This window comes from Uloborus diversus, unplaced genomic scaffold (assembly GCF_026930045.1).
Source record: "Uloborus diversus isolate 005 unplaced genomic scaffold, Udiv.v.3.1 scaffold_17, whole genome shotgun sequence".
NCBI classification, from domain to species: Eukaryota; Metazoa; Arthropoda; class Arachnida; order Araneae; family Uloboridae; genus Uloborus; species Uloborus diversus.
The window spans coordinates 1,450,245-1,594,423 of NW_026558318.1; the positions used below are offsets into that span (position 1 = coordinate 1,450,245).

The 144,179-nt window shown below is 34.4% G+C and overlaps 1 protein-coding gene across 2 annotated transcripts; it reads right to left on the bottom strand.

Annotated features, from left to right (window-relative positions):
• Nucleotides 1–4,198: 4,198 nt before the first annotated feature.
• LOC129233105 (protein Mpv17-like) lies at nt 4,199–88,816 on the bottom strand (the record flags this gene model as incomplete). Of its 2 annotated transcripts, none has more annotated exon segments than XM_054867163.1 (6): nt 4,199–4,251; nt 8,128–8,160; nt 11,818–11,913; nt 28,179–28,271; nt 34,219–34,334; nt 88,536–88,816. In XM_054867163.1, coding segments are annotated over 6 exon segments (464 nt in total), but the record flags the coding sequence as incomplete, so codon positions are not given.
• Nucleotides 88,817–144,179: the final 55,363 nt, after the last annotated feature.

A 144,179-nucleotide genomic window follows, 5' to 3' on the forward strand; every position in this document is an offset into this window, starting at 1 on the left:
TTTTTTCCAAAAATCTTATTTAATTGTTTAATTTTAACTACTATACCATTCTTATATATAACCGTTTAAATGCCAAACTATTGAACGGATGATCAGATTTGAGTTATGTTTTAATTTATGTCAGTTTAGGTCCAGTAAATACAAAAATAGCATAAAATTCCGAATTTTTTTTTTATGTTCCAATTTTGGAATACTGGCGCTTTGCATGAAGTTTTTTTTTGATAAATATTCTACATTTGGAAATGCATGTTGTATAGTTTCAATATTTTCTGATTGAATGAATTTGTGAATATTATCTTCCTTCCGCCATTTGAAGCCAGTTTTCATTCTTTTCCTTTTTTATTTCCTAATGGTTCTTACTATTCCCCTTTTTTTTTCTGTTTTCATTTATTATTTCCTAATGATCATAGCTTTTGCTTTTTCTCTGATTTTCATGATCAAGCAGTGATTGTGAAAAAAATGTCTACCCGTCCACATACATCAGTTGATATATGTGGACGGCTCTAAATCATTTTCTAAAATATCTTCTTTCTAAGTAATATTGCCTGGTTCATCAGGGGGTAATTGGCATATTCCGCGTCTGATAAACTGAAATTAGACAATGTTTCTAAATGTGCAACAGCTTGTTCTACTGTAACAAATCTTGTTGATATTATGATTACTGATAATGTCTGCAAATCTTGCAACACTTTTTTTTACCATTTTTGACCCCTCCCCTTGGTTGTCGCACTTCAGCTTACCCCCTCTTGTCACATGTTGTGCAACCTTTCATAAATATCACGAGTATCACAAGCCCACTATATTATTTTTTCAGTATCACGTGACAATGCACAGCGCCGGATTTAGAAGTGTGGAGGCCCCTAATCAGGGTTCGAAAAGATCCATCATATTTTTGAAAATATCCGATACTTTGATATATATTCGAATATTTTGATATATATGTATATATCTGATGTTTTTTCGATCAGCCCTTTAATAGTAAATACATCCTGAAGTTACTGCTATTTATTTTTTTTTATATTATTATTATTATAATTTATAGACTTAAAATCACTGTTTCTTATTTATATCTAAACATACATTTCATTTTAAAAGTGAAAGTTAGGATATTTTGTAAAAATTTTTTTTTGTGGGGCCCCTTTGTTTTGGAGGCCCCCGGGGCAGTAGCCCCGCCTGCCCTCCCCTAAATCCGGCCCTGACAATGCAGCTGTCAGAGCAGGTGTGGATTCAATATCATTTCCTCTGTCAAAATGTTATTACGAGGGTATATTGAAAAGTAAGGTCTCCAACAACGCCATTTGCAAACGGGAGTTGCTAGGCAACTCCCGTTGTGACGACAGCCCTGCATTCCTTGGCAAAATGTGACGACAGCCCTGCATTCCTTGGTTCCCCAACCACAACGTAGAACAAGCAGCCCAACGCTCAGCTGTTTAGGATGGGGCTCGCCCGCCAGGTGCTCAATCATTCGACTTTTTAATGCCAAAAAGGTTTCTCCAATAGAAATTCATCGTCAGTTAGTGGAAGTGTATGATGAGAAGTGATAGACATCGGTAAACGATATTTAACCGCGTTCTCATTCCTAATGTAATGTAATAAAAAATTTACTTTATTCAAATTAGATTAACTTCTCAACTCTTTCGGCACGTGTAAAGTTTCAGTTTTAGGTTGGCATCCTTTGATGCCCAATCATATGCAAATGAGGCAAGTATAAATAGCATAGACTAATAATAGGAGTAGACCGAGCTATGGCAACCCTTTTGCTGCTCATAAACCAAACCATGTGACTGGTGGATATCCTAGCAACAGCGGGCGTTAATCGTAGCAGACGATCAACGCCAGCGCGAAATAAAATAGAATTGATGGAACACGGAAGAATGATCTTTTATGGAGTCCGATTTGTAAATTTGTTATTCTAAGTTGTAAATATTTTGTTAATATAGTGAGTTTTTCGTTTAGATAGCATTGTGCATTTTCTTTAGTCAATTTCAATAACTCTCTAAGCAATAAAAGATGCAAGCGACCAAGAAGAATCGGCAAACGGTAAGATTTTTACCTACAGTTTCAATTTAAGATACCAATTAGTATATTTTTGCGTTAACGCAAAACGTTTACGCCATTTCGTTCACGCCAACGCTGACAGCTCCAAATGAAATAAAAGTTACCGAAAACTGATCAAAAACTATTACTAATGTCAAAATAATGCAGAACTAAAAGAAAAACAGTTCAATCTCTGCACCTGGAAGTTTTTTTTAATGAAAACACATTGTCTTAAAATACATGTCGAGTGCCAAACTATAGATAATGCTGCCATCTAGCAACCATGCTGCCAAAGTCTTCGCCAAGCCCTTCCACTAGTCACATGATACATCTATGAACCAATTTTCTTTATCAGCAAGAATGAGAAAGCTCGGTCTACTCTTATTATTAGTCTATGATAAATAGTGAACGATTCCAATCGTTCTCTCTCTTCTCTTTTGTATACGTCAGCCTCTTGTGTGTTAGGTGTTGGGGAGTTGCGAACTCCACCTCCGCTTATGGCCAGGGTTTATTCTTATAAACTTATTTTTGTTAGTTTATTTATTTTAGTTTTTATGGACCAATAAATTTTTGGTAAGATTTTAAACACGTTTCCAATGTTCATTTCTTCACATTAACATTTGATTCTGCATCTTCCACTGTGTGGTATTATCTCTGCTTGTATAAGCATGTTACATTGTCGACTGACTTACGGAATTTAGCCTTTCGGCTTTTCGTTTAAACATCGTAAGTTATCAAGAAGTGCATGCAGGCCCGCGCCAAGCCTGATAGGCACAGTCATGCAAATGTCTTTTGAGCGCCTTTATTCTGTGATGTTCAGTGAATATGTAGTTTGCACTTGTTGTGAGGTTTTGTAGACAAATATAATATGGAGAAAATACGTTTAGCATTTAATTTATTAAAAAAGTGTTAATATTTTATTTTGGGATATGATCTACGTTTTTACTTATCTCGAAGTTATTTCGAGTTCAGTAGCTCCTCTGATTTGCTGATGCGTTTTGAAAAAAGACAATATTTTAAACATCAAAGTTTACGCTGCTCTAAATACCTCTCTAATCTCTAACTGATGAATAATTTATCTAACTTTCATGCCTGTTCAAACATGACAACAAGACAATGATTATATTTTTAAATCGAAGCATAATCCAGAGCAGATTTAAGAATTCTTCAAGAGAGGAGCAAAACTGCGTTTTTAGAAGCTCAATTTTAGAAAAATTACAGATGAGTCTCTGAACTCTCTCTAACGTCATCGAACAACAATTAAAATTCCATTTCTGGAACTGCACTTTTGAAAAAATAACAGAGGGAAGAGCTTGAACCTTATGCGTTCCTCTAATGTTACCAAAGATGGTTTAAAATCGCGATTCTAAAATTCAATTTTGCAAAATGTCGCAAGCCCCAGAACCTTTTCTCTTCCTAACACACCGATGATAAAATTCTGTTTTTAGAGCCCAATTTCAAAAGTCGGGAGAGGAGAGTTCTGAACCTCATCCCTTCTCCTAATGTCATCAAAGATGGCTCACAATTGTGTTTTTGAGACTTCAGTTCCGAAACATTCCCGGTAGAGAGCTCCTAAAATTCATCGAAAATTGTCTTAAAAAACACTTTTGGAACTTCATTGTCGAAAAAATTGCCGATAAAGTCCTGCAATCACCCAAGAGTATAATAATGAAGAGAGATTCCACCTTAAAATCTGTAACCAAAATCTTTTCCAGAAAAAAACAATTATTCTGAATTATGGAATCGTTGAACAGGCATTGAACTCAATATCTAAAACAAATACATTGTCCAAAGCACTTTTTTCAACTCTAGATTTTTGAGCTCGGCGCCTTTTTGACTCTGGCGCCGCCGTGCGCCGCACGACCTTGTGTTGGATGGGAAGGTATGATTGAAACTAACTCTTGCCCAAACAACCTAATACATTTAGCAGAGTGAAATTGGAGTTCGTGAATCAGTATAATTGAAGACGAATAGCTCATTAAACATGAATTAATTTATTAAAAGATAAAAACAAAGTATATGGCTTTAACAAAAAGTAAATAAGGATAAGTATATCATTATTGCAAATACCCCGTTGACCTAGACTAATAAGTAATTATCAATTGACCCGACTATCGTTCATGAGGAACGAAGTGCTAAAAAAGAGTAATAAAAAAATTACCTCAGTTGTAAAGGAATGACATAAAAAGTAATGAGTTGAGCACAAGGCCACAGCTGAAAAAAAGAAAAAGATTAATTGAAACTATGTTTTAAAATAAATATATGTAGGTATAACATGAAAATTAGATAGAGGAGAGTGAATAAATAGAGAATACCATTTTGTTTTTTACACATTTGCCCAAATGTTTCAAATAAAAAACATTTTGTAGTCATTAATAATAATCATATATTTACGTTATTTTGTAACAAGTTTTGGTTACATTGACTAATTTTAAATAAAAAAAAAAAAAAAAACTAAAACTGATAAAGGTATCTAAATATGGAATAGGTATCCCATACATGGAATACTATAAACACCATCAAAACTTAACCTTAACTTAAATGCGATTCTTTGGAAACATGGAAAAGAACACAAATTGCTCACAAAAATCACAAATCCAGACAAGGCCGTAGCGAGGATATTTTTTCGGGGAGGGACATGGTCGAGGCAAAGGTGGTTCCAGGACATGTAATCAAGTGGGAAAATAGCATTTAAAAATTATGTTTATTATGTTGTTTGCAAAAATTAAACAACAATGCATTTAAAAAAATTTGTATCAAATAATTATTTTAATTAATTACTTCATTAATATTTGATAACTAATCTATATTCCATCGGAATTATTTATTAGGGAGTTCACAAAATAAGAGAACAGCGTACGCTTTTACAGCGTAACACTTGATACAGTGTTTATTACATGTTTTCAATTACAAATGCATGCGTCGGGGGCTTTTAGAATAACTTTCACGTAAATAAGCGAAAATAGTCACAGTTGAAAAGTAATCTACACTCACCACCTCAACAAAAAAAATTAATACTCTTAAAGGCTTACTTTATTAAAATCTACAAAATTAAGCATGTAATCAAAAGTATGATAGGATTAAAAATGATAGTTTTGATCATGTAACTCTGTTACGCCTCTTGTTGAAGTGTATATGTTATCCGTAACAAGAGTCATTAGCAATCAGTAATGGACCAAGATGTGAAAAAATGAATACTTTTTGAAATTACAAAAAAAAAATTGTATGGTGGTGTGGAGGGAGGGGCGAAAAGAAGAAGAAGAGGTCTGAATGAAAGAAGATTTGTATAACAAGGCCAAGTGATAGTGAAGGAGGAATCGAAGGAAGAGTTTTGATTAGATTGTCTTCGTTTGTTTATTTTTGGGAGATAGTTTAAAATTTCAGGGGAGGATTTGTCCCGACGGTCCCTGCCCTGTCTACGGCCCTGAATCCAGGCATCAGTCTCTGGTCCCGCGCAATCATTATGTGCTCAGAGCCCACACATGAGGCACTTGACCCATGTTTCCCCATGGGTATCATTTGAAAACGGCATGCCACAGAAAATACACTCTGAATCTTCAGAGTCTGGAGCTGTTTTTCCTACCAAGGCATCGGGCTCACTGTCTGTATCAAACAGCATCATCTCCTCATCATCATTATTATCTGAATCTGACTTAAGCTTAATCTTGACTCTTAGCTTTTTCCTTATTCCATAATTGGATACTATGATTCGTCCATATTTGGATTTTACGATTTCAAACTAACATTTATATAATAAGGTAATACAGTAGAAGACCATTATAATGCACACCTTGGGACCAGAGCTTTTGCGTTATAAAGGTTTTAGCGTTATATAGGTCATTTCACAAGTTTTTAAACTAATATTCAAATTATATCTATATATTAGCACTTCAGAATGAGTTTTATCTACAGTGAGTATTAAAGCACTAATTATACAATGAGTCATTCACAAATAAATATGTTTCACAATATGTCCCTTGCTCATTATCACCTCTTCCGGTAAGCTGTTCCAAGGTTCCACTACCCTGCTAAAATGATAACTTTTCCTGATATCCATGTTAGCCTGAGATTTAAATAGCTTAAAACAATGACCCTTTGTCCTGTTTTCAGTGCTAAAATTTAGCCCCGTAACATCTTTCATTTTAATGAATTTTAACAACTGAATCATGCCCCCTCGGTTTCTTCTGTGCTCAAGACTACATTTTTAGCATTCTAAGCCTGGAATCATAGTCTAAATGAGAAAGTCTATTTATTAGCCTTGTAGCCCGCCTTTGAACCCTTTCCAGTACATTAATATCTTTCTTAAGATAAGGAGACCAAAACTGAACAGTATATTCCAAATGAGGTCTTACCAAACTTCTGTATAAGGGCAAAAGAAATTCTTTAGATTTGTTTGAAATAGATCTATTGATAAACCCAAGCATCTTATTGGCTTTGTTACTAGCTATATTGCACTGTTGACTAAACTTTAAATCGTGACTTATTAACACGCCCAGATCAGTAACATTTTCTGCCTGACTAATGACTGATCCTTGCAAATAATAACTTGTACACTTATTTCCATGCCCTAAAGTTTAAAAGTCTGTAAACTATTTGACATCTTCTTTTGTATTGATACATTGCCTTTACAATGTGTAAGAGACAGCAGACAAGGGTCATACTGGTCCAAGTAGAAGAGAACATAGGTCCTTCTCTGCCTGTCTTTTGGTACAGAAAAGATTTGTGCATGGTTGCACAGATCTTGATTTGCATCAAAGAAAGGAAGAATGATCTGGACGGGTAAAAAAGTTTTCTGGAAACTACGTGGTTACTTTTTTTTTTCACATCCTTTCTACAGAAAATCAAAGAGATTAGAAAGTCAATTGGGAATGCAAAGGTATTGGAATGCTCACTCTTATCTCCTGGTCGCTAAAAAAGATCGTCTTCATTCTCCATTTGATGTTTGTACCTTTCTAAAGTCAAAATTTACTTGTATTTCAATCTTGTTTAAATTTTAATAAGTGTGATAGTGCATTTTTGAACTATGTCAAAGCATTTGAAAATCATGTTAACAAGAACGAATGATAATTTACTTGTGTATTGGATGGATAACTATTTTTAACAATTTCTGTTATATTGCGTTTTTTCTTTGCAAATTGAAAAGCAATATATTACTAGCGGTTACTGTACTACCTTAACTACAACAAGGTGGACCAGTTTATAAAAATGTGCAATACATGAAAGTCTTGTTGATTCAAGGGTTGATGTGCTACTTCCCTCCATTGCATTTTCAAGAAGTTCATTTCTTTTCCCAACTTTTTCAATGTTTTTGCTCTCATGGTTTCACAAGTTTCAATTAATCATCTTGAATGTTGACTTCTTGGCATCTAAAATTGCACAACCCAAGTTAGGATTCCTTTTTTAAAGTCTCCAAGAGCAACTGGATGACCGATCAATTTCAAATATTTTTAGATGAATGGTTTTTGAAAATATTTATTGTACAAAATACGAAAATCAAAAAAGTTACGAGAAACTACAAGTAAAGCATTCATACAAATAAAAAAAAATGAAAAAGATTTATGCGTTACGCTATGTGTTAAGAAACTGTTGAAAATACTAATGTCATATAAGCTTAAGAAGACTTAATTTTTGAAAAAAAAGTGGGCATTATTTTAAAATTGTGTTCTTTAGCAGCAAATTTTGGGCTTTTCTACTGTAAGGAGTTCCATACTAAATAGAACAAGCAATATGCTACCACTGCATTATTTTCACATTAATATCCATTTCACCTTATCTTTGATTAAATTAGGTCAAAACTTTCACAATGAAATTTTATCAATTTGAAGTAAAAAATTATTTGCTTGAAATTCCATAAAAATGATTTAAAGCAATGAATCATGGTTTTGAAAAAAATATTTAAGTTATAAAATAAAAAAAAATTGAAGGATGTATCATTGACTAAATACCATGTGAATTGTTAATAGCAAAGGATAACTGTATATAACCCCACATGCATATGAACACAAAGCGAGGAAACAAAACAGGGAACAGTTATTAAAACCCTACAAATGGCAGAGAAAAGAGGAATTTAACATTGAGAAAAAAAATTACCTTGTAGCTAGTCTTTAATATCGTGAAGTAATCCTGAAAGAAAAGTAAAGATTCAAAATGGTAATGAATAATTAAAATACAATGACAGTAATCAATACATGAAAAGTAAACAGATTTACAAGTAGATAATACTTATTATGGTAGAGAAGGAGCCAGTAGTAAAATTCTGCCATTTTCCAATGTATAGTTAAACGCTTCATTTATTAAAAAGAAACAACTTGAGTTCATTTGAGCACAAATTTAAATACAGAATGCGATTTTATTGTTCCTATATATAATCTGTCAAGCTTGAAATAACAAAAGAAACTCAATGTCCAATCCTTGTTGAATCAGAAGTTTTTGAGAGATGTAAACTTATTTAAGATTTGGAACCATATCTTTTTACACTATTAGGAATAAAATGGTTTTTATGAATGAAGCATGACTATCATTGAAATTTGAGAGAGAACTATACTTCCATACTAAGCACAGATGTGGTATCTGCACATTTTATCAAAATTGAGTTATTGTCACCAGGTAGTCTTTAGTAATTTAATTTACCTAAATCCCAAGTTTTTTGGCAATTTGTGAAAGCAAAATATTAAAAAAAGCTTTAAGAAAAAAGTCGTAACTGCACATTTTGGGTAGTTCGCTAAGGCAATTTGAACCTAAGTGACAAATACTAAGCCTTTAAAGTGGTATCTGCGCAGTTACCACCTTTTTCCTTAGTAATTTCTAGATACGACATTTATACCTTAGTAAAGCAGCATATTTAATAATGTAGCAGTTCATTGTGACAGAGTACTAAAATTAGTTTACCGTTGAATCGTTGATATAGGTCGATAATAAAGACTAATACAACTTTGCATAAATCGTCAAGTAAATATTCAGCTTTTTCCATTTAAATTATTTAAAATGGAAATTCATAAAAATTAAATGCTCATGTAAAATATTCATATCTAATTCTTTCATGCAAAAACAAAAAGGCATTTCATTCTATGGCCAATTATATTTTTATTTAAGTATCGTCTGCGGTCAAAATTATCTGCATGCTCAGTAAAAATAAATTTAGAAAATAAAACATTATAAATGGTAGCACCAACACATTCTTTGAATACAAAGAACAGAAAATTATTATGGTTTACAGTTTTAAGTCCGAAATTTTGGATAAGGTATTTTTCAGAAGGTAGATTCTGTTAGATTTGTACAGTCGAACCTCCATATATCGAACTTCCACATTTCAAAATTTTCTATATATCCAAATCCCAGGAAATTTCTATGTTCATTATATAGAAAAATTCTTTCTATACATCGAAAAAATCTCTACATATATCAAAAGTTTTTTCAAGACATTTGTAGATTTTTTTCCCACTTTAGACTGTTTGTCTCTCATGAAAAATGCAGGTTAGAGGAGAAAATTATGTTCACTAAAGGTTGCTACGGAACTCATAAGGAATCTGGGGTTGAAGGGTGTGTAGTTAAGTCGTTGTTCCGTTCTGAAGTTCTTTAAATTCCCTCAAGTTTACTTCAAATCTTAGTTGTAACCAGTAACACTGTAATATCAGTTACAAGTTATCTCTTTTGTCTGTTGATTATCATAGTCTTCTTAGCTTCAGTAAAAATCATTCGAGTTAAGTAGATTGATTTTTTACTTTTCTCTCGATCACATTGTTAAAACGAAAATCCCCTAACGTTTTGATCAAGTTGCATTGCTGAAGAATATGAAGATGTATGTTGATGTAAAAATGTAATTTCTGTTAATTTTTAAATCATTAACTTTCATTTAATCCGATGCTCGTATAAATTACAAATTGAGTTTCATACACGAAAATTAGCTTTGATTTTAATGTTTCAGGATACTTTTATGATAAAAAAAGATCGTTTCCATACATCAAAATTTCTACGTATCGAATTTTTTTCGGCAATTTGTTACTTCGATATATGGAGGTCTGACTGTATTAACAAAATAAAGCAGCAGATAAGTTCAAATAAAGCAGAGCATTAGTTAATCACACATCAGAAGCGTTTTATTAAGTCATTTTTGTCGTATCTGTGCAGGTACCCCTAAAAATGCCCAAGTAATAGCCACTTACAGTAAAATTAGCCTAGCACATAAAAAGGTTGTGAAGGGAAAATTTGTCGTAACTGCATTCATTAATTTTAATTTAAGATTTTTACAAAAATACGCTCTTATGTAGGTTAGATAAGTTTTTTACAAAACAACTATAACGAGTTGAACATTTAATTAAGTCACAAATCAAAGAAACGAGTTGCAAAACTTAATTCATGAATTTCTCATTTTGAGTTCCACTGCAGATATGTTTTTTACTTCCTTTTACAGAAAAGGAAGTATTTTATTCGCAAAAAAATTTTCACTCAAATATCGACCTTCATTTCCATTTTTCTCACCCCCAAATGAATGTTGAGTTTATTTTTCAACCCGACCACACGTGGATATATGCCTAGGAACCTGCAGACACCCGAAATATCCATTTTGATGATCCCCGAGTTAATTACAACGAATTTTCTCGTGACGTCCGTATGTACGTGCGTATGTGTGTATGTATCTCGCATAACTCAAAAATGGTATGTCCTAGAAAGATGAAATTTGGTACGTAGACTCCTAGAGGGGCCTAGTTGTGCACCTTCCCTTTTGGTTGCATTCGGATGTTTTTAAGGGGGTCTTATGCCCCGTTTTGAGGGGAAATCATTGTTAATTTCGATGTTAACTCATGTGGTGTTATAATTTGTCGGACACTTGGCGATATATCGCCAGTCCTTTAGTCGCCAAGTTTTGTCGCCAGCTTGGCGACAAATTAGGCGTGTTTTTTTTTTTTTTTAATTTGGTTTTAATTTGGCCATATTTAGACAGGCCATATGATTTTTTTTTAAAATTTCCAACAATTTTTGTTCATTTTATCTTTATTTGTTCAAAATTTCAAGTTGGGATCTCAATGGGATCATGTTTTTATGAATTTTTGAATAAATTTGACTTAAGAAATAATGGCAACTCCTGGAAAGCAATTATAATGCTACCAGAATCATCTCAGAATTAAAAAAAAAAAAAAAAAGTGGTTTGTGGTTTATTTCTTCAAAAGGTGAGCCAAAACCAGAAAATACAAGAATTTGAGAAGTGTCCCTAATAATTTGGCCATCAACTTTAATTGCACCCAAACTGGTTTAAAGCAACACCTCTGCTAATAAGATGTGCGTCAGACCTAGATAAAATTTAAAACCATCTGCAAACTCAATTGAGTTCTTAAAAATTTTCTGCCGAAAAACAAGGTACTCCTCCTGAGCCTTATATTGCGATCAACAGAAAAAAATGTAAAGTTGAGAGTGAGTAGAGTACTTCTAAGTGACTAGAATGTTTTTTAAATTATATTTACTCCTTTCTCAATATTATTAATTGAAGACACATCAAAATTGGCGATCAACATTTGTTGCTCACCAAAAAAAAATAAAATATAAATAAAAAATACTGTATAAATATGCTTAAAATATATAAAAAATTTCTGCAAACATCGAAAATTTTCTACAAACAGCGTTCTTGTGTTCGTCTATGTTATTTGGGTCTGGTGTGTGTTATAATAGTATTTTACTGTAGAGTACTATTTTCAACATGATACAAATTTCTCTTGGCAAATTACAACTACAAAAAAAAAAAAAAAGGGGGGGGGGACAGTATAAGGGAAAAAATAATGAACTTACATTGTTGATTTTCTGCTTGATTTCATTCCAGGTATGAAACTGAGATTTTCCACACACAATAAGAAAGCTTGCAATAAATGCTGGACTAAACATACACTAGAAGGAAAAATTATAAATGTAATGTCACATAACTTAATGAGAATGAGGTGGCCCCCTAAGTCTTGGGGAAGCCTGGGCAAAAAATTTTTTTTGCAGGTCCTTTAATTAAAAAATATATCGTCGCCTCAGAGCAACACTAAGACATCTAATCCCAGGAATAACACTACTGTTGCTCTGAGGCGACGATATTAATGATTGTATTAATTAAAGTGGTGTTGAATGCAAGAGCGATGTCAATCCCCCTTCCCTCCATGAATGAGACTCCTCAAAAAAGTGGAAAAATATCCCTATAAACAGCCCCTTAAAATTTCAATACCTCAGTTTCCTGCCTGGCTCGGCTTGAAAAGAATCATTTTTTGTCAGCTCTTGTTTTTCTAAGGTTCAATACTTTTCCAAATATGCTTGAAAAGCTTCACGTTAACGAAATATTAAGCACTCGACCTTCTTATAACACTAAAGTACCAAACAAAGAAGATTTTGAATGTAATTAAATCAACATTTTGCTTTAAACTATCTGTCACATTTGTTTCCACTATACAATTTTCTTGTCAGTAATTAAAATATTTTGACCTTGGAGCCAGTTTTGCTGTGGTGAAATCGGTTTTTAACGGAATACTTCCTTTCATACTATGATGCGTTTCACTATTTTATTTCAATCGAGATTTTCTTTTTGAATAAGTACTTTTAGTGTAGTTGGTCACTTTACGCCAGAAAAGGCTACATACAGCATGATATTCATCCAAACTGATGATCCACAAACCATTCCAACAAATGATAACAACTGTCTTAACAAAACATAAACAGTCTCAAGACATACGTTTCTTCCAAATAAAATTTAGATGCGTGATTTAAAAAACATGTTAAACTATTTGAAGTGTAGAAAGAAAATAAATAAATAAAATAAAATAGGACGGTCGAGCAATAGTTTCACTTAAAAAAGAAAAAAGCCTTACATCGACTTACATAATGCTTTTGAATTTGTTTTCAGCCAAGTGTGTTTGAAATTAGCCAAAGTGGCCAATATCAGCCAAGCCTGGCAAACCCTAAGCAAGTTTAAAACTTTAAAGTGAGAAGAGACAAATTTTCATTGTTATGGTTTTGCAAATCGTCTGCCTGATGTGTCAATTCACAGTTTACTTCAAGGCTTAACTCAATTAGACTTTGTATTAAAAAACCTTTTTTCGTAAAAAATTGCGTTTTACAGAAAAAACACTGATGTAGATCAACTTAGAATGCTAATTTACAATTAAATCCAAAATTTCATCCAAATCGTTAGAGCCGTTTTCGAGATACGAAATATATACATACCCACAAGAATTGCTCGTTTAAATATATAAGATAAAATTATGCATATTTATATAATTCAATACTAATCATACCAATTTAAAATCAACAAAACATGTTTCTCAATACAATCCCACATATATATACATTATCATATGAGTCTCTCAGAGAAGCCAATACTGTTTAGTTGAAGAAAAGAAAGAGACAGGGAGGGGGTAAATGTTTTTTTAAGCATTAAATTTTTGGTTTCTTAATTTGATTAGAAAAATATAATTAAAAATCTGATAAACATGCTATGTATTTTAATAATTATTATCTGTTTCATTAAAATTTGCAAAAATAAGAAAATACTGAAAAGGGGACTTAACCATATTGGCTTAGAGAGAAACATGTTAATCGTTTAAAATTTAGTTTTCTTCCATTGCTGAACATCTACAAATTATGTTACACATTTGGGCAATACCTATCTTATTTAGGCCTTGAAGGAGTTCATTCTTAATAAGTAGTTAATCTCTCTATGTTTTTCACTCCTATTTTTTCCATACATCTCATTTTTCTTACAGACAAATAGATAAACAAAAGGGGGAAATCAAGTTGAATTTTAATGAATTTAATTTTAAAATCTCATGTAAGTAATAACAGGTAACAGCTGAATTAGGTCAAGCATGTTCCATAAAGGCATAAAAATATTTAAAAAAAAGTTGGGTACAATAATACAAGTTAGCATGGGGCCCTGGGTGGCTGTCTGGGCTAATGGGGCTTAGAGCCACCTCAGATGAGATAAATGTAGAAAATCAGAAAGAAATTACACTTCCAGGTATGCAAAAATTGAATAAAATGGCAAATAGATTAGTTATACACACAATACTTAAACTTCTCCAGTTTTTTACCTCCAGTATTAAACATAACTTCACTTTTTCCTCCAGTCAAAAAACAACTGATAATATCACGAAATGGCTTTAGTTTATATCCAGGAAAATTTGAGATGTCATGAATGTATTACTTTTTGCGAGGGGCCCGTGTCCTTAAAGGGGCTAACGGCCCTAGAAATTGAAGAAAAAATAGGGAAAAACTAGCATTAAGACTTATTCTTAACACTTCTGGCCACTAGGGTGGCCTACATATTTAGTTGCAGGAGGGCTTAAAATGTATAGATCCGGGCCTGCTCTTTTTAGCTCAATTCTTGTGTTGCCACAACATATTGCAACTGAAAAAAAAAAGACTTTGAACTTTTCTGCTGACACCTATTTTCATTGAACAGAATACAAAAAGCTATCTCAAATAGAACAACAAATGAAAAACAAGTTTGGAGAATAAAGAGTAGCATAAGCTTTATGCTGCTGTTTAGTTAGTAAAATGCTAGTCTGTCTTGCATTACAAACATTTTTGGAAAGCTATCAAAAAAAGAAAGAAATAATAATAATAATAAATGAATAATAAAATAAAATAATTTGCTGAAGAAAGTTCAAAAAAAAAAAAAATAAATAAATAAATAAATAAACCAAGTGGTCAACTTACAAAGGGTTTTTTACAATACTCCAAACCAAAATTAGCGTACATTAGTGGTCAAGATAGAAAGGTGGTCAAAATACAGAGGTTTTCCTTCATTATATGAGATAGGACTAATTCCGTTCCTGACAAAAGCGGTCAACAAAGACAGGTGGTCAGCTTACAAGGGTAGTCAACTTTACAGGTTTTACTGTAGCTACAAATGAATCACAAGTGTGATGTACATTACAGAACTTTAAAAATAGAAAGATCAATGCACATTTTGTTTAAAGATTCAAAAAAAAAGTTACAAATCATGTAATTTATTTACTTAATGTATCAGTGACAACAATTATAGAAACAGGACAAAATGTTTAAAGAAAATCATTATGTTTTCCATTATAGACATTATTTCTCCTGGTTTAATGTATTTAATAGTAGAATTTGTTTATCAAAGAAAAAAATTACTCTTTTAACATATTTTAATAACGAAGACAGTCATAAAAATTAATGTTTATTGATTTTCCCACCATTCATACATGAGACTTCTTTTATAATATTGGGATCAAAAAAGTTCATTGAAAGGTGAAAATTAGACATTAATCTTTTTTTTTTATAAGAGCACCAAGTTACATGAATATTTTCTGTTTTCATAATTTTATATACAGTGGAACCTGTGTAAGTTGACCACTTGCGGTGCAGTACTTTGGTGGTCAACTTAGAAAGGTGGTCAACTTATAGAGGATAGTTTAATGAAAGCTTTTTTTTTTGTCTTTTCTTGCCCCATACATTCATTTTTCAACTAATGGGAATACTTTAAACTCACTTTCATTGTTTAACATTACTTTAAAACAATAAGAAAAAATTTTGTTTAAATATTTTTAGAGATTATTTACCGGAATAACGTGTAAAGTATCATAGAAATTTAAAATTTCTGTAAATTGATCCAAAAAAAATTTTTTTTTGTCTCATTGCTTATGAAAAACTACTTACTTGATATTATCAATTCCTAAAAATTCATAACAAGTCAAAAGAGACTCAAATTCTTCATTTGACTTTTTCTTGTACATTTGTAACTGTGGTAATAACAAAATAACTCCGTATTGAAGTTAGGCGCATTTTCTAGGACTGAACATTAGCCCAATGTTTTTCGATGGAAACATAAATATTTATAGGTTTTTTCTTAAATGTCTGGTTGCTAATTTGAGGCATAACTGATTACACTTTTAGTACAATCTAATGCTTTTGCCAAATGGTCAACTTAAAAAGGGTTTTTTACAATGCTTCAAACCAAAACTGGTGTATATTATTGGTCAAGATACACAGGTGGTCAAGATAGAGAGGTGGTCAAGTTACAGAGGTTTTCCTTCATTATGTAAGATAGGACTAATTCAGTTCCTGACAAAATCGGTCAACTTAGACAGGTGATCAACTTAACAGGTTTTACTGTATTTTCTTTTCTTGCTCTGACTGCATCATCTATTGGGGAAGCAAAAAGCATGCAGGTATAAGCGAAAATTTATGCCTACTTTAAGTGTTCTTCGACTTCCTTAGTTTTTTTTCCTTCTTGTCATAACTCATAAATATTCTAAGGTTAAGATTTTTATACATTATGCATTACACAGAGGGGTTATTTGAGCCAAAAAGCTGGCCAAAAGTGGAAATGTCAACTTTACCGATTGGTGTCGGCCTTAAGTCTCGAAACAGGTGGACAGTGGCAGCTCCTGCCTTGAGAAAGTGAGGGGGTCAGATCAGGGGTGTGCTTGCACCCTCCATCCCTGGTTTAAAAAAATTAAACATTAAAAAAAATATTTAAACTTTTTTAAAACAATTTTTTGAGCTAAATAAATAAAATTAAATTCATTTTAAAGAAAGGACAAGCTACAAAATAACTACTAAGAAAGTCAAGAAAGATATTAATCTCATGTTTACGTAAATGATTGCCGGCACTGTGGTGCACTTTCATCCCCTAGCTTTCCAAAATAAAATTTAATTACAGTATACTCCCAATTATCCGTGTGCGGATTATCCGGTTTGCGGATTATCCATGCATCATTTTGGAATCACACTTTTTTAAAACTTCTTTCAGGCGCTAAAATCAAGGTAATACGAAGCGTATAGCCTACTATCCGTGCACATAGGTCAAATCGGACACGTGTCCTACCCTCATGTGCAAATGTTACATCTTTAATACAACCCATGAATCAAGGTGTAATTGCGTCAAGGAAACGACTGTACAGAGCTGAACTTTTAAAAAACTTGATCCACGAAGTTGTAAAGCTTACAAACTTTTGGAAGCAGTATTCATTATTGGATGCAGTGCATGGTATAGCAGCTGCATGGTCAAAGGTAAAATAAGTTACCCTTGCACAATCTTGGAGAAAAATCTTGCCAAAAGAGTCATTGGATGAAGAATCATCTTCGATTGCCGAAGATAATATCGATAACATCATTGAGGAAGTTAAAGAAATCGAAGGTTTCGAATCAGTTGACGCTGAAAATGTCGAAGAGATGTTTAAAAGCGACAAATGTGAAGCAGGATTGCAATGTCTAACTGACGAAAATATCATAGAACTTGTTACTGAATCAAACGCAAGTGATGATACCGAAAACAAAGATGAAGAACACGAAGAAAATAAAATTTCACAGTCTACTGCTCTACAATCTGTGGAACATTTATTGGATTACATGAGTGAAAGAGGTTACGATTACGGAGAAATAATTGCAGTAAGAAAAATTCGTACGGACATACGCAACAATTTAAACAAAGAAAACAAAAATGTATCACCGATTTTTTTATGCAATAAATTTTGAAGAAAAGTTCCAGGTTTGTGTGGGTATATATATGTATATTATTTTTTCTAATTTCCCCTTAAATAGTTACCCTGCATATTCCTTAAATTATTTTTTGGATTATCAGTCTTTTTCCATTATCCGTGCTACCCCACCTGGTGATTAGCACGGATAATCGGGAGTATACTGTAATCAGAAAGGGAAAAGCTGCAAAATATATCACAAAAATTTTATTAATCTCACGTTTATATCCAGTACGCTTTCCAACGCTGCAGTGCGCCTCTCTTGCATTACGGTAAGGGGCTGCAAGGGAGGAACTTTTATCCCCTGGCTTTTTGAATAAATAAATTTTCAAAAGAAATTTTAATTTAATATTTTCAATAGTAATATTATTTTTAATTTTTCAATAACTAGTTATTTTGAACGAATAGACTTAATTTTATTTTAAGCAAGGCCAAATTACAAGAGTACAAAAATATTGTGATCAGAGAAATATGTAAAAATTATAAATTAAATTGCTGTAACAAAGATGAAAATACATCTCAGTGATAGCTTTAAAATAAATGAAATAAAAATAAATGAACTAAATATTAAAAAACTAAAAATAAAAAAAAATGAAAAAACTAGTAAAAATAATTCTTAGCTATGCGGGTGCACCTTTCTGCATATGAATCTGCCAGCCTCCTTGGGCCAGATTCAGAATTTTTATGCAGACAATAAAATAAAAAATGATCTTGTAACGATACTTGCAACACAACATACAACAGTGGCGCAATTAGAAAATATATCAATTTGATTGATTTGGTTTGCTCATCAAATCTCTCAATTTCGAAACTTGTAGTTGTAAAAATGCACTTTTAGACTGTCTTTGGTGATGTTTGGGGAAAGAACGGTACAGAGGACTCCGCGGAAATTTGTAGAAATTGAAGCCTTAAAACGCGATTATGGGCCATATTTATTGACGTTAGGATACAGGATGAAGTTCCGGATCTCCCCAATGCTTTTTTTTTTTTTGAGAAAGAAATAGAAATCAATTCCCCCCCCCCCCCCCAACAATTTTTCGAAGTTACAGTTCCAAAAATGCAATTGTACACAAACTTTGAAGATTTTTACAAGAATGGGTTCTTGTGCTCTCCCCCAGAGTTTTTTTCAAACTTGAAGTCCTAAAAACTTAAGCACAATATTCTATGATATTATGAGGAGGAGTTCAGAGAATATTCCATTTCAATTTTTCGTAAGTGGTTTTTTAAAAAGCCTTTTTTTTTTGATGATATTAAAGGAAGGCAGTTCTGGGTCCTTTTCCCGAATCCTTTCTGAAAATAAAGTCTTAAAAACGCAATTGTAAGACCATATTTGTTAACATTACGGACATTAATCTCGTTAAATTGAAGCCCCCATTGTGCAATTTTAAGCGATTTTGGCACGCAATTTTAAGCAATGTTGTTAGGTACTCAGAGACTTTCCCTGGAAATTTTGCAAAATTGAAGATCTGGAAATTAAAGTTGAGATTTTCTGTATTGCGGGAGGAGGGGGGGGGGAGATTTGGAGGAAAGACTTTTATTTTCAGATGAACTTGAAAACAGAAGCAAAGAAATAGGGCGGGGGCAATTAGCTGACCAACTAGCTGTAACTATTGAATATTCAAAGATTTCTTTTTAAAATAAATTAAGATTTACCCTACTGTTATTTCTTTCGAATTAAAATCCAATATAGTCTCCAATCTACCGAGGAAGTTCTGTTGGGCGAATACTTCCTAACAATGCTCTGGAGAAAAAGGAAAAACGGACAGGCCCTGGGACCAATGTCTCATGTTAGTGATCGAAGAGCTTCGTGCTGATCTTTCTTGAAAGAAAAGTTGAGAATATTAGTGTTAGATTTTTAATTTAAATTTTTACAAAAAGTGAAAGAATCACTTAATTTGAAAAAAAAAATTAAAAATACGTTTTTGCATCATGCAGAATCAATCCTTTTTCCATGTAAACAGTGCATCACGTTGTGACTTCATTCGTGAGATCGGTCACGATAACTCAGTAGAAAGTAGTCAAATAGAAAAAGAACAAGATCGAATTTTCAAAAAATCGGTGCACCATCCGCCATGCTACAAACTAATTTTGTACCAATTTTCATGAAAATCGGCCGAACAGTCTAGGCGCTATGCGTGTCACAGAAATCCAGACAGAGAGATTTTCAGCTTTATTGATAGTAAAGATTTCTGCAATGATATCTTCTAATATTTTCTCAGTTTGAATAGGGAGGTTATTGGGGAGGCGAGGGGTGTGTGCGACCCCTTATATGTTAGATTTTTAATTTAAACTTTCACAAAAAGTGAAAGAATCACTTAATTTGAAAAAAAAAAAAAACATTAAAAATATGTTTTTGCATCATGCAGAATCAATCCCTTTTCGATGTAAACATTGCATCACGTTGTGACATCATTCGTGCGTTCTGTGGGTCGTGATAACTCAGTCAAATGAATGAACTTTTGGGTGAACCGAGTCACCAGTTCATTGTATCTTATAACCGCGAGAGTTTTTTTTTAGATTGAGTTACTTTTTGATTGGCAACACATCTTTAACTTTCTTGCATTGGCAACACATCTTGTGTTTTGCATATTCTTAATTTGAAAGCCATGTGAAGCATAGACTAATAATAAGAGTAGACCGAGCATCCCCAGACTTGCTGATGAAAAAAATTGGTTAATGGATACATCATGTGACTGGTGGAAGGCTCGGCGAAAACTTTGGCGGCATGGTTGCCAGCTGGCAGGATTCTCTATAGTTTGGCACTCGGTATGTATTTTAAGACGTAATGTGATTTTATTATAATTTTTTTCCCAGGTGCAGAGATGATTGAACTGTTTTTCTTTTAGTTATGCATTATTTTGACATTAGTAATTAGCTTTTGTTCGCAGTTTTCAGTAACTTTAATTTCATTCGGAACTACTACATCAGCGCTGGCGTAAACGTTTTGCGTTAACGCAAAAATGTACTAATCGGTATCTTAAATTGAAATTGTAGGTAAAAATCTTACCGTTTGCCGAATCTTTTTGGGCGCTTGCATCTTTAATTGCTTAGAGAGTTATTAAAATTGACTAAAGAAAATGCACAATACTATCTAAACGAAAAACTCACTATATTAACAAAATATTTACAACTTAGAATAACAAATTTACAAATCAGACTCCATAAAAGATCATTCTTTCGTGTTTCATCAATTCTATTTATTTTATTTCTCGCTTGCGTTGATCGTCTGCTACGATCAACGCTCGCTGTTGCTAGGATATCCACCAGTCACATGGTTTGGTTTATGAGCAGCAAAAGGGTTGCCATAGCTCGGTCTACTCTTATTATTAGTCTATGATGTGAAGACTTTAAATACTTTGAGTGATCTTTTTCGCTCTCTCTCACCTCTCATAGCCGTCATGAGTTGAATGTAGTAATTTGTCGTATTTTCGTGATGTCTGCCAGTGCTCTTTACTCCTGGCAGGTCGTAATACAACGTGATATCAATTTTAAAGTTCTAAAATGCCTTTAGGCCTATTCTGTGTGTTACGGAAATGCCTTATATTCCATGGAACCAGCATGTTCGTAAATTGAGCTTTGTTTCGTTGTATCATAGCGGCTGATATATTTATTTATCTAAATGTTTTTTAAATATTAATGAAGATGTTGTTCTACAACTTAAGTAATCTCTAAAGATAATAAATACAGATTTTCCTTGAGGAAAAATGCAACTTCAGGCTGTGGACATGTTTTGCAGGTTCACTTCTACTAGCGGTGTAGTCAGTCCAATTTCACTACACTTAATGCTCACAATTAGGATACACATTTCAGGGGTAAAATGCAACAAAATAAATTTTATGAAATATTTCCTGACCCCCCTCCCCCTCTCACATACAATCCCTTTTTCTTTTAATTTCACGCACAGAGAAAAAAGGAAAACAAATAAAAAGTTATAAATTATTGTGTGAAAAAAGTGAGGGGGCCCGGGCCCCCTCTGGCCCCTCCCACGAGCTGCCACTGTAGGTAGATAAACATGCCATTATGTGGAAGTATTCTTTTTTCACTGAAACTATCCATAAAAATTTGCCAGCAGTCGAAACTTAGCTCTTCAATGATTCGGTTGTCTTTGTTTACGACATTCGAGATTTTCAATAAACCTTCAACGTCTTATTTTTTGCGTTAAAATTATATTTGGAGAAAAATTTACTATGGATGGGCTTGGGGAAGGTTTGTATTCTATTACAGTAGAAGACCGTTATAATGCAGACCTGTATAACACAATTCGCTATAAACCGCACTACTTTTCAGAAGTAAGCAATAGGTTTTGAAGTTTAAAAGATCCCTCTGTTTTGCTTTGCAAAAATCAAAATTGTTAGGCAAAATAATTTTGAAAGTTTTTCATCTTTCCATCTTATTTCAAAAATTTTAAATTGAAAATTAGTACTCATAGTAAACAGAAAATACCAGATGGTTCTTGAAAATGCAGCTGTTATGCAAACCATGAAGCTAGCAGAAGTGCAGGATTTTGATTGTGAAACATATTTATTTGTGAATAACTAATTGTAATATTGGTGCTTTAATACTCATTGCAGATAAAACTCATTCTGAAGTGCTAATATATAGGTATATTCTGAATATTAGTTTCAAAATTTGTGAAATGATCTATATAATGCAAAAACCTGTATAATGCAAAAGCTCTGGTCCCAAGGTGTGCATTATAATGGTCTTCTACTGTATTAATCAATTTTTACTTTTTAAGACTGTCAGTATTTTTTTAATGCAATTCTTGAAGCCTCACAAAAATTTCATGCATTTTTTTGAAATTTTTTATGTAAATGAATATTTTTAAACACTGTGTACTCATTTGTACTACTTCTAAGTTATACCTTTTGTAACTTTAGAATGTCTAATTTGATAATCTGCAGCAAAAGTTTGCCTGAAAAGATAATAAAGTTATAAATAGAACACATTATTAGCTTCACAATTTTGAGCTTTTCAATTACTTTTAGGTTCTCTGGCTTCAGTCATTAGCACGACTCAAAAGCAACTGCACAATATTATAATGTAGACAGTACATAAAAGTAGACAGTAATAAAGACATAAAAAAGACAGCACATAAAGGCTATTTGATGCAAAGTTCAAACAAATTGAAATGAAACTAGCTGACATTATGTACTTATCTGATAAGAAAATATCGAAATTGAAAAATAGCAACCCATTTTATTTCTAGGTCTGACTTTGAAGTCAGTAGCATCAAATTGTCTTTCTATAGCATAATTTATATAACCCTGTAATTATTTCGACTTTATGCACCTTACTGAAACCTGTGAACCGTAAAATAACCGAAAAAAGGAAAATTTATGAAATTAATAGTGTACTCTATTTATAGTATTATTATTTTTCTATGCAAACTGCTCCAAACTTTTGCTGCAGATTGTCAAAATAGACTGTTATAGGAAAACTAGTAGAAGGGCAATATTTAAAAACATTCACTTATAAATAAAAAAGAAAAAAGGAAGGGATGTGTTTTTGTGAGGCTTGAAGAAAGGCATTAAAAGAAATAATAAAAATATATGCATATAAATTGATGAATAATAGAGCACAAACCTTGCTCGAGCCGTTCCATAATAAATGTTTCTTCTACTTTCACTTTCAACGAGAAAAATAAGACAATGAAGGTTTGTTGAAAACTTTAATATCCTAAACAAGGACAACCGAATCATGAAAGTGTTAAGTGCCGACTACTGGTAAATTTTTATGGTTAGTTTCAATGAAAAATGAACAATTTCACATACTGCCATGTTTATCCACCTGTTTTGTGACTCAGGACCGACAATAACCAGTAAAGTTGACTATTTCGACTTTTGGCCAGCTTTTTGGCTCAAATACCCGACTGTGCATTGTTTCAATGGTACATCATCTATCGCAATAAATGTTAAGTAATCAAGCAAATTGGTATTAAATGAAGTTTTGGTTAGAATATTCTTTTTGGACTATTTTGAAATGTAAAACACTGAAAAATTATGATAATTGAATTAAAAAAAAAGAGCTACTTGTGTTTTCTCTCCATGTAATTAAAAAAAAATTATGTTGGTCTGCCTAATAGAAAATCTTTATTGATTTAAAAAAAGAAAAACTATTTAGCAAACTTTCATTACTTTAAAAAATATAAGTTTCTAAATTTATGAAATCTGTAATTTATTTATAAAGCTTTGCTAGTTACTTTGCATTAATTAGATTTTAATCTTTGCAATAATATGTAAAATTTATGAAAACTGTTGGGGGAAAACAATTAAGTTGTTCAAGAAAATCATTTTTGAAAAAAAAAAAAAAAAAAAAAACATTTTTTTTATATTAAAGAAACCACTTTATTTAAACCGTGGTTTAAACCAAACAACCCTGAGATATTTACATTAATATTAACACATAATCTAAATAGCAGGTACTTGATTATTGGATAATTCTATGATTTAATATTTAATCATATCTTCATAACAGTTGGTTATTATACACAATAACTTAATTGTAGAGCATGCCTTTAATATTCCACAAAATTCTTTATAATACTTATTCTAATGAAAAATTTGAAGCATGTGCTTTTCTGCTACTACCGGGCAAAGCAAAAATAAAATCTTAATTGGTGATAAGTGTTAATGATATTAAAAAAAAAACACATTAAGTTGAAAATGTTGGGAAAAAAAAAAGAGTAGTAAAACATATAGAGAATTACATCCATTTACTGTGCATTTAATGCTAAAGCTCAACATACAGAGCAGCCAAAGCTTCAGTATTTGGCGCTTCAACCAAATTGCGCTTTGTGCCATCTCTAGTTACAACCAAAAACACCACATAAAAGGTGGCAAAAAAAAAAAATTTGAATTTTGACCTCTCGCATTCAAATTATGTTTTTCGAAATTACGAGTGTGTGTGTGTGTATGTAGGCATGTGTTTATGTGTGTGTGTGTGGGGGGGGTATGTGTGTTTGTGTATAGGGGTATGCATATGTATGTAGGCATGTGTGTTTGTGTCTGTGTGCAGGTATGAGTGTGTGGGTAGTTGTGTGTATGAGTGTTTGTGTGTGGTGGGGAATGTGTATGTGTGTGTAGGCATGAGTGTGTGGGTAGTTGTGTGTATGAGTGTTTGTGTGTGGTGGGGAATGCAGGGGTCTGGCCAGAAGATACTTGGGTCCGTTAACGGACCCTTCACAGAAATCCAATCAACCAAAACGGACCCTTCACAAAATTCTGATAAACAAGATCGGATCTTTCACAAATTGTTTATTGAAAGAGCAAATGTGAAAGCAAAATAACGCATATTTTTGTATATAAACCGATAATTTTTGGAACCTTTTCTGAAGTCAAATTAGAGGGATCAGCTTATACAAAATCGGCTAATTTTGCAAAAGAAGAAGAAAAAAAAAACACCGGCACTCTTGCAATGCTCCTGCAAACGATAAATAATTGCTACTGCAAATAAATATAATGATTGTTGTTTGTTTTATCACAGCTAATTAGCAGCGGTGTTGTTGTAAACTTTTCTGAAAAGGCGTTGGTAAGCACTTTTCTCCCCGTTCATGATTTAATAAACAATAATAATATATATCTGCGAAATGAACTTAGAACTGCAAAAGGATAGTAAGGGTGGGGAAAAAATATGATCGCTTCAGATAGGGTTACCAACTTCAAAATTATCACCACTTAGAGTCTGGCGTTGAACCTTTATAATGACTTGATTAGAAAAAATTCTCATCATTTTACCAGCTTGTCAATATTTGCGTTTTTAAGGTGCGGTGCAATGTTTAACTATTATTTTGGGAGAAAATTATATGGGTTTTGATTTTTCGATGCTAACAAGGATGATTAACTTTAAATAAACTCTTTTAATTACAGTTTTTTTTTTCTTTAGATGTCTACACTTTGAAAAATGCAATCTTTTAACATCCGATATGAGAATCATATTTTGTTCTTTTTTCAAGCTAACTTCGCTTTATTAGGATGCAAATAAATGAAAAGTCTTTTTATTTTTGTTAGAACTCTCATTTCAAGTTTTTAAAGCAAAATTCCATTTTCTTTTATGAGGATAGATATAGATGTTTTATTTATTTATTTATTCACTTTTTTTTTTGTTGCTTCAACTGTGTCCACAGATATTAATGAAATGTTTATCATAGGACTCTAAAATGCAATTTTAAAATAATTTTATCAAAAATATTTCTTTTACAAGCCCTTTTTATACTTTTTATGCCTTCACTTTGAGAATTGCGATCTCTTTGCATCCGCTATGGGAATCCGATTTTTCGAATTTTTGATGTTTATTACGCTTTGTTAAGAGGTAAACAATTAAAATATCTTTTATTTTTGTTAAAATCACGGAATTTATAAGTTTTAAACGAAATTCTGTGCTTTTTTAGAGTGTCTTGGGTCAAAAAATTAAAAATGCTGAACCCTTGTCTGAATTTTATTTTATTTATTTATTTTTTTGTTACAAATATTTTAAATACTGTACAGAAATGTTTCTAGTATAATTTAACATAATCCACTATAATATTAAAATCTGTTCGCGTCTGTCTGTCTGAAGATCTATCTTCTTGAGAACCGCTGCGAATCGAGAGTCAAACGAGATACTGATCAATTCGAAATTTTCCAAAGAAAACAATAGGACCAATCTCGTAATTGTTCGACTTTAATTAGCGGAGATATTAATTAAAACGTTAATTAACATAACGTTATTCAGGAATTTTTATTTCTTTCCTGTTGCCATTTTGCACATTGGTGAGCAAGTAAAATTCTAATAATTCTTTTAAAAGAGATTTTTTGGCTGCTGTCCAAATCTTAAAATAACGTTTCCATCTAGAACTTTTATTTTAAATTAGTTTAAAATTGGTTGCACTATTCGGATATAGCCTTTATTTTATCGTCTGTCTTTTTTTTTTAATTTTTACATTCAACGTTCTTAACTTTTTTCAGCATAGGAAAGTTGTTTCTTTAGCTATGTTTATTGATTGTAGTGTAAGTTTATCATTCACCGGCCTCATATTTTGGTACATTTAGGAGGTGTGACTAATTATGTTTATTTTGTTGGACCTTTTCCCGTCACATGGGTGAGTTTTCGAATTGTAATAACTCTCTTTTTCCTTCCTGTTTCTATTTTTGAAACACAGTTTGTATCGTTAAAAGAACATGTTAAATTAAGATTGTTTGGATTTCTTTAAGTGAAACAGAGTTGAGCAGAAAAAAAACTGTTTTTAAGGATTTCAACTAAAGCTAATTTGGAATCTAATGACTTTAAATTAATGCTTATTGGTATTTATTTAGTCTTGGTGCTTTAATTTCACGTAATCAACCAAAAAATGTGGGTCATTTTAAGTAAAAAGCTGATTGTAATTGTACATAAATATTTCAGATATAGTCTATCAGATGTAATTCATTTTAACGTGAGCACAGATTATAGTTGATAATGCATATATTTTCATCTTTTGTGCTAATTGAAAATGCTCATAACTTGTATCATTGATAACTATGATTAACGTTAAAGAGATTTTTGCCAAAAATAAGCTCTACTGGTGTTTTGCAAACCTTGCATTACGCGTATTTATTTACTCCTTAGCGCTTTAGAAACTAATGTCAGAGTAATACAAAAACATCAATTGGACATCTCTTTCATTAGTTAAAGTAGCCCGTGCAACGCTGGGCACGCAGCTAGTGTATATAGAATGGTAGATAAATATTGATACTTAAGAGAGCGATGCCCCCCCTCCCACCGAATATCCATAACGATATAAAAAACAATCCAGAATGATATTCTCGACATAGAAGAGGAAAACACTCAACTTTAAGTTTAATTGATGCCGTTTGTGCCATCTCTAAATTCTAAAATTTCGTTTTAACAAAAAAAAAAATTTCTTTTTGGAAAATTATTTGTTTTTTCACAAAATTAATTCATTTTTCACAAAATTATTCGATTTTTCACAAAAAACGGACCCTGTGAAAAATCCTGGACAGACGCCTGGAATGTGCATGTGTGTGTAGGCCTATGTGTTTGTGTGTAGGCATGAGTGTGATGAGTGTGTGGGTAGTTGTGTGTAGGTGTCTGTATGTATGCGTGTGTATGTGTTTGTGTGTGCGTATGTGTGTAGATGTATATATTTGTGTGTGTGTAGTTGTGTATGTATGCGCGTGTGTGTAGCATATGGATGCAAGTTGGAGACGGCTTTCGCTCTAGGAGCAGCATCGTGAGGAGCCGGTCGACGGTGGTGCTGCAGAGGGTGCTGGCGGGAAAATAAAATGATAGCCCATCAAAACAGTCAAGTGAGAACAATAAGCAATCGTGATTGCTCAAAAAAAGAAAAAAGGCCACATAAAAGTGTGGTGCCCAGGACCCTGCACCTGAAGGATCAGGATCTGCTGGCATTTTGATACATTAATTAGGTTTTAATTAACAAATAAATAATAATTCATGATATTAATTAGCAATTTAATTTTTCAAATATTCTGTTTTTTTTAAGCTGTCAAGTTTTTAAAATACAGTATACAGTGCACCCAAAACTTTGAGCTAGTTATGGTCCAGGCTGACTTTTAGTTGTAAGTACATCGGCGTACTTTACACTGCATGTGAAATGTGTTATAATGATTATTATATAAGTCATTGCACTTCATACCACAATAAATACATATTCATAGGAAAAAAGTAACATACCTGATCTGTCAAAACTTTTTTTATTCCAACAGTTTTACCAGCTACACCATAGATTTTGTCTAAAGTAAGATACCAAAGTCTTAAACTTGGTCCCTAAAATAGTTAAAATTAAATTATAAACATGGGATAAGGACAATTCAGAAAATGTGATATATTTCCCTTGTTGGCAATTTTGAATTCTTGAGTTAACTTTCAATTTTTTGGTTGGGTTACTAGTGTTCTTCAATATTTGTAGTGTATGGCTGCAAAAGTAGGTTATCTCCCGAAAACACTTTTTTAGGAAGAATTTACGCATCTGTCACTACAAAACCATATGCATTATGATACTTTTATTTGAACCATTTAGGAGATACAAATATAATACAAATACAAAAGTGACGACCAGCAACAGGCTCTGGGCTCAGCTAGACTGGTTCCTAGTCAATTTACAATCCCCAGTGAAGATCAATGGCCCTCTTAAAACTATCTACTCCCTTGCTCATTACCACCTCTTCCGGTAAGCTGTTCCGAGGTTCCACTACCCTGCTAAAATAATAATTTTTCCTAATATCCGTGTTAGCCTGAGATTTAAATAGCTCAAAACAATGACCCCTTGTCCTGTTTTCAGTGCTAAACTTTAGCCCCGTAACATCTTTCGTTTTAATAAATTTAAACAGCTGAATCATGTCCCCTCGGTCTCTTCTTTGCTCGAGACTGTACATTTTTAGCCTTCTGAGCCTGGAATCATAATCTAAGTGAGAAAGTCCATTTATTAGCCTTGTAGCCCGCTTTTGAACCCTTTCCAGTACATTAATATCTTTCTTAAGATAAGGAGACCAAAACTGAACAGCATACTCCAAATGAGGTCTTACTAAACTTCTAGATAAGGGCAGAAGAACTTCTTTAGATTTGTTTGAAATCCATCTATTGATAAACCCAAGCATCTTATTGGCTCTGTTACTAGCAATGCTGCACTGTTGACTCAACTTTAAATCCTGACTTATTAAGATCGGTAACTTTGTCTGCCTGACTAATGACTGAACCTTGCAAATAATAACTTGTACACTTATTTCCATGCCCTAAATGTAGCACTTGACATTTCCCAACATTAACAGCCATACCCCATTTATCAGCCCATTCCGTAATATGATCTAGATCCTCTTGCAGCTGATTTGCTTGTTCTTCATTTTCTACTGTCCCCATAACTTTGACATCATCAACAAAACAATCGGCCCCAAACATGACAAATGCCAGTGGCAGTATCCGCTACTGCCCAACACAATGAGGAAAAGGGGATTACTGTATTTTCCTATGTATTATCCGCGGGCGGCATATAATGCGCAGGTCTTAAAATCGGCCTGAAGAAAAAAAAGCTTCGTCAGGGTTCGTACTCAATTTTAGAAAATAAATGAAGGAGTTTTGAAGGAGTAAAATGAGGATTTGAAGGAGTACATACTAATGGGTTGTCCTTACACGTTGTCATATTTTTTTTTCAACATCTTTGACCCCCTACCCCCTTTGTCACAAAGAGTCACACTTCATCTTACTTCTCCTCTTGTCACATGTCATTTTTATAAACATATAGTTGTAATAACTGTGCGATGTCACTTCTTGTTACCCTCTCTCTTCCCCCTTGTCACAATTTCGTGAACCAGTCTCTCCTCAAGGCATGACATCACTTGTGGATGACCCATTTTACAATATTATAACTGCCATTTGCTAAACAATTATGTTTCTAACACAATCACTTAATATAGTACATCTGCATATATATTTTTTAGTAATAATTAGAGAAACCTACTTTTGCAGCTGAGAGTGTGGTCATCTAATAATATTTTCACCCCTTCATCACCCTTATACCTTCGTCCTTGTGACAAAGTTAAGTTGTCGATCAAAGTATGTATTTTAAGTTACTGTCATAGAGGAAGACTATGTAGTCTTCAACTAAAAAAGGAGTTTTGAAGGAGTTCAAACCAAAATGAAGGAGTTTGAAGGGCCCTTCAAAAAAATTTCCCAAATGAAGGAGTATTGGAGGGTTTTTGAAGGAGCATATGAACCCTGTTCGTATAATCCGCGGATTATACAATGTAAAAAGATAAAGTTGAAATTTAACATACCATTTGAGCAACTAGACTAAAAATGTGAAAAAGTAATTACTTTGAAGGCATAATCAAAATTAATCTGAAATATAATCTAAAATATAATGATTTCTTCTTGAAATCTTGATTATAGTAAGCTAATTACTTGAAAAACAAAGAGTCAAGACAAAGGAGCAAACGGTCTAATCTTGTGCAAATGGCTACCTATTTCACTGTAATCTTGCTTATTTTACATGACCTGAATCACCAAGAGGACAATTCAAGCGTAAAATAACCAACCTACAGGCAGGCAGCGATGAAGAACATGCAGGCTTCGTAAAATCAACAACATTCAGTCGGCGTACAGTCTGGATCGGCGAATCCTAATGTAAAAATATTGAGGTTCAATGCGTTGGTGTTAAGGGAGAGAAAAAAAATCATAGATAGTCCGCGGCTGCGTAAAATCCGCACCTCATAAACTTTACCTTTTTTAGCAGATAATCCGCGGATTATACGCAGGAAAATACGATACTTAAAACACCCATCCTCTGGTTGCCTCACTCTGATGTCACTTCTGGATATGAATATGTGTCCGTCCAGTATAAAGTTGGAGATGCTTTAAGGGGGAGGGGGTTTGTAAAATTCTGCCAGTTCCTGAGAAGGAGGGAGTAACAAGAAGTGAGACATCATGCACTTTACAATATGTCTATGAGTAACAGTGTGACATAGGGAAGGGCTGTAGAGTCGGAGGGTAAATGACTGACTCTGGGGATTTTAGATCCTTCGACTCCACCCTTTTTACCCCAAACTCAGCAGTTTGGACGCATGACATATGGGGGTGAGGAGTGTGTGACACTGTGATGCAGGGGTGGAGGGGTATCAAACTTTAAAAAAAAGATGTGTGACATCATTCATGGGCAGCCTCTAAGGCACTGGACTTGTGGGTTCAAAACTGGACTGTCCAAGGACCCTCTATGTACGATAATGGACCATGTTCAGGGCCCAATACGGGCTGATTTTGCTACCGTTTTTCGGTACCTTCACAAAAATCTTGTTTTGAAATCGGTACTTTCACAAAAATCAAGTTATAAAATCAGTGGCTTTACAAAAACATTGAAAATTTTACAAAAATTGGCATTTTAAAATATAAAATTTGTTTCTCTGTTTAAAACAAAATTTACTCATAAAATAAAATTCTAAGCAGGTTTATATGAACAATCGCTTAAATAGAAACCTTTTTGTAGTATTTTAACTAATTTTTAGCTGTTTCTTGCCAAAGTGTATTTATGCAATATTATCGCAATCTTTCAACATCTGTTTTGGGAAACTGTTTTTCTCATAATTTCCTATTTTGTACACAGTACATAGCCCATTAAGCTGAAAGTACGATGATATTTTTTGTACTTGTTAGGTTTTTAGCTCCCCCCCTCCCCAAAAAACAAAATCTGTTAAAAATAATACTAGATGACATTTACACTTTTCGAACTAAAATTTCACTTGTTCTACTTCTCTTTTACAAAAATTAGGATGCCTCTAAAATTAAAAAAAAAAAAAAAAAAAAAAAAAAAAAAAAAAAAAACAATGCTGATAAAAAAAACTTTTCCAAAAATAGAATGATGCAATACTTTCACAAAAATAGGTAGCGGGAAAAAAATCCTGGATTGGCCCCTGATGTTAAGTCTGTCATAGTCACAGAGTTCTACAAAATCTCATCCTAAATCAATATATCTGGGGGGGTGCTCAGATTCTTGTCTGGATTAAAAAACAGAACTGTCTTCAGGGCCAACCAGTAAAGCAATGGGAGATGGTACACAAGAAGAACCCTGAAGTGTGAGAAGAACCCTGAAGTGTGAGAAGAACCCTGAAGTGTGAGGTTAAGCATAAAGTTGTAATTATGACCAACTTTTGTTTGAATGAAATCAAAATCATAGCTGCTAACATTGAAAGCTGAAAATTAGGAAGACTTATTACATTTAAAATTCGGAAGACTTTGCACAAATAAGCGCAACAAAGATTTGAGTGCAAAAAGGATTTGTAAAATATACGCAGTTCTGAAATTTGGAAATTAAGATTCCTATATCAGGGGCCAATCCAGGATTTTTTTCTTGCTACCTATCTTTGTGAAAGTATTGCATCATTTCATTTTTGTGAAAGTTTTTTTTTATCATTTGCACTGTTTTTGTGAAATTTTAGAAAGAGGCATCCTCATTTTTGTAAAAGAGAAGTAGAATAAGTGAAATTTTAGTTCCAAAAGTGTAAATGTCATCTAGTATTATTTTTAACAGGTTTCGTTTTTTTGGGGGGGGGGGGGGGGAGAGCTAAAAATCTAAGAAATACAAAAAATACCATCGTAATTTCAGCTTAATGGGCTATGTACTGTGTACAATATAGGAAACTATAAGAAAAACGGTTTCCCAAAACAGATGTTGAAAGATTGCGATAATATTGCATAAATACACTTTGGCCAGAAACAGCTAAAAATTAGTTAAAATACTACAAAAAGGTTTCTATTTAAGCGATTGTTCATATAAACCTGCTTAGAATTTTATTTTATGAGTAAATTTTGTTTTAAACAGATAAAAAAATTTATATTTTAAAATGCGAATTTTTGAAATTTTTGATGTTTTTATGAAGCTACTGATTTTATTACTTGATTTTTGTGAAAGTACCGATTTCAAAACAAGATTTTTGTGAAGGTACCGAAAAACGGTAGCAAAATCAGCCTGTATTGGGCCCCTGTATATAATTACTTTTTGAAGTTGACAAAACTGCAACTGTTAGGTTAAAATAAACTTTTTAAAATGAGGTACAAGTTTGTTTCCTCTTACTATAAATAAGGAATATTACTTGAAGCTGGTAAAGATTTAGGAAATTCAGAAAAAAATCAGGAATGCTTTAACTAAAATTTTTTGGGAAATGCAAATTTGAAAGCAAGGTACCGGGAATATACATGTATCCAAACTGAGCGTTTCATGCATAGGTTTCATGAAACGGTTCATGATCATTTTATGGTACATTTTTACTTCCTTTTACAAAAAAGGAAGTATTGTATTCGCCAAAAAAATTTCACCCAAAAATCGGCCTTAATTTCTATTTTGCTCACCCCCAAATGAATGTTGAGTTTTTTTTTCAACCTGACCACACGTGGATATGTGCTTAGGAACCTGCAGACACCCGAAATATCCATTTTGACGATCTCCGAGTTAATTACAACGAGTTTTCTCATGATGTCTGTATGTACGTGTGTATGTATGTCGCATAACTCAAGAACGGAATATCCTTGAAAGTTGAAATTTGATACATAGATTCCTAGTGGGGTCTAGTTGTGCGCCTTCCTTTTTGGTTGCATTCGTATGCTTCAAAGGGGGTCTTTGGCCCCTTTTTGGGAGGAAATCATTGTTAATTTTGATGTAAACTCACGTGGTGTTATAATTTGGCGGACACTTGGCCATATATCACCAGTCTTTTGGTCGCCAAGTTTTGTCGCCAACTTGGCGACAAATTTGGCGATTTAATTTTTTTTTTAAAAATCTGGTTTCAATTTGGCCACTGTTGATGATATTTTAGAGAGTAAACTATTGAATCATATTAAAACTGCCAACAATGAGAAAAAGACATTAAATTGGAGTAAAAGGAAGTCATGTGATTCACACATCAGCTCCTTTTTCCAGAAATTCTAATCACTGATTTTAGGGAATTTGTTTGTTCTGCTGAAAATTCGGGAGATATTTACTACTTTAGGGAATTCGGGAGAAGGTATCGCAATTCGAGAGTTTCCCGAACAAATCAGGAGTTTTAGCCGCCATGGGAAATGGATCAATAATAGAGAAAAACATTTTATTCTGTCACACAAGAAAATTTTCTAAAAAAATCCATTGGAAAATTTGCCATCCTGGAGAATTTTCCTACCCACATCACTAGTAACGCATAAAATGAAAGTTAATTAATGTAATAAATGATACTTTGACTTAAAAATTACTTACTACATAAAATAGTCCTAGAAATGCAAATCTTCCTACTCGAAACCAATCAACATGTTTCAGTTCAGATTTTTCTACTGCAGTTTGTGCAATAAAATCACTAGTTGCCATCAGACAACCTAAAATACATTTAAAATATAATGAGTTAAATTAATAATAATGATAGTAATTTTTTATTTAGGGCCTGTTTTATGATGCAAGTAGTTAAATGTATCATAGTTCCAAAACATATAAATTTGTTATTCACCAAGCTTAAACATATATAAAACCAGAATTTTTTAATTGATTACACAGCATGCAAACTAACAATTGTTTTTTTCAAAATTACTTTTTAGAGTGTTTTACAATGAACAAAAAAAAAAGAAGTTTTATAATTTAACATTCATATTTACACTTTTTGGTACAAAAGCTTTATGATTGGACATGTCTGTTATGACTGGTGAATTAGAAAGGAAGCAAATCAAATGCACAAATTACAAATGTGATGACCAGCAACAACAGCCTCTTTAAATGATGGCCCTCTCCCCAATTACAATACCGTCAACGCTCAATAACTCGAAGTCCTAAGGGACCGTCTAAAACCTTCGAGTCATCGGTGGTTCGAGTTATCGGAAGTTACTTTCCAAGTAAAAGTTTTCTGAAAAATAATTTTTTTTTTTTTCAAGAATAGTGCATAGTAAACAGACTATAACACATATAGTTCGGATAAAATTAATTATTAATACTACACAAAAATACCTTTTATTGAGAATAAAGTTCATTAAAATCTGTCCAAAAAAGGAAGTCATTTTTCACTGCTTATATTTTATCACATCTTAAAGCGTCATTAATTTTGTATGTCGTAGGCCCAATTTCTTTTCTCTTGATTTCAGTTTGTATTGCTTTTAAACGTCTTTTTGTCCTAAAAGCAGAGTATTTGATTCACCCGGGAAAAAAAGCTACTTTTTCAATTTTTGCCAAAGTTTTATGTATCCGAAAGATTAGCTAACGATAAAATTTTAGGTTGTCAGTCACAGCAAGATGTAGCCAAATTGGCGACTTCTCATGTAATCTTGCAACATTGTGTGCATAAAGGAGCACGATTGTAAGTAAATTATCTCCTCCCACAAATTAATTAGCAAAGCAATGTGTGATAAAGAGAAAAAAAACCTTTTTTTCTAATTTTGGCTGTATAAAACAGAAACAAAACTCTCAAAAGAACTTACGATTTAAAAGAGACATAGAGAGAATTTGTGTTGAAAACTCTAAATTATTTTGGGACCAAATGAAAACTTTGAGATAAAAGAATATTCGAATTATCGAGAGTTGACTGTATATTAAGTTGTTAAAAGCATCTTAAACATATTAAACCTATATTTACATATATTTTTTGTTTTTTAGCTAGATCTAAAATAATCAAAAATAAACTGTATAAAAAGTTTTAAAAGTAGTTAAGATGTTAAAAAGCTCCAGGATTCTCTAATATGAAAAGCAAGAAAACTACAACTGCTAATATAAAGATATTTTAAAAGTCAAAAAAAAAAGAAAAAGAAAAAGAAAAAAAAAGAAACATTAATTTTGTTTATAGCAGTGTTTATAAATTACAGAAACATTGAATAACTAGAAAGGAGGAGAATCTGGAGTAAGGGCCAGGGGCGGATTAACTAGGGGGGCATTCGGGGGCGTTCGCTCCTCTCTTGACATTTGTTTTCTGAAACCGAAAATACGGAATTTATAAATTACAGAAAGATTGAATAACTAGAAAGGAGGAGAATCTGGAGTAAGGGCCAGGGGCGGATTAACTAGGGGGGCATTCGGGGGCGTTCGCTCCTCTCTTGACATTTGTTTTCTGAAACCGAAAATACGGAATTTATAAATTACAGAAAGATTGAATAACTAGAAAGGAGGAGAATCTGGAGTAAGGGCCAGGGGCGGATTAACTAGGGGGGCATTCGGGGGCGTTCGCTCCTCTCTTGACATTTGTTTTCTGAAACCGAAAATACGGAATTTATAAATTACAGAAAGATTGAATAACTAGAAAGGAGGAGAATCTGGAGTAAGGGCCAGGGGCGGATTAACTAGGGGGGCATTCGGGGGCGTTCGCTCCTCTCTTGACATTTGTTTTCTGAAACCGAAAATACGGAATTTATAAATTACAGAAAGATTGAATAACTAGAAAGGAGGAGAATCTGGAGTAAGGGCCAGGGGCGATTAACTAGGGGGGCATTCGCTCCTCTCTTGACATTTGTTTTCTGAAACCGAAAATACGGAATTTATAAATTACAGAAAGATTGAATAACTAGAAAGGAGGAGAATCTGGAGTAAGGGCCAGGGGCGATTAACTAGGGGGGGCGTTCGCTCCTCTCTTGACATTTGTTTTCTGAAACCGAAAATACGGAATTTATAAATTACAGAAAGATTGAATAACTAGAAAGGAGGAGAATCTGGAGTAAGGGCCAGGGGCGATTAACTAGGGGGGCATTCGCTCCTCTCTTGACATTTGTTTTCTGAAACCGAAAATACGGAATTTATAAATTACAGAAAGATTGAATAACTAGAAAGGAGGAGAATCTGGAATAAGGGCCAGGGGCGATTAACTAGGGGGGGCGTTCGCTCCTCTCTTGACATTTGTTTTCTGAAACCGAAAATACGGAATTTATAAATTACAGAAAGATTGAATAACTAGAAAGGAGGAGAATCTGGAGTAAGGGCCAGGGGCGGATTAACTAGGGGGGCATTCGGGGGCGTTCGCTCCTCTCTTGACATTTGTTTTCTGAAACCGAAAATACGGAATTTATAAATTACAGAAAGATTGAATAACTAGAAAGGAGGAGAATCTGGAGTAAGGGCCAGGGGCGGATTAACTAGGGGGGCATTCGGGGGCGTTCGCTCCTCTCTTGACATTTGTTTTCTGAAACCGAAAATACGGAATTTATAAATTACAGAAAGATTGAATAACTAGAAAGGAGGAGAATCTGGAGTAAGGGCCAGGGGCGATTAACTAGGGGGGCATTCGCTCCTCTCTTGACATTTGTTTTCTGAAACCGAAAATACGGAATTTATAAATTACAGAAAGATTGAATAACTAGAAAGGAGGAGAATCTGGAGTAAGGGCCAGGGGCGATTAACTAGGGGGGGCGTTCGCTCCTCTCTTGACATTTGTTTTCTGAAACCGAAAATACGGAATTTATAAATTACAGAAAGATTGAATAACTAGAAAGGAGGAGAATCTGGAGTAAGGGCCAGGGGCGATTAACTAGGGGGGCATTCGCTCCTCTCTTGACATTTGTTTTCTGAAACCGAAAATACGGAATTTATAAATTACAGAAAGATTGAATAACTAGAAAGGAGGAGAATCTGGAATAAGGGCCAGGGGCGATTAACTAGGGGGGGCGTTCGCTCCTCTCTTGACATTTGTTTTCTGAAACCGAAAATACGGAATTTATAAATTACAGAAAGATTGAATAACTAGAAAGGAGGAGAATCTGGAGTAAGGGCCAGGGGCGGATTAACTAGGGGGGCATTCGGGGGCGTTCGCTCCTCTCTTGACATTTGTTTTCTGAAACCGAAAATACGGAATTTATAAATTACAGAAAGATTGAATAACTAGAAAGGAGGAGAATCTGGAGTAAGGGCCAGGGGCGGATTAACTAGGGGGGCATTCGGGGGCGTTCGCTCCTCTCTTGACATTTGTTTTCTGAAACCGAAAATACGGAATTTATAAATTACAGAAAGATTGAATAACTAGAAAGGAGGAGAATCTGGAGTAAGGGCCAGGGGCGGATTAACTAGGGGGGCATTCGGGGGCGTTCGCTCCTCTCTTGACATTTGTTTTCTGAAACCGAAAATACGGAATTTATAAATTACAGAAAGATTGAATAACTAGAAAGGAGGAGAATCTGGAGTAAGGGCCAGGGGCGGATTAACTAGGGGGGCATTCGGGGGCGTTCGCTCCTCTCTTGACATTTGTTTTCTGAAACCGAAAATACGGAATTTATAAATTACAGAAAGATTGAATAACTAGAAAGGAGGAGAATCTGGAGTAAGGGCCAGGGGCGATTAACTAGGGGGGCATTCGCTCCTCTCTTGACATTTGTTTTCTGAAACCGAAAATACGGAATTTATAAATTACAGAAAGATTGAATAACTAGAAAGGAGGAGAATCTGGAGTAAGGGCCAGGGGCGATTAACTAGGGGGGGCGTTCGCTCCTCTCTTGACATTTGTTTTCTGAAACCGAAAATACGGAATTTATAAATTACAGAAAGATTGAATAACTAGAAAGGAGGAGAATCTGGAGTAAGGGCCAGGGGCGATTAACTAGGGGGGCATTCGCTCCTCTCTTGACATTTGTTTTCTGAAACCGAAAATACGGAATTTATAAATTACAGAAAGATTGAATAACTAGAAAGGAGGAGAATCTGGAGTAAGGGCCAGGGGCGATTAACTAGGGGGGCATTCGCTCCTCTCTTGACATTTGTTTTCTGAAACCGAAAATACGGAATTTATAAATTACAGAAAGATTGAATAACTAGAAAGGAGGAGAATCTGGAGTAAGGGCCAGGGGCGATTAACTAGGGGGGCGTTCGCTCCTCTCTTGACATTTGTTTTCTGAAACCGAAAATACGGAATTTATAAATTACAGAAAGATTGAATAACTAGAAAGGAGGAGAATCTGGAGTAAGGGCCAGGGGCGATTAACTAGGGGGGCATTCGCTCCTCTCTTGACATTTGTTTTCTGAAACCGAAAACACGGAATTTATAAATTACAGAAAGATTGAATAACTAGAAAGGAGGAGAATCTGGAATAAGGGCCAGGGGCGGATTAACTAGGGGGGCATTCGGGGGCGTTCGCTCCTCTCTTGACATTTGTTTTCTGAAACCAAAAATACGGAATTGAAAAAACTACCAGCAATAAACATGGGCCGGGCATAGTCAGAATTCCCGTTAGGGAGGAGCGAGCATAGACACAACAAGATGGTGGTTTTTAGTTATTCCCCCCCCCCTTGATGCCTCATCTTCAGTTTTATCTTGGAGGATTCAAAAAAGTCTTAAGGGGTTACAGTACCTCAAAAATGATGAAACAATCAAAAAAATTTTATTGCTTTTTTCAAAACAAAAAACTATTCTGAACACAGGGGAAAAGTTTCAATGCTTTAGTCCAAATATTTAAAAAGTTAAGAGTGGTTTTAGGCCATGCTTCCTATGTGTTCTTATGCAAAAGAAAAACTTCAAATTGCTTTTTCTCGATGATGGTTTTTTTTTTTTGTGTTTTCATGTCATTAGAATACATAAGGATTTTTTTCTATTAAAGATACAGCTTTAAAATAATACTTTTTGCAATTGGGATAACATATTTGACAAAACTGTGCATTGGATAAGCATTTTATAAATTACTCTAATGTTTAGAGCATGTTAAACCTTTAAAAACCATTTTTAAAAAAAACTTTGATTTTTTACATAATTAATCACAGAAAATTTTCTAATAAACTCATAAGCAAATGAATGCACAGATTTTTGGAGATGATTATAGTGATTGTTTTGCAAAAAACGTTTTTTAAATTAGTGCAAAAATAAAAAAGCCTTAAGGATTTTAAAAAGTTGAAATTTTCCTAAATGTTTTGAATTTTCCAAAAAAAAAGGCAATATTTTTAAATTTTGAAAATAAATTATTGATTACAAAATTAGTATGCATGTTATGGTTTCAAAGAAATATAAAATTTATATAAATTAAAAGAAATTGTTTGAAAGGTACTGTGCCCCCTTAAAACTGCCATCCTCACCCATCATCCTTCAAGTTCCTACATTAAGTTTTTTAAAAGAGTGAATTTGCAAAACATCAGACGAGTTTAACACTAAGAAATTTCTTATTTGCAATTTATTTCTTTGAAAGAAAGATAAATTCCTTTGTTTTAAAGAGTTTAGGCTCTTTGGTAAGATCAGGGAAGGGTAAATGGTTCAAGAAGTTTCCCTAATATTTTTTCAAATTGAAGTCCTACAAACAGTTTTATTTGATCTCAGGTGATAGTAGGGGAAAAAATTTCAAGGTCCACCTCCAGATAAATTTTAAAAACTCACGTCAAAATTTGCAATTTTATTATGGTCAAGGGATAGGGACATTGGGGTTCTCTCCCCAATATTTATTCAAAATTGAAGACAGTTTTAGGTTATCTTTGGTGAGGTCAAACAGTTGGGACTCCTCCCCCGATATTTCCTGAAACTAAGGCTTTTAAAAACGCAATTTTAGGCGGGCTTTGGTGATTTTAAGAGTAAGGAGAAGATTTGGGGACTCTCTATGGAAAATAGTAAGAGAGGCGTCTGATCAAAGAAACTGAATAAAGTTCAAGTCCCCGAAAAAACCAATGAGATTTTTTTGGTCAACTAAAGATGGACAAAGCAGTTAAGCGTTATTAATCCAGAAACTTTTCAAAATTGAAGTCCATTAAACACAATTTTAAATTATCTTTAGTAATATCAGGGAGCAATGTGGGGTCAGAGATTCTCCTCTAGGAAGGGGCTGTTTTAATCAGCCCCTTCCTAGAGGAGAATCTCTGGTTTTATTCTAGGCTAATTCTATGCCAAAGTACAATATAACACAGAATTGTGGATTTACCTTTCTATTCATTTTTTCTAAAAAGAATTATATACATAATAGATTCAACTTTAATATAAATGTAAAATTAAGAACAATTTGTTTTTTTTATGTATTTTTGGTATATTTTTTATTGTCAATAAATATATTTAGCGGAACTGTAGTGTGAGTCACGTATGAAATGTCACGTTATAAACTAATTATATATTTCATTAATCTAGTAGCAATATAAAATTAAAGTACTATCATTACAAGTTACAACCACTTGTATATGTAAAGGCCCTTTCACCTTGTTTTTTCAGGACTATACTACTGGTGTGGTAAGATATTGTAATGATTTAAATGTAATGTAAGCAATCCAGGTGCAAGGGACGAAAGGTCAAAACAGAGGTCCAGACATAGTTACTGTTTATCGATGCCTTAAATCACATTCAGATGATAGGAAGTTATCAAAGTTGCTGAGATAACTTAATTTTTGGTAAGCAATAAAAGCTCTTAAACCTATATGTTCTGCCGATTTCTCAGTAATTTCTTAATGTTTTGCCTATTGCTTTTAAACTTTTTTGTAGCTTCCTCATTTTAAACAATCTTATAAGTTTTACCACGGAAAAACACGTAGTAGTAAATACTGTTACTGCTTATTTATATTTTTATTATAGAAAATTACATTGCCCATCTAGTTGACGCAGCGGCTCACTACTACACAGTTGTGATAGCGAAATTGGTATGAGGGGGGCTTTTCAGTTTTAAACCATCACCCCCTTACATAGACTATAAATCTGTCCCTAGTAATGGCACCACCTTGACCCTCTTCTGTCCAAATAATAAAAGAATATTTACATAGAAGTATGAAGTGAAAAACTGAGACCACAGGTCTATTGTACTGTCCCCGCTGTAGGTTGCTTATTTATTTCATCTTGGCTGCGATTATGATATTGTGTTATTATATTTAAATAACTTGAACGAACTAATTTCAGCAACTGCTTTATTTTCAGCACCGATCAAAACATCGTAACATTCGAACCCGAACAAAAACTTCTCTGGCGTTGCCAATTACAAACGAATAACTTATAAATAGGTACGATTATTAATATTCGATTACAATTCGATAATAAAATACAAGTATACATGAAATAGCAATAATAAGGTAATAAACATTTAAAAATAGAAGGTATTAACTTTGTAAATTTAGGAAATATATAATACTTATGAAAATTAAAATAATTCCCATTTTTATATTTCTGTGTCACCACACCGCTATCACCACTAATCGAGTCCAATAACCAAAATAAATTTCAACAGTTGCTTAACTGATATTTTATGCAGTTCCCAGGGATCCATATAGTGGTATCCCAAGTTTTCGAATCTCCGTGCAGAGTAGAAGTGAGATTCACCTAGCACATGAATTGAACTCTCATCAGCCATATGGCATCCTCTACATGATGGATCGTCGGTAACACCCATCAGATTAAGATGCCTATTAAGAGAGCAGTGTCCAGTTAGCAACCCAACAGACTTTTTGATCTCATTCCTACTCAAATTAAGCAATTCCCTGGATCTAAATCAGGGAGGCTGCTGGTTGAAAGTCTTGGCCTGCTTTTGAGAGTTGGACTGAAGCCACCGGTTATATGATTTACCCATAAGCAAGGGTGCCCATATAGGGGGGCAAGAGGGGGCTCGGGGACCCCTTAGAAATTGGAACTTCCTTGCTTTTAGTACTTTTTTCTTTGCAAAAATGTAAAAATATTTCTTCTCCAGCCATTAAAGAATAATTTATTAAAAATGTCAAACTTTAATACCTCTAATCTGTACTGAAATCGGTTTCTATGGGCAAAATATCCTGCTAAAGAATGGGGAAAATATCTGAGCTCCCCCTTAAAATTTTGCATATGGGCGCCCTTGCCCATAAGAGGGTTCTTTGCAGTAATCCTTACTCAGGGCCGGATTTGGAAGTATGGATGCCCTGGGGCAACGAAGGAGTGGAGGCCCCTAATCAGGATTCGAAAAGATCATCATATTTTCGAAAATATCCAATACTTGGATATATATCCAAATACTTGTATATATATATATACGATATTTTCGATTGAAAAAATTTCCATTCAAGTCATTTCGTCAAATAATTTTCAATTTTTGAGCTCAAGAAGCGAGAAGTTGTAAGGATGACCTGCAAAGTTAACCATTTTTCGGATGTGTTTTTACTTACTTCATTTCTCTTTAACTCATAGGTACAAATTAAATGAATAATAATAAAAAATATATATATTGCCACTGAAATGCTCTATCAAATGAAAAATTGATAGTAAATGGATACTTGCAATCAGGGCTTTCTGATATATCGATAATATTATTTTTGTGCAAGCATTCTTTGTAGAAATACCAAAAAAAAATGTCTGGGAGAAAAAATGTAAAATTCGCTGACCCGTGAAAGTTTGGATATTTTGTTAAAATTTTATTGTGGGGGCCCCTTTGTTGTGGAGGCCCTGGGGCAGTAACCCCGCCTGCCCTCCCCTAAATCCGGCACTGTCCTTACTGCATTGTAGGGCAGACAGAGAGCAGGCTCGGGTCCCACAAATGGTACATTGGAGCCCTGCTTAGCTAATTGATCTGCCAATTCATTGCCCACAATGTCACAGTGACCAGGAACCCAGTAAAGGGAAATAGATGCATAGAATGTTGAAGAATAATATATTTAACACGTATAACGTGGATCTTCATTTTTAAACTTTTTATATTTTCACAACAGGTTTGACTCTGACTTTGGAACTTGTGGAAGTACCAACAACCTAAATGCAGCCATATTGTATGACTGAATTCACACTAAGGAATAATGTTCCTACAGTGAAATATAATGATGAAATTTGATGTTACATCAGAGTCACAGTGGGTAGTAGAGTGTCAATCTTCCTAAAAATTACAAATACAACAAATACAAAAGTGACGACCAGCAACAGGCTCTGGGCCCAGCTAGACTGGTCCTAGTCCATTTACAATCCCCAGTGAAGATCAATGGCCCTCTTAAAACTATCTACTCCCTTGCTCATTACCACCTCTTCCGGTAAGCTGTTCCGAGGTTCCACTACCCTGCTAAAATAATAATTTTTCCTAATATCCATGTTAGCCTGAAATTTAAATAGTTTAAAACAACGACCCCTTGTCCTGTTTTCAGTGCTAAACTTCAGCCCCGTAACATCTTTCATTTTAATAAATTTAAACAACTGAATCATGTCCCCTCGGTCTCTTCTTTGCTCAAGACTGTACATTTTTAGCCTTTTAAGCCTGGAATCATAATCTAAGTGGGCAAGTCCATTTATTAGCCTTGTAGCCCGCCTTTGAACCCTTTCCAATACATTAATATCTTTCTTAAGATAAGGAGACCAATTATAACTGAAAAAAAATCAAAGCTAGTTTGTAGGAAAATTTTTTGCTCAACTGTAATGCTTAGTTTTCATTTAACAGAAAAAAAAAAAAAAAAACGGGTAAATGTAAAATTCTTTTATCTATCAAACTCTTGGATTTTAACTAAGGTGCTTTTGTTGTTTGAGTGAGCAAAAAAGAAAAAACAACTGAATTAAACACAACACACAAATTTCTCTCAAAACTACTCATTAACTCATCAAGAAATGAAGAATACAGTTAAGTTGAGTTTGCAAACGAATTAGTAGATTAGAACAGTTAGTAATCCAACGTTGTGAAGCACAAAAATTGCAAAATTATTGCAGACACGTGTTTCGGTGTTACAAGGAACACCTTTTTCAATGCTAAGAAATGTGAGCTTCTGGATGAAAAGTCATCCGAGAAAAGCAACATTGTGGAACAAGAGATAGTATAAATATCAAAAAATAGAAATTAAACAAAACAAAAAGGATAAAATGACACCTGGAGGCAAAATTTATTATATAATTCCATCAGGAAAAAAACCGTTAAGTAATAAACTTTCCAAGAAAACTCATAAACAATGCAAAAAGTCCAAAAATGAAACCACTCTGCATAAATTAGCAATACATTTACCAGCGGGAAAAACTATGTATGGAAGCAATATATCAAATGGAGAAATGCAGGAAAAAACAAAGTGAAGGATAAACATATTGGAATTAGTTAATCACAAAACGAAATAAGAAAGCAAAAAACTAAAAAAATAAAAGTAAGAAATGTACGACGTATACATAAAAATAATAGAGAAACTAAACCAATTTTAACAAAGGAGTCCACACAGAAGAAAAATAGGGAATTGCAGTAAGATCGTTGATTCGATTCCCAACAGTGTTGAGCAATACTGGATTTATTCAACTGTTGTTTTCTGACATATCTTTGATGTTCTTTTAACCGAAATATTAGTAGATGTTAACTTTAATATTTTCAATGCTTTGTATGACTCTGAGATAGTGCCAAAAGACTTGAAGCTGGTAACCATCACATCACTCTAATCTGAGGGAGGGTCAAAAGGCAAGGCAGGTAACTATAGACCTGGGAGACAAATTTTTGCAGTTTGTAAAATTTTTGAAACTGTAAGAGTAAAGATAATAAATTTTCTGGAAAGTTTTTGTCTACTGTCTGGTTTACAGTATGATTCTAGGAAGGGGAGATCCAATGTAACTAATTTATTACACGTCTATGACAAAGTTAGCAAGGCTTAAGATAACAAAAATTATGTAGATGTTATTTACAATTACTTTCAAAAAGCTTTCAATAAAGTACCACATGTTACTCTGCTAATAAAACTTGAATTGGAATAGGAGGGAAAACTATAAATAGGGCTAAAACTTGGCTTACTGGGGGAAAACAAAGAGTATAGTTATATTCAATAAATTCAGTAAATTATTCAGTAAATATTCAGTAAATTACCGCCCATTAGCCTGGGCTAAAGCAGAAATACATGAAATACACTGCCGGCTCAGTCATTTCCAGCCGAGGACTGCAGTTTCGTGCTTATTAGCACTCATCAGCCCGGCATAGGAAAGTGACTGAGCTGGAGATGGAAAACCTCTTAAGGAAGCCAAGAGTGCCGAACAAACTGGTAGCTAATATAGAATTAGCACAGACCAGACGAGTGACCGAAGCAATGGTTCGGTTCAACTCTAAGATTGAAGGCAAGCCATGGTATATTCAGTAAATTACCGCCCATTAGCCTGGGATAAAGCAGAAATACATGAAATACACCGCCGGTTCAGTCATTTCCAGCCGAGGACTGCAGTTTCAAACTGCAGTCCTCGGCTGGAAATGACTGAGCCGGCAGTGTATTTCATGTAAAGAGTATAGTTGTTAGGGGAAATTTTTTTCAATGGGCTGATGTTTTCAGTGGGGTTCCACAAGGTTCAGCTTTGGGGTTACTGTTGTTTATTATTTTGATTAATGATATTAGTGAAGGGCTTCTTCATTGATATTTTTGCAGATGATGCAAGCTATTACTTACAGGGATCTATCTTAAGCAAAGAAGAAACAGTTATAGATCTGGGTGTTTTAATTCGTCATGATTTGGAGTTCAGTAAACAGTGCAAGTAATAACGCCAACAGAATGTTGGATTTAATCAATAGGTATATTTCACAAAATTCTAAAGAATTTCTTTCACCTTTGTACAGAAGTTTGGTAAGACCTCATTTTATCTTAAGAAATCTTAGGCTCCAATATTGTAAGGCAAGGCATAAATTTAAGTATTTGGTATGGATTCTGAAAAGAGAATTGGAGCAAAGACTGGCAGATAACATAGACAGGAACTTTAAGAGGTTTTTTGCGTACGCTAATTCGGGGAAAGTTCGAAATAGTCATATTGGGCCACTGGTTGATCAGCGGAATTTTAATTCAGGACGATAGTGATATTGCTAATGTTCATAACTTTTTTTCGAGTGTTTTTAACGATAACTGTATCTCAACAGTTGACACCAGCAAGACACAAGCTATAGTACAGCTGAGGACTTTGTATTTTTCAGGGATGACGTTTTACTTCATTTGAAAAAAAATTACAGAGACTAAGGCTTCGGGACCAAATAATATTTATCCAAAAATTTTAGTTGAATGTGCAGAGGAATTAGCAGACGCAATTCTAAATATTTTCAATGCTTCTTATAACTCGGGGACAGTGCCAGAGGATTGGAAGCTGGCTAACATTACACGGCTCTTTAAGAAAGGGTCTAAAGGGAGTGCGGGAAATTATAGACCTGTGAGTCTAACTTCGGTGGTTTGCAAACTTTTTGAAACATTGATGAAAATTAAGATACTAAATTTTTTAGAGACTAATAATCTATTGACTAGTTTTCAGTACGGTTTCAGGAAAGGTAAATCTTGTGCAACTAATTTATTACATTTTTATGACAAAGTTATGGGGGTTGTAGAAAATGAAGAACAAGCAAATCAGCTGCAAGAGGATCTAGATCATATTACAGAGTGGGCTGATAAATGGGGAATGGCTGTTAATGTTGGGAAATGTCAAGTGCTACATTTAGGGCATGGAAATAAGTGTACAGGTTATTATTTGCAAGGTTCAGTCATTAGTCAGGCAGAAAAAGTTACCGATCTTAATAAGTCAGGATTTAAAGTTGAGTCAACAGAGTGCAGCATAGCTAGTAACAAAGCCAATAAGATGCTTGGGTTTATCAATAGATTTATTTCAAACAAATCTAAAGAAATTCTTCTGCCCTTATCTAGAAGTTTGGTAAGCCCTCATTAGGAGTATGCTGTTCAGTTTTGGTCTCCCTATCTTAAGAAAGATATTAATGTATTGGAAAGGGTTCAAAAGCGGGCTACAAGGCTAATAAATGGACTTTCTCATTTAGACTACGATTCCAGGCTTAGAATGCTAAAAATGTAGTCTTGAGCAAAGAAGAGACCGAGGGGACATGATTCAGCTGTTTAAATTTATTAAAATGAAAGATGTTACGGGGCTAAAGTTTAGCACTGAAAACAGGACAAGGGGTCATTGTTTTAAGCTATTTAAATCTCAGGCTAACATGGATATTAGGCAAAATTATTATTTTAGCAGGGTAGTGGAACCTTGGAACAGCTTACCGGAAGAGGTGGTAATGAGCAAGGGAGTAGATAGTTTTAAGAGGGCCATTAATCTTCACTGGGGATTGTAAATTGACTAGGACCAGACTAGCTGGGCCCGGAGCCTGTTTGCTGGTCGTCGTATTTGTATTCATATACCAATTCATTGGAAAAGGTTCAAAGGAGAGCAACAAGGTTCCTAAATGAGTTTTTTAATTTAGATAATGATTCCAGGGTTAGAATGCTTAATACGTATAGTAGGGTGGTTCAAAAAAACTTTTTTTTTTCATCTATTCCAGGATACCCCCTATTTTTTTTTAATGCAGTCAAACCTTGATATCTCGAACCTACTTATCTCAAAACCCTTGATATCTCCGAAAGAAAATTTCCCCAGCATTTTCTTTAAAAGCCCCTATGTATTTTCAAAAGTTATCTCGAAATTTATTTTTCGAAACCTTTGATATGTCGAAATTTTTGCACAGAAGCAAGTTTCAACTGTCGTTTTGGTTTGACAATTTTTGTAGTGAAACCAGTTCCAGAGACAATTGCTTAGCGTTTTTCATCCCTTTTCTTGGAAATTTTGTGAATAGGGGATTGGGGCAAGATAATAGGGGAGTGTTGGTATGAAGGAGGTGCTGTGTTTTCCCCAGAGTTTAGAATCTTTGTGCATTTCTCTCGAACATGTTGTTGAACACTTTGAGGAAAGGGGTTCAATTTTTTGTCCGTCAGTTTTTAAACGAAAACGGAAAATCATCATTCAGCTTTTTTAACTCCTTCAAAATGGCTGCTGAGAACTTTTTGAATGTGAGGTTACTGGTAAAAGATAAAATTGGAATTTTTAAATTTTTTGGTGAAAAAATCAAGTTGAAATTGTTGTTTATTTCAAAATCTCATCTTGTGCACTTTCAACAATTAGGAAATTTCAAATCTAGTGAAATATTGAAGACTACTTTATTGATCATAATTCGAAGCGGTCACATAGTACATATATAAATTCATATAGCATACGTGTGTATAAATGTGAGAGTTACTAGTGTAATTTTTTAAAAACCTTGATAACTCGAAAACTCGATATCTCGAAATTTTTTCCCGTCCCGAGAGATTTGAGATATCGAGGTTGTACTGTACTTATTAATAGTCTTATGCTGTAAAAGTTTTAGCTTCTTTAAATTTTAAGAGGGTGCTCAATGAACCCTTCATTTAACATTAGCCATAGCATAAAAAATGCCACAAATTTAGAAACATTAAATTTCCCCAGCTGTTTCTTTTTTTGGTAAATAATTATTTTATTGCAATATATATGCATATTTCTACTGTATATTATAATATGTAGCATTGTTTTTTCAGTTAAATGTATCCCCCCCCCCCTATAATTATGAACTTTGAGGGAGGGGGTTGAGCAGCCTCTTTTAGTTGAAATAGGAAGCTAAAATTCTTCCAGTATATTACTATCCACAAGTGTTAAAATATTGAGGGGTGTACTGCGTTATCCTGGAAACTTTTTACTTCCTTTCACAAAAAAGGAAGTATTGTATTCGCGAAAAAATTTTCACCCAAAAATTGGCCTTAATTTTCACTTTGCTCACTCCCAAATGAATGTTGAGTTTTTTTTCAACCCTACCACACGTGGATATGTGCCTAGGAACGTACAGACACCCGAAATATCCATTTTGACGATCCCAGAGTTAATTACAACAAGTTTTCTCGTGACGTCTGTATGTATGTGCGTATGTATGTCGCATAACTGAAGAACGAAACGTCCTAGAAAGTTGAAATTCGGTACATAGACTCCTAGTGGGGTCTAGTTGTGCACCTTCTTTTTTGGTTGCATTTGGGTGTTTCTAAGGGGGTCTTTTGCCCCTTTTTGGGGGGAAATCATTGTTAATTTCGATGTAAACTCAAGTGGTGTTATAACTTGGCAATATATGGCCAGTCTTTTGGTCGCCAAGTTTTGTCGCCAACTTGGCGACAAATTTTGCGATTTTTTTTGCTTTCATTTGGCCACTGTGTGTGATATTTAGAGAGTAAACAATTGAATCACATTAAAACTGCCAATAATGAGAAAATGACATTAAATTGGAGTAAAAGGAAGTCATGTGATGCACACATCAGCTCGTTTTTACATGTATTTTTGAACCATCGTAATGTTTAGTCTGGAGCCAAGGAAAGTCAGAGGGGACATGTATAAATTTATCAAAATAAAAGATGTTAATGAGTTAAATTTTTACTTAGAAAGCAGGAAGAGGGGTCCTTGTCATCTTCATCCACCCTATACAAATGTCGCTTGATGGCAGCGAGAATAGCCGATTCATTTTCTGAAACGAATTTGCTTTTGAATCGCATAAAAGTACCATTTCTTCCCAGCATACACTTTTAGCTGTAGAAGCTTCAACAGAAGCAAAAACTTTTTACCATGTGTGTCGCAGGGTTGGCCGGATTAGACCCAATCGGTTTGGACCTTTTTTGAAAAAACCCATTTAAAAAACCCCATTATTTAGCCCACTTTTGGGTTTTTTTAAATTTTCTGAGAAGTTTTTAAAAAAACTAATTAATGTAAATACTTTCACAATTTAAACTTTTTTATTTGGTCTTCACAACAGACAATGGATATAAAAATGAATTTTGAACTTTAATAGTATTTCTTAACTCTTAACGGCATTAAAAAATACTTCAAAAATTTTAAATAAATATATTTAACTTTTTTCTTTAACTGGTCTCCATAAATAACTCAAATTATCTTGATTAAGTCCTGTCACGTCTGATTTTCTCAATATTTGTAGATTGTACAGAGGAAACTACTCTAGCTAAAAGGCTTTCATGTCAATTATTTTCTGCAAACCAACACGTCACAAATCTTGAATAGACAAGGTAGATTTTTTTAAGAAATTAACAGGTTTTACAAATGGTCGGACAGCAAACAGAATAGATGTACAGTACTTTCATTATCTTACGAAAAAGTTTAATATTTGTTACTCTGTACACAGAAATAGAAAAACTGGCAACATAAAATTCAAAGAAATGTCTTGATTAAGCTGGAATTCAGTAAAAAAGGATTTAAACTACTTGAGGTTCTACAGCAGTTTTGCATAACAAAATGAAATAAAATAAAGTAAAATGCAAAAAAAAAAAAAAAATAAATAAATGTAGTAATTAAAAACGAAAAATAGATTTTATCACTCAAGAAGTAACTTTGCCTTAACTGTTGGTAATCATGGAAACTAAACAATCTGAAACTTCACCATTCTTGGGTTTTGTCATCTTTTATACTTTTCTTCAAAAAACGCTGAATTTTAACTAGTTTTCCAGCTTTTTTTACTCCAAGACAATTTTTGCGCTTTTTTTTATATATTTATGCTACAATATATGCTACAAGTACCCCACATTTTCCCTAAAAAAAGACAAAAAAACCCACATTTCTTTAAAAAAACCCAGCTTTAGTTGGTTTTTTTTGGGTTTTATTTTAAAAAACCCAAAAAACCCTGGGTCCATGGGCTTTTTTAAAAAAACCCGGGCTTTGGCCAACCCTGTGTGTGTGCGTGTGTTTATTTTAACAGTTGATTGTTTTTTGCAAACTTAATATTGAAAAGGATTAGATTAGTAAGCCATTAAAACCATTTTTTTTTTGTCTTAGACTTGAAGTAGTGAAGACAAAAATAAGTGAGTTAAATAAACTAACCTGTTTTTTAGTATAGAGCATGTAACTTTTACTGACCAGTTTTATGTCCTGGGTTTTTTGCTTCCTTGGCTTGAACATACATACTCTGGAGAAATCACCGTTTGAGCAACTAATAAATGTCGGCTAAATTTATTTTCAGTGAAAGTAAAAATAGGAAAATAAAACAATTTATACTTCCTGTCTTTGATGAGCATAAAAATGAGAAATGAAAATAATTTTTGGAGTGTGCAAGCTATGCTTGGGCAGGCCTCACATCACTGGTTTTTGTAATTTTGTATGACAATGGTGTTTTTTTGCACTTCCGATTTTTGTTAAGTTGTTTTGTTCAAATGAGCAGATTTTCTGGCACTCAACTTACCAAAATTTTCAATAGCATTTCTTTTTGAATGATCTTGCTTTTAGTGTACTAATTATTCAATTTGAACGACTGTTGATAGATCGGTGGACATAACAGTAGGATAAGTCAGAGTGCGGTTAAGAGAATCAACGAGGAAAAATACAATATAAAGAAGATAGTTCGATTTCGGCAAAATTGGGGTTTTGAAACCTTTTTCCGAGTTGTTTACAGAAGGTTGCTTTTTTTCCCCTCCTTTTTACTTGCCATTAGTGATTCAATTTAATATGCATGACAAAATCGCGAGAAAATCCCGCTTCAAAACATTTCTTGCATGAGATTTCTATTAAAATTGCACGATTCTTGCGGTCTCGCACTCTATCAGGTGTTGGCAAAAACTTTAATTTTTGGTTCTTGAAAATAATTCCTAAAACTCTAGAAGGTTTTAAACGTATTACAACTTACTTTTTTCCTTTCAAACTTTGAAAATTATTCCATTGGCTAACCAGAGTGCAAATTCATACTTGCCAACCTTCAAAGAAAGAAAAACAGGAGATTCCACTAGAGATATATAGGCGACATATCTTCGCAACAGAATTATTAAAGTATGCTTTTAAATAACATGAATACTAAATTTAAAGTGTAATGGGGATATTTCACAGATGTAAGCTAATTGGTAGCAGCAAGAAAAAAACCAAAAAACAAGGAGTGAATTTGCTCAAAGTTTCGTACATTCCCCAATCTCTACCAAAAAAAGTAGCTACATAAATTTAATTACTAAAATCCAAAAAAAAAAAAAAAATCAATATATAATTAAAATAAAATGTAAATTAAGTAGGTATAGGGTAGCTCATGTTAAAATAACTTCAAACTTCCAAAATAATTGAAATATTTCCAAGATGCAAAAGGATTGAAATCTGCTGCAATTTTCGGCAAAGCACGTGTTTCGTTGAACATGCAAAGTGGTAAGCTTTCAAAAAAATTATTTTAACAAAATGAGTTATTAATTGGAAAAATTCTTATTCCCTGACATTGATAGACAAGAAAAGGGCGCCATCTATTGACAAGAAAGTGAAACTTTTTGATGATTGACTGAAAAAAAGTGCAAAAACGGGAGAAAATCGTAAAAAACGACAAAATTGGGAGATGAAAGCAAAAAACGGGAGTCTCCTATTAAAAACAGTAGAGTTGGACAGTATGCAAATTGCTCCCCCCAAGTTAAAATTCCAACTGTGATTCATTGTGTTGTTTACCTACCGTGATGTTGTGATGTAATGGACAAAAGAGTGGAGTATCTATTAGCTGGATGTATATTGAAAACGATTCTAAAGTTTTACAGTTTAACATGTTGAGTTGTTTAGGTAAATTTATTTATGCATGTGTTGAACTGTGTCCCGCCATTGCGTAGTGGGAACGGAAATGTATAAAAAGGAGAGCCAATCAATCAATCACTCTCTTATTTCTCGGCTTTTACTGGTACCGTGGCTGAAGTTTGATGGTTGTTTTGGTGCTGAGATTGCCTCTGGGAGCTGATTAGTCTGGTTTAATGTTTCCACACTGAGGACCCAGTTGCAGCTATAACATATGTGAAAAAAAATTGTTTTGCCCAGCTAAACGAGCAGGTGTGTTCTAAAAGTTACTATGAGTGTGTGTGAAGGTTTATAGTTACAGTAGGTGCCGCTTAATGTGATCACGGTTTATGATATCATTCGCTTAATGTTATCAGAATCTCGAAGTCCCGGAACACTTGTATGTTAACACACGTTAAAAAAGTCGGATATTGAAATCAGCGTCTTCGTTTATTGCTATCATTTTTTCATAAACATTCAATTGTTTCCCTGTTTTTGTTCCCCAATTAACAGAAATACATGGCAAACCCTGATGAGACTCACTTTCTGTGTAGCATTTTGTGGTTTTCAATAGTAGTTCAAAATTTTTCTAGGAATGAAGCTACGGAAAGTTCGCCCCCCAGTGACCACAGACTCCCCCTAAGAAAACTTCCTTTTGCAACTAAAAAGATTCAGTCGCTGGACATGGCATTGATGTAGGACCTCCATTGTTATCATTGCTTTGTAAACTATTAAAGAATTGTGTCGAGATTGAAAACAAAGCGAAGTCAAATTAAAATTTAAACAACAAGCAAAACCATGCTGGAAAAGATAGAAAAGCTGAATGTGCTTTGAAACTGGTTTACGAATGTCAGGGAAAACGGTCATATTTTACTGTCACCTATTACTATGTGATTAAACATTGCATAATTTAGCTTTAACTTTTTATAATTCACATATTTCCATTCTCTTAATTTAATAATTTATAATTTAAAACTGCGTTCAGTTGAGTCATTGTGTTTTTATTTGAGGTTGCCAAAATAAAGGCACCTTAATTGGAAAAAAATCATTATTTTGTGTCTCCTGGATTCTTTTCGGTTATTGTTATCAGTCGGTTATTGTTATCAAATTGTATTTGTCCCAAAGTGATCACATTAAGCGGCGCCTACTGTATAAAAGTTTTAAAGTAAAGTTGATTTTGTTGAAGTTGGGGCTAACAGGATCGACGAAAGTTTGCACTAGGCAAACAGGATATAACCGTAGTTTGACAGGAGGTATCCACCAAAGAACAAATTTTCGGAAACGGATTCTGAAGTTTCGCCGGACTGGATTTCTGGTGGGATGATTTCTTCCATGAACCCGATCATTCTGATATTTGACATAGCGCACATTTCTATTTTAGGGCCCCCACGATTTTTGAAGACACTGGCCATGAAATTCATTTTGTGTCTCCTCCATTCCGGCTTATTCTATAAAACGAAACTATAGAATATTTTCATACTTGAGTATTAATACAACCATGCTAAATTTGGTGGTACCTCATATCACAATATAGTATGTAAAAAGTAGGAGAGATATAGTATTCGATAATTATATAAGATGTGGTTAAACTTTGCCCGTTGCAGTAAACCGCAAATATCAAACTTATCTGTGATATAACTTTTAATAGTAAATACGGAATTGTTTTGGAATTTGCAAAGATATCAAATTTTTAAGGGGAATTTTTACGAACAAATAAGAGATTTTCCTTGTCATGGCATTTGCAAAAATATCAATGATATCATTATACTCTGGATTCTGAGTGAAATCATTATTTTTAACTAGCATGATAAATTAAGGGGATTTCGGGCCCCCATGAAATCTAAGAGGAGGGGCCTGTGCCCCACATGCCCCTGCAGTAATCAGGCTCTGCTGGTGTCTAAAAGTGGTGAGTCTACTGAGAAAAAAGCATGATTGTTGTCCAAGAATGGTATGGACTGTGTCAACTTTCCCGTGTTTCTGACGGGCGGATATTACCTTCATGTTTCTCGTATGTGCCAGCTTTTAAGGTGTCACACAGTACCTTTCAAGCAATTTTTTTAAATTTAAGTAAATTCTATTTTTTGTTGAAACCATAACATGCTTACTTACTTTGTAATCAATAATTTTTTTAAAATTTTTTAAAATATTACTTACTTTTTAAAAAATTTAAAACATTTAGAAAAATTTCAATTTTTTAAAATTCCGAAGGCTTTTTTGTTTTTAAACTTATACAAAAAAATCTTTTTGCTAAACGATCACAATCATCATTTCTAAAAATCTGTGCATTCATTTGCATTTGTGCTAACTAGAAAATTTTCTGTGATCAATTATGGAAAAAATCTTAATTTTTTTCAAAAAAATTTGGTTTTTAAAGGTATAACATGCTCTAAACATTTGAGTAATTTATAAAATGCTTATCCAATGCACAGTTTTGTTAAATATATTATCTTAATTGTAAAAAGTAGTACTTTAAAGCTGTAGCTTTAATAGAAAAAAATCCTTAGGGATTCTTATGACACAAAAACATAAAAAAACGATCATCGAGAAAAATCAATTTAAAGTTTTCTTTTTGCATAAGAACACATAGCGAGCATCAACTAAAACCATTCATAACTTTTTAAATATTTGAACTAAAGCAATGAAACTTTTCCCCTGTGTTTGGCATAGTGTTTAGTTTTGAAATAAGCAATGAAAACTTTTTTGATCGTTTGGTCATTTTTGAGGTACTGTAACCCCTTAAGTGTGGAAACTTTAAGTGTTTTTACTGGGACTTTTTCAAGTTTTGGCACTGAATCAAGGTGGGACTGATTGAACCAGTCAGAGTAATATTTTTAGAACTTTAAGCCTACTTTTTGAATTTTTCCTATGAATATTTTGGGAGGTTTTACATTCAAAATTATTATGGGAGTATGAATTATTTATCTTTACAGATGCTATTATTCCCTGTTTTACAAATTTACTGTTGTTTAAAAAAAATGCTATTTGACTGAAAGTATGAGTATGTGTTTCTTTTCTCCATCGAATTTTTTGTTGGATTGAGTCAAAATACTTTAGTTCCTCGAACTTCGGGTTTCTCATACGCCGTAGTGGGCAAGTCCAACTTTGGGAACCCTGTTGCACACTAATCTTATAAAAATTTACACTCAACTTGTTACAATGTTAAATGTGCTTCAAAAAAAAAAAAGGAGAAGGAAGAAAGCATGCCATTTAGGGTACATCAAAAATTACAGTGGCCTGATCCATGAAACCATGGGACCAAAAATGAATTAAAATATTTTTTTAACATGAAATATTTATTCTTTATTGTCTCGGCTCTCTTCCCATAAGCAACTATGATCAATTTGGATCCAAATATCTACTTGCCTCGAGGGTAGGGGGTAAGAGAGCATGTAAATAAATAAGTCAATTTTCATGGCAAAAGAAACTAAGAAAAAACTTAAAATATACTATATGAGCAGAACAAACAAAAGTATGCATGCAAATTTTCAAACAAGTATAAAAAAATTGTTAAAACCATATTTACAATTCAAAAGTGGAACAATGTATATAATTAGGCATTCTCACTTACCCCAATCTACCCTACACTATCAAGGCTGCCAACTTGGCCCCAATTAACATACGGATCAATTGGTCCCAGGCCCAAGGATCCCCGCTGTTAGGAAATCTCCAAATTGAGTTCCCTTTTGCTAAAAATATAAATTGATTACTTTTTTAAACTCTTTTGAACATTTTTGATGATATATTTCAGGATTAGGTATATAAAAAAAAATTAGTATATAAATTTTGCAAATAAAATGTATTACAAAATGACATATACAGACAGAGTACTTTATTTTCATTTTGCTACGATATTAGGATCAACATTTTTTGTGATATACTGGAAATTTTTGTAATGTCACACTGAAAACAGTGCAATTTCGAGCTACGAGATTATTGTTGTAATTGATACTACCGCATAAAACTGCTCAAAATATGATAATACATTCGGATCGCGCTAGAAAACAGTGCAATTTTGAGCTACGAGATTATTGTTATAATTGATACTACCGCATAAAACTGCTCAAAATATGATAATACAGTCGGATCGCGCTACAATGCGATCCGACTTACGCGAAATGGCTATAATGCGCCAACTCCTTGCCTGCAGAGCGAAAATTTTTGGAAAAGAGTCGTGGGCACGAGGTTTCAATTATTGAAACTTCGAATACCGATGACCTATGATTGGACTACTTTTGCTAGGACAACCCTATACCATCGGCTTTGTAATATTTTTGCCTACTTCTTTTATAAGTGGAAACTCAAAATTATTAATTTTTGAGCCCCTTTTAACCCCTGACAACCCTGATTAGGGACTGGAAGAAGGTAAGCAACCTTACTTTAACGTTTTCTTTATGGATTTTACTCTCTATTTATGACAACAATTTTTGGAAACTCGATGCCGGTAACTTACTGCTTTTTGGGCACCTTTTAGCCCCTGGCAACCCTGATTAATTCACACGTAATAGGTAGGCAACCTTACTTAAGCGTTTCGTTTACAACTTTTACTGTTTATTTATGATAACAATTTTTGGAAACTCAATGACGGTAAATGTTTCATTTTTGGACACTTTTCAACCCCTGGTAACTCCGATTAGTTCACGTGAAAGAGGTAGAAATTCTTAAGTTCGCGTTTTATTTACAACTTATGCTCTTCATCTATGGTAACAATTTTTGGAAACTCGATGAGGGTATAGGTCAAGCCTAGTGGGATCTTAGACTATGACGAGTTGCCTGATGTGCATGCGCTGTCAGACGACTGATCGAGTTGCATAAACCTTCATTTTTTAAATTATAAATATATTTACTATATCTACTGTTCAGTGCTATTATAATGCTGTAGTGCACATACTGTGAGAAACATACTGCTTTATTTTATGTTTCTTTCCCACATTGATCATTGGTTCGGTTCTCCTCAACAATATTTTATGTTAAATAACTTTTTTTTTCTTTTAAAATACAGAAAAAAGTCAGTTCTTTTTAAAAGATACCGTAATATATAGTTAAAAATGATTTGAAACGATTTGAGGGGTGTTTACAAATGTCTCAAGCAATTGGGTATGCTTTTCAAAAATTCCTAAACTAACCTTGTTCCACAACGCGAAATTTCAACTTACGCGAAGGGCCTTGGAACGCATCCCTCGTGTAAGTCGGGACTCGACTGTAGTGCATAGTGGTAATGATGTTTTGGCATAGACTAATAATAAGAGTAGACCGAGCTTTCTCATTCTTGCTGATGAAGAAAATTGGTTCAGAGATGTATCATGTGACTAGTGGAAGGGCTTGGCGAAGACTTTGGCAGCAGGGTTGCTAGATGGCAGCATTATCTATAGTTTGGCACTCCACATGTATTTTAAGACAACGTGTTTTCATTAAAAAAAACTTCCAGGTGCAGAGATTGAACTGTTTTTCTTTTAGTTATGCATTATTTTGACATTAGTAATAGTTTTTGATCAGTTTTCGGTAACTTTTATTTCATTTGGAGCTGTCAGCGTTGGCGTGAACGAAATGGCGTAAACGTTTTGCGTTAACGCAAAAATGTACTAATCGGTATCTTAAATTGAAACTGTCGGTAAAAATCTTACCGTTTGCCGATTCTTCTTGGTCGCTTGCATCTTTTATTGCTTTGAGAGTTATTGAAATTGACTAAAGAAAATGCACAATGCTATCTAAACGAAAAACTCGCTATATGAACAAAATATTTACAACTTAGAATAACAAATTTACAAATCGGACTCCATAAAAGATCATTCTTCCGTGTTCCATCTATTTTATTTATTTTACTTCTCGCGGGCGTTGATCGTCTGCTACGATTAAAGCCCGCTGTTGCTAGGATATCCACCAGTCACATGGTTTGGTTTATGAGCAGCAAAAGGGTTGCCATAGCTCAGTCTACTCTTATTATTAGTCTATGTGTTTTGGTGCATTGAAAGAGGAAAATGGGGAATGAACTCTAAATTCAGGACTTCACCACGGCTCGACAGGGCCCTGCTGTCAACTGCTAGGAAAGGAACTGGATTAACTACTCTGCACTCCATGTGGTGACCGGAGCAGAATAGTCCTGAGGGTAGTCCATGCATGTCATAAAAGGTAACTAAAATGATTACCCAATCTGAGGTGTGAGGCACTATGCTGATGGATGGATGGCATCTGGGTTGTATGAGATCTTAACAGACCGCTCGAGGAACCTCTTTATGAGAAAACCTCTCATATGAGGAACATCTTATGAGGTTACCTCTTTTATGAGAAATCTAATATTCACACCCTGAAGGGTTGTGAAGTGTTTTCTGCCTTGGTCATCATTTGCTTGCACCGTGGGAGATTCGTGATATTCCTATAAGGTGTCTGCTGAATTTTGCTTCAGTTACTGGTTTTTTTTTTAAAGAATTTTGGTTTGGGGACTAGAACAAAAGACCTCTGATCTCAGTGCTTGGTTCGGTTCAGCCCCCTTTTCTTTCATTTCGTTAAATTACTCTGCAAAAGTACATGCCACAGATGCATTGGGCAAAGGCCCGACGAGAGGCCATGACAGCCTAATCGGAGACTAGGGGCCCGGGCCTGTGGGGGGCCCGGTTACACTGACACAAAAAAAGAAAGAAAAAGTAAAAAAGAAAGAATAGGGGGAGGGAGGAAATCTCAAATAAGCCGAAAAGTAAAGATAAAGTAAAATTTACTCTTTTGGTATCAACTGATGTGGCACTTATAACCGAGTGAATTAGTTTTTAGTACGCAGTTTTGATTTTTCCCCCTTCTTTTTCTCCTTTTTTTGGGGAGATGGGGGCCCGGTGACAAATCTGACAAGGGGCCTGCCTTGGCTCTCTGCGGCCCTGATTGGGGGCACTGCTATAAATTTGTAGCAAAAATGACTTAACTTCATTGAAAGCATTCAGCATTCATTACTTTGATAATCTGCTATGAGGTTGAAAATTTTACTACTCTTACCATCCTTGCTTTCAATAATTTTATACGGGCAATTCTCCACGAAAGTGTTATTTTGCATTCGAAACTTTTCAACTTTTCATGTGCTTGGCATTTTTTTGAAAGATATGTATTTGACATTTTAAGCTGTTACATTGCCCTTTAAGGAAAAAAAAAAAAAAAAAAAAACTCTTGGTTTTTCTTAGGCGTAGGAAAGATATAAGCCTTTGTAAAATTCATTTGTTTTTGGTGAAAAATTATGTTATGTAAATATAGTTACTAAAAATTGAAAGCTATTTGTTGTGTAAAATTATGTTATGTAAATATTAGTTACCAAAAATTGAAAGCTATTTGTAGTGTAAAATTATAATTTGTAAATATTTTATATTTCAATGAAATCTGGTTATATGGCATCAGTTGCGAATCCAGGGGCTATGAGGTAGCAGAACTAAATTCTTTTTTTTAAAAATGTCTATGTATCTAAACACAAAATAATAAAAAAAATGTTATTGTGTCTTACACCCATCTTATATTCATCATTTAATTTGTTTTCGCTCTTCTTAAGGTCGATACATGAATTTGCGATAATAACAGAGATGTTAGTTCTCCGAATTTCGGAAATTTTACCCTAGCTGTTCCAAAAATGTATTTATTTACTCTCTAATAAATGAAGGAAGGGAGAAAAAAAGTGCAGACCTCATAGTTACCTGTTTTTCTATCTTTCTCTTTAATTGTCACATTTAGCATCAATTCTTAAAATTTTGTCTCATTTCTTGCTGTTTTAAACTATTTATTTAAGATTTTTTAGTTTTTCTCTCTTCTATTTTTTTTTATACAACCTGCAGTTTCCCTGTACATTTTTTTTTGCATCATTAACAAGAATGTTAATCTTTGCCTTCAAACTTCTTAGCAAGGGTGTCTAAAATGCATGATTTTTCTTTTTTGATTTACACTGACATTTAAATTTTAAAATTTTACCACTGAGTAACAAATTTAAGATAATTTCAAGTGTGACTCTAAAAATATCATTAGCCATCGATAGCAAATAATGATAATATAGTTTTTTAATAGAGACGTACCAAGTACTCGGTACTCGGCCAAATTCTGATCAGATACTCGGCCAATACCGAGTAGTTGCAAAAAATTGAATATTGTCCAACGCAGTACTAAAATTTATAAAAAAAAAAAGAGCAAGCATTATATTCTGCAATCATTTACAATTAAAATGTATAAGTCAAATTTAAATTTTGAGAATAATGAAGTTTGTAATGCTTCAATGGAATAAATCTGTATTTTAATGTCCCCAAAGTTCATAAAGCTTATTTATTAAAAATTATGCAAAAAAGGTAAGTATAGAAAATATGGAATTTTTATATGAAAAATGGATTTTTGCTACAAACAAAAATTAGTTGTAAAAATACCTTTGCTTAAAAAATAAAAGGAAATAAAACAACGTTAAAAGTACAGTGCAGGAACACAAGTGTTTTGGCGTTACAAGGAATTCCTTTTTCAATGCACAAAATGGGAGCTCATGGATTCAAAGGCATTCGACAAAAGTCTGATTTTTTTTGTCGAATGTCTTTATTCTTTAGCTCACATGTTATGCACTGAAAAAGACGTTCCTTGTAACGGGGGGGGGGGGGGCAGAAACACGTGCAATGTTCCTGCACATTTGTTGTATTAAAAAAATTATTTATGTTTGGCGGACTAAAACTTTAATTGACTGGTATAGTAATTTGTTTTAATTCCAACTTGATCAATCATACCTTTTATTTATTTATTTTTAAATTTAAAAATAATTTTTTTGTAAAACTTTTGCACAAACAAAATTGTTTATATAATGCATAATTGAATTTCAGCAGGAATTTAGTTTTAAAAACTATTATATGGACAAGGAGGTCTATATTACTATTCCCAATAAGTTCAAAATTCATCACATGTGTGTCGGTGGTTCTTCTTAAAACATAATTGGTACTTGGTAACTCGGGTGAGTAGTGAAAGGCCGAGTACTCGGTACACAGCCAAAGTGCTATTCGGTACGTCTCTATTTTTTAAAGAACGTCTTCGTTTGCATCAATGAATTTTAGTGACGTCAAGGAGACTTAAAATTTTAATGACTTCAGCCACCCCCAGAACAAACTCCTGGATGGCACACACACATTTTACAGGTATTTATTCAGTCAATTTAGCCTTTTTAAAATAGTGTGTAAAAATTATTGTGCTGCTTTAAAAGCTTATATCGTTTTATAGGGCCACAGAACAGTTTGGCATTTTGAATTTTTTATTCCTAAACCCACAGGCCTTTTGGGGGGGAGTGAAAAAAAAAACCATTTTTCATAATACATGACTGCCAATATCAGCTTACTATTTTCTGTACTTTTAGTATGCATAACTAATCTAAAAGGATAAAAAATTAGCTTCCTACTATAAGTCCCTCTGACATTTTTATACTTGAAATGAAGAAAACGGCAGTTTGTGAACCACGGTTTGACCCCCGGAAAATTTCTAATTAGGTCGTTTTCGTCCTTTTGAGCATAAAATAGTCGTAGAAGTACTTACACACTAGGAGGCTACTTTTTTTTTTAAAGCACAGGCTATCAGGATGCAATTTAAAGTTTCATTAACCAATGGTCTTATTTACAACTTGCACAAGTAAAATACAGTTTGCTCCCTTATGGAAAAAAGTTGCTCATCATGACAAATATGTTGTATGGGACATTTTAAAATTCAAGCATAACCGATCTGAATAAGAAATTTTCTCAATTATGAAACGTAAAAAAAATGTTCTGATTGCTGTAGAGCTCAATCTAAATAATAACAACCAAACTAGTGCTTTTTTTTTTTTTTTGAACAGGGGATTTTCAACCAACATGAGATTGGAAAATTTTCACCATTTGGTATAGAACGTGACAGTAGTCGAATTTGTGGGGGGTCAACATTGAATACAGTCAACATTGTCAAATTGAGCTAAGTCAAATCTAACTGCTTTTCATTCTAGTCATTTAACTGTGCAGTAAAAATGACAAGAAATGAACTGTATATTAAAGCAAACACCGTAGTCTGATAGAATATTGTCTGCAAGTTAGAATTAACGAAGAAATGAAGTTCAGAGAAGGGACAACGTTTAGGAAAGCAGCTATGAAAATCTTAAACCTGAACAGACCGCAAAGACATTGAACATTGAATACGGTCAACATTGTCAAATTGAGCTAAGTCAAATCTAACTGCTTTTCATTCTAGTCATTTAACTGTGCAGTAAAAATGACAAGAAATGAACTGTATATTAAAGCAAACACCGTAGTCTGGTAGAATATTGTCTGCAAGTTAGAATTAACGAAGAAATGAAGTTCAGAGAAGGGACAACGTTTAGGAAAGCAGCTATGAAAATCTTAAACCTGAACAGACCCCAAAGCTTACATTGTAAAATATAGCTATCATTGCAACTCAAATGGTACACCTTTCTCCCAGTCCAGATTTATACTGTCACCTAATATAGCTTTTGTTTTTCTTTTCACAAACTAATGTTTTTCTTCTGCCTTTATATAGGAGTTTAGTAAGACCTCATTTGGAGTATGCTGTTCAGTTTTGGTCGCCTTATCTGAAGAAAGATATTTTTGTATTGGAAAGGGTTCAAAGAAGGGTAACTAAATTAGTAAGGGGACTCTCAGATTTAGATTATGATACCAGACTTAATAGGCTTAACATGTATAGCCTGGAGCAAAGGAGAGTCAGAGGGAACATGATTCAGTTATTTAAAATTAATCAAAATGAAAGATGTAAATGGATTAAATTTTTGCAGGGAAAGCAGGACAAGGGGTCATTGTTTTAAGCTATTTAAATCTCAGGCTAACTTGGAAATTAGGAAAAACTACTACTTTAGCAGGGTCGTGGGCACTTGGAATAGCTTACCGGAAGAGGCGGTAATGAACAAGGGGGTGGATAGCTTTAAGAGGGCCATTGATCTTCATTGGGGACTCATTAATTGACCAGGACCAGCCTAGCTGGGCCCAGAGCCTGTTGCTGGTCGTCATATTTGTATTTGTAATACAAAGCACTACATTGTTAGTATTATGTTACTGTTACATATAAACTTGTAAAGATATGCAGGCTGATGGATGATCTCATTGATTTTCGCCCCTAAAAGGTGGTATTATAAAAAAGAAATTGTTAGTAATTACCAAAAAAAAGCTACATTGCTGGTAAAAAAATTGCATCACCCTCGCATTTTCACAACAATGGGATTATGTGAAAAGTTTTGGTTGACCGATTAATGATGAATGTATGTGAAATTCTGCATAACTTATGAAATAAACATTTAACAGCAGGAACTCGATAATTGTTTACATAGATCGGGGCTGTTTCTGGGCCAAGGCAAACTGCTGACCTCATGCTCATTTTTCTATTTCTGAACTTGCGTGTGAGTTTAGAGAAAAAAAATTACTTAACCCCATGTCAATTTAAGTCTAATGGCAGGATAAAGGTTTTTAAATCATTAAGTACCAGTTTTGCCCTATGGCACGGAGCAGAATCATCGTGGAAAATGACGTTTGGAACTGAAGTAAAGTGATCCCGGATAGTAGGAAGCAATGTCTCCTCCAAAATGCTAATATACACCTGAGCGTTTACTGTTCCTTGCACAAAGTGAAGCCCACCAACTCCTTGATCAGAAATACATCCCCAAATCATCTGGGATACAAGATGCTTGACTGAGTGTTGAATGCAGTCGGGATGATATTCCTCTCCTTAGCGGCGCGGGTGATGCAATTTTTTTTACCACCACTGTACACTCAACCTAATTTCGTTAGCCGCCATTAAAGAAATGCTAAACTAAATGTACACCCAATACTAGCTTTCTTTCTCATAAAATGTAAATTTATATTCACTATTGCCAAGTTTGTTACTTGTACTGATCAATCTTCTTTTAGAAATTGCTCACCCAAGTAGCGGATTTGCAATGTCACACCCGTCACAACATGAAAAAAATTCCTGTTTAGTAAAAAAATTTAATTCATCATAGATGTCATGTATTAAGTTTTATTTGAATGTCTTTTAATAGAAAAAAAAATGCTATTAAACATTAAAATATTCATAGAAATTTCTAGAAATAGGAGTGCAGGTGAGAGAGAAAACTCATGTCTCACAAGCATTACTAACTCAATTATTTATGCAATTGCATAGTTAAACATGATTAAAATACTTTGTTAGTATTTGTTAACTGATTTAGTGCTCAAAATGTTGGCTTAACCAGTAAAAATAGTGTCTGAGTGTCACACCTGTTACAATGAAATCGCCCTTCTTTGTGTGTGTTTCTTCTCTTCTCATTTTAAATTCTTAAAAGCATTTCATTTTATAGCAATCCACAGCCCTGATATGTTGAACGGGGAAAAAAAAGATGCATAACATTTTTGAAAACAGAAAATATTAGTGTAACTGTGTGCTGTTATGAAAATAAATTAATGTCAAATTTTCTCCTTTTAAACAGCTTTTTACACCCCATAATAAAAGAATGATGTATGAATAGGAGAAGAGTAAATAAACATTAATTTTTACTACTACATACATCTTTATTATTGAGATGTGGTAAAAGAATAGTTCCATTATTTGGATTTGTATTGTAAAAAATAAAGAATACATTAGGACTGGAAAAAAACTTCAGAACTTGTTTATTTGAGGTTTTTAATTAAAGTGATTTTTTAAAATGAAATTGAAATTTGTTTACTTTTACTTTTACAATAAAAAACAGAATGGTTTGCTTCAAGCCCGTCTGTATAAGTCTTCGCAATGATACATTACGTAAATTATTAGATGATCAGTAACTTTTTTAAAAATCTTTAAACAAAATATGGTCTTTGGATTTTTAGTATTGTGAAATTGTACATCAAACTTGTAATTCATTTGTAGATATACTGCAAAATTCCTTGTATGCTCAGAATACTTGATTTTAATTTCACTTATACACTACCTTGCCAATGGTCACCGGACACTGGGGTGGGTCGAAAAACAATTTTTTTGCCTAATCAATTTCTAATAGTGCGGAAAACTTGCACATTTGCATCCTAATAACAGGTAAAATAATTTAAAAAATAATTTTAAAAAATTTAAATCGCGCAAGAGCCCTCAAGTTGAGAAAAAATAGAAAAAAAAATCGGCAATTTTAAAGACGAATATTTTTTTCAAAAAATAATTGACTTCATTTTTAATAGTATAAAAAATACATTTTGCAGTTACCGAAATGTATAGAAAAAACTAGGGGGCACATTGTAGATCCTTTGAATTTGCGCAGAAAGCCTTAAAATATCACTTTCAACGCAAAAGTCATATTATTTCAAAAATTCTTAAGCTGACATAAAGCAATTAAAATATACTATTAAACATCCGTTTTGATGTTTTACATACATTTCTCTTATGAAAAAATGATTCAGGATACATCACGGTGCAGGCCCGCCATTTCAATTTTTTCCAGGGGGGGGGGGGGGCAAAATGGCCAAATTCAATGGAAGTTTCCACGGAAAACAGCAAAACTCACGTCCACTCAAATGTAAATTCATTTATTTCTCAAAGCCGTGGTGGGGGAGGGGGCAACAAACCACCCCTGAACCCCTAAATACAAATACAAATACAAATGTGACGACCAGCAACAGGCTCTGGGCCCAGCTAGACTGGTCCTAGTCAATTTACAATCCCCAGTGAAGATCAATGGCCCTCTTAAAACTATCTACTCCCTTGCTCATTACCACCTCTTCCGGTAAACTGTTCCGAGGTTCCACTACCCTGCTATAATAATAATTTTTCCTAATATCCGTGCTAGCCTGAGATTTAAATAGCTTAAAACAATGACCCCTTGTCCTGTTTTCAGTGCTAAACTTCAGCCCCGTAACATCTTTCATTTTATGAAATTTAAACAACTGAATCATGTCCCCTCGGTCTCTTCTTTGCTCAAGACTGTACATTTTTAGCCTTCTAAGCCTGGAATCATAGTCTAAGTGAGAAAGTCCATTTATTAGCCTTGTAGCCCGCCTTTGAACCCTTTCCAATACATTAATGTCTTTCTTAAGATAAGGAGACCAAAACTGAACAGCATACTCCAAATGAGGTCTTACCAAACTTCTATATAAGGGCAGAAGAACTTCTTTAGATTTGTTTGAAACAGATCTATTGATAAACCCAAGCATCTTATTGGCCTTGTTACTGGCAATGCTGCACTGTTGGCTAAACTTTAAATCCTGACTTATTAAGACCCCCAGATCAGTAACTTTGTCTGCCTGACTAATGACTGAACCTTACAAATAATAACCTGTACACTTATTTTCATGCCCTAAATGTAGCACTTGACATTTCCCAACATTAACAGCCATACCCCATTTATCAGCCCACTCCGTAATATGATCTAGATCATCTTGCAGCGGGCCTATCAAATGACGGGCCTAATCAGGTAGTGGGGGCAGCAAGTCGAGTCCAGCTCACCACCCTACCCAATCAACTAACCAATTTGGGTGTGATTCATTATGCTGAAGTTCTTTACATTATGACTTTGTATCAAATGTTCTTGATCTGATTACTTTTTTACTATGAAAACGTCATCGTTCTATAATTTTTCAAAACACAAACTTGAAATTTCAAGCACCCATTCCCTATTGTGAATTATTTCTGATTGTGACACGTAAAGGGGGGTCCGGGGACCTTCCCCCCGAAAAAACCTGAAAATTGTAGTTCGAAAATGCAGTTTTAGACAATCTATGGTGATATTAAAGGGAAGAGAGATGCAGAGGCCACCCCAACCCCGGAATGTTTTGAAATTTTGAAGTCTTAAAAACGCGATTGTAGACTTTTTTTTTTTTTTGCTAAAATTTTGTGCATCGTCAGTTTCTTGAAATTAAAGCTCCGAAAACCTAATTTAAGCCAACCTTCGATGAAAGGGGGGGGGGTGGAGTTTTGAAGGGGCTCGTTTCCAGAAATGTATTGTAATTGAAATATTGAAGCACTAAAAGCGAGATTTAAGACATTTTTGATGATGTTGGCGAGAGAGAGGGGGTGGGGGGGGGGGGCATTGTCTGGAAAAAATTTCGATTTGTTGAAACCGCAGTATCAAAAGATTTTTTGGTAATGTTAAGTAGTGGAGAGATTTGGAGTCCTCTCCTGGCAAATTTTCAAAATTTAAATTCAATTAACGCAACCATAGATGATTTTAAATAATGTTAGAGGGGTAGAATGTTTTGGAGATCTCCCCCGAAAAATTTTCTGAATTGAAGCCTTAACAATGAAATTTTTGAATATCTTCGGTAATATTTGGAGGATGTCAGTTTTGGGACATCTTAGGGAGTTTTTTTTTTAAATTAAAGTCCAAAAGAAGAAATTTATTCGGCTTTGAATGATGATGAATGATTAATTGAGAGGGCGTTTCTGGGAGATTACGTTGGGAGCACTCTCACGGTTTTTCGAAATTGCAGTCCTAAATACTCAGGTGTAGGCCATCTTTAATGACGTTAGGGTAAAGGATGGGTTTGAGAATGTTTTCCTGGGATTTTTTCAAAATCTAAGTTTTAAAAACTCACTTCCAGGCCAGCTTTGGGGACGTAAAAAGAAGGGTTTGGAGTTCCCCACTCTTCCTTTTCAGTTTGGCTACGTCCCTCCTATATTCACTGTAAATTTTAATTATTGATAAACATATTGTGACAATATTTTTTTCCCAATTTTCCTTTGCCAAACACGTTTATTTGCTTGGACTTTCCATAATAAAGTTTTCCAATTCCCAGCCTAATATTTTTGTTTTCTTGCAATACAAGCGTTTACGGCCTTAGAAAAAGGACTTAACACTTTGAACGGATGTGGTAATTTTCTGCGATACCTTAAATCTCTATTCCACTTCATTTTAATTTAAATATGCCACCTGCATGTCTTGATCAAGCTTTGATTTACTTACGATTTTTACATTCAAACATTTAGAATTTTTGGTGTGAGTATTCATTACAATACTTTGGATATCTCTTTGCATTTAACTGTTTTTTTTTTTTTTTTCTTTCTCTCTCTATTTCAAATTTATTTCGGCGACCCATACATTTTTCTCCTCTTAGCAATGATTTTCAGGACTTTTTCATCAAAAAAAAAAAAAAAAAACATATGGGAATGTTTCGGCGACTCCTATCCTATGGGCTGTCCTAATGAAGCTGTCCTATTTATTTATGTTTTTTTTTTCTTACTGAAGAACCATGAAGCATGGTTTTGTATAACCAGGGCCACCGAGAGACATGGCATGCACCATGTTAGTTTGGTGCTGGTCCTCCCTCCCATTATGCTAATTTTACTCTATGCACAATAATTTGAGCCGAGTCCATTGTTTCCGACTAGGCAGACATATCCACTCTGTGGACTAGTGAAGAGTGTGCTGTACTGAATACTTTTTTTTTGTGTTAATAAAAATGTTTGAAGCGTACATTTTTGCGTTCCTTACTTAGATACTCTTAATAAAAGAGAATCATGGATGTTCCTAAATCATATTTTAAGGTTACACTTTCTATTGAAATTTTACAGTAAAAATACTTTTGTCACTATTATTTCAATTGTTCATTTATAATTACTATTTTAATTTTTCAAAACAACAAAGAGTTTTCCTTTTTCTTCGTTAGTTGCATCGCCAAAATGATATTGGCGGCCCCACTTCTGAAAAACGGGGGGGGGGGGGGCTACGGCAACGGCCCTGAGGGGTAGGTAAAAAAAGTATTATTAATGCATCTATTTCTCGTTGAATGACTTTAAATATTTTTCCTCTCCAAAATTCAAAAATTTCATGCTCTAAAAAAAAACCTTCTGGAACCCCCCCCCCCCCCCCCAAATTTTGATGCCGCAACCAACCCCCCCTGCCTAAAAGTAGGGGTGTAGACTTATACGCGAATATATACAGTATATATCTTTATATATTGAAAACATAATATAGATGAAAAAAATTAGAATAGAATAAACCACAAGCCGAAAGATGCACAAAACAATCAAACAAATAAGCCAGATCAATATAAACATCAATAAAACAACAAGCAGACAAGTTACAAAACAGATAAATGACAAAGATGAAGCCAGAACTCCTCAGTAGTGGAAGCTTCTTTGTGTGGCCAAAAGAATAAAAAATTATATTAAAACTAAATGTAGGATGTCCAGTTCCGAAAAAGCTAGCATTCAGGAATACATTGGGCTAAACACACTACATGTGAAAAATGAATGCAGATTTCTGGAACTGAGGCCACTGGGGTTTTGTCTCGGCTATTAGAGGCCAAAGGCTATCACAGGGTTCCCACTCTTTTACCAAAACAAAAAGTAAGGACTTTTTAAGGATCTTTTTAAAATAAATTAAGGACCTTAAAATATCAACTACTCATCACAATATCGGCATACTGAAGAAATTGAATTTTAGCCCTTGGTATACGCAAGGTGAACACAGGAAGAACAAAATCATGTTCCCTGATTTCTCTATGTCCAACTAAATTGGTCCGATTTCTCTTATAGCCAATTTTTTCTTTTCATAAGGTTATATTTCTACTCCTCCTTGTTAACTTGAATGCACCTAGCCAATAATACTATTTCAGGCACTAATTTTTTTTAATGCAAAATGTATTGAGACGGTAGGAAACATTATTTAATAAAAATGCAAAAACTTCATTAACAAAACGAATGTTTTTTTCCATTTAAAATTAGTTTACTACTCTCCCTACATCTCCAAAGAAAGACATCACTAAAGACAGCCTAAACTTTTTTTTTTTTTTTTGACTTCAGTATCTTTCAAAACATTAAAAGGGTTCAAACATTCCTAAGGACTCTTAAACCATTCCTCTTAATTCTCCAAACTTCAAAAATTACCTGCAATTACGTTTACACAACCTCCTTCTCGAACGATTATAGACAGTTTTGAATTTTTTCTTTAGAAAGTGCCCCTGTTCAAAAAGTTGCCAGCAGTAATGAAAAATTAGGACTTTCAAAGGGTTTTAAGGACCTTCAGGAAAAACTAAGTACTTTTAAGGGTCCTTATTTTTGAAAATGAAAAATAAGGAGTTTCTAAGGACTTTTAAGGACCGTGGAAACCCTGCTATCAATAATAACCCTCCACCGTACCACCAGCAAAAAATCAAAAGTCTTACCTACGTGTCTGTGTGCAAACTAAAGTCCATGATTATTATGTCAGTATTCACACCAGTTGATAAAAAATAAAACAAAACCATTCAAAATAACTAAAAAAGATCATCCGTTAAAAGCAAGACTGCAAATCTTACAGCGTCGACCGAAAAACAAATTTCAAAAGACATCGTCAACTGAAGTCCAGACATGCGTTTCCCCCAGTAAATTCAAAAAGTGAATAGTTAGACTATTACAGTGAAGCAAAATGCTGATTAAAGGTTATGCTAGAGAAAATGTTTTTTAAGAGAATATTTGGGACATTGTTTTCAAGTAGTTTATTTTTAAGTAGATTTCCCAAATATTCTTGTAAAAAATATTTTCTCTGGCATAGCCTTTAATCAACATTTTGCTTCACTGTAACTGTCTAACTATTCACTTTTATGAATTTACTGAAGGAAACCACACGTGTGGACTTCAGTTGATGTCTTTTGAAATTTTTTTCGGTTGACCCTGTACGATTTATGGACTTTCTTTTAACGGATGATCTTTTTTACCAATTCTTTATTTATTTGGAATGGTTTTGTTTTATTTTTTATCGACTGGCATGAATACAGACATGATGATCATGGACTACAGTTTCTACCCAGACACATAGCTAAGACTTTTGGTTTTTGCTGGCGGTATGGTGGAGAGTAATTATTGATAGCCTCTGGCGTCTAATAACCTCTGGGAACTCCAGTGTATAGATTTAGGTCTCAGTTCCAGAAATCTGCATTCATTTTTCACATGTAGTGCGTTTAGCCTAAATGTATTCCTGAATGCTAGCTTTTTCAGAACCGGACATCCCACATTTAGTTTCACTATAATTTTTTGGTCTTTTGACCATAGGATGAAGCTTCCACTGCTGAGGAGTTCTGGCTTCATCTTTGTCATTTATCTGTTTTGTAACCTTGTCTTCTTGTTGTTTTATCGATGTTTATATATATATATATATATATATATATATATATATATATATATATATAATGATCAAAATTGATGTAAAATATTCTACATTTAAACAGCGCAATGTTGCAGCTAAAGTAGTTAAATGTATTGAAAATATAGTAAAGTGTGTAGTTTCACATACACGGGTAGCACAGAAATAAGTGTATGTAACAACGAAGATAAACAACAATAACGACAACAAAAATGAACATGGAACGTTAAAAAATAAACTAGGAACATTGAAAACAAGAATTTATGAAATCATGGGTATTAAACTGCTGCTACGTTTACGAAGAGCTGGAGCAGCTGGCATATTAAATATTCTGCAAGGTTTCTGTGCGGGTCAGTATCATACATGCAGCAAAATTGATTAGAAGTAAAAGTATATGTATTTGAATTAACGAACTAATATGTGTAGCTACTTATAAGGCTTAATATAGAAGGCAGGAAAATTATCAAACGTTATATATGCTTATTTTTTGTATATATGCAAAAATTTTTATAAATGTAAATAGTATGCTTATTAGTAATATGCTGTCATGTATTACCAACCCCCCAGCTCTGACCTGCAAAATAAAAAGAAAAAATTACATACCACATGATTTCAAACATTTCGTCGACAACAATGTCTATGTCTAGGTATCCATTTGCCAGAGACGAAAATCCGATGCCACGCCAATCGAACAGGTCGCTGGGGCAGGGCATCCAAAAAGCACCTTCCTGTCGAAAGGATTTCAGCACTCTTTATCATCAAAGTTACCCAGTTACACTGTTGCCAAATCGCAGTTGTTTGGGTGGAAACTAAATCTGTCCTTGTTGAAGAAAAGATTTCTTGAACAAATTAAGATAATAAAATGTGAAATTGGCAGGGTAAAAATTGTAATAGTAGAGATTTGCAGCAAATTTGAAGATTTGTTTATTAAATTGAGAATTGTTGCTACAAATTTTAAAGAATCTGCTTAGCTGTCCAATTATAATATTAATGAAGATCTTTTTATGTAAATTACTGTACCAATGTGGCATACTTTTTGTGTAAAAATTGAAGTTATCTTTTTTATCATAGATATCTGTAATAAGGTTAGAATCAACAATTTTGAAAGAAATGTCCAGAAAATCGGCAGACAGAAAGTTGTCATTGGCTTTATTGAGCTGTAGATTTTGTGGATAAATTAAAGGGAAAATGTCATCCATACTTTTGTTGAAGATAAGGATGTCATCTATATACCTGAAAATATCATGTTTTTTATTATACTGTACAGTGTATTTAAATTCATAGAAAAAGAGATACAGATTAGCAGCTGTGCTGGAATAGTTGGTGCCCATGCCAATTCCATGTATTTGTTTAAAAATAAAGTTGTTGAAAGTCACAAAATTGTTAAAGAAACAGAAATGACAAAGACTATTGAAAAAATTCCTGTCGATGCCCAATTCCTCACCAATGCAAAATATGTCAAAAAGTTTTAACAAAGTTGCATATAAATCTTCGATGGGAATGTTGCAGAACAGATTCTCAAAGTCAAATGTGTAAATTGATTTAGGTGTGCGTTGTAGATTTTTAATGATTTCGAAACTGTTGTCAATGCACCAGAAATAGCTCGTATGCATAAATTTGACCTTCAGAAAATCATAAATTTTTTTCAAAATAGACTGTAATTTGATGTTGATATTTTTTCAAAACTTTTTGTAGTAGAACAAATGAAACGAAATTTAACTGGTGATTTGTGGAATTTGGGCGTCATAAATATGAAAGGCAGATTTTGACAATTTGAAATTGTAAAACTGTATGAAAAATTCGATTTGCAAAGTTTATTGTATGCAATAAACTGTTTAATAATCACATCTGTAGAAAGATTCGATTTTTCGTAATAAAGAGACGAGTTAAGTTCTTGTAAGACTTGTTTAACGTAGAAATGTTTGCAAATGATGCCATAATTATTGGCAGCTTTATCAATTGGAACAAAGACAAAGAATTTTTTTTTTTTTTTTTTTTTTTTTTTTTTAAATTGTTGATATATTCGATTTCATCTTTTTTCAAATTTTGATATTGGTGTTCTGCGTTGTTGATTTGTTTAGCTAAAAAAGTTTTAAATTCAATGGTTAATAGATCTTTCCATTCTTGGAATGCTTCAAAAGGTATTGCGTGCGAGTATGCAACTTTTTTAATGAATCGAAGAATGTTAACTTTAAAAATATGAACTGCTTTACTGAATTTGCAAGTGCTGTTGAGTCTAAATTTTGCACCGAGATTCATTAAATATCTGACATTTGTGTTTTTTATAATATGTAAATTACCAGTAATTACGTGCTTGTGATCGGCATCGACAAATTCCTTAAAATTGTCATGATTGCATAAACATGGAAAATCATCAGCAGTATGCGAAAAAGCAACATCACGGTAATTGTAAATACTTTTGCAAAAAGGCTTGCAATACTTAAAGGCAGTTATGATTTGTTTATTTTTTAGTGGAAAATAATTTGTCAGTTTATTTATAATTTTGTGAAATGGAATATTATCGAAACTTTTCTGTTGGAAGGAAATAGTGAAATAAATGTTTTCTTTAGCTGTAAATTCGCATACTGCTGATGATTTTCCATGTTTATGCAATCATGACAATTTTAAGGAATTTGTCGATGCCGATCACAAGCACGTAATTACTGGTAATTTACATATTATAAAAAACACAAATGTCAGATATTTAATGAATCTCGGTGCAAAATTTAGACTCAACAGCACTTGCAAATTCAGTAAAGCAGTTCATATTTTTAAAGTTAACATTCTTCGATTCATTAAAAAAGTTGCATACTCGCACGCAATACCTTTTGAAGCATTCCAAGAATGGAAAGATCTATTAACCATTGAATTTAAAACTTTTTTAGCTAAACAAATCAACAACGCAGAACACCAATATCAAAATTTGAAAAAAGATGAAATCGAATATATCAACAATTTAAAAAAATTCTTTGTCTTTGTTCCAATTGATAAAGCTGCCAATAATTATGGCATCATTTGCAAACATTTCTACGTTAAACAAGTCTTACAAGAACTTAACTCGTCTCTTTATTACGAAAAATCGAATCTTTCTACAGATGTGATTATTAAACAGTTTATTGCATACAATAAACTTTGCAAATCGAATTTTTCATACAGTTTTACAATTTCAAATTGTCAAAATCTGCCTTTCATATTTATGACGCCCAAATTCCACAAATCACCAGTTAAATTTCGTTTCATTTGTTCTACTACAAAAAGTTTTGGAAAAAAATATCAACATCAAATTACAGTCTATTTTGAAAAAAATTTATGATTTTCTGAAGGTCAAATTTATGCATACGAGCTATTTCTGGTGCATTGACAACAGTTTCGAAATCATTAAAAATCTACAACGCACACCTAAATCAATTTACACATTTGACTTTGAGAATCTGTTCTGCAACATTCCCATCGAAGATTTATATGCAACTTTGTTAAAACTTTTTGACATATTTTGCATTGGTGAGGAATTGGGCATCGACAGGAATTTTTTCAATAGTCTTTGTCATTTCTGTTTCTTTAACAATTTTGTGACTTTCAACAACTTTATTTTTAAACAAATACATGGAATTGGCATGGGCACCAACTATTCCAGCACAGCTGCTAATCTGTATCTCTTTTTCTATGAATTTAAATACACTGTACAGTATAATAAAAAACATGATATTTTCAGGTATATAGATGACATCCTTATCTTCAACAAAAGTATGGATGACATTTTCCCTTTAATTTATCCACAAAATCTACAGCTCAATAAAGCCAATGACAACTTTCTGTCTGCCGATTTTCTGGACATTTCTTTCAAAATTGTTGATTCTAACCTTATTACAGATATCTATGATAAAAAAGATAACTTCAATTTTTACACAAAAAGTATGCCACATTGGTACAGTAATTTACATAAAAAGATCTTCATTAATATTATAATTGGACAGCTAAGCAGATTCTTTAAAATTTGTAGCAACAATTCTCAATTTAATAAACAAATCTTCAAATTTGCTGCAAATCTCTACTATTACAATTTTTACCCTGCCAATTTCACATTTTATTATCTTAATTTGTTCAAGAAATCTTTTCTTCAACAAGGACAGATTTAGTTTCCACCCAAACAACTGCGATTTGGCAACAGTGTAACTGGGTAACTTTGATGATAAAGAGTGCTGAAATCCTTTCGACAGGAAGGTGCTTTTTGGATGCCCTGCCCCAGCGACCTGTTCGATTGGCGTGGCATCGGATTTTCGTCTCTGGCAAATGGATACCTAGACATAGACATTGTTGTCGACGAAATGTTTGAAATCATGTGGTATGTAATTTTTTCTTTTTATTTTGCAGGTCAGAGCTGGGGGGTTGGTAATACATGACAGCATATTACTAATAAGCATACTATTTACATTTATAAAAATTTTTGCATATATACAAAAAATAAGCATATATAACGTTTGATAATTTTCCTGCCTTCTATATTAAGCCTTATAAGTAGCTACACATATTAGTTCGTTAATTCAAATACATATACTTTTACTTCTAATCAATTTTGCTGCATGTATGATACTGACCCGCACAGAAACCTTGCAGAATATTTAATATGCCAGCTGCTCCAGCTCTTCGTAAACGTAGCAGCAGTTTAATACCCATGATTTCATAAATTCTTGTTTTCAATGTTCCTAGTTTATTTTTTAACGTTCCATGTTCATTTTTGTTGTCGTTATTGTTGTTTATCTTCGTTGTTACATACACTTATTTCTGTGCTACCCGTGTATGTGAAACTACACACTTTACTATATATATATATATATATATATATATATATATATATATATAGCGCCAAACTAACATAATATGTAAAAGCTAAAAAAAATTTACCTCCCTATAAAATGTATAGTGGTGGTGGGACAGTGGGGGAGGGGAGATCAAATTTATATTAGTGCCCAGAGTCTAGAAAAGTCATAGTTGGCCCTGAATGTAGGTACAATAGAAATAATGCGATAGTACAAATTTTTATAAGCATTAAGATAGATTTTAGACCGAAAATGCTGCAAAAATAGCACAAAATGATAAACCGTTTTTTGATGGGAAAAAATTATTTTTGATTTGATAGGAAAAAAGGTCAAAAGCTCTCTGGTCTAAATTTTGAAACTTTTAGTTTTAAAAACGCAATTTTAGCCTTAAAAACAGGGCTGCGGAGTCGGAAGGAAAATGGCCGACTCCGACCCCGACTCCTGCATTTTGAAACTCATGACTCCGACTCCGGATTTTTTAATTTTTTTTTAATTGTATTTTTTCAACTCCCTCTCTCCCTTCAGGGGAAGGGGGAAAACCTCTAAACAGAGATTGAAATATTAATTCCTTTTTATGAAAATTTCGCATTTTGTTTTTTATTGTAAACCCAAGACGCATACAACGTTAGAAATTCAGTTTAAAAATCAAATTTTCCAATAGTTACGAGTTACAAAGTGAGATGACTTAAAAATCCCTTTAAAAAAATTTGAAAAGGATTACCTGTAATTTGCCCCCCTTTAATGTTCAACAAATAGATATTGATCAAATCGTGTGCTTTCAATTTTTGAAAGCTCTAACTTGAGAGAGAAAAAAGCTTTTTTTCTAAATCCAAGTTCTTGAGAGGGAGTGGTTTGCCAAGGGTGACACCCATCTGGTAGATGACACCCAAAGTTAGTTTCAGGGTTTATAAAAAATATAAATACTTTAATTCTGAAAATTTTCGCGAATATATTTTAAATTATATTTTATCAATAAAATTTCAACGAAAATAGGGCACATATACGTCAGGAGCTAATTTTGCGCAAAATGCGGCAGTATACAAATTTGTACGAATAGCTTTTACTATACCTATATTTCTTCTTCGCTATATTTTTAATTAAATCTAATTGGCTGCTTTAGAATTAACCTTAATATGAAGATTTTAAGATTAACTGCAATTATTGAGTGTTGTAATCAAGAAATCATTTACACTTATTTTGTTCCATACTTTTTAGTGAGAACCGAGCTTATAGAAATAGTCTTAATAAAGAAAAAAAAAACATTAGATTATTTCATCGGAACTTTTGGATTCGTGCTTTCGCGCCAGAACTTTTTTGAATTTGCCGATTACCCTTAAACGTTTCAACCTTAGCTACGGCCCTCGATTTACTAATTTGTTACGTTTCTTTTACTATTTTATAATTGAGATCGAACAAAACACTATATTTCTATTTTTATTTCAAAGTGATTACTTGAAAATGTTAGGCAACAAAACCGTTTGCTGACAGTTGCTATTAGTTAAATTAAAAAGCAAGCAAACTAGGGGACGGCTACAGAAAGTTCGATAAGCATTCAAGCTAGATGATTGCCATAATGGCAGTTATTTTCTCATTAGTATCTTTTTATACATGTAATCGAACCAATTGGTAGTCAGTTTTTAAAAAATGCAAGGAAAGTCAGTGTAAAGGAAAGAAAAAAAGAAGCCCGGAGTCGGAATGTTTTCTAACAACTCTGACTCTGACTCCTTTACCCCAAAATCAGTCCGACTCCGACTCCACAGCCCTGCTTAAAAACGCGATTATAGGCCATGTTTATTGACGTTACGGTAAGGGAGAGAGCTCAGTGACTGTTTCGGATCAATTACTTTTTAAAATAGATTGAAATCAACTTCTTCCTCTGCATGTTTTCTAAATTGAAGTTTCAAAAACGTAACTTTAGTTAAACTTTGAAGATTTCATGGATAGGAGGATCTGAAGCATTTCCCAGGAAAATTGTTCAAAATTATGGTTCAAAAAATTTAAGCAATGTCTTACATTCAGGGTTTAAGTGTCTTTTAAAAAACCCATTGCTTGTGATATCAAAGAAAGGCGGCATGGGGACCCTTACACGAATATTTTCTTAAATTCAAGTCTTAAAATGCAATTTGTAAGGCGATATTTAGTAATATTAGAGCCAGTGATTTTTCGAAATTACAGCTCCAAAAACTCTATTTCTGAGCGATCGATGTTGTTGAATATTTGTGGGCTTCTCCCCAAAACTTAAAAATATCTGATGCAAAAGAATAATATGTTTGTTTATAACATAAATAAAAGCTGGTATTAAGTTGGTACAAGTAAATCCAAGAAAATCTTGAAAAGAATCATTGGATGAGTCCAGATCAAAATTTAACTTTGACGTAATTTACTTCGATAAATAAATTTTCTATTAATAATCGGCAAATTTTTTATTCACGCTCTTAGTTTGATCAATATGAATAACCAACTAAGTTTTAATTGTTTGTTTTTTATCTAGTGGGATAACATTTAACTAGATAAATATTTGAATTTTGAACATTTCCATTTTTCGAAAAGTTTTTGGGGTTTTAATGTTTCACAAATATTCAAAACAGATTCATTGCTTGTGTTTTTATTTGTATTATGGCCCTCTGATTGTTCTGTTCAATAATATGTAAAAAAAATAAGTATATGTATTATGCACTCATGTTATAACTAACTTAATTTTTCTGTGTCTATAGGGGGAGGGGGGACACCATGAAACTTTCGCCCCAGGCGCCGTCAGGGTTGTAAGAGTTTCGGCCAGTGGTGGTTTTAACCATGGATAAAACCGGTTAAAACCGGCAGGGATAAAATCAGTTTTATCCAGTTTTGGCCACTTTGATAATTATCAAATTTTCAATGAAAACCAAATAATAAATTATTAAAAAGAAATGTAAAACAAACCATAATCAATCATCTTGCATTATTTATCTAAATAGTATGTTTTACAGTTTGTAGAAACTACAGCACGTTTAGAAGATAAGGTTTATGTGAAAAATATGCAGTAACATTAAAAAAATAAAATTCTCATACAAATGTACAAAGTATTTCAAGTAATTTTGAAGAATAAATGAGAAAAAAAAATAAAGAACTTCTTTTAGAAACATATAGACATTTTTTTATAAATGAAACGAAAGGTACAGGGGGAAAACACTTTTGAAAATTAAAAGGCAAACACTATTGAAAAGTTACTCTATTTATGTTACAGGCTGTTTTGTATTCCGTATGTCTTTTGTTTTAGTTGTGAGCAAGTTCAGTTATTAATTTTGAAGAAAGTTAAAATTTGTTCAATACTATTGTTATAATAATGTAAATGACTTCCACTAATATTAAATTTGATTAACTAAAATTGCTTAGCTTAATTAAACAACTTCCAACTAACAGATTTATTACTTGTAAAACACACATCTCTCACATACATACAAATGAGAAGTGTATTTTCACGTAACTTAGTTTTGGCCAGTTCTATGGTGGTTAAATCCAGTTTTGGCCGGTTTTAACTGGTTTTAACCAGTGGCCTAGATAAAAATAGTTTTGTCCAGCCAAAACTACAACCTTGGGCGCCGTCAGCTCTTCGGACGACCCTGGAATAAAATACTCTTAAATTGAACGAAGAACACAATTAAGATTACAAAACTTAACCGTTAGATATTTCGGCCTTGATTCCTTTTATATTCTTATCATAAGGTACTGCACACAATCATATGGGCATAGGCAGAGGGGGGGGGGGGCAGAGCAGCTGCCCCTCCCAAGAAGAGAACCAAGCTCTTTCCAAATGTCACCAAAGATAATTCAAAATTGCAATTTTTGGACTTGGATTTCGAAAAATTTTTGAGGGAGAGCCACATAATTGTTTTTCTGTCCTCATCTGGCCAAAAACAGGGAATGATTTACGGCAGGGTATTCGGGTCCCGGGACACCAAATTTCTGTCATCAATTTTTTTTAGGGACCACTGTTCGGGGCCTCGAACTAAAGGGAACAAAAAAAAATTTGTCATGTGATAATTTTTTTATTAAATGAAAGCATATTAGCCAATTGTTGTGGAGAACAATCATTTTCGCTATTGAAGAGAATTAAGTGTCCTACATTTCTGATGGTAAATTATCTTTAATAGCTGTATTATCAATAGAAGGAATTTTGACCTAAAACTTGATTATGAGGACATTATAGATGAATTTACTACAAGAAAACAAAGGAATATATAAAGAATCATTGATGCGCAGAAAGCACATTATGATTTACCTTTACCATTTGTATCACAGTTTTTCCATCTGCAACTGTCAAAAAATTTCTAACATGTAAACCATAAAATTATTTTAGATTTATAATAAATGATTTTTTTGCAAAACATCTTAATTATGAACTTTTTTGGTATGAAATCGATATTTTAAAGTTTTCTTTCTATCAAAATAATATCCAACACTTGCCTTCATATTTTTGTGTGAGGGGGGGGGGGGGGGGGGCACCATATTTGTCAGTGCCTGGGGCACCCATGTGTGTAAATCCAGGGCCCAATACAGGCTGATTTTGCTACCGTTTTTCGGTACCTACACAAAAATCTTATTTTAAAATCGGTACTTTCACAAAAATCAAGTAATAAAATCAGTAGCTTCACAAAAACATCGAAAATTTCACAAAAATTTGCATTTTAAATTATAAAATTTTTTCTGTTTAAAACAAAATATACTCATAAAATAAAATTCTAAGCAGGTTTATATGAACAATCGCTTAAATAGAAACCTTTTTGGAGTATTTTGACTCATTTTTAGCTGTTTCACACCAAAGTGTATTTATGCAATATTATCGCAATCTTTAAACATCTGTTTTGAGGAACCGTTTTTCTCATAATTTCCTGTACTGTACACAGTAAATAGACCATTGAGCTGAAATTACGATGGTATTTTTCATACTTCTTAGGTTTTCAGCTCCCCCCCCCCCCCGAAAAAAAAAACGAAACCTGTCAAAAATAATACTAGATGACATTTACACTTTTCGAACTAAAATTTCACTTGTTCCACTACTTCTTTTACAAAAATTAGGATGCGTCTAAAATTTCACAAAAACAATGCTGATAAAAAAAATCTTTCACAAAAATAGAATGATGCAATACTTTCACAAAAATAGGTAGCGAGAAAAAAAATCCTGGATTGGCCCCTAAAATCGGTCCCTGGCCAAAAATAGCATAATTTTTTTTTTGGGGGGGGGGGGGAGAAAAGAGGATTTCCGAGGCCCGCATTGCAGAGGGGGCAACTAAAAACCACTATCTTGTTGTGCCCATGCTTACAAGGCTGGATTTAAGGGAGGGCAGGCGGGGCTACTGCCCCGAGGCCTCCACAACAAAGGGGCCCCCACAATAAAATTTTTACAAAATATCCTAACTTTCACGGGCCAGCAAATTTTACGTTTTTTCACCCCTATAAATAATTATAATAATAATAAAAAAAAATAAATTGCAGTAACTTCAAGATGTTTTTACTGTTAAAGTGATGATCGGAAATATCAGATATATACATATATGTATCAAAATATTTGGATATAAATAATTTTCGGATACAATAAATTTTTTACAAAATATCCTAACTTTCATGGGTCAGCAAATTTTACGTTTTTTCTCCCAGCCTTTTTTTTTCTTTTTTTGTATTTCTACAAAGAATGCTTGCACAAAAATAATATTATTATCGATGTGTCAGAAAGCCCTGATTGCAAGTATCCATTTACTATCAATTTTTTATTTGATCCAGCATTTCAATGACATTTTTTTTTTTTTATTATTCATTTAATTTGTACCTATGAGTTAAACGAGAAATAAAGGAAGTAAAAAAACATCCGAAAAATGATTAACTTTGCAGGTCATCCTTACAACTCCTCGCTTCTTGAGCTCAAAAATTAAAAATTACCTGACGAATTGACTTGAATGGAAATTTTTTAAATCGAAACTATTGGATACAGTCGGATCCCGCTACATTGCGATCTGACTTTCGTGAAATGGCTATAACGCGAGTTTTTCATGAGTAATGAATTTTTTAGTGCGGACACAAATAACTCGCCTGCAACATGAAATTTTTCGGAAAAGAGCGGCGGAGCGTTAGAATGGGCTTTGTTGGCACTAAATATTCGTTTTGTGAATGGACTTTCACCCCATAGACATCACTGAAAGCGGAAGTTCACCCACTGGATTAGCCTAAACAATGCTTTGCTTTAGTTTATACAAATAACCGCTCCAATTCTTAACTTTTTTTTTTCATTTTACATATGAACGTTAATAAAATACAACATTCTGATCGCGCTGCATAAACCTTCTTCATTTTTTAAATTATAAATATATTTACTATATCTATACTGTTAAGTGCTATAATAATGCTGTAGTGTACGTACTGTAAGTACCCCATACTGTTTTATTTTAAGTTTCTCTCCCCCATTAATCATTGATTTCGTGCTAAACTACAGAATTTTATGTCAAATAATAACGCTTTTTCTAAAATGCAGAAAAACGGTTCTTTGTAAAAGATACTGCAATACATAATTAATAAATGGTTTGAAACAATATGAGGGGTGTTTACAGACGTCAGAAACAATTGGGTATGCTTATAAAAAATGACTAAACATTCCTTGTTCCACAACGCGAAATTCCGACTTACGCGAGGGGTCTTGGAACGCATCCCTCGCCTAAGTCGGGACTCGACTGTATATACATGTATCAAAATATTCAGATATATATCGGACAGGGTTGGCAAGGTTTTGGACACTATGGTAAAAACCACGGTATAAACCCTGGTTTTTACCATCCTGTCCAAAACCCTTGTGTCCAAAACTGTCCAAAACTATATTTTTAGAAAAATTGTATTCTTTCAGAAAACATCAAAAACAGAATAAAATGCATTAAAGTAATGTTTCATATTGAACATTTATTCAATGAGAACATTCACCTATATTATGCAGCTGATTTTAATCTAGTTGCATAAAAGTTGAATTCTTGATTAAAAGTTAAATTTGTATGCACGAGTTTATTTATTTATTTTTGATAATAGTAAACAAACTTCCATATGTTTATGCATGTATGTGAATGAAAGCAGAATTGGCAAGGTTTCTACCATCCTGTTCAAAAACCCTTGTGTAATAAAGTGTCCAAAACTATTTTTTGACAAACTATATTTTGTGAGAAAATATTAAAAAAAAAAAAAAAGTACCAAAAAAAATCTTTTTTTTTGACTATTTATTTATTCAACGTGAACATTCAAGTATGAACATATATGTAATTTATGCAACTGAATTACATAAGAATTAAATGCTTCATTAAAAATTTCAATTTTTATGCAGGAGTTTTCTTTTTTTTTTTTCCTTCATAACCAAATTTTTGGACAATAACGCAGGTCGAAAAGATAGTGTTCAAAATATAGTGCAATAATTGACTTAAATGCAATAAATTACAGTTTTTTGTAGTTACAGATTGTATTATATTAAAAATATAAACTAAAAAAGAATAACACAAGTTTTAGAGTATAAGTGTACAATCATCAATTTCTTGTTCTTTAATCTATGATTGAAAAAATAATTTTTGTTAAAACATCACGCAAAATTTATTTGCAAAAACCATTTTAAAAATTAAGCTCTTTTTTTTTTCACCTAAATATTGCACATTCAATAACATTCCTTTGAGTAACAAATGGAACTGAAATTAGTTGTCTTGGTAGTGTTGTGAATTTCCTTTCATAACTCTACCAACTATTACATAAGGAAGTTTTTGTGTACTAGTTATTGGCAACTTTATAACTAAAATATTTTTTAAAAGAACATTTAGGTGAAAAATATATTAAAAACTCATTAATTAAACCTCACATTAATATCTATATTTATGCATTATGAATATTGCAGTTAATACAAATTGATTAGATTACATCTCTTTATCTTTAGCATAGTTTTGGACAGTTTAAGACAGTTTCGGACACTTTTGGACGGTGAAAACCACCTGTCCTGTCCTAAACCAGTTTTGGACAGTCCAAAACCCAACCCTGATATCGGATATTTTATATCAGTATCGGATATTTTGGAAAATATGATGATCTTTTCGAACCCTGATTAGGGGCCTCCACTCCTTCGTTGCCCCGGGGCCTCCACACTTCCAAATCCGACCCTGCATGCTTACCTCTCCCTAACGGGAATCCTGGCTGTGCCCATGTACACAACAGTCTTATGACAAAATTAGAGATGTACCGAGTACTCGGCCTTCCACTATTCGGCCGAGTTAACGAGAATCAAAACCACTGACACACATGTGATGAATTTGAACTTATTGGAATAGTAGTACAGACCTCCTTGTCCATATAATAGTTTTTAAAACTAATTTAAAACTAAATTCGTGGTGAAATTTAATTATGCATTATTTTAAAAACTTCGTTTATATATATATATTAGTTATATATATATATATATTAGCTTAACAAGTGGTGCGTTTGCCCATTGTTACTCTATATTACATGTACTGGAGCTTAAGCATTCTCTTCTAGTTCATAGTTAAAATTTTGGTCTTTTGACCATAATTAATGAATCCTCCACAGCTGATGAGCTCTGGATTCTCTCTTTTTCTACTCCTACTTAATAGCTGTTTGCATTTTTCCTTTTTATCATCATTTGGTATTTATAATTTGTTTAATATTTGTAATTCTGTTTGCTTAATTTTATATTTACTTGGCTTTTTAGTTTTGCTGCGTTGCGCATCTATGGGCTCTTGGTGTGGTCTTTTCAATATTTTTCACTTTTATTATTATTATATATATATATATATATATATGTATATGTGTGTGTGTGTCAAAAATTTTACAAAAAATCATTTTTAAAATTAAAAATAAATACGGTATGATTAATCAAGTTGGAATTAAAACAAATTATACCAATCTATTACAGTTCTAGTTCGCCAAGCATAAATAATTTTTATAGGCAAATAAAACAAATGTGCATGAACATTGCAGACACGTGTTTCTGCGTTATAAGGAACGTCTTTTTCCAGTGCATAACATGTGAGCTAAAGAACGTAAAGACATTCGACAAAAAAATCGGATTTTTGTCGGATGCCTTTAAATCCATGAGCTCCCATTTTGTGCATTGAAAAAGGAATTCCTTGTAGCGCCAAAACGTGTTCCTTCACTGTGCTTTTAACGTTGTTTTATTTCCTTTTATTTTTTAAGAGCAAAGGTATTTTTATATTTCTTATAACTAATTTTTGTTTGTAGCTAAAATCCATTTTTTATATTAAAATTCTATATTTTCTATACTTACCTTTTTTGCAGAATTTTTAATAAATAATTTTTATTAACTTTGGGGACATTAAAATAAGGATTTACTGCATTGAAGCATTTCAAACTTCATTACTCCCAAAATTGAAATTTGACTTGTAAACTTGAACTGTTAGTAATTGCAGAATATTATATATTGCTTGAGCATTTTCTAAATTTTTATATCTGTCTTGGACAACATTCAATTTTTTGCAACTACTCGGTATTGGCCGAGTATTTGATCAAAATTTAGCAGGGTTGGGTTTTTTGCCAGTGGAAAAACCATGGCAAAAATGGAAAAAACGGCAAAAACCTAATTGCAAATAAAGTAGCATTATAGTGTTAATCAAGAAATAGTGACAATATAATATAAATAATGCACTTTAATATTTTAGTTATGTCTCTCCATGTTACTTCTAATGTATAAGGTGAAAAATGAATAAAAAACAAATGTTGGGATTGCAAAACTTAAGATTTTAAATGTTTGCTAAAACAATTTTTTCAGAATGAGCCAATTCCTTCAATGCTAAAACAAAGAATGTTTATTTAAGCTTAGTAAATTAATTAAAAGATTAATTAAATATATATATATATATATATATATATATATATATATATATATATATATATATATATATATATATATATATATATATATATAATTTGAATTCAATCACTTTTTTTTGATCCCACTAAGATTTTTAAGCTATTTAATTAATAACAGAATATTTACTTGAATATAGAAAAATGTTAACTTTTCCTCACTAAAGAAATAATGCATTTTTTCTGTGAAAATGGATAGCCAAGAGAAGAATTTAAAAAGAAGAAAAAGCTGATCAATATGTGCATTCTATATTCACTCTACTTTTTAGTAATACTAGCTCACTCTACAGAAAATGGCAAAGCCTTTTATCAAGATCTTTTCATGCTTTTACATAAAAGGAAAAAAAAACTGTCCGTAAGTTGTTAACACAAAATCTATTTTTGCCAGTTTGGCAAAAACCTATTTTTGCCGGGTGGTAAAAACCGTGGTTTTTTCAATGGTTTTTTCCGCTCCCGGCAAAAACTTGCCAGCGCTGGATATATAAATATATCAAAATATTTAGATATATATCAAAGTATTGGATATTTTCGAAAATATGATCTTTTCGAACCCTGATTAGGGGCCTCCACACTTCCAAATCTGGCCATGCATGCTTACCTCTCCCTAATGGGAATCCTGGCTGTGTCCATGTACACAACAGTCTTATGGCAAAATAATACAATTTTAAAAAAAATTAATTTAAATTTCGACATCTTGAATTCAAATTATGTTTTTTGCAATCACGAGTGTGTGTATGTAGGCGTGTGTGTTTCTGTGTGGGGGGTATGTGTGTTGTGTGTAGGGGGTATGTGTCTGTGTGTGTAGGCATGTGTGTTTGTGTGTGTGCTGTGATAAGTGTGTGGGTAGTTGTGTGTATGAATGTGTGTGCATGGGGCGGGGGGGTATGTGTGTTGTGTGTAGGGGGTATGTGTCTGTGTGTGTAGGCATGTGTGTTTGTGTGTGTGCTGTCATAAGTGTGTGGGTAGTTGTGTGTATGAATGTGTGTGCATGGGGGGAGGGTATGTGTGTTGTGTGTAGGGGGTATGTGTCTGTGTGTGTAGGCATGTGTGTTTGTGTGTGTGCTGTCATAAGTGTGTGGGTAGTTGTGTGTATGAATGTGTGTGCATGGGGGGAGGGTATGTGTGTTGTGTGTAGGGGGTATGTGTCTGTGTGTGTAGGCATGTGTGTTTGTGTGTGTGCTGTCATAAGTGTGTGGGTAGTTGTGTGTATGAATGTGTGTTTCTGTGTGGGGGGTATGTGTGTTGTGTGTAGGGGGTATGTGTCTGTGTGTGTAGGCATGTGTGTTTGTGTGTGTGCTGTCATAAGTGTGTGGGTAGTTGTGTGTATGAATGTGTGTGCATGGGGGCGGGGTATGTGTATGTGTGTAGGCATATGTGTTTGTGTGTGTGCAGGCATGAATGTGTGGGTAGTTGTGTGTATGTTTTTGTGTGTGTATGTGTAGGTGTATGTGTGCGCGTGTGTGTATGTATGCGCGTGTGTGTAGGACATGGATGCAACGTGGAGACGGTTTTCGCTGTAGGAGCAGCATCGTGAGGAGCCGGTCGACGGTGATGGTGCGGAGGGTGGCGGTGGGAAAATAAAATGATAGGACGCCGAAAACAGTCAAATGAAAGCAATAAGCAATCGTGATTGCTCAAAAAGAACGGAATGACACAATTCTCACATGCATACCAGTTGTTAAAGCCTGGCTTTTCCAAGGATGGTTGAGAAGCATACGATTATACCATCTGAAAACCAACGCCATCGTTCACTCAAAAACTAAACAAAAGTCACTTGATTTCAAAACTACAATATTAACTATTTCTTTTTAATTTTAATACTTTAAAATGTTTATCAACTGCACGTTTTTATTCATTAATAGAATATCCTCAATCTACTGTAAATCGTCATATTAAAATAAATGAAAAAATTATCAATCAGATAGCTTTATGAGATTATCGCCGACGAACGAATGTAAATAACCACACGTGACTAAAGTAGTGCTGTTGTCAGTGACAGCTGCAGTTAGAGAAATTTATGAAATCTGTGATTAATAAGGAGGCAACGACGATTCCTATTGAATCAAACCCGAGTTCAAGTAACTATAGGTAGCGCTGTAAATAGGATAAAAACGAAATCTACTTCCCATTCCTATTCCTATTCAGAGTCACAACTAACTACAACTGTATTTATGTCGAGGACTGCATACTAAGTGCCTTGCCTCCATTATTTTTTTATACCGAAGATGGCAGCACCATCACCGGATCGAACAGTTAATGAGAATTTAGAACTAGTCCAGGAGCTAATAGCTACCTGGTGCTAGCACCCCCAGAGGTATCGTTTCACTCGGAGGACATTGAGACCCCGAGCCTATTTAACGTCGCCCAGTCCCCTTTAATGACGACGGTGGGTCTTCGACCATCGAGGTTCGAACCCGGGACCCTCCGGCCCCGAGTCCGACTCTCTACCGATCGGGCTACCACGGCCCAATTTATGAAATCTGTGATTAATAAGGAGGCAACGACGATTCCAATCGAATAAAACCGCGACGGTCCCAATAAAACTCGAGTTCAAGTAACTATAGGTAGAGTCCCTAACTATAGGTACTGTAATAGGAGCTGTAAATAGGATAAAAACGAAATCTACTTCTCTCAGAAAACAGTAACGAGCGGACTGGCCGTCGGCCCACCGGTCCGCGGGCAAGTGCAATATCGTAGCCTACGAGGATCTGCTGTTGCCTGCCACTAGATGGCGCTTATAGCGTGGCCAACAGAGTGCTCTGACAGGCAAACACAATGGCTGCGTTCGGAAACGATCCACCGGTACACCGCGTGGTTAGCCCGGTGTGGTTATGACGTATTTGGAATTTTTCTAGAAAGCCCTAGAGTCAAACTGAACTATATTTCTGGGCTCGTTTCAGCTTCGGATATCGGTCGAAAATTACACGTTCGGTTCGGGACCGAAAGCGGAAAGTTTCCGAAAGCGTCAGGGTCCCCCCCTTTTCTACTTGACTTTCCTATCGTTCATGCTGCCATCTAGCGAACAGATGTATGAGTACCAATCAATATTTGTTATAAAATAAGGTTGCAAAGCCATCTTGATGAAGGTTGTCTTCTTTTTTTTTCCGTACTCATTTATTCTTTATTATGAGCCAAAATATAAATATTTGAAGAATTAAAAAGGTTACAGTTAGCGTTTACGGTGGAAAAAGAGAGAAAAATAGACTTTTTCATTTACATACATAATTATTTACATTAGTGAAATCTTATAAAAAAAAAGAGAAGAAGAATGTATTATTTATTTTCTTTACACTTTGTGTAAAAGGGTGAATTAATAAATTTTCAAATTCCGGAATATATAAACATGATAAAATTCAAATTGCCTATCATTGTTAGTAATAATAAAATTATTCAAAGATATAGGAATAAGGGAGCATTATTAAACGTTTCTTCATTTGGGCTATTCTGAATAAATACATTGCGCATTTGCATGAAATAGACTTAGGATATGTAAGAGCTACGATTCATAAAAAGAGTAATTTAAAATTCAATAACGTTAATTAATAAACGTTCTAGGGAATTGGTATTTGTTACATTTGGAGGATGTAAAATTAATCCTCTGAACAAAAAAATTAATGAAACCTCAACTGATGAAAGTACTCAATAAACTTCGGTAAAAAATATTTTAGAAATGAATAAAAAAAAAGTATTGATGAAATAATTTTCTTCCTAGTCATTTACTTTTTACAATTAGCATTCATTATTAATTAATGCCAGGTGAAAAATAACTATCTTTACTAATAAAGCTGAAAGTCTCTCTGTCCGGAGGATGTCTGGATGTTTGTAGGATATCTGTAGGATGTCTGTGACGCGCATAGCGCCTAGACCGTTCGGCCGATTTTCATGAAATTTGGCACAAAGTTAGTGTGTAGCATGGGGGTGTGCACCTCGAAGCGATTTTTCGAAAATTCGATTTTGTTCTTTTTCTATTCCAATTTTAAGAAAAAAAATATCATAAGATGGACGAATAAATTACGAAATTATCATAATGTGGAACCGTAACATGGGCACAAGCCAATTGGCGAGATACGAAATTATCATAACGTGGAACCGTAACGTGGGCACAAGCCAATTGGCGAGAAAATTCACTACACATCATTTGTAAATATACAGGCGAACCAAAAGACCTTTTAATTTGCTATTACGGGCGAAGCCGTGCGGGTACCACTAGTGTAAAATAGAATAAAAGCTATTAAACTAGTTTGTTGATAATCATACCTTTGAAAAGTGAAAAAGGTGTTGAAAAAGTGTCAGTTAGTTAAAAGTGAGCAACGAAAATTTTTAATTGGAAAAAAAAAAATTAAATTCGTTTACAACAAATTTAACGATGAACATATCAGTTAAAAATATGAGTTTCAGTTTTACATCAAATACAGAAAAAAGCAAAACATTTTAGTCTGCAAGACGCTCATATGTGAAAAACATTTTCTGTGTTAAAATTGTACATGAAAATAGTTTCATTGTAATAATGATAAAGGTTATTAGAAATGACTACTTAACATCAGGGTTTGTGATTCTTTAATTTTTTTTTAAATCAAAAAACTCGGATTTTTTCATTCAGATTTTTTTAAATCTTGAAACATTTGTAGATTTTAATTAGGGTTGGTTGGGGGAAGTGGGTCACTGAGGTAAGTGGGTCACCCCCCTGAAACTGAAATAGGGATAAACAACTCTTCAAACTCTCTTCAACTCTTTCAAACTCTTTTACACAGATCATGTTAAATTTCATCACAGTAATTGGTTTAACACATATTTGGCATCCGTGAAATTTTTCTAAGTCAAAAGCACTTAGTCAAAAAGAAAAAAAAAAAAAAAGAAAAAGAAAATTAATTTGAATTTTGTCATCTTGAATTCAAATTATGTTTTTCGCAATCACGTGTGTGTGTATATGTAGGCGTGTGTGTGTGTATATGTAGGCTTGTGTTTGTGTGTAGGGGTATGTGTGTTTGTGTGTAGGGGGTATGTGCATGTGTGTAGGCATGTGTGCTCGTGTCTGTGTTCAGGCATGAGTGTGTGGGTAGTTGTGTGTATGAGTGTTTGTGTGCGTGGGGGCGAGGTATGTGTATGTACGTGTAGGCATATGTGTTTGTGTGCAGGCATGAATGTGTGGGTAGTTGTGTGTATGTGTTTGTGGGTGTGTATGTGTGTGTAGATGTATGTGTTTGTGTGTGAGTGTGCGTGCGTGTGTGCGTAGTTGTGTATGTATGCTCGTGTGTAACCTGGAGACGGTTTTTGCTAGAGGAGCAGCATCGTGAGGAGCCGGTCGACGGTGATGCAGCAGAGGGTGCTGGTGGGAAAATAAAATCATAGGAACGCCAAAAACAGTCAAGTGAAAACAATAAGCAATCGTGATTGCTCAAAAAAAAAAAAATCTGATTTTTTTTTTTTTTTTTTTTTTTGCGAGTTTAAGCAGCATTTTTACTTTTTTTTTTACAAAAAAGGAAGTATCGTATTCGCGAAAAAAATTTCACTCAAAAATCGGCCTTAATTTCCATTTTACTCACCCCCAAATGAATGTTGAGTTTTTTTTTCGACCCGACCACACGTACATATGTACCTAAGAACGTATAGACGCCCGAAATATCCATTTTGAAGTTTCCAGAGTTAATTACAACGATTTTTCTCGTGACGCCTGTATGTACGTATGTATGTGCGTATGTGTGTATGTATGTCGCATAACTCAAGAACGGTATGTCCGTTCTTGAAATTTGGTACGTAGATTCCTAGTGGGGTCTAATTGTGCACCTTACATTTTGGTTGCATTCGGGTGTTTCTAAAGGGATCTTTTGCACCTCAATCGGGGGAATTCATTGTTGATTTCAATGGAAACTCAAGTGGTGTTATAATTTGGCGGATACTTGGCGATATATCGTCAGTCTTTTGGTCACCAAGTTTTGTCGCCAATTTGCCGACCAATTTGGCGGTTTTTTTTTTAAATCTGGTTTCAATGTGGCCATTGTTGGTGATATTTAGAGAGTTAGAGAGAGAATCATATTGAAATTGCAATAATAGAGAAATAACATTAAATTGGTGTAAAAGGAAGTCATGTGATGCACACATCAGCTCGTTTAAAGAAGTGTTTCTAGGTAGGTTATTATTATTTTTTATGAAAATTAATTTTTCACCTATAGTATAACTTAAAGTTCATACAGCAACAAGAATTTTTGAATAAAATACTATTAATAAGTGTTTAAGAGGAGGGGTCCTACTCACCCCGTACATTTTTGCTATACGGGGTGAGTGCGTATTATACTCACCTACTAAGTAAGTGGGTATTATACTTACCCCCTCTGTTGGCGAAAATTACCAACTTCGATAACTCTAAGGCACAAAAAGCACTTAAACACCTTGTGCAAAAAACACCTTTATTAGCGACACTCTGGCGCTGCGAAAAAAAACACATTACACTCTCAAATTAAAAGCCTTGTTTTGAATTAATTACAAATATTTTATTTGTTAACAAACATAAGATGGCAACAGTTGAAAATTTTAAATCATTGAGATTATATTTCTGATCATTCAGATACAATTAAAATCACGAGAAATACGCAGACGACAATCTATTACGATTTATCTTTCTTATTGTTGCATTAATAAAGCTATTTTTATTCGCAAAAAAAAAAAAAAAAAAATCAACACCTCTTGGAGCGATTGGCGTCAAAATTGAACCAAAGCCTGTTTACATATGGATTCACATGTATTCCATAAATTTCAACCAGAACGTAGCATTACTTCTTGAGATAGGGCACTCACAATGGAAAAAAAGAACGGGCGATTGCGCTACCCCCTTTTTAGCTGTTGACACCAAAATAAAATCAGCTCTTATACCCATTAAGGGCTACTTGCCGATAAATTTTTCTTTCATTCCGTTCATTATTTCTTGAGATACAGCAGTCACAGTTGACGCCAAAAAACGCTCTATAGCTCAACCCCCAGTTGTGTTATTGACACCAAAATTGAATCAGCACCTGTTCCTGTCAATAGCAATATATGGACCAAATTTTGTTTGATTCCGCCAGTTACTTCCTGAGGAATAGCAAGCACGCGTAACTCAAAAAACGTCCCATTGCACCACCCCCTTGGAGGAATTCGCGCCAAAAACCAATGGGCACAAGTTCACATAGGGGCACATATGTGTACCAAATTTCGTTCGATTTCATGCGGTAGTTTTTGCTGTAGAGCGGTCACAAAAAACTGGTCGCACACAGACGTGACACACACACAAACACACACATACACACAGACAGACAGACATTTTCCAAAAATAGTCGAAATGAACTCAGCACACCTCAAAACGTTCGAATCCGTCAAAATTCGAAATTCGAAAATTTGCACGAATCCAATACTTTCTTCTATGTATTAGATATAGAAGAAAGTAAAAACAAAACTTACACTGAATGAATTGGCTTTCAGTTATAAAAATGAGCCGCGTAGTGGCGGTTACAGCATTATATGATAATTTGCATAAACACCATCACTATGGGGTTATTGGGACCCCCTATAATAATGGGGATTTCAAAATATAGAGCAACTCTGATTAAGTATTTGTATTGCTGAAATACAAGACAACTATGACGACTTAGTATAGGAATTGATAGTTGAGTTAAAAACTGCTAAAGCTGGTGATTATGTATTTGTGAAACATACATGACAGAAAATCATTTCGATTTAAGTAGGTCTATTGTTGGAAGTTGATGATACAAATTAAAGTGTTGAATTTTCAAGAACGAATAGACATAGTGACACTTTTTATTGGCATTGTGCAGATGATGTTGGGATAATTACTGAGGATGAAACGATAATGGTTCTTTCTTAGCCAACTTTACAAAGACGCAGTCATTTAGTGTTTCCAATTATTATTTTTTAACTTATAGTTTTGGAAAATTTACTCAAATTGATCTTAATCAACTGTATTACGTTCATTAAACACACCTTTATATGTAAAAGTAAAAATATTCCTATAGGCTTTCAATAAATTTCACAAATGAAATTGCTTTGTTTTTCGTTTTAAAATTTTCCGTCATACAGATTTAAAAGACAGTAAATATCTTATAAATGGATGCATTTGCAAAAACATAATTCGCACTAAAAATGTACATACTTTATCATGTAAGACCGCCTAACAATTTTTACTACCTTTTCCAAAAAAGGAAGTATTGTATTCGCGAAAAAATTTTCACACAAAAATCGGCCTTCATTTCCATTTTGCTCACCCCCGAATGAATGATGAGTTTTTTTTCGATCCGACCACACGTGGATAAATGCCTAAGAACGTACTGACACCCGAAATATCCATTTGACGATCCCGAGTTAATTACAACGAATTTTCTCGTGACGTCCGTATGTACGTATGTATGTGCGTATGTGTGTATGTATCTCGCATAACTCAAAAACGGTATGTCCTAGAAAGTTGAAATTTGGTACGTTGACTCCTAGTGGGGTCTAGTTGTGCACCTTCAATTTTGGTTGCATTCGGATGTTTCTAAGGGGGTCTTTTGCCCCTTTTTGTGGGGAAATCATTGTTCATTTCGATGTAAACTCAAGTTGTGTTATAATTTGGCGGACACTTAGCGATATATCGCCAGTCTTTGGTCGCCAAGTTTTGTCGCCAACTTGGCGACAAATTTGGCGATTTTTTTTAAAAATCAATTTTTCCATTGTTGTTGATATTTAGAGAGTAAACAATTGAATCACATTAAAATTGCCAGTAATGGGGAAATGACATTAAATTGGAGTAAAAGGAAGTCATGTGATGCACACATCAGCTCGTTTAGATAAGCTTCATTTAAACTTAAATTAAAGGGGGTGACCCACTTATTTTTACTCACGCCCAGCTCCTGGGGTAGGCGACCTAGGTGGCCGCCTAGGGTGGCAGGTTTTAGGGGCGGCAAATTTCAAAGTATGAAAACCTGTTTCAGCGCCATTCATTGCTTCAAAACTAAAAGTACAAATAATTTAGAGTGTGTATCAGTGCTTGGACATGCAAAGCATAGTTCGGAATGTAACTAAAATTCAATTTAGTTTTAGAGGCGGCAAACTGCGTGATTTAAAAGTCTTTTGAAAATATTAACATCCGTTTCAGTGATATAAGATGCATTACTTTAATATTGAACGAGCTGATGTGTGCATCACATGACTTCCTTTTACTCTAATTTAATGTCATTTCCCCATTCTAGCAGTTTTAATGTGATTCAATTGTTTACTCTAAATATCACCAACAGTCGAAAAATTCAAAACAAATTTAAAATTAAGAAAAAAACTGTCGCCAAGTTGGTGAAAAAATTTGGCGACCAAAAGACTGGCGATATATCGCCAAGTGTCCGACAAATTATAGCACCACTTGAGTTTACATCGAAATTAACAATGATTTCCCCCAAAAAGGGGCAAAAGATCCCCTTAGGGACATCCGAATGCAACCAAAAGAAAAGGTGCACAACTAGGCCCCACTAGGAGTCTACGTACCAAATTTCAACTTTCTAGGACATACCGTTTTTGAGTTATGCGACATACATACACACATACGCACATACATACGTACAAACAGACGTCACGAGAAAATTCGTTGTAATTAACTCGGGGGTCGTCGAAATGGATATTTCGGGTGTCTGTAGGTTCCTAGGCATATATCCACGTGTGGTCGGGTCGAAAAAGAAACTCAATATTCATTCGGGGATGAGAAAAATGGAAAGTAAGTCCGATTTTTGAGTGAAAATTTTTTCGCGAATACAGTACTTCCTTTTTTGTAAAAGGAAGTAAAAGAGAACTTAAAGTGTGTACCACAGCTTGGATATGCAAAACCCATATTATTATTTTATATTATGATTATTATTATTCAATGGGGGTGGGTGGGGGGCTGCACTAGTCAATATCGCCTTGGGCGACGGCAGAACTACTAGAGCCGGCTCTGCCCTTACTACGAGGTAAGTGGGAGCCCCATCCGATTTTCTAAATCGTTAAGGATATTTAAAGCATTATTTTAGAAAATAATGAAGAACTTATGTTTATTAATAATATATAAGATAAAATAAGACAATAGGTTTAAAAGTTTTTGCTTCAAAACTTATGCATAAGGTTTCAAAAACGAACTATTCTCAAAGGGGGTCCCACTTACCCCAACCAACCCTACTTCACATTTAAGAACATAATATATTTCCCACACAATAGGTGAAACAGCAACTTTTTAGCTATTTTCATTTCATGGCAGTAGCTATGTTTGAATAATAGGTAAAAGTAGACCAGTTTTATAACAAATAATGTATGATTCAAAATAAATTTAGCGTTTAAAATTAAAAAAAAAGTTCATAGAATTTTTATTTTGATCTTTTCGTGCAAGCCCAGAGGCATAGTCCATAGTAAATTTTTATCATAAAATGTCTGTACATGTACATTGTGCATAGTAATCTACAATTTTCCCCCCAGTCTCTTCGCCCCCTTTTTACTTCCTTTTACAAAAAAGGAAGTATTGTATTCGCGAAAAAATTTTCACTCAAAAATCGGCCTTAATTTTCATTTTGCTCACCCCCGAATGAATGTTGAGTTTATTTTTCAACCCGACCACACGTGGATATATGCCTAGGAACGTACAGACACCCGAAATATCCATTTTGACGATCCCCGAGTTAATTACAACGAGTTTTCTCGTGACGTCTGTATGTACGTGCGTATGTGTGTATGTATGTCGCATAACTCAAGAACGGAATGTCCTAGAAAGTTGAAATTTGGTACTTAGATTCCTAGTGGGGTCTAGTTGTGCACCTCCCTTTTTGGTTGGATTCGGATGCTCCAAAGGGGGTCTTTTGCCCCTTTTTTGGGGGAATCTTTGTAAATTTCGATGTAAACTCAAGTGGTGTTATAATTTGGTGGACACTTGGCGATATATCGCCAGTCTTTTGGTCGCCAACTTGGCGACAAATTTGGAGATTTAAATTTTTTTTTTTTTTAAATCTGGTTTTAATTTGGCCACTGTTGGTTATATTTAGAGAGTAAACTATTGAATCACATTAAAACTGCCAATAATGAGAAAATGACATCAAATTGGAGTAAAAGGAAGTCATGTGATGCACACATCAGCTCGTTTCAAGCAGTTTTCAAGCATAATTTTCTCTTTTTTTTTTTAAACTGAAAACTGCCACACATGATGATAGAAGTTTTACAGTGACAATTGGAAATCTTTCAGTACAAATTTTGACTATCAACCACTAGGTTTCAACTCTAGCTGCTCTACCCCCCCCCTCTTCCCAGGGCCGATCCTAGGGTGTCGGCCGCCCGTGTGCAAAGACCTAATGTGCCGCCCCTCAAGAGTAATTTGCATATTTTGACTAATCTTTAACGTCTATATAAATCTTTCTTTAAATTTCTATGCCAAGTTCGAATTTAAAAAAAAGGGGAGGGGGACAGAAGAATGATCTTATAAAAAGGAAGAAATTTTTTATAGTAAGAAACTCCTTAGATACAATTTATATCTTTGAAGAAAGTAATAGATACCAAAATTTACTAGTCGTAAAAACGCATTTTATAGTAAGATAAAAAATACCTTTGTGCTGTTGTAAAGAAACGAAAAGTAACAACGTATAAAAAGCACAAATTCGGCAGATTACCATCTGCGAATTTGTGCTTTTTATACGTTGTTACTTTTCGCATTTTATAGTCTTTATTCGGTGACATCAGAGAAGGGACGGAGGAAGGGGAAGCGTGGGGAGAGGTGTCAGGGGTTCAGGGAAGGATGATTGCTCCAAGAAAATTATCGAAATTGGCGTATGAAAAATATTTTTAGTTAATCTTTAGTTTTGTTTGGTTGCAAGGACAAAAGAGTCAAGTATATTCAAGGTGCATAGAGAAATTTTCGAAATTGACGTCAAATATCGCAATTTTAGGAACTTTTTTCGAGACTTAATGTTGCAGTTCTTTCCTAAAATTCTTTCAAAATTGAAATCAATTTGAAGCTACTTTTTAAGACCGTAGCTTAGGAAGGATCGGCGTTCTTCCCGAAAAATCTCCGAAACTGAAATTTTAAACCGCAATTTTGGGTTACCTTTGTTGACGTTGCAAGAGGGAGAGAGATTCAATCGTCTTCCATCGAAAGATTTCGAATTATAAGTTTAAAACGCAAATTTAGGCCGTCTTTGGTGACGGTAGGCGATCTGGCGGGTATCCTCAGGTAATTTCTCGGCACTATTTTTTCAAAAACCCGTTATTGGCTAGATTTGAAAACAATAGGGGAAACGTGAAAATATTCCGAACCAAAATATGTTTTGGAACTAAAATCCATTATAGGCTATTTTTGGGAAGGAAGGATTTTGGGGCTCTTAAGCGAATATTTCTAAAATCGCGATTTTATATTATCTTTGGTCACGTTAAACAAAACTGAGAAGCTTCTACGGATCTTTCGGATATTTTCAACATTAATATCTGAAAAATATAACTATAAACTTTTGTCCACCTCACCTCGACGATTGATGGATATAACCCAGCGCCGTGAAAAGTTGCATAGGCCTGGCAGTTCTCCTCCGGAATTCTTTAGAAATTTAAGTCCCAAAATCGTATTTTAAGCATTGTTTGATAACGATGGCACTAAGAGCGTGCGGGGATATACGCTAATTGAGACTGTCTTTGGCAGTAATGTTTGCGAATGGATTTCGGGGTCCTCCACTGCAAAAATTTCGAAAAATGCCAAAGCAATTTTATATGACGTTTGATGATGGGAAGGGCTGTCGTCTGAAAACACGTTTTGAATTTTGGAGCCAACATTTTTAGGTTATGTTTGATTAAGTTAAGGTGGAAGAGGTGAATCAGAGACTTAATTGGGTCCTTAAGATCGATGGTTCAACCAGCGAAATTTTCCGAAAGTAAAGTCCTAGAAACGCAATTTTAAACCTTCCTTAGTTTCGTCAAGGAGGTCATGGCATCCTTTTGGGTCTTCGTTTAGGAGCTACATTTAAATTTACTTCCCGGGGCAAGGGTCTTTTCCTCCTACCTAATCTGAAACCGAGCAGTTCATGCAAGATTTTAATCAGAAAAATTGTCGTAAAGGGGGAAAAGTACAACATTTTAGTTCGTCATTCATATATGTTACTCTCAAGGGAGTCGCAATTTTCCACTTTCTCTCCACGCATCCACGATTGTAAACACAGAGTTTGTTACGTAGTTTGCTGTTTGAAATGCTTGCGAGAGTATCTAATCAGTATAACTTTTTTTTTTAAATAAATAAAATATGTTTTCATTGTTTAGGTCTATAAAAGCTTGAAGGGTAAACATTAGTGGTCGCCCTCGGTGTTCCTTTTAGACGGCACCATTTCATGCTTCAGAAGGGGGCCTTTCCCCTCCCCTGTATCCATGCCTGATTACCGGTTCTGTCACAAACTTTGCAACCAAATGAAGCATGTGTGTTAAGAGTAGATATTAATGGACAATGAACCAACACAATGTTCCCTGACATTCTATTTTTCTTAAACTATGCTATGCTGTCAGGAAATCGACACATACTTTGACAATTGAACATTTAAAAATCAGTATATTTATTCTACTTATTATATAAGTTATCTTGTGAGAAATTCTTGAGGAATTTTACTTGATTATAAAAATTATATGATGCGGCCTACGGCCGCCCCTTGCTTTGGCCGCCCTTGTGCGGCGCACACTCTGCACACCTGCTAGGATCGGCCCTGCCTCTTCCACCAGCTACTACCACCAGTCCTTCAACTATACTTCTAGGAAACAGTGGTACCACTATTTCCTGTTATTATAGTGTAACGGATCCGGTGCGACTTCCAACTTTCTTGAAAGGACGACACAGTTCTTGAGAGAAACACAGGGGATTTATTTGCACTATGTACAGGAAAGATCGTCGACAACTGCTAAATTAATCATCAGCAATTAAGCAAATAACAATCAACACCGTAAACTCAGCGGTTACACACGTATTTACATCCAAATACGTGAAACAACACAGCGAAATGCCTCGCAATAAACAGAGCTAATACACTCTCAGTACAAATTCTCAATCGAAACTAACTCTTTATCATGCGTAACGGCTTTTTATACACACCGAAAGAGAAATCTCAAATATTCCACAAGATTCCCGAAAATCGTAGACCGTTACTTTATTTCTTTCATTCACAAATTTTATCATTCAGAAATGAGGGAGCCGTATACTTCAGCCGAATGTACGGGGGCTGTATATTCATTACAAGAAACGATTTACAGGTTACGTTACTACAATAATTTTAGATGAAAGATAATTTAATAAAAGCCAAATTTAGCTAGATTACGACAAATTAATCACAAAAATAATTACTACTTACAGAATTTGTAACAATATGTTTCATACTTTTTAGAAAGAAAAATGAAAAATTTTAAGATTTTTTTCATGTTTATAAGCTTAGAGTCGACAAAAGTTCTGAAATAGATTCAATTGGGGTGAATAAGGCAATTGTTAAAACTTGAATATGAAGCAGTCTGAACTAATGAACCTTTCAGCTTACTCTTAAAATTAGGATTAGTTCTCTAAATATTCAATAAATTCTTAAGATTCATAAATACGTTATAACGTTTAGATAAAATGCGATTTTGGTTAACGCTTTACTTAATCGGGGTGCCCCTCACCCTAAAGGGAAGGAGCACACCCCCTAAATGTCACGAAGTCCTCCCTGATCAAGAGCTCCCCAAAATTGAGAAAAATACCCCCAAAAACAACCCCCCTAAAAATTTCAATGGATCAGCCGGCGGTATGACCCCTTCCCCTCCCTTGGTGGGCACCCCTGGCTTAATGATAAGGTTTCCATTATCATGTACATTTTTAGTGTACAATTAATATGTTAAACAATTACTTTACTTAAATATATTAGTCATGGTGTATAAGAAAAAATGCAATTTTTTACATATATTTTTTCTGAACAGTAATTTTAGAATAAAAGAAATATTGCAAGAGTCTTAAAATCTGTTACACACACACAAAGAGTAATCTATGTAGTTAAGCCAGTTGAAGTTAAGATTGTATAATGCAATGCAGTTAAATTTAGAGCACCACATTCTAAAAACTCAAATTTAATTAATAAAAATAAAATCAACTGATTTTAATCAATGATTTTGTTGAAACAATTTCTTAATTCAAATCAACGGGGTTTTTTTTTTTAAATTACTTAATTTAAATCAAGATGATTTAAATCAACGAACACTGCTTAACATTAAGTAAGATTGTCAAGCAGTTAACAATAAGTATTAACAAAATCGAAAGCGTGTACGGTTCCAAATTATGAACACATTGAGTATTAAAAAATGATAACAATTAGGATTTTAAAAAATGGTGCTCATATTTTAATATTTCGTTGTCAGTCAAGAACTTTTTTTGAGCAATCACGATTGCTTATTGCTTTCATTTGACTGTTTTGATGTGCTATCATTTTATTTTCCCACCAACACCCTCTGCAGCATCACCGTCGACCGGCTCCTCACGATGCTGCTCCTCTAGCGAAAACCGTCTCCAGGTTGCATCCATGTCCTACACACGCGCGCATACATACACAACTACACACACGCACATACACCTACACACACATACACAAACACATACACACACTCAAACACATACATACACGCATACATACAGACACCTACACACACACACACCTACATACAGACACCTACACAAACACACACACCTACACACAACTACCCACACACTCATCACACTCATGCCTGCACACAGACACAAACACATATGCCTACACACATACCCATTCCCACCACACACAAACACTCATACACACAACTAGGGTAGACCGACCAGTGAGTGAACACCACCCAGTGAACGAACAGCGCGTCATTTTTTTAAAAAAAAATAAGCTTCCAAAATTTTTTTTCTGAATAAATTCACTACAAAAGCGTTCTTTATTGATACTCTAAGCTATCTGACACCTGATTGGTTACTTTGGATACGTATTTTTTTCGTGGAAAAAATTTGAAATTTTAACTGCCGTGAATCGTTTTTTCTCTCTTTCAAAATAATAAGACTGGTTTCGTCCTAGCAGTTATTTTGATACATATTATTTTTATCGATAAATTTTATTTTTTAACTCTACGAAAGAAAAATTAAGTATACATATTTAGGCTATGGATTTCAATTGTTTCAGTCAATGCAGAATGCGTAGATTTTCAGGTAGAGGGGTGTTCAGTCACTGGGTACGAAAAATTGCGAAAACCCAGTGAATGAACAATGGCAAAATTTCTTTTGATTTAAAAAGAAATTTGAAGTTTCTTTGGGATATTTTCATTTTCGGACTTTTTTGTAATGCAGATAGTTTTATATGCTTATTTATTTATGTATTTTATTCTATACTTTATAATTTCTTTATTTTTGTCTTTGCAAACAATGCACTTTTTTCTGAGTTTTATCTTTTATCTATCTATGTCTCTATCTGTATATTAACCTACCTACCCACATCTATCTTTCTATATTTTTATCTCTCTTGATAGATAGACAGGTAGATAGAGAGATAGAGAAATAGAAATATATATACAAAGAGAGAGAATAGAAAAGTAGATGTGTATGTATGTTTGTATATAGATAGATAAATAGATTGAGGAAGATATAGAGATAGATATATAAAAAATAAGAGGTAAATAGATATATATGTAGATAAATATAGAGATAGAATAGGTAGGTAGATAGGTAGATCGATAGATTTATATATAGATAAATAGATAGGTAGTGGTTGATAGATAGATAGTAGATATATAGACAGGTAGATAGACCGATAGATATATTGATAAGGAGATAGATAGACAGATAAAAAAGCAGGTAGATAGATAGATAAATAGATTGATTAGGATAATAGATTGGTAGATATTTAGATGTACAGACAGATAGATAAATAGATAAGTAGATAGATAAATAGATAGTTAGATATATAGATAAATAGTTAAGTAGATCGAGATATATACATAGATAGATATATAGATAAGTAGATAGATAGATTAGTAGATAGATATATAGATAAGTACATATATAGATAGATAGATAGATAAATATATAGATAGCTAGATACAGATAAGTAGATAGATAGATAGAAAAATAGATAAGTACATTGATAAATAGGTAAATAGACATATAGATAGACCGATAGATGGGTAGATAGAAAAAGAGATAGAAAGGTATATTGATAGACGGATAGAGATATAAAAAGATAGATATAGATAGATATAGATAGTTTATAAATAGATAGATAAATAGATATACATAGTTATATAGATAGATAGATCTCAAAGAAACTTAGTTTCTTTTTGAATCAAAATTTATCATGTTCATTGACTGGACCAATTTGGGTTCATTTACTGGTTCGAGGTGTTCATTCACTGGGTCGTTGTGCCATCTTTTCTTTAAACACCTAAAAAAGTCGGAAGCGGTACCATTTAAGTTCCCGCGATTTTTTAGAGATATTTACATAGATCAATTAAAATGTTTTAACTATCACGATCTGTATAGTATAGAATTTAAAATGACTAGGATTTTTAAAAAATGAAATTGTGCTTAACTGTCCATTCACTAGTCGGTCTACCCTACCCACACACTCATACCTGCACACAGACACAAACACTCATGCCTACACACACATACACATACCCCCTACACACAAACACATACCCCCCACACACACATAAAAGCACATGCCTACATATCACACACACACACACTCGTGATTGCGAAAAACATAATTTGAATTCAAGAGGTCAAAATTCAAATTATTATTTTTTTTTACTTTTTTGTTTTTTAAACGTTTTCTAAATTAGTCGAGTGTACGCTGAGCAAAGTGACATAATTCAATTCGCTTATCTATTCAATCATTTTAAGTATTAATTTATTAATTAACAAACAGCTGCCTTATTCACCCCAATTGAATTTATTTCAGAACTTTTGTCGATTCTGAGCTGATGAACATAGAAAATTGTCAAATTTTAAGAATTTATCTTGAAAAAAGTATGAAAGTTATAATTCTAGGAAATATAGTAGTACCAATGTTTCCTAGAAGTAAAGTTGAATGATTGGTGGTAGTAGCTGGGGAAGGGGGGGGGGGGGTAGACCAGTTAGAGTTGAAATCTAATGGTTGATAATCAAAATTTGTACGCAAGGATTACTAATTGTCATTGTAAAACTTCTATCATCATGTGTGACAGTTTTCTTTTTATAAAAAGAGAAAATTCTGTTTGAAAACTGCGTGAAAAAAGGAGATTGCTATGCACAATGTACAAACATTTTATGATAAACATTTATTATGAACTATGCCTCTGGACTTGCACTAAAAGATCAATAATGATAATTGATATCTACAAATGTCTCAAGACTAAAAAAAAATCTGAATAAAAAAATCCGAATTTTTTGATTAAAAAAAAATAAAAAATCACAATCCCTGATGTTAAAGTAGTCATTTCTAACCTTTATCATTATTACAATAAAACTATTTTCACATAGAATTTTAACATAGAAAATGTGTTTCACATATGAGAGTCTTGCAGAGTAAAATATTTGAGTACTTTTTTCTGTAGTTGATGCAAAACTGAAACTGGTATTTTTAACTGATATGTTCATCATTAAATTTGTTGTAAACGAATTTGAATTTTTTTTTCATTAAAAAATTTTCGTTGTTCACTTTTAATTAACAGACATTTTTCAGCACCATTTTCATTTTTTAAAAATATGATTATCAACAAACTAGTTTAATAACTTTTATTCTATTGTACATAGTTATTTTTCACCTGGCATTAATTATGTGAATGCTAATTGTAAAAAGTAGGGTCTGGTGGGGTAAAGTGGTCATAAAATCGTAGGTTTTCAACTTAGGTGGATAATAAATACAATAAATTCTTTAAACACTTCAATTTTTTTTGTTGTTATTTTACATTGCATAATTAAAGAACACGGTACATAGAATTTCAGGGGAAAAAATATTGTTTTAAGTAGTTTTATAACACTTTCATTTCCCTATGTATTTATGACCACTTTACCCCATGGGGTGGGGGAAAGTGGTCTTAGCATGGGGTAAAGTGGTCACAGTTTAAATTAGATGCAAAACCGTTATGAATAACCGTAATATTTGTATATTTCGATTACTTTTATAGTTACAAGTATATGCACGAGTATATGCGGGTATACATAAGCATTTATACGTTATTACCTACAGTATAAGTGTCTAAACGAGTACATACGTGTCACGTGTATATACAAGTATATACGCGTATAAACGAACATCATAAGCGTGTATGCACTTCTTTCTCGAGTATATACATGCATTCCTGAGTATATGCGTATATAGTAGACATATATACGCATATATAGGTATACATACACACATTTACGGGTATACACGAGTTATTCCGTGGATATATCCAGTGCGTGTTTGTACATGTCTACTCACGTACATATATATGGAAGCAACGAGTATATACGAATGTTTACGTGCAAACACGATTATGTACCAGTATAGACGTATATACGTACATTTACGTTTATATCAGTACATGTGTGTATACACAGGTATATCCCCTAATATACATATATGCTTACAGAGTGAATCCAAGGTCTGGGGCAAAAACCAAAGCGGTGTGTGAGAGGAGAGGATACAAAGCAAAGAATCATAATGAACTTACGGTCGCTGACGTGCTACATGCACAATGAGCCAGAAACTGATGGATGCAAAACAGGCCACAAATTTGTCACACAAACATGATTTACCTGACCGGCTGGTGGCGTGATGGTTAGGCGCTCGCCTTGCAGGTCTGTGGACCCGGGTTCTGAACTGGGGATGCCGGTCGGTGGATTTTCAACATGAAGAAAATTATCAGCGCACATGTCGTATGATTGTGCGGCATGTAAAAGATCCCTAGGGTATTCGTTTGACTTAGAACTCCCTAGGAAAAAATTAAATTCCTAGTGCAATGTCGCATCAGAGAGCCCAGGTGCCTCCACCTGGTGGAAACCGGGCGTCAAAAAAAACTACCGTGTCATATACATCAGCGCCTTAATGGTGACACATAAAAAACTGATGCATTGTAGGGGAGAGCACTAGGTCTGGTTATGGCCCAGACGCCTCTTCAGGTGGGTCTCTTGTACAGCCCAATTGGAAAAAAAAAAAAGATGATTTTAACCAACATTTTAGTTCTTAAGAAATATTTAGAGCAGATGTTAAAGTTACGGCCTGTAGTAGCTCTAATCCACGCTCTAATCCAACAAATGCACAGCGACTGATAAAAGTTTTTCAAAAGTCTCATTATTGCAACAGAGAGTGCTTTGTGATTACGATGCACGTATTACATCAATCGGCCACAAAGTTCATCAATCACTTTAACACTTTCTTAAGATCTAAAATGTTGTGTAAAATTGTCTTTGTGTAATAAATTTGTGACCTGTTTTGCATCCCTCAGTTTCTGACTTTGCGTGCATGTAGCGCGTCTGCGTTGTGTTTGTGACCATATGTTTCTTATGATTCTTGTTTCTTCTACTCCCCTCTTACATCTTTTAAGAATTTGCCCAAGAGTTTAATCTTACCCTGTATATCATATGCTTGTGTGTAAGTGTCTACTCGAGTTTCGAGTACGTACGCATATATACGTGTCTACCTGAGAAAATAAGTGTTCGTATATATACGAGTATAAGCGGGTATATACGTGTATAGTCGAACGTATACCTTTATAGACAAAAAATACTTGCAGATACCCATATACTACGCGTTTATTGGTGCATTTATGTGAATGCGTATGTATACTTGCCTACACGAGTATATGCGCATGCATACGCATATACTCGTATATTGAACTCTGTTTACAGTAAAAACGATACTTATTAAGTAAAATTAATATTTCATTTGTGTCTGCCTCATACTTAAAGATTACGTGACGTTAGAAGGACAATATTCGTTAAGCCTAATATTATGACCACTTTACCCCATCTTACTTAAATTGTTCTGAAAAATTAACCAAAATAGATTCAGTTAACTGCTAATGAGTAAGAGTTCTTGAGACATGTAGGAAGCTTCCTGTGCAGTCAATCTGTTCATAATTCTAACAAACAAAATTTTCCAAGAAAGTTAAAAGTGGTGTTCAGATTTTGAAATTTTTCATATTCACACAAAGTATTTTATTTTACCAAATAAAATTTTGTCAGATGTGAAATTTTGTATTCAAAATGTAGTTTTTAACTGCCTTATTCTAAAATAAATTTTTTTCGTTCATTCGAACATTTATTTCCAAGTTATAGCCATTTATCTGACGAATGACCACTTTACCCCATTGACCACTTTCCCCCACCAGACCCTAATGAATAGAAAGAAAATAATTCTATTAATACTTTTTTTTTCAGTTCTAATATTTTTTAGCGAAGTTGACTGAGTACTTTCATCAGTTGAGGTTACATAAACTTTTTTTGTTCAGAGGACTTTGTTACATTTGGAGGAGATTTTACATCCTCCAGATGTAACAAATACCAACTCCCAAGAACGCGTTCAATGTTTGTAGTTTTTTTTGTCCAATTTTAAATTACTGTTTTTATGAATCGTAGCTGTTACATATATTAAATCTATTTCATGTGAATACACAATGTACTTATTCAGAATAACACAAATGAAAAAAAAAACCTTTAATAATGCTACCTTATTCTTGTTTATTTGAGTAATTTTACTGTTACTAACAATTGTAGGCAATTTGAATTTTATCATGTTAAAATATTACTGAATTTAAAAATTTATTTATTCACTAACTATTGTAGGCAATTTGAATTTTATCATGTTAAAATATTACTGAATTTGAAAATTTATTTATTCACCCATTTATACAAAGTGTAACCAAAAATAATGCATTCTTCTTCTCTTTCCTTTATAAGATTGCACAATCTAATGTAAATAATCATGCACGTAAATGAAAAAGTATTTTTTCATTTTTTTTCCACCGTAAACAAAAATATTAGCCTTTTTAATTATTCGAATATTTAGATTTTTGCTAATTATAAAGAATAAATGAATACTAAAAAAAAAAAAGAAGGAGAAGCTCCATTGATATTGATAGGGCTTCGCAATCTTATTTTTATAATAATTATTGATCGATACTCATACATTTATCCACTAGATGGCAGCATGAACGATAAGAAAATCATGCAGAAAAGCGAAACATATTGATTGCACTATTTCACCTTGACGCTTTCGGAAACTTTCGGTCTCTAACCGAAAGTGAAAATTACAAGCTCGTCAAATAGCGCAGCGCTGCATCCTGGTTCATGCTGTCATCTAGTAGATAGATGTTTTGAGTATCAATCAATAATAATTATAAAAATAAGCTTGCAATGCCCTTTTACGAAGGTTCTCTTTTTTTTCGTATTTATTTATTCTTTAAAATTAGCAAAAATACAAATATTTGAAAAATTAAATAGGTTAAAATTATTGTTTACGGTGGAAAAAAATGAAAAATAGACTTTTTCATTTACAAACCTGATTATTTACAAAAAAAAGTGCAATCTTATAAAGGAAAGAGAAGAAGAATGTATTATTTTTGGTTACACTTGGTACAAATCGATGAATAAATAAATTTTCAAATTCAGTAATATAAAAACATGATGAAATTCAAATTGCCCATATTTGTTAGTAATAATAAAATTATTCAAAGAAACAAATAAGGTTATTAAACGTTTTTTCATTTGCGTTATTCTGAATAAATACATTGCGCATTCACATGAAATAGACTTAGGATGTGTAAGAGCTACGATTAATGAAAAGACTAATTTAAAATTGGACGGAAAAAAAAAAAACAAATATTGAACGTTCTTGGGAGTTGGTATTTGTTACCTTTGGGAGGATGTAAAATTAATCCTCTGGACAAAAAAAAAAAAAAAAAAAAAAAATTTGAGTTTTGACCTCTTGAATTCAAATTATGTTTTTCGCAATCACGAGTGTGTGTTTGTATGTGTGTGTGTGTGTGTGTGGGGGGGGGGGGTATGTGTATGTGTGTAGGCATGTGTGTTTGTGTCTGTGTGCAGTCATGAGTGTGTGGGTAGTTGTGTGTATGAGTGTTTGTGTGCGTGGGGGCGGGGTATGTGTATGTGTGTGTAACATATGTGTTTGTGTCTGTGTGCAGGCATGAATGTGTGGACAGTTGTGTGTATGTGTAGGTGTCTGTATGCATGCGTGTGTGTATGTGTTTGTGTATGTGTGTAGGGGTATGTGTGTGTATGGTGGTGTTTGTGTATGTGTGTGTATGTGTTTATGTGTGTGTATGTGTTTGTGTGTGCGTGTGTGTGTAGGATATGGACGCAACCTGGAGACTGTTTTTGCTAGAGGAGCAGCATCGTGAGGCGACGGGTGGTGCTGGCGGAGGGTGGCGCCGCGCCGGTGGGAAAAATGATAGCACGCCAAAAACAGTCAAATGAAAGCAAGAAGCAATCGTGATTGCTCAAAAAAAAAAAAAAAAAAAAAAAAAAAAAAAAAAAAAGAATATTGTAGCCTCAACTGAAGAAAGTATTCAGTCAACTTCGCTACAAAATATTTCAGAAATGAATAATAATCAAAAAAAAAGTATTAGGAGAATTATTTTCTTCATATTCATTTACTTTTTACAATGTCACAATGACAGTTATTTTCTTATTAGTAGGCTTTTATACATGTAATTAAACCAATTGGTAGTCAGTTTTTTAAAAAATGCAAGGAACTCTCCTTGCATTTTTTAAAATTAAAGTGAAATTTAAAGAAAAAAAGAAACCCGGAGTCCGAAACCCCGGAGAAACGACTCCGACTCCTTTACCTCAAAATCAGTCCGACTCCGACTCAGCACTTGAGCAAGCAAAAATTTCCTACAGCTTGTTCCCGAAGTTTATTTATTTATTTTTTCCATGTCTAAAATTTAAGTTTCTTTCCAATTATAGAATGGCACGCTATCGTCATAAAATATTTCTGATGTTCAAGAACAGAATGAATTTCGTTGTAGCACCATCTTTTAACTTTTTCAGGAATGTTTTTGCAATTGTTTTACAGTAGAAGACCGTTATAACGCACACCTTGGGACCAGAGCTTTTGCGTTATACAGGTTTTTGCATTATATAGATCATTTCACAAATTTTGAAACTCATATTCAGAGTATATCTATATATTAGCACTTCAGAATGAGTTTTATCTGCAATGAGTTTTAAAGCACCAATATTACAATTAGTTATTCACAAATAAATATGTTTCACAATCAAAATCCTGCACTTCTGCTTGCTTCATGGTTTGCATAACAGCTGCATTTTCAAGAGCCATCTGGTATTTTCTGTTTAGTGTGAACACTAATTTTCATTTTAAAACTTTGAATTAAGATAGAAAGATGAAAAACTGTTTTAAAATTGAATTAGCCTAACAATTTTTATGTTTGCAAAGCAAAGCAGAAGGAGTTTTTAAACTTCAAAACCTATTGTTTACTTCTGAAAAGTAGTGCGGTTTATAGAGAATTGCGATATATAGGTCGGCGTTATAACGGTCTTGTACTGCATTGAAAATTCTTAAACCTTTTTCTTCTTATCTCATTTGATTGAGGGATTGGTAATAAATTGACTCTTACTTTGGCACTTGTTGTGTGCCCTAACTGCATAGTGGCATAGTTAATCTTCAAAGCTGGACTTGCTTTGCCAAGGCAAAAGGACGTGCTACTTCAACAGTAATTGGAGATGATATATCATCCAAGGTTGCACTTGGGGGAGTATTAAAATTCCTTTTTGAAAGAGAGAGTTTAGAAATGGAGAAGATAAGTTAAGGGTTAAGTACCTCAAAAATGACCAAACGGTCAAAAAAAAAAAAAATTTATTGCTTATTTCGAAACTAAACACTAGGCCAAACATAGGGGAAAAGTTTCATTGCTTTAGTTCAAATATTGAAAAAGTTAGGAGTGGTTTTAGGTCATGCTCACTATGTGTTCTTATGCAAAAAGAAAACTTTAACTTGATTTTTCTTGATGATCGTTTTTTTTGTGTTTTCGTGTCATAAGAATCCTTAAGGATTTTTTTCTATTAAAGATACAGCTTTAAAGTAATACTGTTTGCAATTAGGATAATATATTTAACAAAACTGTGCATTGGATAAGCATTTTATAAATGACTCAAATGTTTAGAGCATGTTATACCTTTAAAAACCAAATTATTTTGAAAAAAATTACGATTTTTTACATAATTGATCACAGAAAAGTTTCTAGTAAACACAAAAGCAAATGAATGCACAGATTTTTGGAGATGATGATTGTGATCGTTTAGCAAAAAGCTTTTTTTATATTAGTTTAAGAACAAAAAAGCCTTAGGGATTTTTAAAAAATGAAATTTTCCCAAATGTTTTGAATTTTAAAAAAAAAATACGCAATATTTTAAAAATTTTAAAATAAATTATTGACTACAAAGTAAGTAAGCATGTTATGGTTTCAACGAAAAATGTTATTTACTTAAATTGAAAAAAATTGCTTGAAAATTGCTTTTAAAGTCAATACAGTTTTATGTTTTACATAAAAATAAACAAGAAAAATATCCGAAACTATACTGATCCAGATTTACTCCGGTGACCAAGAATTATCCCAGTAAACTAGGGTATGAATCAGTATACTTTTAAAGCTTATTTTTAAAAAAATAAAAGAAGAAAAAACACATGTAGGTATGAAAAGTTCAGAGCACTTACTATTAAAAAGCATGAACCAACTTGTTTGTTCAAAAGTGTTTCACTGACATGGATCTTGGAAAAAAAATCACGTTTTTCCGAAACAATTTTTTTACTTCCTTTTACAAACGAGCTGATGTGTGCATCACATGACTTCCTTTTACTCCAATTTAAAGATAATAGTGCCTCGGAGTGAGCAAAGAAACACTTTAAATATTTTCACCCCAAATTTGTTACGAGCCGAAGCAAAGAAAACTTTTTATACAGATGAATTTTCGTAATATTGGCAGTTTCAATGTGATTCAATGGTCAACTCTCTAAATATGGCCAAATTAAAACCAGATTTAAAAAAAAACGCCAAATTTGTCGCCAAGTTGGCGACAAAACTTGGCGACCAAAAGCTTGGCGATATATTGCCAAGTGTTTGCCAAATTATAGCACCGCTTGAGTTTACATTGAAATTAAGTGATTTTACCCCAAAAAGGTGTAAAAGACCCCCTTTGGAACATCGGAATGCAACCAAAAGAGAAGGTGCACAACTAGGCCCCACTAGGAGTCTACGTACCAAATTTCAACTTTCTAGGGCATAGCGTTTTTGAGTCCTGCAGATACACACACACATACGCACATACATACGTACATACGGACGTCACGAGGAAATTCGTTGTAATTATTTCGGGGATCGTCAAAATGGATATTTCGGGTGTCTATACGTTCTTAAGCATGTATCCATGTGTGGTCGGGTTGAAAAAAACGAGCTGATGTGTGCATCACATGACTTCCTTTTACTCGAATTTAATGTCATTTCCTCATTATTGGCAATTTTAATGTGATTCAACTGTTTACTCTCTAAATATCGCCAACAGTGGCCATACTGAAACCAAATTTAAAAATAAATAAAAAAGTCGCCAAGTTGGCGACAAAACTTGGCGACCAAAAGACTGGCGATGTATTGTCAAGTGTCCGACAAATTATAACACCACTTGAGTTTACATCGAAATTAATGATTTCCATCCAAAAAGGGGCAAAAGACCCCCTTAGGAACATCCGAATGCAACCAAAATTGAAGGTGCACAACTAGACCCCAGTAGAAGTCTACGTACCAAATTTCAACTTTCTAGGGCATACCGTTTTTGAGTTATGCGAGATACATACATACATACGCAAATACATACGTACATACAGACGTCACGAGAAAATTCGGTGTTATTAACTCAGGGGTCGTCAAAATGGATATTTCGGGTGTCTGTAGGTTCCTAGGCACATATCCACGTGTGGTCGGGTCGAAAAAAAAAAAACTCAACATTCATTCGGGGGCGAGCAAAATGGAAATTAAGGCCGATTTTTGAGTGAAATTTTTTTCGCGAATACAATACTTCCTTTTTTGTAAAAGGAAGTAAAAAGGAAGTATTGTGTTCGCGAAAAAATTTTCACTCAAAAATCGGCCTTAATTTCCATTTTGCTCGCCCCCGAATGAATGTTGAGTTTTTTTTTTTTCGACCCGACCACACGTGGATATGTGCCTAGGAACCTACAGACACCCGAAATATCCATTTTGACGATCCCCGAGTTAATTACAACGAGTTTTCTCGTGACGTCTGTATGTACGTATGTATGTGTGTGTGTCGCATAACTCAAGAACGGAATGTCCTAGAAAGTTGAAATTTGGTACTTAGACTCCTAGTGGGGTCTAGTTGTGTACCTCCCTTTTTGGTTGCATTCAGGTGCTCCAAAGGGGATCTTTTACCCCTTTTTGCGGGGAAATCATTGTTAATTTCTATGTAAGTTCAAGTGCTGTTATAATGTGGCGGACACTTGGGGATATATCGCCAGTCTTTTGGTCGCCAAGTTTTGTTGCCAACTTGGCGACAAATTTGGCGATTTTTTTTAAAAATCTGGTTTCAATTTGACCACTGTTTGTGATATTTAGAGAGTAAACTATTGAATCACATTAAAACTGCCACTAATGAGAAAATGACATTAAATTGGAGTAAAAGGAAGTCATGTGATGCACACATCAGCTAGTTTGAAGATATTTTTTTTTTTATAGAAGTGTGATATAACTCTTTTTTTTCCTCTATTATATACATTACTGTTTCATTGTTGTTGCTCTGATTGATACCCCTTGGGAGGTCAGATCCATAAGTATTTAAGAGTTTTAGAAAAATATAGGCACTTCAACTCGGATTTTTTTTTCATAACATAAACTGTTGTTTTAGTTATATTTAATCTTTCAAACACAGTAGGAGCAGGGCAGGGGGCTGGGCGCATTTTTGCCAACGAATAAACGGATACTTTTTTTTGGGGGAGACGCCTAAAATGCGTTTCAAGAGATTCTGAAAAATATAAGTGCAGAAATCCTGTTGTATTTTAAATTATATTTAATCTAACAAACCCAGTAAAATCAATACAATGGGGGAGGGGAGGGGGGACCTTCTAGTGAGTGAAACCCAAAATGTATTTCAAGAGTTTTTGAAAACATAAATACTGAAGATACAGAATCATTATGGAACAACGGTTCTAAAACTAAATTGGGATGTGTCATTATTATTATTATTTTTGTCTCTGTTTTCTAAGGAGTTTTAATCTTGTCTTTTGAGAAGATTGATTTTCCGCTTATTATAATTTTTTATCGGAGCAAAAACTCCGAGGTATTAGGTGATATTGCTGAGATATTAGGAGATTGATGGGGGAGGGGATGCTTCGAAGTTGCAGCCCAAAAAATACATTTTCATGGTATGTTTGGTGATTTCATGGGTTCTCCTAGAAAAATTAATTTTGACATAGAGGATCTAAAAACACAATTTTAAATTATCTTTGGTGTATCAAGGGGTACAGGATGGAAGATTCGGGAGTTCTTATAATATATACTTCTATTTAAAACAGATTTTGCAGCTATCTTTTGGAGATGATACACAAAGCAGGGAAATGAAGAAGTTCCGTACTGAAAATACTTTGAAAATCAAGTTCCCAAAACTCACTTTAGGCTATATTGGTACCAGTTAGAGAAGAAGGAGAGGGTAAGTAGCTCTCTCCGTCGAAATAATTTCGAATTTGAAGTCTTTGAAAACGAGCTGATGTGTGCATCCCATGACTTCCTTTTACTCCAATTTAATGTCATTTCCCCATTATTGGCAATTTTAATGGGATTCAATTGTTTACTCTCTAAATATCACCAACAGTGGCGAATTGAAACCAAAGTTAAAATTAAAAAAAAAAAAAAAAACGCCAAATTTGTCGCCAAGTTGGCGACAAAACTTGGCGACCAAAAGACTGGCGATATATCGCCAACTGTCCGACAAATAATAACACCACTTGAGTTTACATCGAAAAATTAACAATGATCCCCCCCCCAAAAGGGGCAAAAGACCCCTTTAGAAACACCCGAATGCAACCAAAAGGGGAGGTGCACAACTAGACCCCACTAGGAGTCTACGTACCAAATTTTAACTTTCTAGGACATACTGATTTTGAGTTATGCGACATACATACACACATACGCACATACATACGTACATATGGACGTCACGAGAAAATTCGTTGTAATTAACTCGGGGGTCGTCAAAATGGATATTTCGGGTGTCTGTAGGTTCCTAGGCATATATCCACGTTTGGTCGGGTCGAAAAAAAAAAACTCAACATTCATTCGGGGGGTGAGAAAAATGGAAATTAAGGCCGATTTTTGAATGAAAATTTTTTCGCGAATACAATACTTCCTTTTTTGTAAAAGGAAGTAAAAATTAAAGCTTTCTTTGTAAAAATATGATGGGAATTGGAGTTGAGTGCTCTCTTTCGGAAAATTTCCAAAACTCAAGGCCAAAAAACGCAATTTTAGGTTCTCTTTGATCAAGGGGGTTCGTCTTCATGCTTCTGGGAGGGGCTTAGGCCCCTTAGCCCCCGTGGGTGCGCCACTGGAATAAAGTATTCATGTGACAAATACTTTTGAAATTCCACCTGAAATTAAGTTTCACAAACAAAGAAGTGAATGATTATCAGTTAAAAATTAAAACATGGAGCACATATAAGCGCACAAAAATGCGATTCATCTCACTTCTTAGTAATGAAACTATCATTTTACAATCTTTCCGTTACTTTTATTTAGTTATGTCCATTATAGTTGAATTCAAATTTTTACATCAATGGATTGATGTTGGGGTCTGTAGCATGTAAAAAAAAATATTTTAAATAAAAGTAGATATTTAATAATTTTAATTGATAACTCTTCAGTTAAAAATATTTGCTATTTTCAGCTAATTCCGAAAATGCTGGTATTTTTTTTTACCTCAGCAAATACCGGTATTATGAAATTCCAAAATGGCTCGAAATACCGGTATGCGGTATACCGACATTGCAATCACTAGATACAGAGTATGAGAATTTAGTTGGAAATTAGAGACTCTAAAAAGTGTACCGTTTAACAATTGAGATTTTTTTTGGAAAGGGGGAGGGGGGTTGTTCCATTAAACTTATGGCACCCCTACCTTTTCCAAACACTCATAAACAATATGAGACTTTATTCAGTAAGTTATCAACCTATAGCAGAAATACATGAAATACACCGCCAGCTCAGTCAATTCCAGCCGAGGACTGCAGTTTCGTGCTTATTAGCACTCATCAGCCCGGAATAGGACTAACCGAGCAGGAGGCGGAAAACCTCTTAAGGGAGCCAAGAGTGCCAAACAAACTGGTAGCTAACATAGAATTAGCAATGACCAGACGAGTGACCAAAACAATGGTTCGGTTCAACTCGAATATTGCAGGCAAGGCAGTTATATTCAGTAAGCTATCGTACTTACTTTCAGTAAGTTATCGTACTTATTATCGTTCAGTAAGTTATGATAACTTACTGAATATACCATGCCTTGCCTTCAATATTCGAGTTGAACCGAACCATTGTTTTGGTCACTCGTCTGGTCATTGCTAATTCTATGTTAGCTGCCAGTTTGTTTGGCACTCTTGGCTTCTTTAAGAGGTTTTCCGCCTCCAGCTCGGTTAGTCCTATGCCGGACTGATGAGTGCTAATAAGCACGAAACTGCAGTCCTCGGCTGGAATTGACTGAGCTGGCGGTGTATTTCATGTATTGAGACTTTTTTCCACACCATTTCTTCCTTATTCAAGTAAGTATGTATATTCAGTTCAAATTTGAAGTCATTCCCTTTTTTTACCACACTACTGCATTTTACAGCAGAAAATGAGGCTTTTACCACAATCACCCTACGTAGATATAAATTTTAATCATTTCTCATAGAATCTTTAGATTCGTAATTTTAAGTTTCGTGAGAAAATCCTGAATGAATTTAAGATTAGATTGCTGATATGAATTAGATGATGTATATAAAGAGCTACCGAGAGTCAAGGCGGGTTCCTTGTCAATTTGGTCACCCCCCCCCTCCTATTCTGATTCCCAGCCGAGCCCCCTCAAGGGACGTGCCCCTAGTTTCTGGCTAGTCTGGCATGGCCTGTGCATTTCTGAGACGGAAAGAACCGATCTATTTGGTAGTTGAAACAATAATTTAAGTGTATACGATTTCAAGAAATGTTTTTGATGTAGAAGACAATGGGCGGGGGTTAAGCATAATGTTTGCAAACAGGGCCGGATTTAGGGGAGGGCAGGCGGGGCTACTGCCCCGGGGCCTCCACAACAAAGGGGCCCCCGCAATAAATTTTTTACCAAATATCCTAACTTTCGCGGGTCAGCAAATTTTACGTTTTTTCTCCCAGACTTTTTTTTTTTTTGAGCAATCGCGATTGCTTATTGCCTTTCACTTGACTGTTTTTGGCGTCCTATCATTTTATTTTCCCACCGCCACCCTCCGCACCATCACCGTCGACGGGCTCCTCACGGTGCTGCTCCTATAGCGAAAGCCGTCTCCAGGTTGCATCCATGTACTACACACACGCGCATACATGCACAACTACACACATATACCTACACACATGCGCATACATAAACAACTACACACGCACACATACACCTACACACATACACCTACATACACAACTACACACGCACACATACACCTACACACATATACCTACACACATGCGCATACATAAACAACTACACACGCACACATACACCTACACACATGCGCATACATACACAACTACACACGCACACATACATACACATAGGCACACATACACACACACCTACACACATACACCTACACACATACACATACTCACACGCATACATACAGACACCTACACATACACCCACACACAAAAACATACACACACATATACAGACAACTACCCACACATTCATGCCTGCACACAGACACAAACACATATGCCTTCACACACCATACACATACCCCCCCCACACACATTCATACACACAACTACCCACACACTTATGCCAGCACACAGACACAAACACACATGCCTACACACACATACACATACCCCCTACACACAAACACACATACCCCCACACATAAACACACACACCTACATACACACACTCGTGATTGCGAAAACCATGATTTGAATTCAAGATGTCAAAATTCAAATTTTTTTCTTTTTTTTTTTGTATTTCTACAAAGAATGCTTGCACAAAAATAATATTATTATCGATATATCAGAAAGCCCTGATTGCAAGTATCCATTTACTATCAATTTTTTATTTGATCGAGCATTTCAGTGGCAAAATTTTTTTATTTTAATTATTATTCATTTAATTTGTACCTATGAGTAAAACGAGAAATAAAGTAAGTAAAAAAACATCCGAAAAATGGTTAACTTTGCAGGTCATCCTTATAACTTCTCGCTTCTTGAGCTCAAAAATTAAATATTATTTGACGAAATGACTTGAATGGACATTTTTTAAATCGAAAATGTCGGACATATACATACAGTGAAGCACCGTTTATACGTTTCTCTTTTATACGTTTTTATCAATTATACGTTTTTTAAATTGGTCCCTGTAGAGTCGAATACCCATTAACCTATACTTATTATACGTTTTTTCATTTGTACGCTTTTTTTATACAGTCCTTTCAAAAACGTATAAACGGTGCTTCACTGTATATCAAAATATTCAGATATATATCGGATATTTTATATCAGTATCGGATATTTTCGAAAATATGATGATCTTTTCGAACTCTGATTAGGGGCCTCCACACTTTCAAATCCGGCCCTGTTTGCAAAATTGAAATTGCATAAAAAAGTCAGAACTGAAAACCGCCAGCTTTAATCAGTAATATTTAGTTTTGATTGCTTTAAAACCAGAATAAGTGTTTTCTTCTAGAAATGATTTTCTTTTTTCGGCCACTGAACTAACTGGAAATCAGCAAGGTTGCACGCTTGTTGGTAAAAGGAGTCACGTGAGCGCAATTACAGTCTGGATTCCCTCGTCCAAGAATCCGTCAACTCTTGACAAGTTCAGTAAGAGCGAAAGGCACACAATCTGTAGAAACGTAAAGGTTTTCAAAAGCAAAACGAATGCTCAAATCTTATTGCGCGATTTTATGAGCGAATTATTTGTCGATTCATCAAGAACTTAATGACATTAATTATTGTTATTAGCGGCAACGCTTGCTTGCTAACCTACATTAGCGGAAGACCAGTTATTAGGCTCTAATAGCATATTACAAGCATAGAACATTTGAAATCAATATTAATAAAATGCAAATCTGTATTAGTAGATGAGACCTCATAAATGACTGATCACTTTGTACAGGAAGACATCCGATCATTGTCTCCTCGTTATGTCATTGCTTAAAAGTCGAAAACCTCGTTGCTTTTAAGTCAGGACCACTGATCGAAATGCCTTTTCTTCTTCTTATGAGATTTAAAAAAAAAAAAATAAATAATTTCAATTTTGGCATCTTGAATTCAAATTATGTTTTTCGCAATCACGAGAGTGTGTATGTAGGGGTGTGTGTGTGGGGGGGTATGTGTGATTGTGTGTGGGGGGGTATGTGTGATTGTGTGTAGATGTGTATGTGTGTATGTGTAGGCATGTGTGTTTGTGTCTGTGTGCTGCCATAAGTGTGTGGGTAGTTGTGTATATGAATGTGTGTGGGGGGGGGGGGGTATGTGTATGTGTGTGTAGGCATATGTGTTTGTGTCTGTGTGCAGGCATGAATGTGTGTGTAGTTGTGTATATGAATGTGTGTGTGAGAGGGGGTATGTGTATGTGTGTGTAGGCATATGTGTTTGTGTCTGTGTGCAGGCATGAATGTGTGGGTAGTTGTGTGTATGTGTGTAGGTGTCTGTATGTATGCGTGTGTGTATGTGTTTGTGTATGTGTATAGGAAAATAAAAAATATTGCCTACTTTTTTAAAAATTAAAAAAATTGAGGAACATTTCAATTTTTTAAAATCCCTAAGGCTTTTTCATTTTTGCACTCATTTAAAAAAAGGTTTTTGCTAAACGATCACTATAATCATGTCTAAAAATCTGTGCATTCATTTGCTTATAAGTTTATTAGAAAATTTTCTGTGATTAATTATGTAAAAAATCAAAGTTTTTCTTAAATAAAATTGGTTTTTAAAGGTTTAACATGCTTTAACCATTTGAGTAATTTATAAAATGCTTATCCAATGCACAGTTTTGTCAAATAGGTTATCCCAATTGCAAAAATTATTACTTTAAATCTGTATCTTTTATAGAAAAAAATCCTTAGGGATTCTAATGACATGAAAACACAAAAAAACCATCATCGAGAAAAAGCAATTCAAAGTTTTTCTTTTGCATAAGAACACATAGGGAGCATGGCCTAAAACCACTCATAACTTTTTGAATATTCGAACTAAAGCATTGAAACTTTTCCCCTGTGTTCAGAATAGTTTTTTGTTTTGAAATAAGCAACAAAAATGTTTTTGATCGTTTCATCATTTTTGAGGTACTGTAAGCCCTTAAAGAATATTTTACTTTTGATCATTTTATATTAAATTCATTGTTGTATTTGTCGGTGAGTTGGAGGCGTGATCAAAAATCAATCGCACCGACATTCGATGTAAAAGCAACTAACAGTACTACATTATCTTTTTTTCTCCCTCGCTCTTACTCTCTGAGAACTGCTGTTATTTATTTGTTGACCAAAAAACATTTTTTCTTGTGTATTATCTTAATTTGAAAAAGAATATATAACTTTAAAAAAAATTTGTTGGCCTGTTTATTCACGAGATTTTTGTCAATCCCTTATAAGGCTTCAAAATGCAGAATTTTATATCAATGTTAGAAATCCCCCACTTAAAAGGGAACCCTTCTTTATTCTCTCAAAACCATTCCCTCTCTTAAGTTCTATTTAAAAAGGACAGCATGCACACACATAAAAAAATAAATAAATAAATAAATAAATAAATTAATCTGAATTTTGACATTTGGAATTCAAATTATGTTTTTCGCAGTCAAGAGTTGTTCTCAACGCTTAGACCATCGAGAGATAAACAAGTTTTAATTTCCCAATTGGTTATTTACAACAAAAATATAGATGATTTTTTTGTATATGAGGATTAAACATTTTATTTTTAATACGAGGAATGGACATTTATGCCTATAAATTGTCCAAAAAAGTAACTTTTAAAATACTTAAAACTAAAATTATCTGTATATTAGAGCAAAACAACACAGAAATAGAACAGTTTAAGATTTCAATCATGAAGATTTCTTAATCTGCCTTGAAAGTCTTGTGTGTATAAACACAAAATACATATAAAAACAGTAGAATATAAACATTTCAAAAATCGCGATAAAATAACGATAAAGTTTCTCGCTCCTACCAAAATTTTTATTTTACAAAAAAAAAAAAAAATAATTTGAATTTTGACCTCTTGAATTCAAATTATGTTTTTCGCAATCACGAGTGTGTGTGTAGGGGTATGTGTGTTTGTGTGTAGGGTGTATGTGTGTTTGTGTCTGTGTGCAGGTATGAGTGTGTGTGTAGTTGTGTGTATGAGTGTTTGTGTGTGGGGGTATGTGTATGTGTGTGTAGGCATATGTGTTTGTGTCTGTGTGCAGGCATGAGTGTGTGGGTAGATGTGTGTTTGTGTGTAGGGTGTATGTGTGTTTGTGTCTGTGTGCAGGTATGAGTGTGTGGGTAGTTGTGTGTATGAGTGTTTGTGTGTGGGGGTATGTGTATGTGTGTGTAGTTGTGTGTATGAGTGTTTGTGTGTGGGGGTATGTGTATGTGTGTGTAGGCATATGTGTTTGTGTCTGTGTGCAGGCATGAGTGTGTGGGTAGATGTGTGTTTGTGTGTAGGGTGTATGTGTGTTTGTGTCTGTGTGCAGGTATGAGTGTGTGGGTAGTTGTGTGTATGAGTGTTTGTGTGTGGGGGTATGTGTATGTGTGTGTAGTTGTGTGTATGAGTGTTTGTGTGTGGGGGTATGTGTATGTGTGTGTAGGCATATGTGTTTGTGTCTGTGTGCAGGCATGAGTGTGTGGGTAGGTGTGTGTATGTGTAGGTGTCTGTATGTATGCGTGTGTGTATGTATTTGAGTGTGTGTATGTGTTTGTGTGTAGGTGCGTGTATGTATGCGTGTGTGTGTAGGATATGGACGCAACCTGGAGACGGTTTTCACTTGAGGAGCAGCATCGTGAGGCGGCCGGTCGATGGTGATGCTGCAGAGGGTGCTGGTAGGAAAATAAAATGATAGCACGCCAAAAACAGTCAAATGAAAACAATAAGCAATCGTGATTGCTCAAAAAAAGTGTTTACTAGGCCTTACCGTTTTTCCGGCAAGCGCGCCACGCGCACACACACAAACATGTTATTTAATAATGAATTGATTTTCCGTAAATCCAGCGGTAAAGCAACCATGTTGAAAATGGCTGCTGACGTTGTAACGATCATTCATAAAAGAGTATATATACATTAGTTTATCTTTCGGATGGACTAAAGACTTTGCCAACAATAGTGCAAAGTAGCCTTGATTTACGGTAATTAACATTTCATCTATATATATATAAAAATGAATGTTTGTATGTCATCCATGAACCCAAAAACTACTCGGCAGATTTGGCTGAAACTTTCACCGTTTGTTATTTTTGGTACAGGGAATGTTTATAGACCAGTTCGAAAAAAATCCGTTCCTTTTTTACTCCAATTTAAGTCACAATCCATTGGATAAATACGAATAAAATGCAGAAATTAATTCGCGTGAAAGATCTCATTGATAAGAAGCCATTTTTCTTGAGTTTGAACAAATAAATTCTTTCTTTATTGTTTTATGACTTTTCATGCAACGGGGGGATTTAAAACTTTTTTTATTTGATATTTTTAGCGATGGATTGATCTTGCAAACTGCGTGAGTACAAAATTTGAGACTTCACTGGATACCTGGACCGATTATTATGAAAATGGCTATACATATGTATTTTTCCATGGAGAAGGTGCATATTAGGCTCATTGAAGCCACTCGCCACCAGGTGGCACTGCAGAGTAGCAACTTGTGCCCCGTTCAACCGATTGTCATGAAAATCAGTATAATGATGTATTTTTTTGTTGGCGTAGCAACGCGCGTCGGGTACAGCTAGTTACAAATAAAATTTAACATACCTTTTGAAAATTTCTATTCCGTGAAAACGACGATTATTTGCTGACGACGTTGCAACCGTGCTCGAGCCTGATTCATGTTTTGTTGCGACTGGCCGATTTCCAATCTTACACCAAAGTTGGTGTTAACTGAGTCGAAAATGGTGTTCGCGCATGTGACATTAGTGTAAGAATTCACCAATACCGGTGTTCGGTTTCAATTACACCACTTTTAGTGTATGGGTAGGCTAGATATGGTGTTGACTTGAAATAAAGCGTTGATTTACACAATGTCTCAGTGATCTAAGGACAAGACTGGGGGGAAAAGATCAAATAATTTCGTGTACCACGTGGTTGGGTCCTTTGGATTTTGGCGTTTTTTGCCAATGCCTCTGTGTTACGACAGGGGATTTCGACTCTTTAAACATGCCTTATTGCAGTGCGCATCACTGCAATCTCATCGCACAGTAGCTGCCGAACAGCTCTTGGAGAGTGAGGATATTGAACGTATGGATTGGCCGGCACGATCTCCGGATCTCAATCCCATCGAGCATGTATGGGATTTTCTAGGCAGACGCTTGGCAGCTCGTACCTTTCCACCAGTAACGATCCGGGAGCTTCGATTGGCGCTGCAAGACGAATGGGCAGCAATGCTTCAACAACTCATTCTCAGCATGGGCAGACGCTGTGAAACCTGCCTAGCAGTCGGGGGAGATCATATCCCCTACTAAAGACCGGATGTTTCTTGCCGGACACCCATCACAGGGATGTTTCGGCCTTCAGTCGCATTGCGCTACTTTTTCAATAAAGCTTCTTTTTATCCCTCTGATTTCTCTTTTAGTAAGTGTTGCTTACATTACACATGTCCTTACGTATTGGGGATCTTACGGTATTAAATGTGTTGATTTGGAAAGCTTTTGTACAAAGTTATATTGAAAAAACCGTCTCGTCCTTAATTTTTACACACCAGTGTATGCCTAGGAACCTACAGACACCCAAAATATCCATTTTGACGACCCCCGAGTTAATTACAACGATTTTTTTCGTGACGTCCGTATTTACGTATGTATGTGCGTATGTGTGTATGTGTGTGTATGTATCTCGCATAACTCAAAAACGGTATGTCCTCGAATGTTGAAATTTGGTACGTAGACTCCTAGTGGGGCCTAGTTGTGCCCCTTCCCTTTTGGTTGCATTCGGATGTTCTTAAGGGGGGTCTTTTGTCCTTTTTTGGGGGAAAATCATTGTTAATTTCGATGTAAACTCAAGTGGTGTTATAATTTGTCCGACACTTGGCGATGTATCACCAATCTTTTGGTCGCCAAGTTTTATCGCCAACTTGGCGACAATTTGGCGATTTTTTTTTAAATTTTTTTTTCTGGTTCCAATTTGGCCACTGTTGGTGATATTTCGAGAGTAAGCCATTGAATCACATTAAAACTGCCAATAATGAGAAAATGACATTAATTTGGAGTAAAAAGAAGTCATGTGATGTACACATCAGCTTGTATTGTTAAATGTTTCGTCTTCAACTCTGTTATGGGTTTCACAGATCAAAATGGTACTCCAAGTGAGGCGAAGTGTAGATGTTGTACTTCTATGCAGTTTTTATTGAGCAATCACTATTGCTTATTGTTCTCACTTGACTGTTTTTGGCGTTCCTATGATTTTCCCGCCAGCTCCCTCCGCAGCATCACCCGTTGACCGGCTCCTCACGATGCTGCACCTCTAGCGTAAACCGTCTCCAGGTTTCGTCAATATCCTATACTTACACGCATACATACACGCACCTACACACATATACATATATCCATCTGCACACACATACATATATCCATCTGCACACACATACATACACCTACACACACATACACACACACATACATACACCAACAAACACGCACACACACCTACACACTCACATACACACAACTACCCACACACTCATGCCTGCACACAGACACAAACACACATACATATACCCCTACACACAAACCCCCCCACACACAAACACACATATACATATATCCATCTGCACACACATACATACACCTACACACACATACATACATACACCTACACACATACACCAACAAACACGCACACACACCTACACACTCACATACACACAACTACCCACACACTCATGCCTGCACACAGACACAAACACACATACATATACCCCTACACACAAACCCCCCCCACACACAAACACACATATACATATATCCATCTGCACACACATACATACACTTACACACACATACATACATACACCTACACACATACACCAACAAACACGCACACACACCTACACACTCACATACACACAACTACCCACACACTCATGCCTGCACACAGACACAAGCACACATACATATACCCCTACACACAACCCCCCCACACACAAACACACATATACATATATCCATCTGCACACACATACATACACCTACACACACATACATACATACACCTACACACATACACCAACAAACACGCACACACATCTACACACTCACATACACACAACTACCCACACACTCATGCCTGCACACAGACACAAACACACATACCCCTACACACAACCCCCCACACACAAACACACAAGCCTACACATACACACACACTCGTGATTGCGAAAACCATAATTTGAATTCAAGATGACAAAATTCAATTTTTTTTTTAAATTCTTTTATTTTCTTTTTTATTTATTTATTTTTTTAAATAAAAGATGTTGTTGACACCTCAAAATGATGTTATCCTTTTCTACTAACTACTAACGAAGTACACTGGATTCTCTCTATTCTGAACACTCATGGAACCGAACAAAAGTGTTCAGATTATGGGGGTGTTCATGATAGAGGGAGACTGAAGAATGCATGCATTGTCCGTTTTTCACAAGAAGGCACTTGACTCCTCCCTAAGTCACGTGATATCCGATGATTCTATTTCGCTGTATTCGGCAGAAGGCATGTTCGGATCATAGCAATTTTGTTTTAAAAGCAGCAGTTTTGAAAATGGAAGAATAACTAAAATGACAAGAGACAAGTGATGTAAATGACACTAAAGGCCGTGGTAGCCCGATCGGTAGAGTGTCGGATTCGGGGCCGGAGGGTCCTGGGTTCGAACCTCGATGGTCGAAGACCCACCGTCGTCATTAAAGGGGACTGGGCGACGTTAAATAGGCTCGTGGTCTCAATGTCCTCCAAGTGAAACGATACCTCTGGGGGTGCTAGTATTAGGTAGCTATTAGCTCCTGGACTAGTTCTAAATTCTCATTAACTGTTCGATCCGGTGATGGTGCTGCCATCTATCGGTATATAAAATAATGGAGGCAAGGCACTTAGTATGCAGTCCTCGACATAAATACAGTTCTAGTCAGTTGTGACTCTGAATAGGAATAGGAATAAATGACACTAAGACTTTATTGCAAATTAAAATGCATGCTCAAGTTAAATCTGTCTATTTGTCTCCTTTGGAAGAGCGTGCATTGCGTACCGATCGCCCCCCGTATAAAAACTCTGCGTTCGAGGGGGCGTGGCTAAGTGCATTCTCTTGAAAAAGGGACAATATATGTATTCTACTGCGTTTATGAACTATGTTCAATACTTGTGTGCAAAACCCTCCCTGCGATATTTCCTACCTCCAATTTAATGTCATTTTCTCATTATTGGCAGTTTTAATATGATTCAATTGTTTACTCTCTAAATATCGCCAACAGTGGCCAAATTGAAACCAGATTTAAAAAAAAAAAAATTGCCAAATTTGTCGCCAAAGTTGGCGACAAAACTTGGCGACCAAAAGACTGGCGATATATCGCCATGTGCCAGCCAAATTATAACGCCACGTGAGTTTACATCTAAATTAACAATGATTTCCCCCCAAAAAGGGGCAAAAGACCCCCTTTAAAGCATACGAATGCAACCAAAAAAGAAGGTGCATAACTAGACCCCACTTGGAGTCTACGTACCAAATTTCAGCTTTCTAGGACATTCCGTTCTTGAGTTATGCGACATCACGAGAAAACTCGTTGTAATTAACTCGGGGATCGTCAAAATGGATATTTCGGGTGTCTGTACGTTCCTTGGCACATATTCACGTGTGGTCAGATTGAAAAAAAAACTCAACATTCATTAGGGGGAGCAAAATGGAAATTAAGGCTGATTTTTGGGTGAAAGTTTTTTCGCGAATACAATACTTCCTTTTTTGTAAAAGGAAGTAAAAAAGAAATGAAGTATAACCAATAATTTAAGCGAAAAAAAAAATCTTGCAAAATTATGTGAAAATGATCGGCGTCCGCGCGAGATTTATTTGATCTACTTCGTTTACACGCCTTTTGATGCAATGCAATGGTGCCGATTTTTTTTTCTTTTTGTTCATACTTTTTAGAAAGTAAAAAGAAAAAAAAACACTACTTCGACTTATAGAGTTACGTTAGCAAAGAAACTTTGACGACAGTCACGAAATAAAATTTGACTTATCGAATATTTCGACTCAACGAACTTCGGCTTATCCAAAATAAATAACATTGATTCTCCATTCAGTTTAGACGGGAATAAATATTAACTTAAGTACTAACTAATTTTAACTTATCCAAAAAGAGAAAGATCCAAAAAGACGCTTTTTTAAATATTTTTTTTCTGACGATATTCGAGGAAAAAGTGTTTCGGGGGCACACTCCCGAAATTTTTTTGAAATTTAAGTCTTAAAAACGCAATTTTGTAAGCTCATTATTAGGAAGATATGGGGGGACGGAATGAATTCAAGATAGAGCACCCACGGGAATTTTTCAATGGGTGTTGCTTTAGAAAGGCACTTTTAACGCATCTTTGGTAATGTTAAGAACAAGAGAGGTTCGGAGACTCTCCATCAGAAAATTTTCGAAATTGACATCTCAAGGAATACCTCCTGGTAATTTTTCAAAATTGTAGCTTTAAAAGCGCACTTTAATCGTCCTTCGGAGAAGTTAGGATTGAAACTGAAGTCATAAAAACGCGATTGTATTGTATCGACCATTTTCGTAACAGAAGATAAAATGTGAGATACAGAGAAACATCTCCGCTATTTTTTTTTCTTTTTTTTTTTAAGTTTTAAAATGACAGTATTCGATGCTCTTTGATGATGATTGGAGAGGGAAGGGGATTCAGAACTTTCCTCCGGAACTTTATGAAAATCGTAGTTTGAAATCTGGGAGAAATGAAGCTGGTTATATAACACTTCAGTGTACTGCAGAGTAAGATACGATTTTTAATCTAATTTGGCAGCAAATCGGGAAACATCTACCATGCATAGAGCTTTTGCTGGCTCTTGTACCCTAAAAGTTGATCAGGATCAACAAATATCAGTGTTCTAACCGTTTCAGGTCGTGAGCAATGAAACAGCACAAACTTTGTGATTGTGTCGTTTCAGTCGCATAGCAAAACAAGCTGATGTGTGCATCACATGATTTCCTTTTACTCCAATTTAATGTCATTTTCTCATTATTGGAAGCTTTAATGTGATTCAATAGTTTACTCTTTAAATATCACCAACAATGGCCAAATTAAAACCAGTTAAAAAAAAAAAAATTAAAAAATCGCCAAATTTGTCGCCAACTTGGCGACACAACTTGGCGACCCAAAGCCTGGCGATATATCGCCAAGTGTCCTCCAAATTATTGCACCACTTGAGTTTACATCGAAATTAACAATGATTCCCCCCCCCCAAAAAAGGGGCAAAAGACCCCTTTTGGAGCATACGAATGCAACCAAAAAGGAAGGTGCACAACTAGACCCCACTAGAAGTCTACGTGCCAAATTTCAACTTTCGAGGACATTCCGTTCTTGAATTATGCGACATACATACACACATACACACACACATACGCACATACAGACGTCACGAGAAAACTCGTTGTAATTAACTCAGGGATCGTCAAAATGGATTCTTCAAGTGTCTATACGTTCTTAGGTACATATCCACGTGTGGTCGAGTTGAAAAAAAAAACTCACCATTCATTTGGGGGTGAGCAAAATGGAAATTTAGGCCGATTTTTGAGTGAAAATTTTTTTGCGAATACAATACTTCCTTTTTTGTAAAAGGAAGTAAAAAGAGGTCTTTATAAAACTATGGATATTTGGCAGAACCAATCGACTTATGGAACTGTAATTTGGCATAACTTCATGTAAGTCTTATATGTACATCCCATAAAAATTTCATATTAATTGGAGAGGGTCGAGTGGGGGGGTTACTTGACATGGAAAATGCCACGAAGACGATTATACACAACATTTTCGATTCTAAGAAAGATTTAAACCAGTTGTTTAAAGTTGCTGCCATCAGGTCCAATACACGCGTCACAACGATGGATGTCAGAATTGCTCGTAGTTGTAACGGTCAGTGCGTTGTCATTGCGACGCATGTATTACAGCTGCAGCCGCACGTATTACCAAAAGTTGTTCTAAAAAAACTAAAATGTAATGTAAAATCCTTTTTTTTTGAAATACAGTCGAGCCTCCATGTATCGAACTTCCACATATCGAAATTTTCTATTATATCGAAATCCCAGCAAATTTCAATGTTCATTACATAGAAAAATTGTTTCTATATATCGAAAAAATCTCTATATATCGAAATTTTTTTCGAGACATTCGTAGATTTTTTTTTTCCACTTTAGACTGTTTTTCTCATGAAAAATGAAGGTTAGGGGTGAAGATTATGTTTACTAAAGGTTGCTAAGAAACTCATAACAATCTAGGTTTGAGGGGTGTGTAGATAGGTCGTTGTTCCGTTCTGGAATTCTTAAATTCCCTCAGATTTATTTCAAATCTTAACCAATTACAGTGTAACCAATAACACTGTAAAATCAGTTTCAAGTTATCCTTTTTGTCTGTTGATTATCATTCCTAGTCTTTTTAGCTTCAGTAAAAATCATTCAAGTTAAGTAGATTGACTTTTTACTTTTCTCTCGATTACATTGTCAAAACGAAAATCTCCTCATGTTGTGAATCAAGTTGAACTGCCGAAGAATGAAGATGTATGAAGGCACAAAAATGCAATTTCTGTAAATTTATATTTTTCAACTTTTATTTAATTCGATGCTCATATGAATTAGAAATTGGGTTCCATACACGAAAATTAGCTTTAATTTTAATCTTTTAGGAGATTTTTATGATAGAATAAGATCGTTTCTTTATATCGAAATTTCTATATATCGAATTTTTTCCCGGCAATTTGCTACTTCGATATACGGAGGTACGACTGGTATATCATCATTTGTTAGCTGTTTCGCATCTTTCGGTGTATGACTCTGTGTGCAAGTCATGCGTCAGCATTTCTTTTGCGATCGTATATTCCAAAATGATTCTTGTACCTAAATCATGGACCCTGTATATAAATCATGGTTGAAAATCAATGATCATTTCACAGCTATGAAAGAGCAATTTCTAAGTTTTCCATGAACCCCAACTTCGCAGTTCACCAAGAATCCAAATTAAAAAAGCCTTTAACCATGCCCACAACTATTCATTTAGATTTTTAAAATGCCGAAATTTGATGCCCGCGAAAATAAAGATCACTCACCCTAAACATTTCCAATTAAAATTCAACCCGCTTGGCTCACAGCAAAGTTGAAGGCTCCTTAATAGCAGACTTTCTACAGCCTCCAAGCTTATAATTTTCTCGATGAAAGCTATTTTTGAATGAAAAAGTGCGGTTTAAAAACATTCCATTTCAGAGTCATTCACCTTCGTAATTATGGGGAGAAACTTAAAAAAGATTCGAGAGATGGAAACTCGATCTCGTTTAATAATATGGCAATTTCAAGAAAGTTTTGCGCGGTCATATCTAAGGCGTACCTTCTGCTAACAATCGCTGGATGCTTTGAACACGCGAGGCCTTGAGACGCTTTGATTGTTGAAAATATTTCGTGGCGCCTTATTCATCATATTCGTATACCATCCAAAATAAATAAGGGCTATTACGGATATGCAAATGATACGAAAACAAATTTCTCATCATCCGTCTTGTTTATTTTTGCCTTTCTTGCCATTTGGATGGGAACCTTTCCCTTTGCTTGGGGTTTGAATAACAAAGAAAGTGCCCGAGTAAACAGGTTCACATACTCTTTTCTACTCGTCAGGATGTCTTTCTTCTCGGATGGCAGCGAGTTCTTAGGTCCTGTTGGAAAATAAGAGTAAAGAGTTCGTGCGTTGACACGCACAAATCCAATTACCCTCTAGTTCTTGCTTTTGAACCGAAAAAAAAAAAAAAATACTAAAAAGTCATCCGAGTTCAGTGGCGGATCCAACCGATTGTTTTGGGAGGGGCCATCCGAAATTTTTGAGCAAACTCCCCAGGTCCGAATTTAGCTCTATGCCGCCCCTAGGCAAATTTGAAAGCTGCCGCCCCCCTCCGCCCTAAAAGAAGCAAAATATCCTTGACTCAAAAAAACGTAAAAAAGTGTTCCCCAGATTCAAACTGTCAAACTTATGAAGAAATGATGGCGTTTCACATTCTGAGGCGCCCCGATGAAATGATTACAGTGATCTCCCAAAAAATTTTTTATTCGGCAAATACCATGATTGAAGAACATTTGACTTTCATAAGATGTGTGAAAGTAATCATTATTAAATTACAAGAACAAACTGTCTCTGTGGAAAATGAAAGAATGCTAATATTTTACTTTCAAGAATTTCAATTTAATTGAAAAAACGTGTAGCAAATTTGCCGCCTCTAAAAAGTTTGCAGCCCTAGGCAACTGCCTACTCTGCCTAATGAAAAATTGGGCCCTGATAACTCCTCAGAAATTTTATTAAAATGAAGTTTTAAAAACTCATTTTTCGGGGTAACGAGACATGAGGTGAGGGTGTGAATTTAGGAATCTCCCTCAAAAATGTTTCAAAATTTAAATTTCCGAGTATTTTTGAAAATTAGGAAACTAAAAACGCATTTTGTCTATTTTTGATGATGTACGGAGAAAGGTCAGGTTTCAGGCACTGGCCCCAAAATACTTTTTGAAAATAAAGCTTAGAAACCAAAATATTCTGTTATTATACATTGAGAAGTTAGAAGAAGAGGGGTGCTCTTCAGCTGTCCAGCCTAAAAATGCACCTTTAGGTAATGTTAGCTTACATTAAAAGGAAGTGTGAAGGTGCTCAGAATCCTTCTTTCCTGGAAATATCTTGCCTTTGAGGCTCTAAAAAATTCGATTTTTAACTATATTTATACATATTTTAGAAAGGGGTGGAAGATTCGTGAGCTCCTCCGAAAAATCTCCTTTTAAAGCTATCATCACGATATAAACTAGGAAGGGAGAGGGCCCTCTCAAAACTCGTTTGTAATTGAAGTCCCAAAGAAATTCATTTAAGTTGCTTTTAAGCAAGTTAAGTGATAAGGGCTGGATAAGCTACCTTTCCGATGACATTTTTTCCAAATAAAAGACTTAAAATGCAATTTTTTGCTACATATCAAGGCATCTTTGTGAAAGGGCATGGGAAAAGGGGGTTCTCCTCCTAGTTCCGAAATTAAAGCCATAAAAACGAAAATTTAGGCTCTCTTTGGTCTTGTGAACAATAGGTATACTCTGAGAACCGCAGCATTTAGAGATCGTCCAAGTGACTGTAGTTGGAATCAAGAAATAATGTAAAAGATGGCGAAAAATTTTGGAAATAAAAGTTTTGTTTTGAGGATAGGGATATAATTCATCTCCCAATTAAGGCCTATACTTCTTTTTCAGTAACATACATGTGTTAAATTTTTGTTATCTTCTCATATTTTTTTCCCGTAAAAAAATTCCTACAATCACAAGGCTTTGGTAGGGGCCATGGCCCCCATGGCCCCCCTCTAGATCCGCCCCTGTCCGAGTTTCGGCAACTTTGCAAACTTAAAAGTAGATTCACTTGATTTCTTTTATTCTGACTTTCGTGTGGTGTTGAAAGTGTTGGTACAAGAAGTAAATTCAATGCCTGACCTCCCCGTACTCTTTTCTCACTGTAAGAAAATTCCAAACCCTCACACATTATTTCCAGACACATTCGGAGATTTCCTCTAGCTGCCTGTGAAAAATCTTTGCGTACAAATTCCTCAATTCAGTGACTACCCGTTTTTTTGGTGCATTAATATATCTGCTTTTCGCTTCGGTGCTTATCTTGCTCTCGTTTTAGGATTTTCACCCGGAATCAGCTGGTAACAAAGCTGAAAGCAAAAAAATTAATGAAGATTGTATGTGATATCTAATATAGTAGATTCCAAGAGCTCGGGAACTACGGTCACTAAAGAAAATCAAAGCATGTGGTATAAGCTAATTCGGAAGAAATTCATTCCACTTTTCAGGGGCGCCCCGTTGCGCTTTCGAATATTCGTGACTTTGTTTTTATTTCCTTTTACAAAAAAGGAAGTATTGTATTCGCGAAAAAATTTTCACTCAAAAATCGGCCTTCATTTCCATTTCGCTCAACCCCAAATGAATGTTGAGGTTTTTTTTCCGACTCGACTACATATGTACCTAAGAACGTATAGACGTACGAAATATCCATTTTGACGTTTCCCGAGTTAAATACAATGAGTTTTCTCGTGACGTCTGTATGTACGTATGTATGTGTGTATGTATGTCGCATAACGCAAGAACGGTATGTCCTAGAAAGTTGAAATTTGGTACTTAGACACCTAGTGGGGTGTAGTTGTGCACCTCCCCTTTTGGTTGCAATCGGGTGTTTCTAAAGGGGGGTTTTGCCCCTTTTTGGGGGGAAATCATTGTTAATTTCGATGCAAACTCAAGCGGTGTTATAATTTGGCGGACACTTGGTGATATATCGCCAGTCTTTTGGTTGCCAAGTTTTGTCGCCAACTTGGCGACAAATTCGGCGGATTTTTTTTTTTTTTTAAATCTGGTTTCAATGTGGCCATTGTTGATGATATTTAGAGACTTAACTCTTTAATCATATTAAAATTGCAATAATGGGGAAATAACATTAAGTGGTGTCAGCTCGTTTTTTCTGCGCCCCAGAACCTGTACGCCTTCGCTTTTTTTTTGGGCCCCCGTACATGTACGACTTTGGGGTGTTTTTTTTTTTTTTTGCGCCCCTAATGTGCGTCCTTTGGGAGTCGAAGTTGGCGCCCTACTACGATCTTTCCTTTCAATGTTCGGGAAGTTATGCGATTGAAACTCGCGCACAAATAAGTTTGTTATTAGCTAGTAAAAGCTGTTCGACGATGCGAAAACATCCGAGATTAAAGCTTAACACATTGACTGCGTCGTCGACAGCCTATATATGGACTCCCTGCGCTCAATCCCTGTCGCTCAATCTCCCTGTCGCTCAATCCCTGTCGCTCAATCTCCCTGTCGCTCAATCCCTGTCGCTCAATCTTCCTGTCGCTCAATCTCCCTGCGCTCAATCACTGTCGCTCAATCTCCCTGCGCTCAATCACTGTCGCTCAATCTCCCTGCGCTCAATCCCTGTCGCTCAATCTCCCTGTCGCTCAATCCCTGTCGCTCAATCTCCCTGCGCTCAATCCCTGTCGCTCAATCTCCCTGCGCTCAATCCCTGTCGCTCAATCTCCCTGTCGCTCAAGTTGCAACTGTCCCTGTCATCATCGTCAACTAGTTCATCATCCGATAAAGTAACATATTTCACTGCATCTTCGAGCGACACATACTTACGTTTGCTCATCTTACGTTTTTATTTACTCACAGACTACAGCACAAAAAACTCGCGCGCTATCTTGTTTGATCGCGCGCACGCCTGCTTGCATCAGAAAATGTTTTCACAGCAAAAGCAGTAGAGACGCTATCTTGTGTTCTCTTTTTGACTAAATGTTCATCTATGCGCGGCAGAACAGCCAGGAAAGCCAATGGAACCCGCTGAAAAATATAGCAACGTGTTTGCTGGAGGACGAGTTATCTCGTCCCTAGCGCATACAGCATAATTCTGGAGGACGAGTTATTTCGTCCCTAGCAGCCAATGTGTTAACATTAAGTTCTGTCGGCGTTTGGGTGAAAGTAGCGCTTAGATTTGACTCGGCTCAATAACTATCCAACTCCGACTTCGATTCCGAAGGCTTTCTGACTCGTTGACGTTGCAAAAATCAGTTCGACTCTGACATTCAAGTAAGACACTTTTAGAGACTTACAAGATGTTAAGAATTACAGTACCTTTCAAGCAATTTCTTTTAATTTATATAAATTTTATATTTCTTTGAAACCATAACATGCATACTTATTTCGTAATCAATCATTTATTTTCAAAATTTAAAAAGATTGCCTACTTTTTTTGAAAATTCAAAAAATTGAAGAAAATTTCAACTTTTTGAAATCCCTAAGGCTTTTTTATTTTTGCACTCATTTAAAAAACGTTTTTCGCAAAACGATCACTATAATCATCTGTAAAAATCTGTGCATTCATTTGCTTATGAGTTCATTAGAAAATTTTCTGTGATTAATTATGTAAAAAATCAAAGTTTCTTTTAAAATAAAATTGGTTTTTAAAGGTTTAACATGCTCTAAACATTAGAGTAATTTATAAAATGCTTATCCCATGCACAGTTTTGTCAAATAGGTTATCCCAATTGCAAAAAGTATTACTTTAAAGCTGTATCTTTAATAGAAAAAAAATCCTTAGGGATTCTAATGACATGAAAACACAAAAAAAACCATCATCGAGAAAAAGCAATTTGAAGTTTTTCTTTTGCATAAGAACACATAGGGAGCATAGCCTAAAACCACTCATAACTTTTTAAATATTTGAACTAAAGCATTGAAACTTTTCCCCTGTGTTCAGAATAGTTTTTTGTTTTGAAATAAGCAATAAAAATTTTTTTGATCGTTTCATCATTTTTGAGGTACGGTAACCCTTTAGTGCAAGACCGATGATGACGAAGATAAACGGCGCATAGTGTTTCGATTCATACAAGCTAGGTGGACAAAAGTCATGTTCGAAACTTTAAACTTTGGTATTGGGATAATGCAAACAATAAATCAAAACATGATACTTAGTTATTTGTTTATTTCTAACTGCCTTCCGTCACGTGAGTAATAAGGTTCAAAGGTACGTATTCGTTTGTAATTGAATAAATCAGTTGAGTTCCAGACATCATTTCATCACACAAAATTAAGTTCCTAATTTCATATGATTTTATTGTTCAAAATGGATATTTTTACTTCCTTTTACAAAAAAGGAAGTATTGTGTTCGCGAAAAAATTTTCACCCAAAAATCGGCCTTAATTTCTATTTTGCCCACCCCCAAATTTATGTTGAGTTATTTTTTTAACCCGACCACACGTGGATATGTGGCCGAGGAACGTACAGACACCCGAAATATCCATTTTGACGATCCCCGAGTTAATTACAACGAGTTTTCTCGTGACGTCTGTATGTACGTATGTATGTGCGTATGTGTGTATGTATGTCGCATACCAGGAACGGAATGTCCTGGAAAGTTGAAATTTGGTACGTAGACTCCTAGTGGGGTCTAGTTGTGCACCTTCTTTGGTTGCATTCGAATGCTCCAAAGGGGGTCTTTTGCCCCTTTTTGGGGGTAAATCATTGTTAATTTCGATGTAAACTCAAGTAGAGTTATAATTTGGCGACACTTGGCGATATATCGCCAGTCCTTTGGTCGCCAAGTTTTGTCGCCAGTTTGGTGACAAGTTTGGCGATTTTTTTATTTATTTTTTATTTTTTTATTTATTTTTTCAATCTGGTTTCAATTTGTCTACTGTTGGTGATATTTAGAGAGTAAACTATTGAATCACATTAAAACTGCCAATAATGGGGAAAAGACATTAAATTGGAGTAAAAGGAAGTCATGTGATGCACACATCAGTTCGTTAAAACTAGTTTAAGTGCTTTTTTCTTTAATTTAATTAATCTATTTGATAGTCAAACAATATTAAACTTTTTTTTAAAAGATGAACGGCGGATTTTTTGCCTGTTTCAAAAATTTCAGTGATGGCAATGACTTGTACCCATTTGTACCCGGGCTAAATTTTCTGTATATAGTAGCTACAGCCTTCCCATTAATAATTAGACGTATTACAGTCCGCACACTCGAGTACAACATATTTTTTTTACCCAAAGCTTTGGATGCTTCAATAATTCTTCAAAGAAATCCTTACTCGAAAGAAAGTATTCTAGAGAAAAAAAATATGTTGTACTAGAGTGTGCTGACTGTAATACGCCTTATTAATAATAGGAAAAGTGCAGTTATTATATACAGAAAATTTGGCCCGGGTACAAACGGGTAAAATCATGACCATCACTTGAAAGGTTTTAAACCAGCAAAAACGCCTTTGTTTATCTTCAAAAAATTTTTAATATTGTTTAATTATAAGATAGAGTAATTAAATTAGGGGGAAAAAGCACTTACCAGTATAAATAATATCCATCTTGAGTAATTAAATCATGTGAATTTAGGAACACTTTAACTTTGTGTAATGAAATGATGAGTTCTGAACTTTTGTCCAGCTAGCATGTATTAATTGAAACACTGTGCGGCGTTTTAAAGACGTTCTCCGATGAAAGGCTACGAAGATTACTTGTTTCGGCATTTTGATGAACCATTTGAAGATGCATCGGAAAGTCACGCTTTATTTGAGCAAAGCGTTTTTCTTTGAAGGATTCAATTCCCAATAGTGATGTGCCGGATCGTTAAAAAAGTAGATCCGCGGATACGGATACGGATCATTAGTATCAAGATCCGCAGATGCGGATACGGATCTCAAAATGTTTTTGCCCAATTCAACTATTCAAGTGTAAAATTTATTACGGAAGGTATTACCGTCACTATAATAACACTGCTTCTTCAAAAAATGTCATCTACGGCGAAAATATAATAAAGACTATGATTTACTTTTTGAGGAAATCTCCGTTAAAATTGATGGAGAGTTGGAAGGAACGGATCAGCGTAGCATTGATGCTTCTATAGAATGTGAAAAATTATTTCTATCTTGCTCGGTAGATGTAGGATACAGGAGCAAGAATGTAAAGCTGCTACTGGATAGGCGAGAAATAATTTTTCGCATTTTATTTCAGCATAAATGCAGTGCTGACCCATTCCACCCAAATGACTCCGGCCGACGAAATAACAGAGCCGGGAATACCTTTACAAACAGTAAATAGAGACTTTTGTCTCACTTTTTTTTGAAGGATGCCGGGAAAAACCAAAATGAAGAAAAACAGAAACCCCCTATCAATAATAAAAACTAATATTAAACTAAAACTTTAAAAAAAAAATGTCTCAGAGGGCCGTTGGCTTCTGAAATGAATGATTCTTATAATTAAAATAGGAAATAAAACCTAATTTAAACGAAATTTAAGAGTATTTTATTCAAATATTTAAAAAATTTTAGCATAGAAAAGATCCGTTTAAGTTCTGTCAAAAAAGTAACAGATACGGATCTTTATTTCTCCTCGGATATCCGCGGATACGGATATCCGGAACATCGCTAATTCCCGACCCCACCTTCCTTCCTCAGCATCGCGTAAGTGTCTCATGATGCTCTAACGGCATAATTATATGCTACAGCGTTACTGTTGAAAACCAATGAAACGATCTATCGCCTATGAACGCCGACAAGCTTAGAGTAAAATAAAACGATCTACGTCGAAAATAAAATTTGGCTCAAGTGAAGCAGATTCAATAATCAGGCCAAGTAAAAGAATAGAAAATAGTGTCAAATTTCCTGTCAATCTGGTTGGAGGAGCCATTTTAGGACTCGAAATGTACATTTTCACCTCTTTTTATTTTTTTAAGGGGTCACATTCAAACATTTTTTTTAAAATTTAAGCAAATTTTATATTTCTTTGAAACCATAACATGCATACTTGTTTCGTAATCAATCATTTATTTTCAAAATTTAAAAAGATTGCCTGATTTTTTTAAAAATTCAAAAAACTGAGGAAATTTCAATTTTTTAAAATCCCTAAGGCTTTTTTATTTTTGCACTCATTTAAAAAAAGGTTTTTGCTAAACGATCACTATAATCATCTCTAAAAATCTGTGCAGTCATTTGCTTATGAGTTTATTAGAAAATTTTCTGTGATTAATTATGTAAAAAATCAAAGTTTTTTTTCAAAAAAATTTGGTTTTTAAAGGTTTAACATGCTCTAAACATTTGAATAATTTGTAAAATGCTTATCCAATGCACAGTTTTGTCAAATATGTTATCCCAATTGCAAAAAGTATTGCTTTAAAGCTGTATCTTTAATAGAAAAAAATAATTAGGGATTCTAATGACATCAAAACACAAAAAAACCATCATCGAGAAAAAGCAATTTAAAGTTTTTCCTTTGCATAAGAACACATAGCGAGTATGGCCTAAAACCACTCATAACTTTTTAAACATTTGAACTAAAGCAATGAAACTTTTCCCCTGTGTTCAGAATAGTTCTTAGTTTTGAAATAAGCAATATTTTTTTTTTTTTTTTTGATCGTTTCATCATTTTTGAGGTACTATAACCCCTTAAAATCCCAACAATTTAGTCATTTTTATTGATTGGCGCAAACATTGTAAACTTTCTTTGTGTGTGTGTGTAAATTCAAATCTAACCCCCTTCTTCCTCCAGTTTTTGGACTCCAAATATTTCTATTATCGATAGTTTTGTAGCTTTAATTTTTATTTAGAGGGAAAGGGAATATTCTATTAACTGTTGATATTCTTCTGAGCGGTAAAAGAGCTTGAAAAGTTGGAAAGTAAGAACACTTAGAGCAAGGAGCAACGTTTTTAAAAATAATCAAAACAATCTTTATTTTCTGAATACATTTTCACTTGATTTTTGCGATACAGTGAAACCTGTGTAAGTTGACCACTCGCGGTGCAGTACTTTGGCGGTCAACTTAGACAGGTGGTCAACTTATAAAGGGCGGTAATGTTTTTTTTCCTTGCACCATGTATTTATTTTTTGAGTAATTCACCCTTACTCTTTCTGTTCTACTAACTTTCATTGTTTAACATCATTGAAAGTGAAACAATAATTAAAAATACTATTTAAATAGTTTTGTTATTTTTTCCTTGTTTTTAACTATATTAGACACTGTAGTTTTAGAAATTCCATATGTGCCAACTAATTTTCTCTGGCTTTCTCTATTTTTAATTAATTTTAATATTTCATACTTTGTATTAATCTGAAGTTCAACTAATTTTCTTTTTGAAGCCTTTTTATGTAAAACTTATAGCACAAAGAGCAACAAGCTCGATTCTCCCAGTTCATAAAGGCAAAATTAAAATGTATCTCTTAATCCCTTGCACCAGAAATATGTAACTTTACTCATTAGCAGGCCCAGATCTGCGTATCCGCAGTGCGAGGGGACCGGATCCTTAAAGGGGCTAAAGGCCCTAGAAATTGAAGAAGAATAGAAAAAAAAACTAGCACTATAACTTATTCACTTTACAAATAGATATTGCTGGGGAGGGGCCCTACATATTTTGTAGCAGGGGGTCCCAAAATGTATAGATCTGGGCCTCTTTGTAGCACAATTCCTGTGTTGCCACAACATATTGCAACTGAGAGAAAAGACTTTGAATTTTTCTACTGATACCTATTTTCATTGAACAGAGTACTAAAAGCTATCTCAAATAGAACAACAGATGAAAAACAAGTTTGGAGAATAAAGAGCAGCATAAGCTTTATGCTGCTGCTCAGTTAGTAAAATGCTAGTCTGTCATCAAAGCATTAAAAACATTCTTGGAAAGCTATCAAAAAGAAAATAATAATAATAATAGCAATTAATAAATAAATAAATAGATAATAAAATAAAATAATTTGCTGAAGAAAGTTTAAGAAAATAAACCAAGTGGTCAACTTACAAAGGGTTTTTTACAATACTGCAAACCAAATTTGGCGTACATTAGTGGTCAAGATAGACAGGTGGTCAAGATAGAGAGGTGGTCAAGTTACAGAGGTTTTCCTTCATTATATGAGATAGGACTAATTCCGTTCCTGACAAAAGTGGTCAACATAGACAGGTGGTCAACTTACAAGGGTGGTCAACTTTACAGGTTTTACTGTATAACCAGAGTAACACTCACCGCTCAGTCTACCTTATAAAGCTACAAGCTGCCATCCTATCACTTTTATCTCCACTTTTCGAGGTAGAAACTAGCATGAATGCGGACTTGTCATGGTTGCGATAAAATATTTTTGACTACCAGTGTGAAGATGCTACTTTATCCATTGCTTCACTTTCAGCTCATACAAGGCCATTCCAGATTGACAAGGCCCAAAAAGGCAAAAGCTATTCGGTATTGTGCCTTATCGATGACTTGTGACCGGAGGGTCCAGGATCGATCCTAGCAAGTCGAGGAACCACCGTCTTCATTAATGGTGACTCGGGGACGTTAAATATGCACGTGGTCACAAATTTCTCCACGTGAAACGTTACCTCTAAGGGTGCTGGACCAGGGAATGCTCGACTTGAATCAATAAATCAGAGCTGCCTCATCCAACTGGTTAAACCACAAATAGTGGTAGGTACGGAGTGAAAAGTGAGAATCGCAAATCAAGCATAGTTGCTTTAGGAATTTTCCTAGCCAGTGAGGAAGGTGCCAGGCATGCAGCAAAAGCATGTATCTATTCATGAGTAAATTCATTTCGGAAACGTGATTGGCAAGCTTTCTGAATTCTTCAGAAACCTTTCCGAAAGTCCGGCTTTTAGATTTTGTTACTGGCAGAAATGAGCTACTGGGCCAATCTGCGTCCCGCACGTGACAGCTCATATATTTCATAAAAAAATAATCATTTTAAAGACGAAATCTTTCGCACATACATTAGTGATTTAAAAAAAAAAAAATTCCTCATTACCAATTTAAACTATTATTTTTAATAAAATGAATGATGCGTCACGAGCGGGACAAAATGGACGTTTTCCGTGGAATGGCCCTACACTGTTAAAAATTCAGGAACATTTTCTGGTAATTGTTACTGTAAAATTGCATCGCCGACGCATCACTGATTTTTACGGTAATTTATACCGGAGAATTAAACGATCCCAGCGCCAATTGGTTGCTGCGGCCTACCGAGGATACCGTAAAATTTTACAGTAACATTTGATTTTTACGGTAATAGTTACTGGCAACATGGATGCCAGTAACAATTACCGTAAATTTTCCGAAAAATTTTTAACAGTGTACTACGACTTTTACTTTCTGTCGCTCCAGACACACAACACACACGATCTACAAAAACCACCACAACAAACAACAGATTTTTTACTTCCTTTTACAAAAAAGGAAGTATTGTATTCGAGAAAAAATTTTCACTCAAAAATCGGTCTTCATTTCCATTTTGCTCACAACGAATGAATGTTGAGTTTTTTTTTTCGACCCCACCACACGTGGATATATGCCTAGGAACCTACAGACACCCGAAATATCCATTTTGACGACCCCCGAGTTAATTACAACGAGTTTTCTCGTGACGTCTGTATGTACGTATGTTTGTGCGTATGTGTGTATGTATCTCGCTAACTCAAGAACGGAATGTCCTAGAAAGTTGAACTTTGGTACGTAGACTCCTAGTGGGGTCTCGTTGTGCACCTTCCTTTTTAGTTGCATTCGTATGCTCTAAAGAGGGTCTTTTGCCCCTTTTTGGGGGGAAATCATTGTTAATTTCGATGTAAACTCAAGTGGTGTTATAATTTGGCGGCCACTTGGCGATATATTGCCAGTCTATTGGTCGCCAAGTTTTGTCGCCAACTTGGCGAGAAATTTGGCGATTTTTTTTTGTATATATATATTTTTTTAAATTTGGTTTCAATATGCCACTGTTGGTGATATTTAGAGAGTAAACAATGGAATCACATTAAAATTGCCAATAATGGGGAAATGGCATTAAATTGGAGTAACAGGAAGTCATGTGATGCACACATCAGCTCGTTTTTCATCATAAAACCGATTCTTCAGAAGACTCGAACATGAAATTTTTCGTTTCATATCTAAGTCAAATTGAACTCTCCACGTATCTCTTGGATATTTCCAATGAGCAAAACTTGTGATCTTACCAGTGGAACGAACAGTGTAACAATGAAAAAAGTTAGAATCGAAAAAGCATAGAATTGAGATATTCGCAACCCTATTATCGAGACATAAGATCTTGATATCTGCTGAAATTTTAAGAAAAAAATTAAAAATTAATTTGAATTTTGATATCTGGAATTCAAATTATGTTTT